The following is a 130,133-nucleotide window of genomic DNA, read 5'->3' as shown; positions in this document are numbered from 1 at the left end:
ATTGAATAAATATATATATTGGGTCTATAAAACACTTAAAAAGAGAAAACTTAAAGAATGTCAGCTATTAAACTTGGAAGAAGTGATTTTAAAAATCACTATTTTGACTCGGGCATGGTGGTTCATGCCTGTAATCCCAGCACTTTGGGAGGCCGAGGCAGGTAGATCACCTGAGGTTGAGAGTTCGAGACCACCCTGACCAACATGGAGAAACCCCATCTCCGCTAAAAATGCAAAACTAGCCGGGTGTGGTAGTTCACGCCTGTAATCCCAGCTACTCGGGAGGCTGAGGCAGGAGAATGACTTGAACCTGGGAGGTGGAGCTTGCGATGAGCAGGAGATCGTGCCATTGCACTCCAGCCTGGGCAACAAGAGTGAAACACCGTCCCCCCCGCCAAAAAAAAAAAAAAAAAAATCATTATTTTGCAGTCCTCTCATGTAGTAATTGATCTGTGAAAGTATCATCATTAATTGCTAAATATATTGTATAGTAAAAGGGTTTGTAAGCCGACAATATTTACATGGTACCGAAGTATCACTTCACATACTACTTACTAATTGCAAAGAAAACTATGTATTTTTACAATGGGAAAATCTTATGGTTATCAACCTTTTCCTTATCATCAAACTTAGCATCACTAATTGTGGAACAAGTTAATATCATATTATATAACAAGATATAAACATGTAGTACAGAGCATAACATCTGAGGTATGTTTAGACTTCTAGTTTACAGGAAATCTAGGGCATAGAAGCACAAACACGGTGAGGAACCATGAAACCAATGCACAATATAGTATAACCTTATAAGACCTATAGCCATAAAACATTAAATGTAATGAAAAATAGAGGAGGAATGCTGTTGTAGATTAAAAGAGAACATTAGCCTTGATATAATATTGATATTTAAAAGTAACACAAACTAGAGACTTCAGGGTAGCTGAAGATAATAGTAGTGCCGCCAGTCTGCCAATATTTTCTTCCAAAACAATACAAAATAACAAAAAGAGAAAAGTAAATGTATACCAAATCCATGCTTCAGCGTATCTTGAAGAAAGAGAATGGTTGAAATTTCACATTAACTGTGAGTAAAGGTAGGTAAGTCACCAAATCCCAGTTAACGATCTTTCGTACTCCTGCTCTACACCCATCCTACAGCAAGGCTTTACTGTGAACGAAGTTAGACCAAAAGCAAACAAATGGAAAAACCACAGGGAAGACAAATAGAAAATTATCAAAGGGGCCTAATGTTGATATAAAAGTGCTGCCCCCAAAATTGAGTACATCAAAGTCTAGAAATACTCGAAAAGCGTCCGGGCAGATCAGAACACAGAATGCAGGGAAGAGAGTTCAAAGAATGTGCTACTTCAAAAAAGTCTTATAATCATGACTCAAAATCCAAAGACACTGGATTGGCAAAAGATTGGTAAAGTTGATTTCATAAAAATTTTTAAAAATGCATTACAAAGGTACCATAAGGGAAATGACTAACTGGGAGAAAATATTTGCAAATTAGACAAAGAAAAAATAATTATTTTATAAAGAACCCTAAAAATTAAAGTACAGAGGACTGAGGGCCTATAGAAAAAATGGGACAAGAAATGAACAGATTATTAATGAAAACTATATAAAAATGGTCCTCAAATATATGAAAATTGTTGAACTTATAATTAGAGGAATGCAAATTGAAACAACACTGAGGCAGAATTTTTCCTATCAGATTGGTAAATATTTAAGTTTGATGACGAGTTCTTTATAAGGCTCTGAGGAAAAAGGCACTCTTTTACATTCCTAGTGAGTTATAAACTGTACAACCCACCAAGAAGATAATTTATTGTTTAGGGTTTTTTTGTTTGTTTGTTTGTTTGAGATGGGGTCTCTGTCGCCCAGGATGGAGGGCAGAGGCGCGATCTCGGCTCACTGCAAGCTCCTACTGGGTTTACACCATTCTCTTGCCTCAGCCTCCTGAGCATCTGGGACCACAGGCACCCGTCACCACCCCCGGCTAATTTTTTTTGTATTTTTAGTAGAGACAGGGTAGCCAGGATGGTCTAGATCTCCTGACCTCGTGATCCGCCCGCCTCGGCCTCCCAAAGTGCTGGGATTACAGGCGTGAGCCACTGCGCCCGACCTATCGTTTAGCTTTTATTCCATTTGGGGGTTCTATCCTACATGCTGATTGATTTTAATTATTTTTTTATTTCAAGGTTTGTGAAATGTTATAATGGTTGTAACACCCAACAAAACTACATATGCATTGTTTTCACCTGACATTCCTTCTTCCAGAAATCTATTCTAAAGATGTATCTTGAACAATACAAAAATACATATGCAACAGGTTATTCTTTACAACACTGTTTATAATTGCAAAATATTAAAAACAATGTAAATGTTAATACATAGAAGAGTGAGTGCTTAAGTAAACTGTAACACATCCACACAATGGAATATTATTCAACTGTGTAAAAAAGAATAAAGAAATCTGTCTGAATGGATATGGAATGATTTGCAAGATATATAGTTATGTGAGAAAAGCAAAATCCAAAAGAGGGCCTATGGTATGCTACACTTGGTGTAAAAGTGAATTGGATAAAAAAAGTACATATATATATATGTATGTATATCTGCTAATTTTTGCAAAAGAAATAGAAGAATAAATCAGAAACTAATGATATTACTTACCTACAGGAAATGGACAAGAACAGAATAAATATTGTGTAGAAGGGATGATGAGTAACAATGTTTCTCTAGGCATACCTTTTCAATACCTCTGACTGTTATAACTACGGTAATGTTTCACAAACCTTGAAATTAAAAAAAAAACAACAGCCGGGCGCGGTGGCTCACGCCTGTAATCCCAGCACTTTGGGAGGCCGAGGCGGGCGGATCACGAGGTCAGAAGATCGAGACAGTCCTGGCTAACACAGTGAAACCCTGTCTCTGCTGAAAATACCAAAAACAACAACAACAACAACAACAACAACAAAGTCCATCAGGATGTAGGGTACAAACCCCAGATGGAATACAAATTTAAAAATAAATAACTATATTAAAAGTGAATAATAAATCCACTCTACAGGGCATGGGGAAGAAAAAAAAATAACCTAAGTACCTGGAAAACAATTTAATTTGACTATATGCTGTACAGCTAAATACAGAAATAACTATACTTACATACTATACTCTAGTTAGTTAATGTGTTTCTCACAGGAATATTAACTGGCAATTCTGAAATTACTTATATATATACTAGAATTGAAAAAAAAAGTAAATACAGTGTGGATAATGAGAATAGGGTTTATCACTGTCAGAGAAAGAAGTTACAAATAACAGAAAGAGAAAAGAAGAAATGAACTGTATGGTTTTAAGTTGGAACTAAAGATAACAAAATACTCATGATAGATTAGATAGATGATAGATAGATGATAGATAGATAGATAGATAGATAGATAGATATAAAAATATAGATGTGCATATTTTAATGTACATGCTTATATTTTCTAGTTATGTTCTCTGAGAGAGCACAGGAAACAATGACACGACAGTAGTGCAGACTACAAACTAGCCTCAGTGGACTCTGGGGAAAAATACTTGATTCTAAAGACTAGAGCAGAGAGAATACAAAAGGAGTCTCAAACATTTTTTGGTGACAGAAAGTAAGAGAGTGCTCAACAAATGATGGGACATGTCAAAGGACACAGAAGTCAACCTGCAGGAACTCCTAATAACTAAACTTAGAAAAATTAGAGCAACAAAATGAGTAATAATAATAATGATACCCACTAGTTAACGCTGATACAAACAAATAAATAGATGAACAAATGAGGGAAAATATATTGAAGAATTCCAAATAATAAATTGGAAGGAATGAGAGAGACAAATCATATTAAACATAAACCACAGAAATAATTGTTAAAGGCTAAAATTAATAGGAGAAAGCATGATAAAAATAGGACATTTGAAAAGACTTAAAGAATCACTACCCACAATGTATTGATTTAATTCAAAGAGAAAAAAATAACAACTTTGCAATAGGGAAAGTTGTCATACACTACTTTAACCGAGTAATCAAGATTAACATCACCAGAATAACACGTATTACTATCATGCATCCCAGTATAATGCACTGAGGACACATCAGTACTTTGGTATTCGTGCCAAAAAGGCATTACCTCAATCTAATTATGAAAAAAAAATCAGACAAAGTCAAATTAAGATACATTCTACTAAAGGATTAAATCATCAAAACAAAGAATGAACAGGTAACTGACAGATTAGAGGAGAGTAAAAAAACTTGACAAGTACTAAGTGAAATATGAGATCTGGGGCTGGATCCTACACTTGAAAAAGGACATCAATGAGAAAACTAGTGAGATTAAAATACGCGAGTAGTGTAGCTAATCCTATTGTATCAATGTTAATTCCTTGCTTTTGAAAATTGTACTGCAGTTGTGTAAGGCACTAATATTAGAGAAAGCTGGGTAAAGGGTAGCACTATAGTTGCAATTCTTCTGTAAGTCTGAAATTATTTCAAAACATAAAGTTTAAAAAAATAACATTTTGTGGACAATTGGAGAAATGTGGACATGGATTATGAGATGATATTCATCACTGTTAATTCTGATAAAGGTATTTTGGTTAAATAGGAATAATACCGTTATTCTTAAAAGATGTACATTGAAGTAGGTAAGACAAAGTGACATGATGTCTAAAACTTAATGTCAAATGACTCATCAAATACGTACTAAATAGATAAAAGAAAATGACTCAAATTATTAAAAACTATTGAATCTAATTAGTGAGTACACTGATATTTAGTTACAGTATTTTCAAGCTTTTGTACTTTTGAAAATTTTTAAAATAAAAATTTGGTTTAAAAAAATCACACAATTACCCTTTTTATTCCACATGGACGTTGTAGTCAGAAAAATATAGGTTAAAGAAATAAAATACGTATAACTCATAAAGCAATCAACAAAACTGTTACTTGTATCTAGATCTATCAATTTGCACGGGATACAGGGGTTGGAGGAACTTATTAAACATGATGGAGCCACAAACATCTAGACTACAAAACCTCCATAGGACCAATAACTGGCTTTCTTTTGTAAGTAAATTACAAGCAAAAAGAAAAGAGGTGGAGGGAAACCTATGAAAAAAACACAAAAAACAAAAAACAAAAAAAACTTAAGAAACCTATCACTCATGTATGCATCTCCTTTAGATCCTGATTTGAGCAAACTTCAACAAAGGAAGGAAGAGCAAAAGGAGGAAGAATAGGAGGTTGAGAAGCAGGAGGTGAAGGAGGAGATAAAAGAGAGGAAGAAGAAGAACGGAGGAAGAGAAAGCTGAACAGCAGCAGAAAAATTAGGAGAACATATCTGAGAAATGACTATCTAGTGTTTACCTCAAAATGAATGAGGAATTATTTTTAATGTTAGATATGATAATGGTATTATGGCCGTGACTTTGAGAGCACATATCTTTTAAATACACATCCTAAATATTTGCAGGTGAAATGACATGATGCCTGGGATTTCCTTCAAAATTATCCCGGATGGGGGTGGAGAGGTGAAATCAGAGGGGATAAATAAAACAAGATTACAAGCCGTTCATATTTATTGAAGCTCAGTAAGGAGTGGCATATATATTTTAAATGCTATTCTTTCTACTTTTGTGTATGTTTGAATTTTTTTTTTTTTTTTACAATAAAGGGTTTTTAAAAAGAGCACAAAAACTGCATACATCTGACCAGCAATTTCATTCTAGAAATCTACGTTACACAAATACTCAAATTTGTAAATTGTAGATATAAAGGTGTGGGTAGAAGGTTGATAGCGTAAGTATATTTTATTATTTGCAGCGTTGTTTGTAATAGGCAAACATAGGAAACAACCTAACAATAATTAGTTTTAAAAATAATATTATGGGATATAACACAATCCATTAATTAAAATTAACATGAGTGTTCTATTATATTTGTCGAGTAAAAAACTAGTTACAAAGCTGTAGATATAGTGTAATCTCATTTGTGTGCAGTTGAGTTCCCAATTTAACTCACACTAGAAACTCACTTAAGCAGCAAAAATGTTTTAATTCTTCTTATCTTGATTGCCACCTGCTGGTCAGCAGGGGGAAATACAATTTTAAAAGTTTATGAGGTTTCCGACTTGGTTGGATCCAAAGAAATGAATACTCCGTTTAGGTGGTTTTCAGAAATTCCTAGATGAAAGTGCTTAGTTTCTTGGAGATCCTGCATCTCCCTCATGCTTCTGTGGCAAATATGGTGTCCCAGTTTATTAGTAGGAGGAAAATGGCATGGGAAAAGAAGGGCCTCTGGTTTATGAATATGGACTGTGTACAAGCTGCAGGTGCAGGCCACCGCTGTTATTTGGGTAAAATAGCCGTTGTTGGTTTGGTCACTGATAACCTTACCGGCATCCTATGGCAAATAAATCTGTAGTATATTCTTTTTACTTGGATAATACTTATTGTGAAAAGCAACTATATTCCTCTTGCCAAATCTACTCTTCTTAGGTTTTGCTGGCTAAAAGCTCCTGGGTTTATGTTATGTGCCTCATATATACCCTGGTCCAGTGTTCTGCTATAAACTTCTCTAGATAGCACCTTCATTCTTCCACAGTGCATTCAATGGCAGCTTCACAGGTTCTCAGCTTAGGGTCTACTGAACACAAAAAATTGAGAGGGGCTTGAGGAGGACAACTATATATATATTATACCCACCCACTCCTCCTTGCTGTTATGCTGAGCTGACCCACATTTATGTGGAGTCCTCTGTACAACTTCTGGTTTCCTACTGGATACCCCAACTGGAAAACTGTGCAACTACCTCCCTGCTTTCAGTGTTCCCTTGCTTGTTGCAGAAAGTGCAATAAGGATGTGGGTGAAGTGCTGTATGTAGGATAGGATTCCAGGGAGTGAGCAAGTGAGAAAAGGAATAAAGCAAGTATTTATCAGTGGGTTATCATTGTGGGAAACCAGTATGTCCCGCTGAGAAGCCCTCTGAAAGACTGTTTGAAATAAAGCTCAGAAGTATCACATAGAAGAGATGAGCAAGATGGGGATTTTATCCACCAATTCAATCCCTCATTGATTGAGGCTGATTCTAGGAATGGTAAGTCCTTAGCAGTCCAAGATGTCCCAACCAGCCAAGCACATTCCCATAGCTAGAAAAAAATCATTAAGGTAAAAAGGTGTAAGTACATACCCAGGGTAAAATGCCATCAGTCATTATGGAAATTGCCCTCTGAAGCTGCAGATAAACTTTAAGTAAGTTTGCAGCTTTGGGTGGGACACCAATGGCATCTGCTGTTATCCTCATACTTTATTAGGGCACATATTCCGCTCTGGACTGAAGCCAAGAAAGAGGAAAGGGGAAAAAAAATTCTCTTTCTCCTACTGCTCAATAATTAAAGCATTTTTATGACTTACTCTGAACTTCAAAACCTCAGAAAATAGGAAGTATTTTGATAACGTATTTAGCAGCAATATATGATCTAATTTAATTTATGATCTAATTTAATTTGTAATCTAATTTTAGAGATCTATATCTTATTAATATGTTATTCTGCTTCTGACTTCATCTTTATTATCACTATCCTTTACCAGTACAAGCAGTGATACTTCTTTCTACTGTGTTATACCTCGTTTCTTCCCAGTTCTACATCCAGTCTTGCTTAGGATTTAAATACTAAATCAAGATTGACTTCAACTATACACTGGAAGAACTCTATAGGTGATTTCTCTAGCCTTAGTTCTTGATTTGTTAAGTGGAAGCTGAATGAATTTATTTTTTAAAAGACAGTCTGTGGAGATGTAAATACATTCCATAGAATTTATCCATTTAAAGTCTTTTGGCTATGAAGAATAATACTGATTTAAACATTCATGAACAAGTTTTTGTGGACATAGTTTTCATTTCTCCTGGCTATATACTAAGGCATGGAATTTCTGGGTCAAATGGTAAATCTATGTTTAATCATGTAAGAAACCAAATAAATTTATTAGATACCTATCATTTTACTATATATAATGCCTTTATTTTATGATTATTAAAGTCCTATAAACTGCATCTTGTGTACTTGAAACTGAGTGTTACTTTATACTTTGTCTTTAAATTCTTTTTTGAAAAAATTTGAATTACCCTGGCTGAACAAACAGCTTATTTTGACTAAGCTGAATATTGTATACTTAGAAATATGGAAAAGTACACAAATAATTTTCAAAACATTATTCTCTATTGTATATAAATATATATATACATATATATATGTCAGTGACTGTATGAACTTAAAAGAAGTTTAGTAAGAATACACAGTAACACATCAGCAGTGGCTTCTACAGGGTAGGATAGAGGTACCTCCATTATTCATTTTCTGAAATTAGTTGTTGTTTTAATTTTATTATGAGGAATATATAATAGATTCATTTTTAAAGGCTAGGTGATAGAAATATATATTGAAAGTTAGCCAAACTCTTATAAAATTTAAATATTACTCTAGAATGAACTCACATGTTTAGATCACAGTAGGTGAATGCTTTGAAGTGATACCTTAACTGAGTTACAATTTTAAATTTGAAAACTAGAAATATCCCAGTTAAATTTGCACTGCCTTGCTCTAAAACTATTGTTGAAATCATAGACTATTAAGCTATTAAGCTTCTTAATAATTTCTGTGTATGGTCCTCTCCGAAGTATTTTTTAAACTAAAAATTAACATCACAGCCTTTGTGGGGCTACTATGGAATCTCGGAAACATGATTTTCTCTTGGCTGTGGAATCTAGAAAGCTAAGAACTGATTCAATGACATAACTTACCAACTCATTTCATCATCATCATTGCTGTCATCTTCATCGTCGTCATCATCATAGCAACCATTCCTTGAACGTTTATTGTGTTACATACACTGGTCTAGAACCTTAAGGCAGATATTCTAATTCATCTTCTCAAGAAATCTATAAGATAGGTTTAATTATTATTATTTCATGCTCAAAATCACCAAGGCCCAAAGATGTTTAGTATTCTGCTCAAAGTTATGTAATTCATGTCAGAGCAAGAATTTAATCCAAGTTAGTCTTACTCCAACATTCATCTTATTCATTAAAGAGGACTTTTTAAGTTGCAAACAACAGAACACCTCAACCAAGTTGGCTTTTAAAAATGTACAGTAAATATACATTTTATTATATATAATCTAGAAAGATAACAGTATATCTTTTACCTCACCTTACAGCTCTATAAGTTCTTAATTCTCTGCCACAATCTAGTCTGAATATGTTGACCATTTTGTAAAACAGAGAATATCACATTGGTCCACTATATTGGTAACATCATGTTTATTAAATTATTAAAAAAAAGAGCATATATTTTTTATGCGGACATAGATAAGTTTGTTTTAAATTTTATATGGAAATGCTAGGGAGCTAGAAGAGATAAAACCACTAAACTTTGCTTGAAGTTAAGGCTTAAAAGACATTTGCAGTAATCAAGAATATTGGCGGAAGAATAAAAACATATGTTAAAGAACTATAATCAGTAACCCAGAAACAGATCCACACAAATATGCCTAAACAATTTTTGAAAATGGTGCCAGGCAATTTGATAGAGGAAGGATAGTTTTTTCAATAAACGGTGCTGGAACATTTTGACAGCCATAGGCAAAATAAAAAAAAAAAAAAAACAGCCTTGCCTGAGTAAAAGCATAAAACTTTTAAATAAAAAATAGGAGAAAATTTTCAGGACCTAAGATTAGAAAAATTAGTGTTAAACCGTACAACAAAATCATGATCTGCAAAAGGAAAGGTTGAATAAATTAGGCTTCATCAAAATTAAAAGATTTTGTTTTATGAAAGACCTTGTAAAGAAGATGAAAAGCCAAGCTACATATTGGGAAAAAATATTTGTAAACCAGATATTCTACAAAGTACTTATATATAGAATATAAAAATCTCTCAAAGTTACAGTCAAAAAAGAAAAGAACAATCCCATTAGTGAATGGGCAAAAGACATTTTGCTTAAGTGAGTGTACAGATGGCAAATAAGCACATGAAAAGATGTTCAGCATCATTCATCATTAGACACATGTGCATTACAACCACAATGACACATCACAATACACCCATCAGAATAGCTAAAATAAAAAATAGTAATAACACCAAACACTGGTGAAGATGTAAAAAAACTGGATCATTCTGATTGTTACTGAGAATCTAAAGTGGTATATATATTCAGGAAAACAGTTTTTCAGTTTCTTATAAATCGTATATTTACCATAAAACTCAGCAATTGAATACTTGAACATCTATGCAAGAAAAAAAAAGCACTTAAACTTTTGCATAAAACTGGTACATGAATGTTCATAGCAGCTTTATTCATATTAGCCCCATAGTGGAAACAACCCAAATATCATTCATGTGTGAATGAGTAGACAAATGTGGTACATCCACACAGTGGAATACAACTCAGCAGTAAAAAAGGAACTACTATTGATACACCAAAAACAGCTTGAATGGACCTCAAGTAAATTGTGTTGAGTAAAATAATCCAGTCTTCAAAAGTTGCATACTGCTTGATTCTATTTATATTATAGTATTGAAATTACAAAATTATAAGGATAGTGAAAAGATTGGGGACTGTCAAGGATTTGGAGATAAGTTGTACCTATAAAAGGAGAACATGAGGAATCCTTATTAGGCAACTGTTTTATATTTTAACTGTAGTGGTGTTCACATGAATATAGATCCCCAGTACATCAAGAATCCATAACTAGAAGTCATGATCAAGAAATCTTGAATGCATATGTCCCTAATAACAGAGTTTCAAAGTTTTTAAAGCAAAAATACGTAGAACTAAAACAAAAATTACAGAATTACAGTTGAAGTTGTTAACATGTGTATCTCAGTAATTTATAGAACAAGTATATAAAAATTAGTTAAGACATAGAAAACTTGAAAAATACTATCAGCTGATTTGATTTAATTTATATTATTTATATCACTGTAACTAAAATGGGTAGAAACCTAATTTTTTTGAAGAATATGTGAATTGTTTACTAAGATAAACTGTATTCTGGGCCATTAAAAAGTCTTAATAATTTTAAAGTAATTAAATATACAAAATAGTCTGGCTATAATAGAATTGAATAATGTATATTACAAAAAATATCTAGAAAATTCCAACAAATTTGAAAATTAAACAACACGCTTTTAAATAACCTATGACTCAAAACAAAATTTACAACATTTTGAACTGAAAGCCAATGAAAGCACAACATATTCAAATTTGTGGGGTATGGTTAGAGAAATGGCTGAAGTAAAATTTATAGCTTTAATTACTTATATTGGAAAAGAAGATACAAATCATTGACTTAAGGTTTCTCCTTGAGGTGTAGAAGAAATTAAATTAATCCCAAGATAAGTGGAATTAAATAATAAAGAGTAGTCAATAAAATATACATGGGCAAACAATCGGGAAAATCATTCAGATTAAAAACTAGTTCTATGAAATGATCAATAAAATTGATACTTTTCCCACCAGAAAGATTAATGGAAAAAATGGAGAGAATGCATTAATTGCTTGTATCAGAAACAAAGAGGGGAATGTCATTAAGGTTTCCAAAAGATGTTGTACTGATTTTTACAAAAGTGTCAACAACGTGTAAAAGATATTAAGAAATTATGAAAAATTTGTGATGATACATTTATGAATTTAGATGAAATTATTAAAGCACTTTAAAACACAAATTACAAAACTTGTACAAAGACAAATATAGAAAATTGTAATAGTTTGTAATCTATTAAAAACATTGACTTCGTAATTTAAATTCTCCTCACAAAGAAAATTGGAAGCCCAGATGGTTTTATTTGTGACGTCTATCAATCATAAAGGAAAATATAATAGTCTTATATATACTCGCTCAGAAAATATAAGAGGTAATACTTTCCAACTTATTTTATAAGGCCGTACAATATGGTGTTACTCTCATACCAAAACCAAAAGAAAATATTACAAAAACATGAAAGTACAGGCTTATATCCTTCATTAACATAGAAACAAAAATTCTTATCAGCAACATACACATATTATAACACATCATCACTGAAAGAGGTTTATCCCAAAGTGTGAGGTTGATTTTTATATTCAATATTTAATCAATGTAATTGGCCATACTTAAAGAATAAGGGAGAAAATCTACGTGATTATATTAATTAAGATCCAGGAGAAAAAATATCTATGACAAAATTCAACACCCACTCCTGATAAAAATGCTCAGGAAACTAGAAATAAAAGAGAACTTCTACAATATAAAAATATCTAATGAATACTTTAAAAATAATCTTTTGTCAGCAGATCTGCAGTATGAGAAAAGTTAAAGTACCACATACTGAAAAAAATAGCTTATACCAGATGGAAGCTTAGATCTACTCGCAGGGTAAGAGACAACGGTATACAGAAATCAATTTCATTTAAAATAGCAGTAAAACATGAAATACTTAGAGATACACATAATAAAATATGGGCAAGACCTGTAAGCTGAAAACTACCAAACATTGCTGGTAAAATTAAGAATAACATACATAAATGAGTAAGATATACTGTGTTTACATATTGGGAGAGTCAAAATTGGTAGAATGTTAATTCTTCCCAAATTGATCAATAGATTTATTATGTAACCAATGAAAAGCCTGTAAGGCTGTTTTAGTTTGTTTTTCTTTGCCTTTAGAAACTAACAAACTCATTCTCAAGTTTATATTTAAGGGCCTAGGAAATCTAAAATAATTACGATGAACTTTGCACTACCTGATTTCAGGACTTAAAATATAACTTCAGTAAGAAACACTGTGTGATGTTGGCATAAAGACAGACATATAAATAAATAGAACAGGATGGGGAGTCCAAAAATAGACCCATACTTAAATGGTGTATCTATTTCTATAAAAGTGTCAAAACAATTCAATAGGGAAATGATACATTATTAAACAAACTGCCACAATAATGGGATATTCACAAGGAAACAAATGAGTCTCAAGCCTTACCTCACACTTTATGCAAAAAGTAAGTCGAAATATATGATGCCAAATTTAAGAGCTAAAGCTTAAACTTTCAGAAGTAAAAACACAGGAGAAAATCTTTGCATCTTTGGCTACATAAAAATTTCCTACAGCCATCACTCACATAAAAAAAACCCAAATCATTAAAGACAATTTTAAATTTAACTTTATCAAACTTAATAATGCTTGCTGTTTCAAAGACATTGTATCAATAAGGGTTTTCCACAGAGGTAGATCCAGTAGGAGAGAGAGACAGACAGAGAGAGAGAGAGAGAGAGAGAGAGAGAGAGAGAGAGAGAGAGAGAGAGAGAGAGAGAATATATGGGGAATTGGTTCACACAATTACAGACGCTGAGAAGTCTCAAGATATGTTGGCTACATCATAAACGTCGTATTTCATCCATACGTTATCCCTGTATTTCACGAATTATCCCTGTATTTCCCATTGATTGAAGAGGGAAATTTAGCCAGAGAGGTAAAATCGTCTATCCAGGTATTGTTGAAAATTCCAGAAACAGAATTTGGACTCAGGATGAAGTGAAACTTGTTCTTAACTACTATGCTACATTTTTCACCACTGTCCACCTACATGAATTTCTTTACTGGAGAAATTTCTAAAGAAAAATATCATTGACAAAGTTCTAATATTATCTTCTGCTAGAGCAGGTTGTTTTAAGGTATGTCATATCCTATTCCAGAAAACTTTCTTCATCTCCAGACTCAGAATCTTTGAGTCTGTTATTGCCACTCTATTTGTCAGAAATGTTTCTAAGAATATTCCTTCTAGGCTTCTACTTGGGCAAAACATAAGCCTTTCTTAGAAACTCCCATCCTAAGTTAAGTGGGATCAGGAGGAGAAAATCTACATTATGATTATGTGCTGGCCACTATGTTAAGAACTTCACTGATAGGAATTGGCTGTGTCCCCATCCAAATCTCATTTTGAATTATAACTCCCACAATTCCCACCTGTCGTGGGAGGAATCCAGTGGGAGGTGATTGACTTATGGTGGCAGGTCTTTCCTGTGCTGTTCTCATGATAGTGAATGAGTCTCATGAGATCTGATAGTTTTAAAAACGGGAGTTTCCCTGTACAAGCTCTCTTTTTGTGTGCTGCCATCCATGTAAGACTTGACTTGCTCCTCCTTCACCTCCCACCATTATTATGAGGCTTCCTCAGCCACGTGGATCTGTGAGTTCTCCATTAAACTTCTTTCCTTTGTCAATTGTACAGTCTCAGGTATGTCTTTATCAGCAGTGTGAAAACAGACTAATACACTTTTTTATTTATCAATGCAACTTTATGAAGTAGAGATTGTTATGTTTCTATTATGCATAAAGAAACTGAGACTCAGAGGGAAGAAATAACTTCCCAAGTAGACAATGATGGACCAATGGTTTCTTTTTCAAATGCTGCTCAAAAATGAAATAAGGCCAGGCATGGTGGCTCACACCTGTAATCCCAACACTTTGGGAGGCTGAGGGGGGCAGATCACCTGAGGTCAGGAGATCAAGACCAGCCTGATCAACATGGTGAAACCCTGTCTCTACTAAAAATACAAAAATTAGCCAGGTGTGCTGGTAAGTGCTTGTAATCCCAGCTACTCAGGAGACTGAGGCAGGAGAATCGCTTGAACCAGGAGGTGGAGGTTGCAGTGAGCCGAGATTGTGCCATTGACCTCCAACTTGGGCAACAAGAGTGAAACTCTGTCTCAAGAAAATAAATAAATAAATATAAAATAAAAAATTAAAAAGAGATATACTGCCGGCTGAAAAGTAGCATACCTCGTTGGGGATTTCAGTTAGAAGGTAAATTATTTGTGTAGGCTACCCTGGAAGATTTGTGACAGAGGCCTCCTGACAGACTCGGTCAGAAACGATACAGTTTTATTCTCACTAACTGTGCAGGTAAGAGCCAGGACTCTAGAGAAAGCAAGTTGAGTGGAGGCACAGACACCAACAAGGGGCTATCATAAGTGTGGCTTCAGATTCCTGATACCAAAAGAAAAAAATCTCCCCCTTGTCAGCAACAAGTCCCTTTGATGAGTCTTTGGTAGATGTTGGATCCTGGTGGAGCAGCACTTCATATGTAGAAACAGAAGGTCTGCATCAGGAAGATTGCCATTGTGGCAGGAAGATTGCCATTGTGGCAGGAAGATTCCAAGGTAGGGGAGACTTGGGCTGGAAGCACTGTGCCTTGCTGACAGTTTCTTGTCTTGGCAAAATGCTCTTTCTGGGAAAATAGAGGTGACCTTGCTTCTTATGTAGTCTCTAATACCCTGAAAGGAAAAACACTTATAGGATTATCTGAAAAAAAAATTAAATATGATGACAGGAAAGGGGACAGTTCTAAACAAGTCAGATGATGTCTATCTGTGATCATTTGTTTTTTGTACTGGAGCTCTCAAGTTGACTTACCCTTTCATCCTTCATTATGTGTGTTCCTTTATTCTTTCTCTCACTCTTTACTTCTTCCCTTCCTTCCTTCCTTCTCCCTGTTCTTTTTTTCTTTATCCTGTCTTTTAGTCATCTGATCAGAGCAACCCATTAAAACTTCTCACAGCTGAGAACCGTCTCATTTCTTGTTTAAAAGAGATAAAAGGTGCTTTAACTGTCTTTTCCAGGACCAATTTTGCAGTCAGAACATAAAGTCTGAAGGAATAAAAAAGACATAAAGTAACTCCTTCCTCCTGCAGAAATATGGGCTACAAAACAAATGAGCAGAAATTATCCATCAGCTTTTATATAAGTTTTTAACCAGTCCTTTAAACTATTTTATTTAATACATCTTGTGTTTATCAATACATTCAAATATCACTTAATATTTTCACCCACAAATTTTACTAATTTTTTCAGGTAACTCATACGAGACAAAAGCGTAAAAATACAAGAAAACAGTTTAAAACCGATGAACAAGACTTTGTGGCAAGTGAAGTTAGGCATCCAAGGAAGTTACAGGTTACGTAACAGCATGCTTAACATGAGCCCTTAACAGTTAAGAAATTTACTTAACTGAGGCACAATGGTTTAAAACCAGACATATATTATCTCAGATAGAAGAAGTCTTATAGATAGGCAGTTCCAAGACTTGTTTGTTGTTTCAATCATACCAGCAAGAACACAAGCTCATTCTTCCTTTCCACTTCGCCTTCCTTAACTGTTTATTTTTATCCTCATTCTCATCATTTCATATTATAAGATGGCTACTCTAGCTCTCGATGCCATGGTGGTATTTAAGGCAAAAGTAAAGAGCATTAGTCAAGTACCTTAGTTGAAAACAAAAAATTCATCCCTGCTAGTTTAAGCTTAAAAATAGTTTACAATCTATTCAGCATCCCATTAAACTATTGGGAGGATGGTAGAAAATAGGGCCTAGTCTCAGCTTTCAGGAGAAAAAAATCCCCAAGTCCCATCACAAAACAGTATGGAAACTACAGCTACTGCCATTGTTTACCCCTAAATTTTAGGAACTTGTTTTAACTGAAACTTGAGCTTACTTTCAAGTTGGTGCACATGTTATTGTGGTTTTTGCCATTACTTGTAAAAGACAAAAACCACAATTAGTTTTGCACCAAACTAATACCACACCTGTTTCAGGAATGTTACCCTAGTCACAGGGTGACCGACTGTTCAGATTTACCTGTGACTAAGGGAGTTCCTAGGGACACAAGACTTCCAGTAGCAAAACTAAGGATTAAGATTAGTAGGTTATCCTATCTTACTACTAGTATTAGTAGGTTACCCTATCTTACTATCTCTAGGAAACTGCCATCATTGCCACTGATGATGCCTAAATCCAGATACCTCAGCCATCAACCACCTATAACAGGGTGGAAACTCCACACAGAGACTGTTTCCTAAACAGTGCTCGCTTCCAAATCATCCTCATGAGGGTGTCTGATGGGGCTTAGATTGTACACCTGATCAGTTACAAGATCCTAACTTCTATGCTAGGCAATCCAAAAGATGATTGATAGTAACAAATACAAATATCTACTTCAAAGGGTCAGGGGGCAGTGACAATCAATTTGCTCCTGTACCTTTTTGTTTTATCAGAAAACAGATTAGATTTCCCAGAAGCTCTTGCTGGGCAAAACTGGGTTACATGGCCAACTGTAGCTGCAGAGGAGATTAGAAAAATTAATACTGGGATTCCCAACTCCTGGGGGAAATAAGTTGAAAATCACATTGGAGGAGTCAACCAATGATATCTACCACAAGAACATTTATGTGAATTTGTATACCTTTTCCTACAGTGGCACAGAATGTTGTCTGTGGCAGTAGTTTTATTGTTGTTTTGTTTTTTCTTCAAAATATGGTATGCAGGTCATCACTATCAGAATTGCCTCAGATTTTTAAAAAGTCTCTTGCTATTTTAAACTCAGAATACTGGACTCACCCTGAATAAACTAAGGCAAACCCCTAGGAGTGAAGTCCTGAGGGACTCTGCAGTGTTAAAAAGCTTCCTAGGTAATTCTGAAGCATATTAAAGTCTGGGAATTACCAATATGGAGAGAAAGTTTTCAAAATGTAAATGGGAGCCATGTCTGGATAGCAGGCTTTTAGGTGAATTTAGAATTTTATTCTCCGGTTTGAATTTTTGGAACACACAAGAATAATTTATAAAGCAGTTTTTAAATTTGTAAAGGCAGAATCAGACAAAACACTCATACTTTGATCAAAGTAAAATAAAAGAAAGAATGGATAAATATATGGGTGACATGTATAAGGAACGAGAATAAAACTCTATAGGAGTAATGCCAAATTCCAGAAACTGATGACATGCAGTGAAAAAGTGATGGCACAAGAGAAACAATTTTTATATAAATAACTATACTCAGGCTGTGTGAAGACAGGCTATGGATTTTGAATGATATGGCCTATAAAAGAGAAGATTAAAAAGTGAAAAAGTTATTTAATAATATTTATGAATATTAAACATGCTGCTATTCTTATGACACATTATCTTTTGCCAAATAACTGCTCACTTCTTATTCTACTATTACAGCATACAAATTATCCTGTATTTACAGCATACAACTCCATGTGGGGATAAGGCAGGTGCGTTTCATTTGATTGTGAATATGAAAAAAAAATACATGAAAAACGAACCCTCAGAATATTAGAGGTTTTAGCTGTTTCTCACATTGTCAGTTAGAAACAAAGTTTTATCTAGAAAACTGGTGACTTGTCTCCTTCCTTCCACTGTGATCGCATAACTGCTTTACTCTAAATTCAGTGGCACCCAGATGTAAAAGGGCATTCAACACAGTGATAGATGCAACTTGGAAACCCTGTCTTCTTGGCAATTTGTGTCACCTTCTTTCTCTCCTTTTTCTCCCACTGCCTCCTTTACAGCTCTCAGCCACAGTTCTCATAGCACATCATTACAATAATTTGTTTGTACAGTTGTCTCCTCTACCAGCTGGCTGTTTCTTGATAGTAAAGACCTTTCCTATTTGTCTTTATATTTCCACTATTATCATAGCACCCACCACATTGTGATTGCTTCCTAATAATGGTAAATGAAAAATATAAGTTCACTTATATGTAGTTTGATTCAGATGACTCTGAGTTTAGGTTCTAGTTCAGACACTGAAGAGCAGTGGAAACTTGGAAAATTTGCAGCTTTATCACCTGTGAAATATTGCGTTATTATATTATGTAATATAGTAGTATAACATGTTATATCATGTTATACTTTATTATATACCTACTTAATAAGATTGCAATAAGGATGAAATGATATATCATTTAGAAATACTTCAAACAGTACCTAAATCTTGATGAATGATCACAGTTACACAATGCTTTTGGAAATTGGATGACATATTGGTACGTTTGTTTGTTTTTGTCTCTCCAACTAAAATAAAAGCTCCATCAAGATGGAAAATTGTCTCTCTTGCTCACCTCTTTGTCTCCAGTACTTGGAATAGAGTGTGGCACACAAAAGATGCTTAATAAATATTTTTTTGTGTAAATGAATTAATTGAGTTTTGGTTGAAATATATTGAAGAACCTGAGAAACACCTAAATTTTGTCCTACTAATAACGATCCCCCTCCTCTGTAGGAATTTCATACATTAGTTTCCAAAAATAAACCAAACAACCCCTTTATTAAAAGTTTTATTATAGGTGTTAAATTTTAGGTGTTCCTATACAGACCTTTGACATGCAGCTGGATGGAGCTTGTGGGTAAAACTTGATGCCTTCCTCTCAATCTAATTCTTAAAATTGTACCAAGCTTTGTACAATCATATGAAAGAAGAAATGCAAAACAAATGAAACAAGAAGGCCACATCTGCTTAACTTACTCCCTCAGTTGCATTAATGACGAAGGTATAAAAGGCAAAAGCAGTGCTTGATACTTTATCTCAGTAACGTGCTCAAGTGGTACATGTGGCCTAACTGATGTTCTAAATTTTATCTGAGTAATACATTCTCAATTGAGGGAGTAACAAGAAAAGAGGTGGAGCTAAGGAAGTCAGATGCCTCCTGCTAAATGTTATATATAGTGTTTCTATAAATAAAAATGCATTTGTATTTTATCCACATATCCTTTGCAGTTATTAAACACAGTTTGTTACTAAGAAAGAGAGCAACAGTCTATGATGTGTCCTGGGTCTCTATACAAATAAAATATAAAAATAGACTCTTGTGTATTAGAGATAAAAGGACCCTTGAAACTCAGCAATGAGATGAAATAAATCCTCAAAGCTCTTCTAGTCCAGGAGTTGCATGACGTTGCATCTTAACTGTAAATGAAACAGCTTTCCTTAGTAAGCGAGCCCAGGGAAGGAGAGAATCTCTGCTAAGTGCACAATAGACCTGGTTTTCAACTCTGAATCGAAAATACCAGTGTGGTATTGTGATGTGGCCCTGGATGCATCAGGTAACCTCTCTGCTCCTCAGTTTTATCACTGGTGAACTGAGAACTTTGGGCTTAAGTTCTAAAATTATGTGGCTCAGCAAAAATCATCATTGTTTCAGCTCCTTCTGTTTAAAGAAATATAAGTGACTTCAACCATCAAACTGTCAGCCCCCAAAAAGTAGATTTAAAATCTGTGCAATTCATGACTCACTTTAAAAAGAAAATGACATTTCTACCAGAGTTTTAAACCAGGTCAGTCTGATGTCAAAGCTATGCCACTAAATTGTCTGTACTGCAAAGGCAATGCAGAAATAAATGCGTTCCTCAATGGGCATATTTATTCTAGAGCACCAATTTGTTCTTAGGAACCAATTTTCCTTTAAACTTCAAAGCTACTTTTAAATGTTTACTCAACAGTGTTGTTTTCCTAGACCATAGAGATGCACGTTAAAATCTGCAAAGTCCTGGTGTATTTCCATCTCTCCTCACACCAAAGCATTATTCTCTCAAGGCATGCTTCACCTGCTAAGGAACAAGACTTGCCTTAGCCTGGTATGTTTTACTACCTTCCCAGAAGCCTTTCTCCATTTCTGAAAGACCACCCTAGGGCTAGAAACAAATTGGATTCTCCAAACCTTCTTTTCTTTTTTCAATTCTGGTTCTAAATAGGATTGTAGGGGTTATAATACAGGAAATTATTTGGGGCAGTGGTGTTAGTCAGTTCCTCCCCCGGGGTTTCAAGTCCCTTTGGTTAGAGAAAACCTCTAATGAGGACAAGGTAACTAGAACCTATTGAATTTTCACACAATTCTGTGGCACAGATTGTATTTCTAGATTTGGCCAATAACCTGGTTCATTCATTCAGTATTATTTCAGTCGTTTAACTGACTAGTGCCATGAGTTGAAAAAATATTAATACTAATTAGCAAATTGTAGGCACTTAGGATGTGCCAGGTATGGTGAACTATGTGTTTTATAAACAGAATTTCATTTAATGCTCACAACAATTGACTGAAATAAGTAAGATTATTATCACCATTTGCATATGAAGAAACTGAGATTTAAGCAGATTCAGGAATTTATCCAAGTAGAAAAAGTGAAGAAACCACAACTCAATGGCAGGCAATCTGAGTTTATATCAAACTAAACATAATTCTTATCACCATGAGATGTATATCATCATCAAGGAACCAGATATTACATATTAACTCCCTTGTGTTTGGTTGGTTGTGATTTGATTGCAATAATCAATCATTACATAATTGTGATAAGGGATGAAAAGAGGTTTAACAGGTTATTAGATTTTATTGATGATGTCAGAAAATGCCTCCTTGAGGAAGTGAGACCTAAGCAGAGACACGGATGTTTATAAGGATTTAGTCAGCTAAAAGGTGGGAGTGGTACTGAGTTTCCCAGGCAGAGGGACCCACCTTATAGAAGGTAAAGGAAAGAAGCAGCAAGCATTTGTTGATGGATTTATGACAACCGGGCCATACAAAACCCTTTACAAGGAATATATCTTTCGACCTTTACAGAAACCCTTCCAGGTAGATACCATTATCCTCATTTCGTTTACTCAGAAAGAGAAACTGGGCATAATTAAAGTAACGTAGCCTAAGCCTTATATCCAGTAAGGATGGGCAGGTGCCTGGACCTAGACAGTCCAGCTCTAAAATTATATTCTTAAATATATAAATTCAATTTTTAAGTGGGGAGGAACCTTGTGTATAACTGTCATGGCTTGAATAGTATCCCCCAAAAATTCATGTTCACCCAAAACCTTAAAATGTGACCTTATTTGGAAATAGGACCTTTACAGATGTAATTAGAGCCTTGAGATGAAATCATTCTGGATTTACTGTATGCCCTAAAACTAATCACTCATTATGGCCTTATAAGAAGAGAGGGCACAAAAGCACAGAGAATAAAGCAATGTAAAGTTAGAGGCAAAGACTGGAATGACAAATCTCTAAGCTAAAGAACTGCAAGGACTGCCACCAACCACTGGAAGGTAGGAGAGACATGGAATGATTTTCCCTCACAGAAGGAATCAATCCTACTGATACCTTGAGTTTGGACTTTTATCCTTCTAAATTATGAGAGAATAAATTCATGTTATTTTAAGCCACTGAATTTGTGGTAATTTTTATGGCATCTCCAGGGAACTAATGCAACACCCTTTGCTACAGAACAGCCTTGTAACAAAGTTTAGGAGGTTTCATTTATTCAGTCATTTTTACTGTTTATACTATGTGTCAGATATTTTGGCAAGAGTTATGGACAATATAGATTATGCAAATATAGACCCCATCTTCAAAGATGGCAAGGTAGAAAGTGATGGGTGATATTAAAAATTTAAATAAAGAACCATAATTGCCACTCCCATATGTTAAGTATACTTATGTTTCAGACACTGAGAGGTGGCTTACATGCATTATTTAATCTGAAAATGGTATATATAATTCTTTCCACTTAGATAAGTAAAATAAGTCTTAAATAATTTGAATTACCTTCTCCAAAGTTGTGTGTTTCTTCCAATGGCAGCATTAGATTCCAATTTCCAATGGAAGGATAGAGAAGGAAACTTCATTCAAGAAAATGTATCTGATACAGGTTTTGAATGATCAGTAATGATGGACACTGGTAAGTGGAGGCAAAGACAACGTCATTATGGGTGAGAATAATAGTGAGCTTAAAGACAGAGGATCGGCCGGGCGCGGTGGCTCAAGCCTGTAATCCCAGCACTTTGGGAGGCCGAGACGGGTGGATCACGAGGACAGGAGATCAAGACCATCCTGGCTAACACGGTGAAACCCCGTCTCTACTAAAAAATACAAAAAACTAGCCGGGCGAGGTGGCGGGCGCCTGTAGTCCCAGCTACACAGGAGGCTGAGGCAGGAGAATGGCGTGAACCCGGGAGGCGGAGCTTGCAGTGAGCTGAGATCCGGCCACTGCACTCCAGCCCGGGCAACAGAGCGAGACTCCGTCTCAAAAAAAAAAAAAAAAAAAAAAAAAAAAAAAAAGACAGAGGATCAGGGAATGGGGTTTCTGTATGTAATAGGGCTCCAGTTTGTTGGAGTGCATAGAACACTAACAGATGAAAGTGAGAAATCAATTTAGAATTGTAGATTCAGACCAGTTGCTGACTAATGAGCAAATGTCAGGAGCTGGGAAATTTTTCCTTACAGAGATTAAAGTCCTGTAAGATATTGCTAAAACAAGTGAACGATCAGGGTTTTCTTCAGGGAGATGAATTCCTCAAGAGTGTGATAATGGACTGGAGACTAGGAGAGATTTTTGATCAGGTATCTATTTAGGGAGACAAATGCCACAAGAGAGGGGGACAAAATCTACTCACTCCTTGGAAAACAACTCTACGATCAAACCTCAATTATTCTTTTATTCAAAAAATACCTGTTGAGCCTTCCCATGCTACCCAAAGAGGGGTCCGTCTGACATTGTCCTGCGTTCCCATAGTAACTTAAATGGACACTGGAGCCCTGTAGATGAAGGATGAGGATATTCTCAAATTCCTTCCAAGAGTTCACTTTGGTGGCACCAATATTGACTTTCAATGTAACTGTACATCTACAAAAGAAAAAGTAATGGTATCTATTATCTGTATATGTATAACTGTAGTGGCTTGAATAGTATCCCCCCCAAAATTCATGTTCACCCAAAACCTTAAAATGTACATCTACAAAAGAAAAAGTAATGGTGTTTATATCATAAATCTTAAAAGGATCTGGAGGAAGCTTCAGTTGGCAACTCATGCCATTGTTGCCATTGAACATCTAGCTGATGTCAGTGTTGTTTCCTCCAGCAATAACGCCCAGCAAGCTGTGCTGATGTCTTCTGCAACCACTGTGCTGCTAGTCACTCTTATTGCTGCTAGCCAGTCCTACTGCTGGGTGCTTCACTCTCAGAAACTTCACCAGCCAGATCCATGCAGCCTCTGGAGATCAAGCCTTCCGGTGGGCCGGGCGCGGTGATTCACGCCTGTAATCCCAACACTTTGGGAGGCCAAGGTGGGCAGATCACGAGGTCAGGAGATCGAGACCATCCTGACTAACACAGTGAAACCCCGTCTCTACTAAAAATACAAAAATTAGCCGGCGGCGGGCACCTGTAGTCCCAGCCACTTGGAAGGCTGAGGCAGGAGAATGGCGTGAACCCGGGAGGCGGAGCTTGCAGTGAGCCGAGATGGCGCCACCGCACTCCAGCCTGGGAGACGGAGCGAGACTCCGTCTAAAAAAAAAAAAAAAAAAAAAAGTCTTCTGGTGGTTACTGATGTAAGTGCTGACCACCAGACTCCACAGAGTTGCCTTATTTAAACCAGCTGATCATTTCTCTGTGTGACACAGATTGTTCTCTGTAGTAGGTGGATATTGCCATCTCATGCAACAACAAGAGAGTGCTCTTCTTGGGCTGATGTGATCGATTTTGACCCAGGAAGTTCTGTATATGTGCCGCTCCATGTAAGACCAACGTGAGGTCAGGCCTGATCTCTACTTCTACAGAGATCTTGAAAAGATTGAAAAGGGAGAGAGCAGGTTTCTACTGGAAAGACTGTTACCAAGGAAGGGTCATTGTACATTCAGTATGAATGTAGTGCTCTAACTGCTGAGTTTGCTGCTACTCAACTTGAGGTTGGAGACTGATCTAAAGTTGTTCAGTTGTTCCCTGTGCCTATCTAGCAGTCCTCATTTGAAGACTAGGGCACTGAGTCTGAGGCAGGAAAATAGGGTCTGGAGGCAGGGAACATAAGGACGATTCACACTTCAGCTATGACAGGAAATACCCTCTCCATAGGGTGGACACCAAGTAAATGACTTTGTAACTTTACTTCATTCTTTCCATTTACATAGGGCATACACCAACTAACCATTAGAATCCTCTAGAGGGTGTTTAAACTCTCCCAAATTTTGTAATGGGGCCCTTGAGCTTGAGCCTGCTCCCACACTGTGGAGAGTGCTTTCATTTTCAATAAATACCTTCATTCCTTCCTTGCTTTGTTTGTGCATTTTGTTCAATTGTTTGTTCAAGATGCCAAGAACCTCTCACTGCTCTGGCCACTGAATGAGGAGGAATGACCATTGAGAGGTGTTAAGCTGTACTTCCATATGCTGTTAAGCAGAAAAACATGAATAAGTTCAACAAAAAATAGACATTCATTTCTTTTTTTCTTTCTTTTTTTTTTTTTTTTTTGAGACGGAGTCTCACTCTGTCACCCAGGCTGGAGTGCAGTGGCCGGATCTCGGCTCACTGCAAGCTCCGCCTCCCGGGTTCACACCATTCTCCTGCCTCAGCCTCCGGAGTAGCTGGGACTACAGGCGCCCGCCACCTCGCCCAGCTAGCTTTTCGTATTTTTTTTTTTTTAGTAGAGACGGGGTTTCACCGTGTTAGCCAGGATGGTCTCGATCTCCTGACCTCGTGATCCGCCCGTCTCGGCCTCCCAAAGTGCTGGGATTACAGGCTTGAGCCACCGCGCCCGGCCAACATTCATTTAAAAAAAAAAAAATTAAGCAATTTGCAGGGAGTCTTCTACATGCTGGAAATAGAATTCTGCATGAGGTAGGCACAGTTCCTGCCATTTAGAAGTTTTCTCTAGTTGACTTAGGAAGGCAGAACAGAAATCAAAGCAAAGAACCAATAGATATTGTGGTAACCACAATAATAGCCTCCCAAAGACGTTCTCTTCAAGATCCCCAGAACTTGTGAATAAGTTACCTGATGTGCCAAAGGGGACTTTGCAGGTGTGATTGTGTTAAGGATCCTGAAGTATGGCAATTATTCTAGATTATCTGGCTGAGCCCAGTGAAATTATAAGGGATCTTCTTGGTGAAAGAGAGAGGCAGTAGAGACAGAGGAGATGTGATAATGAAAGCAGAGGTCTTGCTTGTTAACTTGGGGGTTGGTTGTATCACCAGTCAAGAAATGCAGGCAGCCTCTAGAAGCCAAAAAGGCAAGGATGTATTCCCTCTAGAGTGTCCAGAGATTAAAGCCCTGCTGACAGCATGACATTAGCCCAGTAAGCCCTATGTCAGACTTTTAATCTACAGACTTGCAGCAAATTTGTGTTTTAGTAAGTTACTTAGTTTGTGGCCCTTCCTCACAACAGCAATAGGAAAACAAAACAGATAGTAATTAGAAAAATAAGATACTTTAGATAGTGATAAGTTGTAGAATAAAGAAAAGTTAAAAAAGGATAATATGATAGCAAGCCAGTGAAAAGGCACTAACATAGGGACACACTTGGCCTGTGTTCATGATATATAAGAGCAAGAAAGAAAAGAGTTAAGATGATGAGGGAGAGGTAGCCTTACCTAGAAAGGAAATGCTTCAAAATTCTGCATGTGGTCTTAGTCAGAATAAGGAAATTTAACACTTGTATAAGCTCAAATATGAGAATTTTTTCTGTGTGTTATGTTTTCTTTACCCCTGAAAAAAAGATGTTTGCTTATGTTTACACATAGAAGTAAAATAACTTATCAATCAAGCGTGAAAAGGAAAAAAAAATCAATTTTCAGATACACAAGTTCTCAGAGTTTACATCTCTTTTTTCAGGGGTAAATATAAACGGACAGAGTTCCAATTAAATCTGGAAGATTGAGCATATGAGTTTGTGTCCACTTTCTCCTGGGACTCACTAAAATGATAGAAAAGCAGTTTTTGTAAAGCTATAAAAGAGAATGACAGATGAAGCCATAGCATTAAGAAGATGTTAACAGGATTTTAAAAGATGGAAAGCTGACGGATAAGGGGAAGTGACCTAGATAGTGAAGAATGATGAAACCTAAATGCCTTTTGGCAGAAAGCAATTCAAGTCATGCACAAACCATGGAAAAGCCTGGGAGTTGGAATTACCAGGATTCTGAGCCCAGGCTATAAACAGGATGGTTTGCTGCAAGTCTACATGAAGAGGACTTATACCTAGCTCAGCCTATGCAGCAAGACAAACGGACCTCGCCAATCATGGTAGAAATGGAAGCTTATCTCTTCAGAGTGAATCACATAGACCCAGGCCTCAAGAACAGCAGGCATTGCTGAGATGTGGGGTTAGATGCCTTACTGAAATCAGGAAGAAAAATCGAAGGTTGCATACTGACTGGTGAGACTCTATCCTCAACTTCCTTTCTACTCAGCTTCTAGAATGCTGTTTGCCAGATGCCTAATCATCTCTAGGAAAGAGATTGAAGGACTCCTATATAGAGAAGCTTATCAGCTTAAGAAAAAGGCTTGAATTTATTGCTATCTGGGGCCCACAAGTAAAGGACTGTCGAAATAATCCCAGTTAACAAGCCTTATATACCCACAGTGCCTTGCTCTTAAATACAAATGAACAGCTAAGGATCACTAGGTATTTAAGGAAAGACCCTAAAAGAAGCTAAAACAAGCTAATCAAAGATGAGAAAATTAACTGGAAGAAATCAGAAAAAAATTAAAATAGTAACAACTAAAATTAACATTTTCAGGGAGAAAATATAGTGCAGCCTTAAAACAAAAATAAGATGTTATTGAAAAAAAGAAAGATTCAAAACTAAACAGCCCTTGCAAATTAAAAATATAATAGCAGAAACTTTAACGTTAATATGTTGGTAGAAAAAGAAGAAAATGTATGAAAAAATTAAAAATCAAAAGAAATAAACAATTAGAAATAAGATTTTAAAAACTGAAGATCAATCCAGCATGGCTAATATCCAACTGATAAGGTTGTGAGAAAGAATAGAGAAATTAGAGGAAAGGGAATTATTAAGAAGATGATGTAAGAACAGTTTCCATTTTTTTTTCAAGGGATGAGGTCTTGCTCTGTGGCCCAGTCTGGAGTGCAGTGGTGCAATCATAGCTCACTGCAGCCTTGAACTCCTAGGCTCAAGTTAGCCTTCCATCTCAGCCTCCTGAGTAGCTGGAACTACAGGCACCCACCACTACAACCAGCTAATTTTAAAAAAATGTACACATAGGGTCTCACTATGTTGCCCAGGCTGGTCTTAAACTCCTGGCCTTGAGCAACCTGCAGTCCTCCTGCTTGGCTTCCCGAAGTGCTGGGATTACAGAAATGAGACACCATATCTAGTTCACTTCCAGATTTGAAGGATATGAGAGAGTCAGCCTCTGAGTGACAAGCACAAGACTATTAAAAAAGAACTTTTTCTTAAAATGCCATAAATTTTCGTAACACTAGAGATAGAGTATCATAAAGTCTCTAGAGAGACTTAGCATTAAAAGTATACATGAGGCTTCAGGAATCAGAATGGTACTAGTCTACCCATTAGCAATACTAGAAGATAACAGGTAATGGGACAAAACTGCCAAAATAGAAAAACATTATTGCCCTTAGATTCACAGAAGCAAAACAACTATCAATCAAGTATGAAAAGGAAAAAAAAAATCAATTTTCAGATACACAAGTTTTCAGAGTTTACATCCCAGGCCCCTGTTTAAGGAAACTACAGGAGTATATAATCCAGAAAGATATGGGATCCAGAAAGCAAGGAGGTGACATAGAAGAGAGGTAGAGGGGATTTCCCAAGATGATGGTGATAGAGGACCCCAAATCAGCAACTGTGTAGCAGGATAGAGGGCATTTAGTTCAAACTGAAGTAGAAGGGCAGAGAGCTCCAAGGAAAGCATCTAGTGAAAAAAAAGTAGAATTGATATATTATCTGACAAGTCTGATTATGTTAAGGGAATTTTATAGCTCTCCGGGATCATTTTGAGATGGATTAATGACAGGAACACAGAAACGTAAGATAACATTAACAAATAGAAATGCAATTATAAACCCCTGGGTGGGAAAATGCTATATAAAAAAGGAAATGTACTAGGTGCAGTGGCTCATGCCTGTAATCCCAGCACTTTGGGATGCCAAGGCAGGCGGATCACCTGAGGTCGGGAGATCGAGACCAGTCGTACCATCATGAAGAAACCCCATTTCTACAAAAAAATAAAAAATAAAATAAATAAAAATAACTGGGCGTGGTGGTATATGCCTATAATCCCAGCTACTCGGGAGGCTGAGGCAGGAGAATCACTTGAGTCTGGGAGGCGGAGGTTGCAATGAGCTGAGATCGGTTCCAGCCTGTTTAACAAGAGAGAAACCCCGTCTCAAAAAACAAACAAACAAACAAACAAACAAACGCCCTATAGTTTCATTGTGAGCAATAAGAAGTGGGCTACTTAAGTTAGAATTTTAACTCTGCTGCTGAGTTGTGTGACCTTGGGACAATTGCTTAACAATTCTAATTATATAAACAGAATTTTAATTTCAATAAAATGAGTTAAAAGATAGAGGGTAGGATGTGAATGTCGGGGGTGGAAAGAGAGATGAAGAGGGAGAGACAGTTGAAAGAGAGAGAATTAAATTTAGTTCCTCATCTTTCATAGGAAGATGTCAACAGACATGTAAAATATTGAAAATCAACAAACAGGCCCGGGCATGGTGGTTCACGCCTGTAATCCCAGCACTTTGGGAGGCGGAAGCGGGCGGATCACGAGGTCAGGAGATCTAGACCATCCTGGCTAACACGGTGAAACCCCGTCTCTTCCAATAATACAAAACAGAAATTGGCCGGGCGTGGTGGCGGGCGCCTGTAGTCCCAACTACTTGGGAGGCTGAGGCAGGAGAATGGCGTGAACCCAGGAGGCAGAGGTTGCAGTGAGCCAAGATCGCGCCACTGCACTCCAGCCTGGGAGACAGAGTGAGACTCCGTCTCAAAAAACAAATGAACAACAGTATAATGATCATAATAGCTAAAACATATAGTGTTAATTCTATGCCAAACACTCCTTTATTCTGTAAGACACACACACACACACACACACACACACACACACTTAATTTTCTCCTCCAAGGTGATGTCTCCTAGTTACAAGAGTTGCCAGTAGATGGAATGAGTGAAATAATTGCTTCTTTTTTAAAAACAAAAAAGCAGTATTTCACCTTTACATCTTGGTATATGTATTATTTTGAGAAAATAAAAGCTAATTGAGACATAAAATATGTAATGGATTCAAGAAACTTTTGTGTTGTCTTACTTGCTATGTTAGAATAGTGCTTTAATTTCTGTGATTGCCAAAATTTCTCTTCACATAATGGATGTAATATGAAGTAATGAGCTATTGAAAATAATTCTCCCCTCTTTCTGTTCCCTCTTCTGATATTATAGCCTCTCAGAAAGCACTGTAAGAAACCTGAGCTCCACTCAAATGGCGGGGCTACTGTTTGACACATTTTGGGCGTTCTGATTTTGTTTTAAGATCCATTTCAACCATAGAGACTTTCTCTAAAAGAATAATACAAATGGTAAAAATATAAATGTCAATTTGCTTACAGATTTCAATTCAAGAGGAGTCCATCATATCAGATCCATGAGAGCACCATCTGCCCTGAGGAGGATATTTTTAGATGATGGGCATATTCTACCTTGGGCTAAAGTGTAGGATGAGTTAGGGTTGCTGATTGATACCATTCGTCATTGACATTTTTTTCTTTTCTACTCACTAAATAAGTGTGTTAATTTTTTTTTCCTAATGTTTGGTGTTATAACAGAGATGAAATAGGGGAATGTGCTAGGGATAAAGGAAATATGCTTATTATAAATTAAATTAACCCACAGAAGCAATTTCCCAATATTATTTGAGTTGTGATTCTCATATTGATTTAAGCAAAAGACCTGTGTTCTAATTCCAGGACTTGTGTACCATCTGTGTGTATATGGGTAATTTTCCCCACCCGTGAATGAGTTGAAAGCGTCATCATTACATGGGAAAGAAGAGTAATTTTAAAATATTTTATCAACTGACACACAGACTATTGCAATGGTCATCTTCTGAACTGGAGTTCCTGCCTCCATCTCTCTACCCAATTTATCACATAGTTGCCTGATTAAATTTCTAAGAATGTTACTGTCCTTGAGCAAATTATTTATTTGCTTATACATTTTTAAAAAACTTTTCAATTGACCATAAGAAAAGTTTTACATTCTTAGTTAAAATCTAAAAGTTCTATGAGAGCAAGATCTGTGACTTACTTATCTCTGTTTCTCTGGTACTCAACAAAGACCAGGCACATAGTATTTAACTTAGAAATGTTAAATAAAACTTTAACTAACCCTAAAATTCAAGGCTTCCTTTGGTCTGGGCCTGTCTTTCTAATATTTTGGTCTAGAATTACATGATTCTTTCTTTTTTCCAGTGTTTTAACTTTGTATTTTAAACTTTGATTCTGTTTATCCATCCTTCTTCCATACGTTTATCCATCTATCAAATATCTATAGGATAACATATCAAGATGTTCGCAGTTGCGAGCAGTAGATACCTTAACTCAAACTGGCTAAAATATTAACTGAAGAATGTCATTGGCTCAAAAATTTGAAAAATCAGTCTAGTTAACAGGACTTAGTGTGGTTTCATCAGACCTCTGACTCCGTTTCTCCATAATGAACGAATGAAGGAATTAACACTCAATATCAAAAGATCTGCAATGAGTGAACAAAAACTCTTCATGCCACACAATAAGATCTTCCCACTATACTTCTCACAACAGTATAAAGGTGTATTTACCATTATTATAAGCCCACAAGTAGGTACAAAAGAGTAAGTGGTGGCACTTTTTTTTAGTGATGTATCAGCAACAATTTCTTCTTTGTACTAGGAAAAAAGGCCACAAATAATGTTAATATCATGGGAAGCATGTTTACCCACTAACTTTCAAATGATTTAAGTCAATGTTGTAGGTCTGCCTTTTAACTCAAATAAATATTTTTCATTTTCACCACTAGCGGGCAGCAGCTAGAAAATATGAATAGTGACTATTATTGTATATTTTTTTCACTTCTTCAAAATTATGATTAACTTATGCTTACAGCAGTGAAATATCCTGGATCATGTATATTCTGTTCTATTACAAAACTATGTATTCAGATTTTTTGCTTTGGAAAATTTTAGTCTAAATATTATAGAAGTAGAAACCATCTCACCCTCTGCCTCTAGTAGCTTAAGTAACTTAGAAAATAGTGTGAAATTAAACAGAAACTTCCTAGATGCTAATAGCCACGTGGGAAATTTCAATAATATTAGAAACCTTCCTTCAAAGTAGATGGTATTTCACAGTCTATGACAACAAAATGTATGGCAGCCAAAGGAAGAGAATCAGTAATCTAGGATGGTAAAAGTAACATAGGATCCCTATGGGACTTAGATGGAGAGACATTTCAATTAGGTATGTTTTGTCATGTCATTAAATTTATTTATTTATCTGTAAAACACCATAAGTCCTGGCGGTCTGCCTTGATCTCCTTCATACTAAAGTGTATATTTCTTTTACTGTCTTTACAGATTTGCATTTATTTTCTATTCTTAGATTTTTATCAAACTTTCCTTATACAATTAAGACTTTTACTTTAAGAATTTTAGAGTTGTTTTAGAGTTGAAGATGTCAATGTTTTCAAAGTCCTTCTGTAATTTATCATGTTACTCTATGTGTATAGTGTGGAATTCATAATTAGAAATACTTTTCTGGCATTAGAGGAGCAGCATTTGTTCTCCATTCACTTTAAAGTCTTAATTTTCCCAAGACACAATGGCCTCTAGTGAATTAAGGCTATTTTCTCCCATGAATGCAGAAAGAAAAGGGGTTGAATAAGATGTTTACATTTTTCTCATAGTAAATCATAAATACAGAGTAGATGCACACAAAAAAGGAAGCATTGCATTTATGACTACATACATTGTTTTTGGTAATTAAAACATATGTTTAAGGTAACAATATAGGCTTATTTAATATTTCCTGCTTCCAGTTTTTTAATCAGACAGTTCACAGAGAAGTCAAAAGATATTTTATACCAGGCCACTAAATATAGCAGTGTAAAGTATTGGGCTATGTGCACAGGTGTGGTTTTTAAGACAAACTGAATTATTTCTTCTATTTCCAGTTCCAAGGAAATTATATAACGATAGTTTCTTAGAAATTGTCTCCGAGGCTAACACTGCAAAGTAAAATCAAATAAAGCTGAACTAAAAATTGTCTGCTTAAAAACCCTTGGTAAGAAAAAGTCACAGATGAATTCTAGAGCTTATTTGTATAGCTTTGACCTGAAAGAAGTGTGTAATTATTAGACTGAACATTTACTTAGGAATTCAAAGTCAAATAAAGCCATACTGTAAAAAAAGCTTTTCACAGCAGTTTTGTCTTTAGGAATGTCCACTCTGTACATATAATATAAAAAGCTATAAAAATGTATTGAGTCCATTTGTTTACTATATCCCAGAAAAGGGTCTAGCCTACAGTAGGTACAAATACCTGTTGAGTGAATATTTTTTGAAATAATAAACAGAAGTTGTTGCATTAAAAAATAGCCTCAGAATCAGTCACCTTAAGGTTTGTTTTTCTCTTTTTGAGGTGGGGTCTGGCTATATTTCCCCGACTGACCTCAAATTTCTGGGTTCCAGCAGTCCTCCCGCCTCTGCGTTCCCGGTGACTGGGACTACAGATGCATACCACCACCTTGAGGTATGTACTTGAGGTATGTTTTTTAAATCAATTTGCCTTAAAAATACCCGAGAAATAGTTTTTGGATGACCTTAAGTATAATGTCTTTAAGATATATTTGTATTTTTGGTAGTAGGGAGCAAAACATCAAATTTAGGTTACTATTTCAAAATATTTATAAAATTATCACAGTTTATTCTATTGTGTATCATTTTTACCTGTGTGATTGTCATAGCATTACTAAATCTTAATACAGTGAAGTTTCCTTTAGTACTAGCTTTTTGGTTAACTGGGGGATTCTCAGACAATCAACTTATTTCTAAATACATTTAGTACTAAGGCAATTGCAAATGTGTTGTCCACAAAGAAGACTTTATAGTTTCAGACAGATTTAATTTAACAAATATCAAAAGAAAGAAAGAAAGAAAGAAAGAAAGAAAGAAAGAAAGAAAGAAAGAAAGAAAGAGAGAAAACAGTAGGTGTAATTGCGTAATTAAGGACCACAATTTTCTCTAAAATATTAACATATCCTTCCACCAGAGGGCAATATTTGCAAGACATTTAAATAATTACTCAAAAGTATATCCTCACACAGGGATATAAACAAATAGAAACCTATTACATTGCTGTTGGTTAATACCTTGTGTACATCTTGAAAAATACTATGAATGCAATTATTTAAACAATTGCATATAATACTCAATGTATACATATAGTGAAACAACAAATAAGGTAACTCTTCTTTAAATATGTAAACAGAACTTTCAGAAAGAAGCACATTTCTACATATTAGTATTTTTTCCATTTATTATTAATCATTTAACTCAAATATAATAAAAAAAAAACTTAGGGTGGGAGAAACAACAAAAGAAAAGAAGTTTTATATCAATGGGTAAAGTCATGAAAAGGCATAAAATTTTACAAGCAGAAAGGATAATAGAAACCACACAATACAAGCCTTCATTTGTGCCAGTAAGAAAACTGGCTCATTAATGTTCAACGATTGATACAAAATTGCAGAGATGATAATCAGTAGAACCAGGACCCAAACTCAGGTAAACTGATTTCACATTTCATACTCCGTGATGTTGATGTTCAAAATGTGATCCTTAGGCAAGCAGTTGTGGAAATTTGTTACAATTGCTGGATATTGGGCTCCACTCTAGACCTATTGAATCAGAATCTGTATTTTAACAAGACCTTAAACTATGAGAAACTACTCTAACCTGTGCTGTTTTCTCATCACCAGTTACGCGACTTCAGGTAATTACTAAATCTCACTTTCCTCCTTGATAACATGGGAATACAACTGTTTTAGTTTAAGGAATAATTATAAAGAATAAATAAGTTTATCATGTAAATAAAAGCTACTCATAAATTGTAATATGGTACGCACATTACATTAATTATATTCAGTGAAAACTTCTCCTTTTATTGTTCACAGTTCTTGACAAGAGGGACAATTCTTCCCCTAGAAGAAAAGTGGTCTAATAATGCAATTTAGGGCTTGTTAAAATTGGATGTAAAATATTGGGGATTTTAGTTAAAAAATCTTGACAGAGAGAGGAAGTCTTTTTCTGACATGCTTAAATTAATGTCCTACATATAACTACTAGTGTTTCTTTGCGTTAAGATAAATCTGATGAATTTAGGGCTGCAAAAGCACATGTTCAGCATTGCAATTTGTGTCCACCCATGAAGAAAATCTGTTGGGTTAGCAAATGGTGTCTGAATATATGTTTCTTACATTGGGTGCAGCTATGGGTTTAAAGCCAGCCTAAATGACATTCTCCAGTCTCAGGTGGTCTAGTAACATTTCTTGTAATTCTCCACACACAACATTTTTCATAGTTTATGGAAATACCATTAAATACATCCCCTCTGGCTGGGGTGTTATCCAAATATCACCACTCCAGCCTGCCAAACTCCACTGGACTGCTGTCATCTTTATAGAACTACATTTATTTTAACTATTAAGACAGACAAGAAAACATTGTCTCCTGAAATATATTCTGGACATTTTCACTCCCAGGCTGGGTTACTTAACTTGTGTAATTTCACTCATAATTATTTGAAATTGTATTTATGTGTCTATCTCCCATGTAGCTTGTGAGATATTTCAGGGAGAATTCCCAGATCTAATATTATTCTTGACACTCAATGAATATTTTTAGAATGAATAAATCAATATTACCAGTTATTCTGATTCAGTTGCTCATCCTATTACCAAGAGAGTGGAAGAGAGAGGAGGATGACATTCATTTCAATCAAGGTGAATATAACTGTTTTACTCTAAAAACAATGCTTTGGTGTTAGATTTATATTGCTTAGTGTTCCTTCATATATGTATATTGGAGATGTAGCTATCATGTTTACTGATGGTTTAGGTAGATCTCTAGTCATTTGTGGTGCAACTTAACCTGGAGTGCTTAGGAAAATCATTTATATATCATCACCCCAGCTTCACAAATATTTGTTGTAAATTCTAATTTTTTGTATAACTTCCCAGAATTCCAAAATCATTAATATCTCTAAATAAATATAATTTAATGAACTTAGTTACTAAAGATTTGAAAAATACAGATATTTTGAAAACACCTAGATAAGTCAAGTCCTGAGTAGCTTGAATCTTTTAATCTTTTTCCTTTTTTTTTTTTTTGTAAGGAAGTAGTAGTTTAGTGAGGGATTTTTTTTGTCCCTTTATACTTGATCTTGAGAAATAGATATTATTCTGAGGCATCACATGGTTTTAGAGAAAATTCAAATTCACAGTTTTATTGAAGATATGTATTTTAACACAAATTTATCAAAAAAGATAGAAATGTCTTCATTATCCTTTTCCTTATCATATTTCACAATGGAAAATAATTTGACACTATCAAATTTAATAATGGCAAATGGTTTTAGCTACTTTGACATTTTTTTCCAGCTATCCGTTCAGTGAATACATAGCCATTATATCACTTGAACTATTCAGGTAATATTATTATTTGAATCTGAATTTAGATCCATACTTTTGAGATTTTGTCTCAGGATCTTAAGTAAAATTGACTCCCTCTGTTGGCTTATATGACATCCAAGGTTTTGACCTTGAAAATGTGGTTCAAGGCCAATCTGTTTTGTAAGCATTGGCCTAAGTTGTACACAAGAAGTCTGTGATTCATGTGAAAGAGATTAATAATTTATATTAATCTAGCACAGTTTTCTTGCTTTGCTTAATGAGATAAATTCATTGATGCTATACCTATATACATAAAACCAAAAGTCTTACATGAATGTCTTTCAAAACTTATGCTTTAGGGGAAGGAGATACAAAGAAAAATAAAATATGATTTGAATGTAATATATGTAAATTAGAATAAATCTTTTTGTTAATAAATCTTTAAATTATCAATTACAATTTGTTAGCAAGCACAAGGTATAGCCACATATTTCATCAGTATATTGGTTTTCAGTAGTGCATTGTAAATTAGTTAAATAAAGATACTTAAAATTCCAAGGAATTTATATTAAATTAACTCTCTTTTGTTTAATCAACTTCACCGAGTTTATAGCTATTCTTTTTTTTCTCCTCCCACCTCTTTTTATTTATTTCTCCCTTGCTCTAGTCTTCCTTCTCTCCCTTTCTTTCTTTCATCTTTTTCCTGTCAGAGGTTAAAGCAAACACATGAACAATATAATTGTGTATTTTGTGTGCACATATTTTATATTCAAGGGACCCTAGGTGTCTTGGAACACCACAAGCATAAGTTAAATATATTGAAATCTTTCTTGCCTGCAATACTGGCATCAGCATGCTGGACAAAACGTAGCAAACTAGAAGTAACTTGTCAATTTTTAATAAAGTTGTCTTCCCTAGCAGAGCTAAATGCACCATTCTCCCTGCAAACTCTGGAGATGATGACATCTTCCCACATGGTTTCCATAGCATCCGTTCCTGAAGAGCCCCAGTATGGTCCTTGGTCAGGGCGATCCGCCCAGCTCCCCTAGAAAGTTGGCAACCTAGCTAGCCAAAAGAAGCATCCCCTTTTCCTGAAACTTACTCTGTCCGTGGTGCTGAACCATTGTACTGAGACCCGCCCAGACGGGCGCTGTCAGCCGCTGAAAAAAGATATTCCCTGACGCTGCCCAAATCAGAACGGTGTATCTTTTATTTACTCACGTCCTCAAAGAGCAGCAAGCCTTCTCCATCTTAATTTGACTCTACCGCAGAGCAGAGTTACGCTGGCGTGATGGGAGGAGATCATGGGCAGAGAGGAAAAACTAATAGCAGCATTGCTCACCTGAGACCTGAGATGCTCCCATGAGTTTTGAATGTACTCTGTTCCTTACGGCAAAGACACCATTTTAATAAGTACTATTCTTTTGACTTTGTTGTTACCCAAGGGTTCTGTGACATTCCGGCCCCTCCGTTTAAAAACCAGCAGATTTGAGAGCAGTAAATCTTCAAAACGGGGAATTTACATTGTTTTTCAGCTGACCGACTTCCAGGACAAGGACTCAACCGCATCTACCCAAATACCATGGTACTGCTTGCGCCCTTTGCCACCGGATCCTCCCCTTCCAATGAGACTTTCTGATTGTGTCTACTAACTCTCCTATTAGGAAATCCGTGGGTTGCATGCAGCTATTCTGTTGTATTCTCATTCTCACTCTCCCTCCCTTCTCTCACTCTCACTCTTGCTGGAGGCAAGCCACTACCATTCTGCTGAGAAGGAAAAACCAACAACTACTTTAAGAGATTAAGACAATATGCGCAATCCTCGCCGTTTTTAGCAATCACTATTTAAATCTGGCAAGAACCGACAACAGTCTTTGCAAGAATGGAATCAGTAAAACAAAGGATTTTGGCCCCAGGAAAAGAGGGGCTAAAGAATTTTGCTGGAAAATCCCTCGGCCAGATCTACAGGTAAGACAAAGGAAACCATTGCTTACCTGGGGCTCAGCATGAAAAAATCTGCAGGGCCGTTTCCGTAAACCCTGGTGGCTCAGAAAGATTGTAATATGATCGGAAAGTCTTTTTGTTGCCCATTGCTTGGAGCAGGGGTGCTCTGGAAACCTGCTTATTAATGCAGGAATGTTGCACTAAATGAACCTGTCTGGTGTGTGTGTGTGTGTGTGTGTGTGTGTGTGTGTGTGTGTGTGTTTGATTTTTGCTTTGGTGACTGCAGAGTTTTATCCTTTATTACACAGGATTTATCTCCTTTACAGTTAAGAAATAACCAGCACCTGCTCAAACAGCGTTTCTTTTGGTGCTCATAGAATGCCCCAAATTAAATTCTTTTCATGCAGACAAATGAATATAAAACACAACCCTCTAAAAAAATTAACCAAGAAATTCCAAAGAGTAATAGTTTATATATTATTAATATATATGTTATATATGTATATATGCTATATATATGTGTGTGTGTATATATATGTTGCGGAGAGAGAAAGAGAGAGGTCTCAGCTTCGAAAGCATAGTAGAGAATCCCCTAGTGGAATATGTCTTCTGCATTGAATGAAGAAGAATCAAAATATATCAATAATTGATAGTTGAAGCAATTCCTTTCTCTAAGACTGAAACAATGTATATGCATTTTTAATTATTTTCATCTCCTAGAGTCTATTTCTTGCATAGGAAATGTCAATGCCTGGAAGAACAGCCATAAATATAACAAGCAACATTACTTTGAAAGTCCTAGAAATGATTTAATTATTGAATCCTCCGATAGTCACTACACTAATTATGCTGTAATTTGCAAAACTTTAAATCATTTCAAGTATGTGATATGGATACAGCTTTTCTTAATAATTAGAGCAAAATCAAGAAGACAGAGCAGACATAAAAGGAAAAAGAATTACAAAGGAGCGCTAATTTTAATATTTTGGAAATTGAAGTCTCTGTAAATGCATGAGAAATGTAAAGAAAATGATCAAACCACTCCCAAATTTTCCAAATCTCTTCAGGTTTGGCGGGCTTCATGTAGGCACGATTATGCACCTATGCGGCAGTAGATACCGCAAGGGCCCTGCAGTCCCACAGCTACCATGGAAAGGGATGTTCTTTCCCAGTACAACTGCCATCCGGCGCAGAGTTCAACTTTGTAGATTTGAGCACACGAAGCCAATACAGGAAAAGAACACACACACACACACACACACACACACACACACACACACACACACACACATTGGCTGAATTTTTTTCTCCCAGTAAAAATAAATTGCAATATTTTCTAACATTATGATCAGACTTTAAGAATAAACATTAACCTAGCCACAAATACCTTTATGACCTATTCTCCAGGTGCTTTTTATAGAATTTGGAAGCCTGACATTTTTTTCTGGTGGCCTCAAACTGCTTGACAGCAATATTCCAAGCTATGCATATTTGAAATTAATTGTAAAAATTTCGCTTGCTTCACCCGTGTGTGTGAAAACAACTGGGTGTGCACATAGCATTTAAAACGGCACAGGTGAAAAACAATTACATGGTAGACTGGAAAAAATTTCTGCAAATTGTAAACGGAGAGGCTCTTTGTTTAAATATCGAAAGTATAAATCGCAAGGGGCTACGTACGGAGATGTTATCTTATGCATTCCTTTCGTTTGTTTGTTGTTAATAGAAATTTCATAAATATGTTGTAGACTAGAACACTGCCACCTTTTAGTAAAACCATTCCTTTTCTCCGCGTTCCCCTTTTCATTTACCCCTTCTCCCAAGTACCAAAGCCAAAAATGAATTGATGGTTGAAATCTCATGAAACACTATGCAAAAACAAATATTGAAGTGAGATCTTCCCCTTTGATGTGGAATATCTTACAAAAGTTGATATGGGAGCACGTTTGTGTATCTGGGAGTCGCATTTTGCGTCTTGGGAAAGGGATCCTTGACATTTTTCGGTGTTTGTAAGAGAGAGAGTAATGACGCAAGATTGTGAATAATTAATTATTCATGTTCTGGCAGTAGGAAGCTTAGGTGTCGGCCATATGCTGTAGAGTCCTTTGTCTCCAACTCCAGTAATAAGGAAAAAAAAATAGTAAGAAGTGTAACAGGGGCGTAAGCATTGAACTAGAACCCTGGAGCGGGATGAAGGGGAAGGAGAGTGCATGACACTCTCGGCGAGAGCTCTCAGGCCTTCTTCTCATGCACAAGCACTGGCCTAGAGAGGCCTTAGTCCCGGGGGTGCCCCAGGCTCAGCTCCAGGGGTGGGCTGGGGGACAGAATATCAGCATCGCCAACCTGGAAAACCTCAGCTTGCTAGAAACGGAAAAGGCAGCGCGGGTGGAAAAGGCTCTCAAGTTGGGCCCGCCTGCAGCGGAGTAGCCCTCTGGTACTGGGTTGCAGGAGGACACCTCGGTTGTCAGGGTTAAGCTCTGCTGGGCGCGGGTAGGAGTGGGAGGTCCCTATTCAGGTGCAGAGGACGCTCTGGTAACCTCTGCCCTCACAAAATGCAGACCTTGCAGACTCTGCAAGAAAGTTAGGCCCAAGCGGCCTGTGTATCTGAATCAGAGCGCCCAGGGCTGGATCCCGAGACAGGGACTCGCTACCTTAGGCCTAAAGGTGCTAAAGTTGAAGCGATGTCGCCGCCGCGGCCAAGGGCACCTGCAGAATGTGAGAGAGTGTGGGAGGTCTTGCAGCTTGGTGTCACCCCACCACCCTAATCCCCGAGGGTGGGGTGAGGTCGACAGCCCTCCTCCCAACCCCTACGGGTCCTGAAAAATGGGAATGGGTCAGCATCGGGGGTGCCTAAGCCGCCACGTCCTTGACTCGCCCCTGCTCTGCCGCGCAGGGTGCTGGAGAAGAAGCAAGACACCAGGGAGACGATCGAGCTGACGGAGGATGGGAAGCCCCTAGAGGTGCCCGAGAGGAAGGCGCCGCTGTGCGACTGCACATGCTTCGGCCTGCCGCGCCGCTACATTATCGCCATCATGAGCGGCCTGGGCTTCTGCATCTCCTTCGGCATCCGCTGCAACCTGGGCGTGGCCATTGTGGACATGGTCAACAACAGCACCATCCACCGCGGGGGCAAGGTCATCAAGGAGGTGGGCAACGTCTGGCCGCCCTGGCTCCCGCCCTTCGGCCATGCGGCCTCGCAAAACCCTATCTCCTGTGTGAGCTCCGTTTTTCCCCACTGAAAGGAAGGTTTGGGTGCTCCCTAAGCTCCTCGCTGACTCTGTCGTTCTAGAATGGACCCCAGTAGTGTTATCAGTTCCCTTTTCGCTCTGCTGTCTGGGCCTTCCCTTCCTCATCTGCAAAGTAGAAAAGAGCGTCTAGCTCACCAGGTTTTGTGAACTGTGACTTAATACAAGACGTTGGTGACTAGCAATGTCCACTAAGTCTAAATAGAAGTGTGTTTGTTTTACTTGGGTGAATAGTGCAGCATATTAATTATAGTTTTCCCAGGACTTCATTCAGTCCCCGCCAAAACATTCTTAATATTCAAAATGAAACAAACTGGAAAACAAAATCAGCTGTGTTCATATCAGCAGGTTCGGCTGAGGGGTCTTTGGGAAGGTTTACCTCTCCCAGGAGGAGCCACAACGTAAGAGGGTCCCAGGGTGGCAGGGAGTCGAGCCCAGAGGGGAGGGTCACGTCAAGGTCACAGAACCCCTGGGTCCGGACTTCCTTCTTAGAAACCCCAACTGCCGTAAACCAGACTAAGCAGGAGTTGAGAGCAGAAACTGGGGAAGGCTCTTGGAATCCGGGAGACCTTGCAAAATCCGCTGGGTGTCAAAATATCAAAGGAGAAAAAGGGTCCCCAGTTCTCAGGCGGGAAAAGCGCGCTCCCACCTTTCGGACGTAAATATTGAGACCCAGTTTACTTTGAGGTTCCCCTCGGGAAGTCACCCAGGCTGATTAGAACGGAATTAGACCTCCACCTTCAGAAATACCCCTGCCCCGCATTTATTAAAACCCCTGAGCAATGACTCCCTCTCCCTTTACTCCTTCCAATTCACCGACTACTCCAAATTCTTCAGGCCCATATCCATCCCCATTTGTGGGGACACCCTTTCTCTTAGCCACCAGGAGCCCTGCATCTTTCATCCTTCGCTCCCCACCTTCCTTCCCTCCCCACTTTCCTTCCCCAGAATTTCCCTATTTAAGTCTCCAGGGTTAGAAGTCACTACACTACTGCGTCCGCATTGACCGGATTCGTTAAGTGGACCCCTGCCAGGCATCTCCACATCTGGCTAACAAATCTCTTCATGGGGAGTCCGAGTTTCCAAGACGGGCCCTCTAGATTCCTCCATTCAGATGATTCGATCTGCCTGACAGCAGTCGGGGAGCAAAGCCGGTGCGCGCGGCCTCACTATTAATCATAATACATTTTGTTAATGAGCAAGGTTTTTTCGTTGCAAGAGGCAATTTTGTTAGGAAACGAAAATGAAGCCACTCTTATCCCCGGAATGCATGAAGCGCCCAAGCGTTGGGGGCTTTTTGGCTTGTGAACCTCTGAAAGTGAGCCTTTGGCACTGACGCTACTCTTTCCCTTCACACTTATTTCTCCTACCCCTCCATAGAAAGCCAAATTCAACTGGGACCCGGAAACCGTGGGGATGATCCACGGTTCCTTCTTTTGGGGCTACATCATCACCCAGATTCCGGGAGGCTACATCGCGTCTCGACTGGCAGCCAACAGGTAACGCACCAGGCGGGGCTGGGGCTCAGGGCGTGGTGTTTGTTCCTTCCGAAGGGGCAGCAGAAGCTGGGAGCAGAGACAACAGCCCAGAGGGGTTTGAGGACCCCCAAGCGAAGTCTTCTAGTCCCTTGACAACACCCTGTCAGGGCTGGAGCTGCTGGTGACTCCTTCCAGAATTAGTCGTCTAAACGAATGCAGGCTCTCTGGGACCGGCGCACGCGGCCTCCTTCCCTCTGCTGTGGCTGAACTTGCTTTTGGCGAAATGATCGACGTGCTTTATAGCCTGACCCGAGCTCAGGGCAGACCGAGAGCAGGCAGAGCAGGGACCGTGTGCCTGAGTGCACAAAGGAGTGGGGAACGGCAGATGCTGCGCTGTCTCCTGCACTCCCCACAGTCGCCCAGGCTCCCCGAGGGTCTGACCTCCTGGCAAGGCGCCTCGAACGGCTGGCCCCGTACCCCGCCCAGTTCGTGCTCTGGGTTTGAAGGATTTGTTTCTAGGAGGGGCAGGAACCAGCGATGCGATTCCACCTGTTAATGAGCTGCTTAGGGGCGGGGGTTGGGGGAGCCCTCAGCTGCTTTCAGTGGCCTCCTGCCTTGCTGCGGTGTCCACAACCAAGGTCCTAGCGCCTGTTCCCAGAAGCGCCACCAGCGGCACCTGCAGAGACGCCCCTAAAGCGTAAGTCCTAAGGACTGATGGAGTGGGGGTGTTGACGGGCATAGCCTGGCCACCAGAAGGTGAAGGATAGGTTCCTTTGCTTCACTCTGTGTATATTGATAAACAAAACTAAATGTTCTTCACGTCTGAATTGAACCCACATAGAACATATGCACCAGCACTTTCTGTTCTTTCTGCTTAGATACCACAAAGAAAGACTTTCAGTCACATTTTAACAGCAGAGGACTAGAAGTTGGCACCTCCCTAATAGTGGTCATATGCAACCTGGCCCTTTGTAACCTGGGAACACCTCATCTCTCAGGCCCCATACTGCGGCTTTTATCAATTACAATCCCTTTCACTAGCGGTGTCTTTCCTTCCCAAGGCTTCTCAGAGTCCTCAGGGCCTGGAGAGGAATTCTTGGAAATTTATTTTAGGCTTAAGGATCCCTAGAGTGAGGATGTTGGGGCAATGCTTTAAAATGTCAAGAGGAGAGTGCCATACATTAGGAATAATGCCTTTCGGGGGCTGTCTTTACTTGACACTCGGATGGCTGACACGAAGACCAAGTAGTAGACAAATAGTCCCTTCAAAAAAATCAATGTAGTGTATATATATACCACATTTTCTTTATCCATTCATCTGCTGATGGACACTTGATGAAACTCATTAACTACGTAGAGAACCCTTTTTTATGGATGTGATAAATCAAAGAAAACATTGATATTAGGCAAAAAAATTAAAGAAATACTCTGTTAAATATTATTGATTATGAACATGTTACATTTTTGGATTTTAGATCCCCAATATATATAGTCTTCATTCCTTTTATTCCCTAGAAAGTATTTCCTAAAATAAAACAAAGTTTTCAGAAAGATACCCTAAACATACATGCATGGAATGTTTTCACTGCAGGAGAAAAAAAAAGCAACAATTCACCAAAAAACAAAAATGATACAAGAACTCAATATGATGTCAAATGAAAGTATAATGGTGGTGACTTTAAGGGTTTTTTTCAGAGTCAGAACATTCACCTTGCCAAATATTAAAATGCTAACATTTTCCTGCCAGGAAAAAACACCAGGGATGCTCCAGCTTTTCCTCTTTGTAACACTAGGAGGTCAGTAAATGGGTTTTTCTGATTTTTTTTTTTTTTTAAAGCAAACTCATTACTATCTGTGTCATGTTTATCAATGAAAACAGTGATGCTGACTCAGGTTCTAATTTATCTGGTAGATTTTCCTCAAAGGAATTTTTTTTTTTTTTTTTTTTTTTGAGACAGATTCTCACTCTGTAGCCAGACTGAAGTGCAGTGGTAGGATTTGGGCTCACTGCAAACTCCGCCTCCTGGGTCCAAGAGATTCTCCCACCTCAGCCTCCCCAATAGCGGGACTACAGGCATGCACCACCACACTCAGCTAATTTTTGTATAGAAAAAAATTTTAATTTCTAGAATTCCTATTTGGACCCAAATTAATCTTACCTTTAAATGGGTATTCAAGGGAGAGGCCTTAATATTTTCATATATGATATGTTATGTTCTACAATACTGAGAAAATTAAATTAAAAATGTATTGTAAAATATCATGAACCTATAGAAAATTACAGAGATCAACTATCTTATCTTGCCTGAAGATTCTGACATTTTGCTTCATTTTGAAAATATAACGAAACATTGCAAAATGCAGTTGAAGCCTTGTGTGATAATGATTTTTAAACATGTGTAACATTTTCTTTTCAGTTTAAAACAGTATTGCATATTAGTAAGAAAAAATCATAAAAATGATAAAAATTTAATCATCCTGATACCCCTATTATTAACATGGTGAATGTCCAACTAGTACTACAGATGCTACATAGAATTTTTCCTTGGAAGGCTTTTAATAAATACAAAATCAGAAATTTTTATAAGTTGTTTGAAAGATGTATGTTTCCTATTATGATCTCTTTTTCAAAAACAGTAAAGACAAAGCAGCAAAACCAATCTTCCACTTATAAGCATCATGTACCCGTTCAAATAAGCTTCTCCATATTGATCACTTAATAGTAGAAAGAGATTTCCCTTGTGTGTGATATTGGGGACAGATTCCTTTCCCTTTAGGTGTAAAAAAGGCTCACTTTGGAAAGTGTTTGCCATCACTGTTGTGGGTGGAACCGAGAAAGATAAACTGAGGTGTGTGGAGACAGCCACTCAAGAGAGAAGGGCTCCTGGTTACACCTCTTGGCAAATGTCTCAATGAAAAACAAAGAGCAATTATTTAGCTTCTTCAATTTGTTGATTAAGCAAAGACAGCCCCACTCTTGGTCACAATGCAGACTCCTGGTTCTTATACTACTCAGATTCGAAGTACATTTACTTTCCTGATCATTGAGAGGAGGAGTTGGAAGAGTCAGGAGGGGAGTAAACCCAATTTACTCCCAAGAGGAGAGCAAGAGGAGGGACAGCTCTTGCATCACTTTTTCCTTTGTCTTCCCTTAAAAAGCTATTGCACATTATGGGCGGGAGAATTTAGTCACCCCAGGAAAGGCCTTAGGGTGGGAGGTCAAAGGAAGATTCCTTACAAAATCTTTAATGTTTTAAGATGGGAACATATTAATATAGTAATAAAAAGATGTGGAGGGCAAATTATTTTTGTCTTTAAATAATACAGGACATGGACTTATAGTAATCCAGATGTTTACAAGTATGAAATTCCTGAAGACTGGTTTTACCCTGCATTTAAATTGCTGTGAAGAACCTGGACAAGTGTTTAATGGCACAAATAGCATAGATATATAATATGTGAAATACATAAAATATATATGAAATATATAAATATAATACATATATAAATATATATATGTATTTTTTTGCAAAAGGCATAACCACAGGTCAGATACAGCAAAGGGAGTTTGATGAACATTATATTTTTAATGTATAGCACTGTATTACAAAAAGTGTTTTTGCCTTTATTTAAGTGGTGATATTATTCAAACTCTATTTGATATTTTTAATACCCTGCTCCTGTCCTCTTGATTTCTCAACCCTGCTTTAATTTTTTTCATAGCACTTATCACCACCTGTCATATCAATATTTTACTTATTTATCTATTTGTCTAATGGGAGTTTTGTCCATGTTTTCTTTTTCACTCTTGTATTGCTAGCATCTCAGAGAGTACCTGACTCATGATAAATATTCATTAAGTAAATAAAATATCACAACAAGGTGTTTGGGGCTTTAAAAAAAAAGCAGAAAGATTTACGCTTTAAGCCAAACTGTAGGTTCAGGCTCTTGAATGCGTTACTTAGTGACTGAATGATATAAAATGTTATTTAACCCCTTTGCACCTCAGTTTGTATTTCTGTAAAAGAGGGCTAATCAAAGTACCTACCACGTGTGGGTCATAACAGCTAAATATATGTAGTTTTTTTGAAGTGCCTGGAACTAGGTAATTGCTGGCTGTTATTATTTATTATTAATGAAATCTTAAATTTAGAAAAAAATGGAAGGAAAATAAATTTCTGTGACTATTCAGCTTATTTTAGTATAAATTTACCTTAAGTGTTAGTAATGCAATTGGTTTATTTCCAATGTGATAAAAATGCCTTTTTTCATGAGTCATATTTCTACCTTTAAAATTATTTCCCCGTGTACATTATTCGAATTGAAATTATTATTCACCAAAAATTCCATAAATTTTATTTGAAGGCCTTTAAAGATCTATTTTTAAAAATATTTTTAGTCAAGTGTATAGAGTGCTAGTAATTCAGTGCACCCAATCTTTGAATTCTACCCAAGCATAAATACACTTAGAGAAATCCATTTTAGCTTGAGGTTAGACTTCTCTATACAAAGTTAGAGTTTATTTTCCCCTACCGTAATCCTTTACTTTTGTCTTTTCAAGTATTTCTTGAATTTCTAACTTGACTTTTTCTAAAGAAAAAATACTTTATTTGAATAAGACACTTAGGATCACACTTGGTTGTAGCATATAGTGAACCCCACAAAAGGAGGAACCCATATTATCGCTGGACAGAGCTCATCTAATCCAACCCTCTCATTTTACAGAGCAGGAAATGAAATAGAGAATGAGGGAGTAGTGATGTATCTGAGGTCACAAAGGGATTGTGACTAGAACTCACGTGCCTGATAATACTTGATGGCAAGGTACCTTTACAATGAAATTTAACATCTCTGTCTGATACTATATGCTTCATTGCAAAGTTCACTTTCAGCAGTAGGCTGAGTCATCTGCTCTCTGAATGAGTGATTACAATCTATCATGCCCCAAATCCAGGGAAGAATTTCATGAATTAGAGAGAGAAGCCTTTAGCAGGCCCAAGGGATCCTTAGATTTTATTTTGGCAGGAGAATCATACTGTATTTTGTGTGTGTGTGTGTGTACTGGCTCCCAAGCTATTTGGCTACAACATAGCTGATTCTACCCTTTTCTCTGAAAAAGGCAAACTCCACACTTGATAATGACGAAGACAAATAATCTGATATTCTATAGCAGAAAACATGGTATTTATAACTTTTTCTGCCACTCAGACACATTGGCAGTTTGGGCTCTTACCACTAAAATTGCAGAGATTTGAACATGACTGGGTGTAGATTAGACTTTTGTCTGCAGAAATGAAGCGATTTATCTTTGGGATTTTGACTGATGCAACTCAGTTTATATGCTGTATCAAATAGAAAGTAATTTATATGCAAAAGTGAGCAAACCCAAAAGCATGGTTTTAAAATTTACTGGTGTGTATTTGTATTTACAAAAATACATTTTAATATACTTTAGGTAAATATTCTGACTAATTATGAAAAATCTCTTGCTAGAATAATTTTCAAAAAGAGAAGAAGACAGACATTTTAAACATAATATCTTCACGTATTAAGCCCAGAAAGGAGCAATTTTACTGATGATGTTCTGTCTTTTTTCTTCAGAGAGATGAAACAATAAAGATGTGCATTATTTATTGTTGAAATAAGCATTGGAAATGAATTCCTAAGCACCATCATCAAACACACACACACACACACACACACACACACACACACACACACACACGCTGTTGGTCTATTTATATAATTTTTTCCCTCTCTCCATTGCAACCTTCATTGCAAGGAGGAGTTCCTCAATCCTTCCAGTGAGAAATATTTGTGAATTCCTTATGTGTGAGAAAATAATTCAGACTATGAACATAAATCCTGCTGAAAGGGACCACCATCCTGTTCCGATGCAAATGGTTTATAAACACCCAGTGTTTTAAGGCCAGAGGTGACTTTTTCTATCTCGTGCATCTAGCTGCCAATCAAACATCTAGCCGCCTTCCTATTGTGGGCCCCATAGGTTAGGTATCTGGGGTAAGGCAGGAGAAGCCTGCATTTTTCCGACAAAAGAAAATACCCTTTACCATAAGATGAATAGATGGATTGAGGAGGGAGGGGTCTCCAAGGGCTTGCATGTGCTTTGTCGATATGAGTTTCTCTCTCTCTCTTTTCATTCTCCAATCCCCTTACCCCTTACTAGCTCTGGGTTTTCCCGCTGCAGCAGAGTCTTCTGCTACTGCAGTGCAGAGGCAGCTTCTGGAGGGGAGGGACATGATTTGAGGAAGGAGAGAGTCATGTGGGCAGCTGGTAGAGTGATGCTCCCACTGCCATATGCTACCACTGGGGCTGTCTAATCTCTCTGTCGTGAGTGATGAAGTCATTTTTACAACTTAATGATGTATCAAGGGACTCAGAGGGTTGGCTCATGCCTGTGTATTCCCTTTTTAATATGGGAGTGGGGGCATCAGATGTGACAAAGGGAGGCATCCAAGCCCTGATTTGATTAGATTAAATAGATTAAACAGCCTGAGTCAGTCTACTGCAGACCCTCCAGGAAAGAATTAGTTCCACACCTGAGGTGAGGAACACTAGTTCCCTGTTAAGTGACAATCCACTGCCCAAATGGAAGTGGACTGATTGATTTAGGGAAAATGAACATCATCTGTAGAAGTGACAAGTCACCAGTGCTCCTTTCACCTCTTCTGGGAAAATCATTTTGGGGTGGGCTTGGTACTTGAGGGTGTTTGTGGCTGTGGCTTAGAGAAAATATGACTAGGAATTTCAAAGCTAACTCATTATGGGCCATATTGAATGCTAATCATCAGGCAGTCTGTGATACAGGTTTTCAGCAGCTGCGTTTGCCTTTCCAAACATTTCTATGTCGTGATTACTATTACACCTCTTGATTTTGGCAGTCTCTATAGTGGTATAGAGCTTCCTGCCATTTAAGAACACCAATGTGCATAAAATAATGATATGTGATTATTTCTTACTGTAAAAGAAGAGGAAAGTGTATGTGTGTGTGACAAGTAGAAGAAAAATAGAAATCAGGCTTTAACCTGACAATAATCAGCAAATTTATTTGAGAATGTTATTTGCTGCAGAGGAAATCACAAAAAAAAAACCCAACAAATTTAAGTGATTTTCAAATGGTTTATTATTTTGAAAACATCCTTAATAAGCAAATGGCCCTTATTTTATGTCACAGAGACTGTAATATTGTTCTTTGAAAAATTAAGAACACCCACCAATTTCTATGTATTTTCTTAAGAAATAATAACATTATTATTTTACACGTAGTTTGCACATTTCTTTCCTTTTTTTTCCCCAGCCCAATTACTGATGGCCTATCTCTGACTTATATTCACAGCAGGAGTGGGTTTTCAATCTAGCACCTTAGATGCCAATTATAAGGAGAAAGACCTTAAGTGAAATGAAATACCAGACTGCTTGAGATTCATCTTATTATTTGGAACTTCAATTTCAGCCATATATATGTGTGACTTCTTTATTTCTTCTGAGAAAGCTATGTTTTACTGTGTTTATTGTTTAAAAAAAAGTGTAATTTGCCAGAGTGTTTCATTGATAGTTTGTTTTAATATATAATAATGATATAAATATACTGCCTGATATTATATGAAACTTACTTTTACAATTTAAAAAATCAAAATAAATAAGTATTTAATTTTACAAAATGTATTTATTTCCAGAAAATGCTTTTTTTAGAGTGGAAAGAGAGAAGACATAAATTATATTATAAAGTCAACTTCATAATTGCCTTTGTTTTACATTTTGGGAGGCAGGTGAAATTAGAATTGAATCAAATAATAAGTATATATATGTATATATCACATTTGTAATGTACATTATCTTTATCCCTCACATGACTCTATAAGGCAGGCATTCTTTCTTTTATTATTATTTTAGATTCAAGGGATACATGTATAGGCTTGTCATGTGGATAGATTGTGCAATGGTGAGGTTTAGGCTTCTAGGGTACCCATTACCTAAATAGATAACTATACCTGAGAGAGAATTTTTCAGCCCTCACCAGCACCCCCAGTACTTTCACACTCTTCTCTTTTGGAGTCCCCAGTGCCTATTATTTCTATGTTTATGACCATGAAAGCAGGCATACTGAAACTTCTTTTACGCATGAGAAAACTGAATACAGAATCGTTTTCCCAAATACCACTATGAGGTATGAGGCAGAGCTGGGTTATAGACCCCAGGATGTCTGATTTCAAATTATATCATTCTTTACTAAACACATTTCTCCTATTAAGTATCTTTACTGTGTGTTTTCTTCAAAAAGTATTGTATTTTACAGTTTCTTTAAAAATCACTCTATTATTTAGTGCTGGGCTAGGTCAATAGGAAAGAACTCGCCTGGGGAACAATTTTGAGAATTGATTTACTTGTGTGGTTTTCATTGCTAGACAAGTCTTTTGATCAGAGAATAACTTTAAAATCTTTTAATGATGAACATCATTTTCAGGGCAGTAGTGCTGTGAAACCCAATTTTAAGTGTTAAAGTTAAGAGTAATCCTAGGGATAACAAAACTCACATGAACATTAAATGTTTCTTGTTATATAATCTATTTCCTTCTGTCTGTTAATATACAGAAAATATATTTAATGCTTCTGACTTCTAGCATCAGACCAAACAAAAATGATGACTGTGAAACAAGCATAATATAATATATATAACTATATTAAATATTAATGAATGGTGAGGTTCTTTAAGAGGACAACGTATCGCCTCTGAAACATTACTTCTTAATTTAATTTTGAAAGCAGAGCTTCAGAGGCAGTGGTTTCAGAGGCTGATGACGATCTAGTGATGAACAGGCAGTAAAAGGCAATGTGATGGCTGCTAGTTTCAGGGGATTCCAGTGTTCTTTGCAAGATGTAAGAATGAGGCCAGACTGGGCCATGTACTTGAACTCAGCAACTATCTCAAGTGAGGATTTATCTACAGGAGTACTTTAAATTATAGCCCATAGCTGTCAATCTAGAGTTATTCTATGAAAATAACTCAGCTTCCTAGAATTGATAGTATACCCAGAACAGCAGTCTGTCCCCATTAAAAGCTAGAGAACAAATAAATAGTCAATTGCTTGAAATAAATATTCATAGAAGAAAGTTCTGTTATCACCTACATATACCTCAGGAGAGGAAGTTATAATTACCCTCAGTTGAGAGTCTTTGCACAAAAAGAAATGGATGCTCATTCCTAAGAATGTGCCATATGAAAAGGATTGTGCTAGCACCAAGGGGTTTAAAGGAGTGGAGAACTGGACCCAATTCTCCAAGAGAAAAAATAATGGGAGGGCTTGGGGAACGTATAACCTCACGAGTTAAGTCTTACAAAAGTGATCTACAGTAGTTCAGCAATATCTGAGAGAGGAGACTAGTTGAAAAAGAGGTGTGTTTTTGAGGGTCGGGGCATGGGTAAGTATTGAAGGATAAAGTTGGAAGGATTCTAAGACGGTTATTGATTTAAAGAGGACTGTGAATTTTCTTTTCTGGTCATTTCCCATCAGATACTTTAGATGGACTATTGAGGCACAGACTAAGAGGCTGATGCATTTCAATCAATTCTGTATGAATTCAAAATGGGAGATAAAATTCCCATTACATGTCTTCTGCACTTCATGAAAGCTGCTAGAATTTCAGCCTGATATGGAACACCCATGTGTTCATGGGTACAGAATTAACACTATTTAATCAGTGCGAAATCATTCTGGAGAAAAAGATATGGAATAATCATTCTCTGAAAAGTCTATTAAACATTAGGAAATTTCTGTATAATAATGGTTAACCTTGACAAGCCATTTATTATGGACCAGACAGTGTCCCCTTCCATAACTGATTTATTTAATCTTCATGATACTTTATTTGAAGTATGGAAACATCTCCATTATACAGATCAAGAAATGAGGCTAAGATAATTTAAGTGATGACAACTTGCCCAAAGTTATACTTAGCAAGAAATTGGAATTCGAATTTTCACAGTGTAACAAACAAACAAAAAAACCCCTCTCATTTTTAACTAATACTATATCATGCTATTTAAATGTCGACAAGAAACAGACTGAGAAATGAGGCTGAAGAATTTAAGTAATGACAACTTGCTCAAAGTCATACTTAGCAAGAAATTGGAGTTCTAATTTGGATTTTCACAGGGTAATAAAAAAAGAAACTCTTCTTCTTAACAAATACTATATCATGCTATTTAAATGTCCCCAAGAAAAATATGGCAGCTGCTCAATTTGGTCAATAAGAATGGTCAAAAGCAGAACAGAGAACTTCATTTTCATTTTTGATCTAACAATCTAATATCAATTTGTGTTTTTTAAAGGACATCTTCCATTTTAGCAGTGTTTCTATTCTACCCTTGCCTCTCCCTTCTATAATAAAGTGTAAGCCTTCTATTTCCACTATGTCTAACTTTGACCAGCTTTGTTTATTCTAGGTCTGGTCTTTACCCCATATTTGCCCCTTTTGTGATGTCCTGGGGGAATACCTGGCATGGTACTGCTAAGTCAGTGATTCCCAAAGCAGGACAAGCAATACTAGAATCACCTGGGATCTGGTTAGAAATGCAAATTCTCAGGCCCCAAACACATCTACTGAGTCAGAAACTCTGACATCTAGCAAACGGCATTTTGACAGGCCCCAGGTTTTTATCATGCATGTGAAAGTCTAGAAACTACTATGCTAAACAACTCTCTCTATATATAATTTTTTTTTGAGACAGAGTTTTGCTCTTGTTGCCCAGGCTGGAGTGCAGTGGCACGATCTCGGCTCACTACAACCTCCGCCTCCTGGGTTCAAGTGATTCTCCTGCCTCAGCCTCCCGAGTAGCTGAGATTACAGGTGCCCACTGCCACGCCCAGCTAATTTTTGTGTTTTTAGTGCAGACAGGGTTTCACCATGTTGGTCACGCTGATCTTGAACTCCTGACCTCAGGCAATTCACCCACCTCGGCCCCCAAAAATGCTGTGATTATAGGCGTTAGCCACCACGCCAAGCAATTTTATATTCTTAAAATTCTTTTACATATTCAGTTCCACTACTTCTTTCATTTCTTTATTGAAACCTACACTTTGTTTAAGAAAGTACAAAACTTTCATAAATAAGCCTCTTCATTTTACTACTTATTTCAAAACATAGGAGAGATGGGGTAGAATTCTGCTTTCACTTCCCACTGCTACTACCATCCATCTTTCAATAACATTTTCATCTTTCAAAGTTTATGTTATTTTGTATATTGCTGTTGGCATTGTTAATGACAGTACTCATTCTGCTGCTATTATAGTAAGTAGATCTTAGTGATTAGATATCCCGGATCTACAACAGATAAGTAAGGTCAACCACAGTTCTCTACTTACTATCTATATGACCTTGGCAAGTTATTTTAACTCACTCAGACATGATCACACTGTCTGTGAAGTAAGGATAGCAGTAAGAGCTTTCTAATATTGTTGTTCAGTAAAAATAAGAATCTAGAAGTGATATCCACACTAGCAATTCAATAACCATTGACAATTACTGTCTCTACCTGACTGGCTCATAGTTATGAATTTATTTTCATGTGTCAAGCATCAGACTAAGTCCTTTAGGTACATAATTCTATTTAGCCTTATAGCAATCTTAAGAGATACAATACATTAGTATTATTATAGTGCAAGTTCTAACATTCTTTAAATGCTTAGAGTGCACCAGCCATTCTTCTGATTGTTTTACTTCTAATAACTCAGAGGTTCTGTTAATATTCCCATTGTTTAGATGAGAAATGAGGCACAGAAAGTTACATGAAGTGCTCAAGGTCACTCAAGTAATAAGTGTCAGATGAACTGTGAACCCAGGCAGTCTGACTCAAGAATCCATGCTCTGAACCATTACCTAGTGATGTCCTTTTTAAAGACAAGGAAGCAGAAATTTAGGGAAGTTAAACAACTTACCAGTTACATAATTTTTAAGCGACAAAGCTGGGGTCCTAAAAAAATTACTGTAGCGTTCTGTCAGCTTTGTCCGCCCTCTCCTACCATCAGTGACTTTGACCCCTTCCTCCTCGGCATGCCCTCATCTTGCCTGAACTTACATGGATTTTAACCACCGCTTGCTTCCTAGCTTTTGCATCCCTCTCCCTTCAATCCCAGTAAGCTTCACATTTACCTCACTTTAGTGGCATAATTGTCACCCTCTGTGGTCACCCCAAACTCAGTCATCTCCAAGATGTCACAGACTGATGGATTTCACCCTTCACCTTCTTGGACTACCTAAACTTCCTCAAAGTCTCCTCATCCAGCATCCCACTCTAGATGTTCTTCCTTCTCCTAAGCACCTGAGCCACTATGTTCACCCATTTTCAATAGTTCCTTAGTTTCTGGTACATAAGCTAACCTCTTCCATTTGTGAAGCTTTGCTGAGCCATTCCTTGTTTCTGGAAAGTCTTTCTTCTTTTTTATATTAATCTTTCAAAGTTTCCCTACCAAAAGTTTGTGACTTGGTCAACTCAGCTGAGATTAATGTTTGTCTCTGTTGTTTTCTATCTGTACTTATGTTGTGGCCCTTGGCATACATTGTCCCTGGACTACTTGTCTCTCTTTCCCTCTCCTACTACACTGAGGTCCACTATCTTCTTTTTCTAAGTGCCTGCTGACATCATGTGAATGAAAGAGCACAGATTTTCATGTCAGAGAGCCGTGGATTTAAATCTGAGCTCTACTACTTGCTTTTTTACTTGGCCACACTTTGTTTCAATTTCCTTATTCATAAAATGAGAGGAAAGTCTAACAACTCAGAGAGTTGTTGTGAGGACTAAATGAGTCAATATAAATGGAGAAATTACAGTAAGTGACCTGTAAATCTTACCTTCTCCTCCACACAATACTCTCCTCTGAATACAGTCTCACAGAAGTTTGAAGTGTGAGCGCATGAACGAATATTGAATGGGGAGACTGCTTTAATTTTGGCTGTATGGCAAGACAAAGTGTAAAGGCTTTCCATTTAGGGCAAGAATTTTGACAATCAGAATTTTAATTACTTAGATATTAATTAGGATAATAATTATATAAAATTAATAAAAAGATGAGGTTTGTAAAGTTTGATGGATTCAAAACTAGTTACAAGAAAATCAATGGATTTTGAGGTGCAGTAGCCACTGATAATGAAAAAAGGATAGACAAAGAAATTAAGAGGCTGGGCACGGTGGCTCACACCTCTAATCTCAGCACTTTTGGAGGCTGAAGTGGGTGGATTACTTGAGGTCAGGACTTCAAGACCAGCCTTGTCAACATGGCAAAACGCAGTCTCTACTAAAAATACAAAAAATTAGCCAGGTGTTGTGGCATGGGCCTGTAGTCCCACCTACTTAGGAGGCTGAGGCATAAGAATTCCCTAAACTCAGGAGACAGAAGTTACAGTGAGCAAAGTTAATGCCATTGCACTCCAGCCTGGGTGACAGAGTGAGACTATGTAGAAGTTAAGGAACTTAAAATTAAAACCATTTCAATTATGATATGATATTGTGTAATTAGAAATATTATTCAGTGCAAGAATGGAAAGTAAACATTGAAAGTAATCTCTCAGCGTTTTATTTCAGAAATAATAGTGTGATATCAAGTGGCTTTGTGAAGATTATTATTTAAATTTACAGTTAGAATGCTGAAGTATATTACTAACTACCTAATATATGCATAATCAGGTATAAATCCTAGTGGCAAAACTCACTGGGTTTTAAATAAAACAGAACTGTATCTGAAACAGGTTTTCTCTATTTAAAACCAGCTAATAATCTGAACTAGTGATTTAACTTATCTTATGTTTAGTTTTTCCATCTATAACATTGGTATATGAATAATATCCATGTTGCTGGGTCGTTAGGTGCTTGTGGAGTTTATGGCATGTGAAGTGTTAATATGGTATCTAGCAAGTCGAATAAGCACTCATTAAATTTAGCTCTGACTCTAGTGTACATTCAATGAATAGTTCATACTTGATTCAGCTTTACTAAGGGGGTGATTTTTCTCACAGGGAACATTTGACAATTACTGGAGACATTTTTGGTTGCCATAACTTAGAGGAAGGGTGTGTGCTACTGGCACCTACTGAATAAATGCCAGAGATGGTGCTAATCATCATGCAGTACACAGGACAGCACTCCACAACAAAGGGTTATCTAGGCCCAAATTTCAATCATAAAGAGGTTAAGAAACTAAGCTAAAAAATGGGTAATATTCATCTCTCACCAGCTTATCACAAGACAATCGTATTTACAAACCCTTCAAAAAGGGAAAGTGAGGATAGAACGTTACATTCATTGAAAATAAAATTTATGCATCATACCTCTAAAACAATGATAATAAAATAACACACACATACTAGATAAACCTGGATAAAAGATTTCCCTCAAATCTTAGCATGCAAAATTATCTTTGGCTTAAAACAAAAGGACATCTATTTTGGGCAAACAGCACAGTGGAAGAATGGAGCAGAATATTCACTTCATGAGTGACCATTTATCTCAGAGGAGAGAAGCCACTAAGGGAAGGCAGATACAGGTTACACATATTTTTACACAAAATTATTTGACTAGTATATGATCAGTAGAAAAGAAGTTGTTTTAATTCATTGCCGTTTGTGATGTCATTTCTCACCTTTCTGTAGCAGATTAATAATAATCATAGACGGTCCTTTTCAGAAATCCAGGTCTTTAACAGTAACTCTTAAAAATGCCCAGAAGAAAGATTAGCGCTTCTATGAGGCAACCAACATTGACTGAATTTAAGGCTCATGTTTGACTTGATAAAATTTGCCTAAAATACATAGATTAGCTCATTGGAGTTAGCATGTCCCAAAACATCTTTACATCTTTGCAAGAAAATAGTTATAAAGTAACCCAGCTAAAGGAATACTTTTCTTACTTGGTATAAACATTATAGAAGTGTTTGTTGTTGTTGTTTTTGTTGTTGTTTTTGAGACAGAGTCTCACACTGTGGCCCTGGATGGAGTGCAATGGTGTGATCTTGGCTCATTGCAACCTCTGATTTCTGGGTTCACGCGATTCTCCTGCCTCAGCCTCCAGAGTAGCTGGGATTACAGGCGCACACCACCACACCCAGCTAATTATTTGTATTTTGTGTAGTAGAGATGGGATTTCACTATGTTGGCCAGACTGGTCTCGAGATCCTGACCTGGTGATCCGCTTGCCTCGACCTCCCAAAGTGCTGGGTTTAAAAGCATGAGCCACTGCACCTGACCAGAAGTTGTTTTTTTTTTTTTTTTTTTTTTTTTTAATGAAGGAATGGAATTTTTACTTATAGATGGATACAAGCTTTGGCATGATGTTTCTAGCATTTTTTTCTTGAATGATTGTATGTATGCTGCTCTAGATGTGTCTCAAATAGAAGAAAAAAATGAGAAACCTGAGAAAGGTATACTAAGTGTAATTATTTGCATTATTTCGAGAACATGTGCTAAGGGCAATCAAGAGACTTCTTGGGACATTAAAAATATGAGTTAGTTTATAAAATTTCTATGTATGTACAGCTTCTAGGAAAGCTACAAATAGTTGCAAAATGTGAGGAATAACTTTGTTTATGCATTCATTATTTCCAGTAACTCTTGAATTATTACCAGCTGTGTGTCAGGCACTGTGCTGAGTGTCAAGGATACAATGGATGTGAAAAACAAGCTCTTACCCTTAAGCAATTTACCTTGTAGACTGAAATAGAGTCCAAAACATATACTGATTTATTAAATATTTACAATTTAAATTAAGTCTATAAAGAAAATAATAGTATATTTCTTGGCTCCTTACGAATAGTAAACGTATTGACTCCTTCTTTTATATTTTGGTGCATCAAATGTAGAATTTCTAGATGGCCCATGTGTGTATTTACAATGGCTAGCCAGTCAAATCCAGAACACATATTAGAAAAAACAATCCACCTTAAAATTATTGACACTTTTTTATTACTTTAAATGTTTAATTTCACTTGAGAAATTTATATATGTGTATGTAAGATGCTGAATCATTTAAACAGTGTTCCCATCTTTTCTATTTCAGGGTTTTTGGAGCTGCCATACTTCTTACCTCTACCCTGAATATGCTAATTCCATCAGCAGCCAGAGTGCATTATGGATGTGTCATCTTTGTTAGAATACTGCAGGGACTTGTTGAGGTATGTAACTTCAGGGTGAAGTCGTTTTAAGATTGGCATGTAGTTGAGAACCACCAGTTTATGTTTGTCTTTATCTGTAAATAAATATATTGTATTAGGTTGTATCTAAATAGAGTTAAAATAAAAAATGAAACGCTGAAAATGTTAGGCAATCAGATATTTTGTCCATAAATGATATGAAGCTATGAATGTCACTACTTACCTCCTTCTCTCTAGAATTGAGTGGGATTAAAGAAATATTTTAATGCCTATTTGACTTAAAAAACAGGGACTTTTGTTAATGTGTCATGATAAGAATTTTAGAGTTTGTCCTTTGCTGGTGATAACCACGAATTAATATCTTGGGAGTTTTATGCTAAGTAAGTTCCTGATGACCTTGAATCATGATATGAGTTTTCACTTAAATATTTCATTGGATACATTTTTGGGTCAGCTAATTCTAATGATCAAAACTTGCTCCATCAGTCTGCAGACTTTGAAAGAATTCTACTTAAAAACTCAAGTTTGGCTTACCAATTTCCCTTTCTTTTTCCATGGAGTATAATGGAAATAGATAAATAATGTAAACTATTAAGGCACATAAAAGCAAAACAAAATAAAACGAAACAAACAAACAAAAAAAAAAACCAAACCCTTTCTCATACTATACAGCCATAAAAGGAAATGAGATCATGTCCTTTGCAGAGACACAGGTGGAGGTGGAAGCCATTAGCGTCAGCAAACTAATGTAGGAACAGAAAACCAAACACTGCATGTTCTCACTTGTAAGTGGGAGCTGAACAATGAGAACACATGGACGCAGGGAAGGGAACGACACAAACTGCAGCCTATGGGGAAGGGCAGGGTAGGGAGAGCATTAGGGAAAAGAGCTAATGAATGCTGGGCTTAATACCTAGATGATGGGTTGCTAGGTCCAGTAAACCACCATGACACACATTTACCTATGTAACAAACCTGCACATCCTGCACATGTACCCCCGAACTTAAAAAAAATAATAATAAAACCCAAAAACCCCTCTCTCCCTCCAAAAGTATATATATATAAAAAGGGATAGATTCAAAACAATAGGAAAAAACTAACTATTTTAAGGTCTTAAAGGTTAGACACTGCTTTCAGGAAGTGTGAGCTCCAAGGATTTAAACTTCACCTTTCTCTGTATAGATATTTATATTTGGGAGTTACTGAATTTAATGCCCTACAAAATGATCTCCTGAATTTTTTCAAACTGTTCAGAATTGCAGATAAATTGATTAATATACAGTCTTTTCTTTTACCTTAATCAGAAAAAAAAAAATTGAGGTGGAAAGAAGTCTGAAGGCCAGGGAGGATTTGAACAAAATACTAAAAAGACTCTTGTTGCTAAATGGTGATGGTGATGTGTATCTTCCTCCATCACAGGGTGTTACCTACCCAGCATGTCATGGGATATGGAGCAAATGGGCCCCACCTCTAGAGAGGAGTAGACTGGCAACCACTTCTTTCTGTGGTGAGTACTGTGTGCAGATGCAGCTGTGGTGGGTAAAAGTTTAGGAACAACTTGAATAAGAATTGACAATTTGGTAAACTCACCTGTAAAACCATCTGGGTTTTGTGTGCACATCTGTGAGTGGTAAGGTTTTTAACCACCATTTCCATTTCTTTAGTTTTATTGTTTTGCTTAAATCTTCTATTTATTCTTGTGTTTGTATTTTTCTAGGAATTGATCCATTTCATCTAGGATTTCAAATATATTCATGAGTGGTTTTTATAATACTCTTATACTGCAGTACATTTTTCTGAGAACCTCAGAGTTTTCTTTTTATTCTACCTAGACACAAAAATGTAAAAATACAAATTTTAAACACGTTTACAGATATAAAAACATAATTAGACTACGTATTTATTTTTATGAATAAATATTAAATTTACTTTGAATTCTGCTTGGGGTTAAAATCTAACAGTTTCTCAGAATTTTTATTTGATACAGCTATATGTTTGAATTACAGTGAATAAAATGCCTATAGAAAATAGCTATTATAATTTAAATTAATTAAATTAATACGATTTTTAAGTGTTCTCCTAAGCACTGTTGCTATAATTTCCCATTCATTAGAACTTTTATTTTTGGGATCATAACTGACCTTACTACTATTTTGGGAAGTAGAATTAATGAACATGTATTAAAGCTTCAATCCCAGCTTTTAAAGTGTAGCGCTCTTTCTGGTAATCTGAAGCTACTTTTTGTTCATTGTTAACTTTTAAAACATTTTAAGACAATCCGTATAATTTAAGGTCTTTTATGCCCGCAGAATGCATGTTTTACTCTTTCTACCAGAGCAGTAAGGCAAGAAAGCAATTCCATTTCCAAATCAGATATAAGAACTACTGTAAATAATCCTAATAATAGGAAATTAAGGCTGCTGTGATCTTACTGTATTTTTAAGCCGTAAGATTAGCAGTATTATTGCCTATAGAGGTTGAATTTGCCTGTATTTGGGTCTAAATCCCAGGGCACAAATATTGCCATTTCTACCTATATGTCTAAGACCTTTTTTTTTTTTAATAACCCACTATGTAAAATTCAAAGGGATGTAAATCAGGTGGTATTCACTAGAAAAGCTAATGAATGCTACCTATTATTGTGAGAATTGTCAGCATGTTTTAAACTGTTTTATGGGATAGCAAAGAAAACAAATTTGTCATGGTGGAAAAACATGATAACTTACCTTGATGACATCTTCTGGCCATGCATTGAGAACTGAAGCAATATGCCCTCAATCATGGATTCTAATAAAGAGACCTCTGGCAGAAAAAAAAAATTAAAATGAAGTCAGAAAAAACTACACAAACCTGAAACTGCATGAATTTGCTACAAGAAGATACATGCGTGAGGTGGCAAGAATAGATTTCAGGTGTCTGGTTAGTATTGGCACACTCTGTCCCAAGTTCAGCACACAGACATGCAGGACACATACCAGTCAGCATGGCTCCATTATTATTTTTAAATATCTGTCGTGTCTTGGGTAGGAGGTAGGTGGTATCCACTTGTGTAATCCCGTGTTTCTGTGTACGTATGTATACATTTATATGTTTGTCGGTGGTGGGAATTTGTCTGGGTGTGAGTCCCATATACCTGAGTGTGCAAGTGTCTTTGTGAATAAACCAAGGGATGTGAGATTTCACTCGCTTTTCTCCCATTCTTCCTTACACTTTAGGTTCCTATGCCGGCGCTGTGATTGCAATGCCTTTAGCTGGCATTCTTGTGCAGTACACTGGCTGGTCTTCAGTGTTTTATGTCTATGGTATGTTATATTTCTATGCAATAGCGTTAAATGAAATGTGCATAGGCTAAAAGAAAAGTGGTTGCAGACAATGAGATCAATCACTAAATTCATTTCTATGTTTACTTACTTATTTTCTTCTCTTAAGAATCCTTTCCTTGTATTCTGAGAGGATTAGAAAACACTTCATCTCTGTTATTTTTCTTAGATTGCTATTTCTTGTTTTAAAAAGCAACCACATTGCTGACAGGAACTTTGTCATTTAGTAAATCTATGTCCTTTATTATGAAAAAATATTAAATTATCTCTTGATTAAAAGCTGATGAAGAGGAAAGAGTTAGGCAGCACCCACCTCTCTTTGCTATTGCCTTCTTGGTCATTTTCCTGATTCTGCCTCTTCAAGATTGAATGGGGGAAGATAGCTGAAAGGGGATGGTGGTGCTGATGCGACTATTCAATTCCTTGATGAAATATCAGCAGTTAGCTGCTGTAGCAGCATATCTCAGTCCTCATTTCCCCAGAATTAAAGGGAATTAAGCCTCCATGTTGAAATAAAATATGTAATCCTAAATCTAAAACACTCTTGATATTCACCTTGTAACTATTTCAAAATATCCCTACAGTCTTTCTTTTTAAGAGGCATTTTTTAATAATGGTAAAGGAAAAATAAAGGAAAGCTGGATCTCAAGTGATATTGTCAGTGATTAATATCATCTTTGGACATTGCCAAGAGAATCTGAAATATTAATGAAGTCATGTGGTAGAACAGTATCTGGCTGATTCTAAATTTGCCCTGATTCATTCCCATTTTGAAATGTTCTCATCAGAACAAATTATTAGGCTTGTAGAATGTTATTAAATGTCACTTATCATAGGGACACTTTTTGTGGTTCAAAAGCCATGGATGGGTTTTGGATCCATGAATGCCCTAAATTGCAAGCCATATATGTACTTGTGAACTTTTTTTTTCCTTAGGGAGATTTTTTTAAATCAGATTTTAATTTATACCATTCATTAGATTTTCAAAGGAGTGCATAATTCAACAAAGTTTAAAAGCACTTGTTTCATAGGATGTATTGCACAAGTTGATATGGCTATCCATTAAATACTTTGTTTTGTGCCTTAATCTATTACTTAATTGAAGATATGTGACCTTAAAGTAAGAATACAAATTTAAACAAGGCACTCATAGACAACCAATATCATTATTTCAAGTTATATCTCATTTGATATTTATCATTGAATGATACAAAATGTAAACAGATAATCTGAAAATGTCATATCATAGTGCTTGCTTATGCTTACTTGCTGTGTGTAACAATAACTTGGTCTGGAGTCACACATTCAGTTGTCATATTTTAAAGATTAAAGAGGTAAGATCAGTATAGTGATGTTAAGTTAAAAAGGATAATACATATAAAGTAATTAGCAGCATATCTGGCACTTTAGGTGAATTCCATTAGTGGTAATGATAATTCTTATAAAATTACAGTATCTCTCATTTTTTGAGTGCTCATTTTGTGCCATCCACTGTGCTTGTTGATTTATACATTACCTCCTTTGACTTTTCTACAATTCCATAAAAATGAATTATTATCTCATTTTGTAGTGGAAGTTTAGAGAGATTCAGTTACTGATTGGATCATATAGCGAATGAGTGACACAGTCAGGATTTGAATCTGGGAGTTATATTCTGTAAACACTATATTATACTGAATTTTTAAGCACTATCTGAACCTAAATCATGTTTACTTCAATGTTGAGTAATTAGAAGGGACACAGCTCATCAGAAGTTATGTATGGTGTTAAGGAACACTTCTTAGAGATCGGATAGGCCAAAGAAAAAGTGTTGTAGGGATCAGGAGCATTTAGATTGTTACCCAAGGGACAAAGAGAACAGTGTGAGGGAAAAAAATGAAATGGTCAACTGCTGGGAAACTAGAATAAATCACTTGAAATTCTTGCTACTATTAATGCTTACAGATTTATATTGCACAAAAAGGACATGTTTTAATGGTAAGAAGAGGATGAAAAAGGATTTACAGTTTAGGGCCTTGGAATTTATAACTTTCACCTGCCCAAAGAAGGATCAATAGGCAATACTATGTGGTGAAAATAATATGGCATACAGTCACAAAAAGTGTTGTTACCACATTAAGTACAGAGGCCCACTTTTTATGTAATGTAGGCACTCATGCTAAAATAATCTAGGTTTTATTTAATAGTCTGTTTGCCAGATCTGGAAGTGCTAACAGGAGAGGGAAATGAGCAATTCTTTTCTCTGAAAATGAAACCACTTTTGTATATTCTAGGCAGGCAATAAAGAAAAGGATTCACCCCCAGAATAATTCTTTGAGGACAGGAATTTTGTTTTGTTCATTATATTTCTCGCACTTAACCAGAGTGCCTAGAATGCTAACTGCTAAGTACTGTCGGATGAATGAATACCTTCCAAACTACACAGTTATAATAATTATTTATGGCTTACTGTATATCAGTGCTATTTCATAGAGACAAGGAGATAAAACCACAGGCCTGACCTTTAAGAAGTTTGAAGCATAATGGCAAAAGAAAAGAAAAGATGGCTAACGTCAGTTGGAGAAACATAAGCTTGAATTCTTCTTTCTAATAGAATGTGTTTGTCATGAGATGATTGCAGTTTTATTCCAGCACATCACTGTTAAATGGAAGTATTTGTGATAGATTTGACTTTCTCCTTCTGAACTGTTGCTTGCAGGAAGCTTTGGAATGGTCTGGTACATGTTTTGGCTTTTGGTGTCTTATGAAAGTCCTGCAAAGCATCCTACTATTACAGATGAAGAACGTAGGTACATAGAAGAAAGCATTGGAGAGAGTGCAAATCTTTTAGGTGCAATGGAAGTAAGAACTTTATTATGGTGTATATTCCTATCTTATTCCCATCTCGCCCCCATTGACCAACCAAACTATCTCACAAGTTCTTCTTCAGCAAAACTAATTTGGTATCAGTCATAACTTATTTTTTTTTTGGTGCATCCATATTCTCTGACTTAGGAATAATAGCTGTTTCCTCCATCTGTCATTTTTTTTTCCTTTATCCTTTCTTAAGCATTTAAAAATGTACACTGGGTTATAACTGTAACGGCAAACCTAAACAATATTTTTAAACAGTTCAATATGGTCTATAATTTAAACAAATACAATAAATAGTTGTCCATTTTAAATTTTAAAAATCCAAATCAGTCATGAAAAGGGCAATTTTTGGTTTATTGAATACAGTAGTGCCCCTGGATCCTCAACAGATCTATTCCAAGACCCCCCGGGTTGCTTAAAACTGTGACTAGTACCGAACCCTACATAAAACGTTTTTCCTATACATACATATCTACGATAAAATTTAATGTGTAAATTGGGTAAGTGATTGACCACAGTGACTAATATTAAAATAGAAGAATTATAACAATATACTGTAAGGAAACTTAAGTTAACTGTGCCCCCCGCTTCCCATAAAATCTTATTGTACTGTGCAAGTAGTAACTGAAACTTCAGAAAGTGAAACCACGGTTAAGGGAGGACTGCTATGTTCTAAATGTAGGTTTAATACATGCGTATTTATGTCATCTGTGGTTTAGGAGATACTGAAGCATTAGAACACCAATAATAGACAGCTGATATAAAATAATTATAACAATTTAATTATTTTTTTGATAAAATATCATTATCTTTCAGGATTATTATTATGAATATCAAGCATCATAAAGGCAATGTTGTGAAGCCCTTTTTTCCTGATGATTTGATTCCTTCTGATTTACTTAAAAAGAGAAAACATAGTTCTATTTCAATAATGCAAATGTTGTATTCTATGTAACATTGATATATTGTACATAGTAATTAATACAAAAGCCCCCCGATATTATATTTTAAAAAGAAGGCTGGGCATGGTGGCTCACACCTGCAATCCCAGCACTTTGGGAGGCCGAGGTGGGTGGATTACCTGAGGTCAGGAGTTCGAGACCAGTCTGGCCCACATGATGAAACCCCGTCTCTACTAAAACTACAAAAATATTACCCAGGCCTGGTGGCGTGAGCCTGTAATCCCAGCCACTCGGAAGGCTAAGGCAGGGGAATTGCTTGAACCAGGGAGGTGGAGGTTGCAGTGAGCTGAAATCACACCACTGCACTCCAGCCTGGGGGACAGAGCGAGACTCAGTCTAAAAAATAAAAAAACAAAAAACAAACAAACAAAAAAAACCCACAAAAATACACTGTTGAGTAAAAGTAGTGTATTTAGACATATTGAAGCATTTGGTGATCTGATCAATGATAGTTTCCTTATGCTAAGAGCTGGAAGATGTCATACACTAATTGAAGAATCAATGCCCTTTACATATTATGCATTTGTTCTTTTAAAACAAACACCTCTCCCTCCCTATTCTAGGTGTGGTTGATTCTAGCTCAGATTCTCTACTTCATTTGTTAGAGAATGCCTGTCTTTGATGTCTCATCTTAGGTTAAAAAAAAAAAAAAAAGTCTATCACCCATTATTGTTGAGCCAAATTGGCCTTTAATGAATAAGAAAAATCCCATATCATATATAATTCAGAAGTTGAACTTCAATGGTTTAAACAAATCTTTACTGTGTAGTTGTTCCATGAGTTAGCCTGGCATTAGAACTTTCCCCTTTGTGTTTCCTTCTGTAAATAGACTAATAATTTCTTATGGTGGCTACTCAGAAACAAGAGGTGATATGGGAGTGGGTGGAAGATTGGTAGTATGCACTGGTGCCCACTAGTTGCAGTTATTTTGAGCAGAAGGTAATGGAGATTGGTTTCTGGCAAGTTTTGAGTTTAGCCTCGATTTCTAGCCCCAAAATAATGTGATCAGCCTATATCTATATCCTATTAATTCATTATGTTCTTTTATTTACCAGTTCTTGAGAGGTCATATGTCTAGATTAGAAATAAATTTAAAAAATAATCAGAAATTCTGTCTAGGTAAAAACTAATTCCTACAAATGACCCCAGAAAGAACAGCAGGAGAATGAAAAAACAGCACAGATAATCTTCAGCTCCCTGCTTCCTATATCTCACTGCTTTTCTAAACACAATATTTTACTTCTTACTGATGTTTCATATGTTCCTGTAGCTTGAAAGTAAATTTTAAAATGAGATTTTGTGGGAATATAACTTGTATTCTAGTTTGAACTTTTATCTTGTGAACAAATTTAATATACAGCAAAGGAGAAAGAATACTGACAGGAATATCATATACTCACCACGTAGGTGCAACAATTACCATCTTGCTTATTTATTTCACTTTTGTTTTGATGAACCATTTCAAAGTAAATAAAACGTCAAACTACTTTATCCATAAAAACTTCATGTGTATCTCTAGAAAAATAATATTCTCCTTCACAATGTCAGTACTACTATCACACCTAACATAATTAAAAACAATTCTGTATCATCATTTAACACCTACATCATATTCAAATTTCTAATGCTGTCTACATTCTAATATCTAACCTGTATTCAAATTTATTTTTAGCTATTTGTTTTGAATCTGAATCTGATTAAGAATCACACATTGCAACTGATAGCAATGTCTTTTAAATCTATTTTTCTCTAAAAATAGATTTAAATATAGCATATGTACAGAAAAAAATCGCAAATAGTAAACAATCAGCTTGCTTAATTTGTATAAACCAAACATAAACAGCCAGTTCAATAAATAGAACATCATCAGAATACCATAATCTTCCCTTTAATCCCCCAACAATTTTTTAAGGTATAAGATGAGATATTTTTCTCTTGCTTTTGATGAAGAGCTTTATGATGTAAAGAATAAAGTTCTTAGGAAAGATGATCCTGGTATGAATGAAAGGATCTTTGCCCAGCAGGGAAAAGTTCTTTTACTTCTAATAATATTCTGGAGTCATTTCTTATGCTAACATAATACCATAATGCAGACATTTCTGTCTTCTGACATTTTTATTATCTGTGAAATGAATGTACTCATCTGGAATTATTTTCTTAGAACATATTGATTTCTTTTTAAAAACTGTACTTTTTGAACCTATTTATGATGCTGCCACTAAAATTTTTTATCCAAAGCCACAGTATTCATTACATATTATTAGGACAGATTTTTGGGTTTTTTTTGTTTTTGTTTTTGTTTTGTCTTTCATATATCTATGATCACCACATCATAACTTCCTACTGTGTTGCATTTAAAGTGATCTTTAAATGGCTTAATTACAGCCACAACCAATACTAGCAATTATGATGTTTTACATTCAGGAATAATTGTTAAATCCGCGTGAAAGATATTTGCCTCCTCTTTCAGTCATTTAGTTAGGTCAAGGATCCCAAGTTAGCTTTTAACAAAGTTATTTTAGGCCACTGTTTCCACACCAAACAGTATTTTGGTGTTCAAAATAAAGTACTTGAGAAATAATCGGGAAATATGAGAGATATTTTAATGTCTAAAAATATTACTCTTGGGGGAGAATACGTACTTGCTTACATTTTGGCATACACAGAAACTTTAAGTATAATTAGGTTTAATTTTTTAAAGGGGTTATATGCAAAGCTGATCATATTTAGGTTGTTAATTTTGAATGCTTTGAATATTTTAAGTAACTAGTTAAGTGCCAAAGGTATGCTGGGGATAGACAAATGCTTTCACCCAGCTGTTCTGAGTTTTATAGAACCTTGAACTCTAGTGTCACAGAATTTATAGTTAAAGCTACTAGCTATCAAGAGAATTTATGGATTGATTGATAGTAGAATAATTGACTTAGATTGTTTGGTAGTAGAATAATTGACCTCAGGTAGGGTCTAGTCTAGAATACTGTACTCTTAAGTTTTTGTATCTTTCTCTTCATGAATACATTGGATTTTCAATGTTTTAAATGAAATGTTTTGGCTATCAGAAGCTCACTGATGTGGCAATAAGTTTTTGCTGAGATATGATCTATCACCATTAAAAAAAATTTTTAAAAGGAAAAAAAAACTTTAGAAACTAGGACCTATGCTTTTGGAATCAATTTTCTATAATTATGTAATCCTGTGTATTCCTAAAGCTGGAATAATCTAATAAGTTGCAGTGATTGAGATCATATTTTTTTTTCTTCCAATGATTACTTATGTAGCTAAGATTAACTGGGTGGTTATAATTAATGCTTCACTACATCTTTCTACCTCTTACTTATGACCTGTCATATTCATCCTGAAAATGCAAAGCACCTATTATTCCCATTTAAGTTTGAAAATATTTAAAATGGTCATAATGTCTCTCTTTTTGGAATTTCAGAAATTCAAGACTCCATGGAGGAAGTTTTTTACATCCATGCCAGTCTATGCAATAATTGTTGCAAACTTCTGCAGAAGCTGGACTTTTTATTTATTGCTTATTAGTCAGCCAGCATATTTTGAGGAAGTCTTTGGATTTGAAATTAGCAAGGTATGTAAAATGTATTCTTATATAAATTGTGGATTACCTATGTATTTAAGTGAATTTTAAATTCATTTACAAAAATTTTTGTCTTCTAATTTTCAGAGATTATTCATTTATTCATTAAACAACTGCTAGGAAATAGAAGCAAAGTAAAATGTTTCAGTGTCTACTGTATTCTATTGTCTGCTAGAATTGCTCTCTGGTACTGAGAATACAGGCAAAACAAACCTAGTTTTTGCCTTCATGGAACTTACAGGCCAGTTGGGGCGAGCAGCAGTGTAATCTTTTCCCTGTAAATAAGCATAACTCCCTTTAAGTCTCAGGTCACAGACAATGTAACAAACAAAAAAAGTTTTCCATTCAAATATAATTGTACTTACTAATTTCCAATCTAATTATTCTTCAATGCTCTAGAACTCTCATCCAGCGAAAAGATAGGATTGTAAAAGAAAATCTGAAAACATTTTTATACTTTGTCCATCCAATTTATTAATTTAACAAGTATTTGTTGAACACAATGTGCAGAACTTTATGTGAGATGCAGAAATAAAAACATGGTTTCTGTCCTCAAAATGCTCACAGCTTGGTGGTATAAACTTGAAAATAAGTTACCAATTAGAATACAGCATGCAAACTTCCACAGACATTTGTTCATAGCTATGGGAATATAATCATCTTGAGATTTTCTATAAGGGTAAAATGAATATAAAAATACTACTCTATATTTATATAGGAACTCGAAATTTAGAAACTACTCTCATATTCATGAACAACTTTTGCTGGTTGATCTGTTGAACAACAGTTATCATTTCTATTGAAATGATGGGGAAACAGAAACTAGGGAAAGTAATTAAATTGCTTAAAGCCACGCTAGTAATGCATGACAAAATCAAATTTAGACAAAGATTCTTTGATTTTTGTTTAATTATCTTCACTATGCCATTCAAATTCAGGTAAATCATATATCCATTCAAGTATTTAGTGAGTATCTGCTCAATGCCATCTCTGTGTCAAGCCCTTTGCTGAGTCCTGAATACATTGTCTGTGCTGGCAATGGTCTTGCTATCTCTCTTCATGTCATTACATAAGTCCAGCTGGGCTCGCTATTCATATTCTGTCTCTACTTGAAAGACTGAGACCTGGGACTGAAGAAAACCTCAGTTTAGGAGTAGCTATTCTAAGAGCTCTTTTGTAATTCCTGTTTCTAAGGAAACTGTTTCCTCCATCCCGGAGAAGAATGGCTGCTTTAGACAGAGCTCTTCTCTCTAGAGCTGATCAAACATTCCAGGGTAGCCTTTGGGAGCTCTGAGAGGTGTTATACTTCTCAACAAAGGCTGCTGGAGGTGTGAGTCCATTTTCATAATCTAGGACAAATATGACACTGAGAGGCTATGAATAAAGTCAGGTCTTGGGGGGAGAGTGACGAAGCCAACTGATGTTAATGAAACTATGTGGTCATTTTGGCCCTCTAGCTCCAATTAATTGAGGATGCTTGAGTAAAAGCAATGGTATTTTGTAAAAACTAATTATAAATCAACCAGCAGATGGGTTGGTTTATTTCATTCATTAGTTATATTTTTAACGAAAATTGTGGATAAATTCACACAGACACATTGGTCTTCATATACTAATTAGATTGGTTTAAAAAATTCTGACTTAGCTGAAAAAAATTGTATAGGACATGCTGGAGAACACAGAGAATTAGATTCGGGTCTAAGCTGACATGGCTTCAAATTCAAGATCTACAACAAAGTATTGGTATATAATCTTGGGCATAGTTTTGAGTAGTTATTGGCTTCAATTTTCTTATCTCTAAATAATGGTATTAACTTAATACCATTAAATAATAAGGATATTATTTAAAAGCTGCATCCAAATTTAGGTAAAGTAAGTAAAATATTTACATGGAAGATCATTCTCTTCAACTTTAGTTAAATTGGGTATCCTACAGAAAGAAACATGAGTGCAATGGCTTAATCTTCATTCTAATTATACTGACTTAGTTAAGACAGCACCATATATATAAATAAAATTATAACATAGATTTTATATCAGTTAACTATATAAGTTAATTATATCATTTAACTGATATATATATATATATAATTATATACTGGCATAAGCTAATACAATATATATCAGGTATATATATTTTTATTTTTATTTTCTAAAACACACACACACACACATATATATATAATTTAATATATTATATCAGCCTATGCTTATATGTAACATTTTCAGGCCCTTGAAAATGGCGTATCAGCACGTCAGTGATAGGATTAACCAGCACTTTGAAAGGTCAGATTATAAGGGGCAAGCCAAATGAGAACAGACGTCCACTCCTTTTGAGCTTCCTATTTAAGGAGGAGAAGAATAGTGGTGGCTGGCTGTGCTTTGCTGCTATTTCTGAACAGAATATGGATCAGATAGGAAGACATACGATCTAGACTATGACCCAGAAAAGCTAAAAGAAGGCTGGGACAAAAATCTAATTACTGGAGTTTCTATGAAGAATAAATCAGTTATAAGCTCAAAAACATTTATCCTATCCTTTCAAAACCTTAAAATAATAAGCAAACTTTTATGTGATTGACATAAATGATATTTAGGAAGGTTTTCATCCTTTTGATCATGTGACAAGTGATTCCTCATAAGTCACCAAAAGCCAAAAGACCACTGAATAACTCACAAACTTTTGAAATCTCTTTGGCCCTTTTGAGGTGAAATACAGAGTATATCCACATATTGTTTAAGAAACTAGGAGAGTCAATACCCTTAAATGTTAAATCAATACGCTAAAATAGTCTAAAACTTGTCTGATTAACCCTGTAGATTGTTAGCACCTTGCATTTTCCATAGTGCTTTGCATACCCTTTGCTGAAAGTGTGAAAAAATAACCATAGCTTTGTTCCTTTCTTATCCAAAGTAGTCAACATGATTGTTCGAATATATAGTAAATAACAGACGATTTTCAATTAAAAAACTTTTCAGACTTATTAAACACTGGGTAAAAATGCGAGTCATTTATGTGGACTTAGGCAATGTGGTTACTTCCAAACTTTTAGCCTGCCTTTATAAATGCCAAAAACATACCATGTAATTCTACACAAATCCTAACATAGTGTCTTTCAGAATGTTTTTGTTGTTGTTCAAAGGTTTCTTTCTACACATTGACTGCTTGAAATATATTTACTCCATATTAAGAGTAAAAAGCCCTGTAGTTTTCTCAAGATGCTAGTCTCAAAAGCAATAATGTTTTTTTTTTTTTCCTAATGTCAGTTTACCTGACGTCTTTATTTAGGTACCTGTTGAGTCCCTGCTACATACCAAGTTTCGTACTAGACTAAGCACATTAATATATATCGTCTGATTTCATTTGATTTTTCCTTCTCATGGCATTGGTGCCAAGTATAAAGGCTAAGAGCCCAGTCTTTGGACTCAGGTAGAACTGATTCGAAACTTGACTCTCAAAATCACTTAAGTCTTCTGACTCTCAATTTTTTTTTACTTAGTAAGAAGACTATTAATATCATCCATCTGGGATGGAAGAGATCATTATGTAGCCTGAACAGTTAACCTATTGTGGAATCATTTACTATCTCAATTAATCATTACAACTCAAATCCATGATTGTGATATCATACTATATACCAGTGTAAAATAAAATAGAATCTTTGTGTCAAACCTTCGATAATCTAATTGGAAAGACATACTTAAACACACATTATGAATGCCATCTGCCAAAAATTGTTTTTCAAAGTTTACCTAGTAAAAAAACTTCCTTATATGTTCACATTCAAAGTTTATTAAGTCCACATATGTGGTAATACATAATTTAAATGCATTTTATTTATACTTACTGTCCCCATAATGCTTAGAACACAGTGCTTTGTGTGTAAGTAATGGTTAAAAATATGTGTTTAACTGATCCTGGTGGGTAAAGTTTGAAATTAGGCTATTTAGCATGAAATTAATTGAGAAACTACATGCCACAATACTTGTGATCAAGTATTGATATTTGACGCAGAAAATACTTAAAATTGAAGAAATTATCTGCATTATCTGGGATCTTACTCTACAGAAATTATGTCTGTGCTTTTTACTCATAAGATATCTATAAAGTACAAATATGCATTTTTCCCATATGAATTAAACATAAATTTAAAATACAGCCTCTTCAAGATGTGACAAATGTATTTTTCCTCTCTGTCTCTCTCTCGCCACTTTTGCTCTCTTTCACTAAGGATGCATTTGTGCAAACACATTTAACAATATCAGAAGAGTTGAATCATACTCAAAATTTACTGATGCATTACATAGCAAAAAATATATATATATTACTTCTCACAGAAGGTCGAAAGGGATCCAAGTAAATTTGCTTAGCTTTTCTCATGTATTCTGTGGAAAGCATTACTTATTCTAGGAATGAGCAAGTGATCATTTGGAAAGAGTATTTTTCCTTCCTTTTTCCATAAAAGTGTAATGACAGATTCAGAAACTAAGGCCATTAAATTACCCATATTATTTACGGTTATGTCTATTTCTCCCCCTTCTTGTTTTTCATCAGGTTGGCATGCTATCTGCTGTGCCACACTTAGTAATGACAATTATTGTGCCTATTGGGGGGCAAATTGCAGATTTTCTAAGAAGCAAGCAGATTCTTTCAACTACGACAGTGAGAAAGATCATGAATTGTGGTGGTAAGTACATAAGTGGCACTAAGGACATGTTTTTAGTTCAATCAGTTTAACCTACATGAGAAAATAACTTTTTCTACACAGATCAAATTACTTAGATGCAGTTGCATTTGTGCCTTCATTGTTCACTTAAAATAACTTCCTCATACTACGTCAAACTTTTCATAACTCCTGGTTTTAAGTAACTGCTTTATAATGCCATTTGTGGCCGGGCACGGTGGCTCATGCCTATAATCCCAGCACTTTGGGAGGCCGAGGTGGGTGGATAATGAGGTCAGGGTTTGAGACCAACCTGGCCAACATAGTGAAACTCCATCTTGACTAAAGACACAAAAAATCAGCTTGACGTGGGAGTGGGTGCCTGTAATCCAGCTACTTGGGAGGCTGAGGCAGGAGAATTGCTTGAACCTTGGAGGCAGAGGTTGCAGTGAGCCGAGATCGCACCATTGCACTCCAGCCTGGGCAACAAGAGTGAAACTCCATCTCAAAATAAATAAATAAATAGATAAATAAATAAATAAATAAAGCCATTTGTATTTATTGTAACTAACTTACCTCTTCCCATCATTGAAACTTTAGGTTGTTTTGGATGTTTTTCTTTGTTTGTTTCTGTGTTTTTGAGATGGAGTTTCACTCTTATTGCCCAGGCTGGAGTGTGATGGCATGATCTCAGCTCACCACAATCCCCGCCTCCTGGGTTCAAGCGATTCTCCTGCCTCAGTCTCCAGAGTAGCTGGGATTACAGGCACGGGTGACCATGCTCGGCTAATTTTGTATTTTTAGTAGAGACTGGGTTTCTCCATGTTGGTCAGCTGGCCTCGAACTCCTGACCTAAGGTGATCCTCCCGCCTTGGCCTCTCAAAGTTCTGGGATTACAGGCATGAGCCACCACATCTGGCCTGGATGTTTTTATTAAAACACAAGGAAAGCTTCATGAATCTCTAGGATAATAATTATAAATAAAATAAATATAAATAAAATTATAAAATAAAATTATTATTATTATTGTTATTAGTTTGGAAGATAGACTCTCTGAAGTGGAATTTCTAGGTTAATAAATTGGAACATTTTTAGCAGTTTTGGCTCACTGGTAAAATTTCAAAAATTTCTGAAGAATTTCTATGTGTTTGCTTCTGAAGGTTTTGGCATGGAAGCCACACTACTCCTGGTTGTTGGCTATTCTCATACTAGAGGGGTAGCAATCTCATTCTTGGTACTTGCAGTGGGATTCAGTGGATTTGCTATATCTGGTAAGATATATATTTTTTCTTTGTACTTGGGACATTCTGATTTTGACTGCTGATAAAAAGGCACATACATATATCTTTTTATAGATATCTTCATATATATCTTTTATAGGTTGAAAAATAGTCAAATATTTCCACTAGAAAATGAAAAAAATAAAATATTTAGAAAACATTTAGATTTGTTAATACTCAATGTCCTCCTGGACTGCCTTTTTTTGTTTTTGTTAAGAAAACATTACCTCCTCTCTGGAGTGAACATCACATATTAAGTGTTGGATAAGAATTCATACCTCATTCTATTCTCATTATATCCCCGAGAGAAATTATCACAACGTAATTAAGCACGTGCTCTGAACCCAGTATATTTTAAGGAGTTGTGATGTGTGGTTTTACAGGTACTTACTTTTAAGAAGTTTAGGATCCCCTGAGTCAAAACTTATGTGTGTATTTCAGGTTTCAATGTTAACCACTTGGATATTGCTCCAAGATATGCCAGTATCTTAATGGGCATTTCGAATGGTGTTGGCACATTGTCAGGAATGGTTTGTCCTATCATTGTTGGTGCAATGACAAAGAATAAGGTAAGGTGGCCAAAACAGATGTTTATTCATAGAAGACAGTTTCTCAAAATGATAATCTTTTTGGAAAAGAGTTAAAATATTATCCTTAGTATTCTCTTTCTTGTCCAGTCACCACATCTCTGAGTGGGAAAGATAAATGAGACTCAGAATAAAAAATCTTTTTAAGAATTCCAAGAAAGTCAATTTCCCTAACCAATAAGCAATATGTTTCTCAACCCTTTTTAATAATTCTGATACCCCTGATGTGATAGAAACTCCCTTTTTCTCTGGCTTATTAAAATACTCAAGCAGATGTCTTCTGAGCTTTATTTGTAAACCTCAATTCAGATTCCTCCGCAGTTGTCCAAGGGAGAATATTATCATCAGCTATTTGTACTTGTATGTGTAGACAGAGCTTCAAAATTCTGGTTTACTAGAAGTAAAGAAACAAAAGAAATGGAATAAAAAGATAAGTAAATCAATGGAAATGAAAAGAGATTATGAATACTTTAAAAATCAGCAGGCCATAGATATATTTGGAATTTTATTTCTAAACTTCTAGATTTAAAACATCAAATAATAAAAGTAATAGCATTACAGAAGTGTTATATAGAGTGTTTGCTTCACATAATCAGTACATGGATTTCCCCAAATATAGTGTTTCATGAAAATTCAGTGGTGGTGTATTCAGAGAAGACGTTAGGCATTTAAATCATGGGGAGTCTGTTCTCACAGTGCTGCTTTTTGTCACTGCAGTCACGTGAAGAGTGGCAGTATGTCTTCCTGATCGCTGCCCTAGTCCACTATGGTGGAGTTATATTTTATGCAATATTTGCCTCAGGAGAGAAACAACCCTGGGCAGACCCTGAGGAAACAAGTGAAGAAAAATGTGGATTTATTCATGAAGATGAACTTGATGAAGAAACAGGAGACATTACTCAAAATTATATAAATTATGGTACCACCAAGTCTTATGGTGCCACAACACAGGCCAATGGAGGTTGGCCCAGTGGTTGGGAAAAGAAAGAGGAATTCGTACAAGGAGAAGTACAAGACTCATATAGCTATAAGGACCGAGTTGATTATTCATAACAAAACTAATTACTGGATTTATTTTTAGTGTTTGTGATTAAATTCATGTGATTACACAAAAAATTTAAAAACACGTGACATAAACATGTAAACATATCAACCAGGCAAGTCTTGCTGTTAAAATGAAAACAAAACAAACCCATGAGGTTACCATCAAGTGCAATCTGTAAAATTGTGAAGTTCCATCATTTCCATTCAAGTCATCCATTCTTGCATTTGTGACTTAAAAGGTTGACTGGTCAAAATTGTAGAAACAAGTAGTTACCCTTTGGATTCATATGAGCTAAAACTCATCACTATTTAATAAAGCACAACATCTCATCCTACAAAAGTTAGGAAGCCAAAGCTACTTGATCATGCAAAACGCACTTATATATTTGTTACACTGTATTGCAGGATAGCATACAGAAGTTGGCTGCATCAGGTAGAGGCGACATTTATTAAGTGAAAATCAGGGAGTTGGGATATGTCTCAAAGAAGTACATTGTGAACTATCAGCTACAAAGTTGTACTGAATAACTATTTGAATTGCATAATGTAAGATATTTTGTTAGTCCTCAAAAGGAGTATCTTGCAGTCTTTTCTATGAAATGCTTGGCCACAAACACTTATTTCTGTGAAAGAGAACATGTAAATTGAGGGGTGTGCTTCATGTTCTTCCATCCATTTACCTAACAGTATGAAACACTTCACATTTCAATAAAATCAAACTTTTCATGTAGCATATCACATAACTTTTTTGCAAAAAATATAAAAAGAAATAAACTTCAATGTATTTTTATTACAACTTTGTACTGGTTGTAACTTGCATTAGAAAAAAAAGAGATATATACACCACAAAGAATCTAATAAGAAATTTACTATGGAAATATAGCCCTTAAAATGCAATATTAAGAACAAAGAAATAGAAAATGGTTTAGATATCCTTCTTCCTTCATGATTAAATACTATATGAAACTTGTGCCACAGAGCTATATATAATATGAAAAGATTAACTTCATAGAGATATTGTAAGTAGGCAATTTTATTATTTAAAGTCCTATTAAGAAATATTTGTCTTAAATATATAGGACAATAAATTATATTAAAATGGTCTCTCTCTATATATATCTGTATATCTTATACATGTCCATACACAGAAACATAATAAACAATGTTCACACAAAACCAAAAATAGCATACACCTAATGTTGGGTTAGGGAATTGCAATTTCTACTTTCATAGAGTCATAGAATTTTAGGTGGGGAAGAGGCATTTTGCTTGTCATTTCTTAATATAACTCAACAAGAATTGCAACATTTGTGTACCAAGCAATAAGTGCAATGCATACAATTTCCTGTCTGTATATTACCTTCATTTTGCTTGTAGTAGCCGTTTGGGTGGTTGGAATGATTTTTTTTAAAGCTAACATCAGACCTCTTTATAATGTTCTAAAATTATGATAATGCATTTCCCAATTCAACTCAAAATATTATTGGTGTATTTTGTCTATTCTGGATATTTGATCTGTTCATTGTATTGTTCTAGTGACTGGAGGCCCTGCTACTGCAAATATAAAACATGAAGTTTGTTTAAAAAATGCAAATCATTCTTTACCTTAAGAAAAAAAATACCCTTTGCTTTGTGCCTCAAAGTGATGTAATGTGATCACAGCTTTTGTTGTGTTGAATGAAAATATGTGGACTGTCATTTTGTTGCAGCAAAAAAGTGTTAATAAAATGCTCTATTTATCCTTTCTTAAAAAGCCGTGCATTAATCATACATTAATTTGGATTTATTTTGTTTAGTTTTTAGCTTTAATATGAATTTAGCTGGTGGAGGCTCCAATGAAGCCAAATATAGGCTTCAAGAACAACAACAACCTTTTGAACCATTGGGCGTTTAATGAAAGAACATGGCACTCTTTAGATTGTGTGGGATGTGACTCCATAGAGTTTTAAATCAAGAAATAGGTCTCTGAGTCAAACTCCAGATTTCAATGAGTTTTCTCACAACTGCTGCTAAGTTCAAAGAAAAATTTAGGAAAAAACTCAAAACAAATCACATCAGTATTACCACCTAATTTTAATTGCACACATACCCTGTGCTAGGTAACTGTCCTAGTCATTTTTTGGTATAGGATCTCATGTAACTACACAGTGATCATCCAAAGTAGGTACTTTTTTTATTCCCAGCTTGTAAATGAAGAAACAGAAATTTAGAAGCTAAAATGTTATAATGGCATTATATTATAATATTTCAGCCAAACTAATTAGCAGTAAGCAAGCTTTATCAAGGCAGCCAAAAGAATGTCTTTGTGAGTGGAATGGAAATAATTTAGCTCAGATTCCCTAACTCATAGGAATATAGAAGATGATAGGGGTAAATATGTGTAGAATCTATATATAGAATCTATAAAATCTAAGACTCATAGAACTTTACTGCTCAGAGGATTTAGGAGATGATTTAGTTGATACCTGTTGTTGAATGAAGGAGAACACTGAAGGCCAATAAAAGGAACAGACTTGATCAAGGGGACTCAGAGATTGTTAATGGAATTGGAAAGAAATTTTGATGACTAGCTGTGCATTTATTTTTATTTTCTCTGTAAATAAGATTTCTATTTGAGTTAATTAAATGACCATTTATTGCTTCTACCACTACTCCCATGTCCACCACTCATATCTTCCAATCTTCTGCATAAAGAAACAATGGCCAGAGACCCAGCCTAATTCTTAAGCAGGTTCACAGGCCAGGCCATTCTCTGTAGAACTTGATAGCAGGAATAAAAATGACTTGAATTTAACACTATATAATTTCCCCAGTTCTAAAACAAAAAGTTTACATTTCTCATAAGAAAATTGTTCTTACCTGGGAGAAATGGAACATGCCTGTAGTCCCAGTGACTCCTGAGGCTGAGCTAGAAGGATCACTGTAGCCCAGGAATTGGAGGCTGTGGCACACTATGATTGTGTCTATGAATGGTCACTGCACCCCAGCCTGAGCAACAGAGTGACACCCATCTCTAAAAAAATTGTTCTGATGATGTCTCCAAATATTACCACTAGCCACATTCATTTTCTCATCTCTCAACCCCAAAAATTCATTGTCCCCTTCTCCTCTTCCTCTCTGCCTTTTTTTTTCATTTTCCTCCTCATTATCATATGTATCTTTTTTTGCAGTTTGCAAAATGTTTTCCTATGAATTGCCACATTTTGTCTTCACATCTGCCTTTTAAAATTAAAAGACCAAGTATCATTATTGGTATTTCTATTTTCCAGGTAAGGTGGACAGGTCTAAGAGAGTGTAGTAAACTTCCTAAAGATTCCCCAGGCAAAGATAGAACTAGAATACAGACTATCTGGCCACAGCAAGAGAGCATTTTCTTTTTACTTTTAAGTCATTTTATTACCTTTCTGATTATAAATGTAGTGTTTGGAGAATAGGGGAGTTTCATTAGGTGTAGGACAGCATTAAAAACAATGAAAATAAAGTAATCAATAATTATTCTACCCAGGGATAAGCACTGTTAACATTTCAAAAGTCTTTTCTGTGAAAAACACACATAAAACTTACATTCTATTAATTAAATAATATTGCATATTGTTTAGTTTCCAAGTTCCAAATTATGCTTGATTTACTACTGCTACCTAATGTTCATTTAACAGTAGAACATGTGTATTTTCCTATTTGAATAATAAAGTTCTATAATCTAATATTCAATTATTTAATAAGAACTATATTTCATCTATCTATCCCATACCTTATTTATGAAACATTTTAGTTATTTCCAATATTTGGCTGCTATAATGATTGGTGTTATGAACATCTTTGTGTTACCATCTTCGCATGCTTTTCCCTTTATAATGTGTGGACCCTTTTGGGAAATGCAAAGTGACATATACACATCTTCAACTTCTATAATCATGATAGATAATCAAGTTACCATTTGTGGGTTATTATTCCTGTATTTTTCTAGAGGAAATACTACTGGCAAATTGTCTTTTCTGGGGTTCACTTACTAATTAATTTGTTCAACTCAATAAATGTATATTAATCACTCATACTATGGGAGATACTGAGGATTCACTGGTGAGAAGATGACCCAGTCCCTCAGGCATTTATTTACATGGTCCCCAGTTGCCCAGCAAGATGTGACACAAATGTGACTGAGAGAAGCTTCTGGACACAGGACCCTAAGTAACAACCCTGAAAAAGGAATTTTCTTAATCTTCCAAACTCCTGAAGATGAAATGTCTTCAAGTTGCTCCCCATGTCAAATTGATTGATTGATTGATCGTAGTTTCAGGTGAGGAATCTTCTCTCAACCTCAGAAAGCCTCATGTTGCAGGGAGTCTAGGTCATGGAAGATACCAGCATCTAGTGTCTCCAGTACCTGAATCTCTGTAGAAGAGATGGTTTAATCTTTTAAGTGTGGTTTCCAGTTCTTCAACTTTCTTTTTGTTGTGTTCCTTTTCTGGGCTTCTCATGAGCTGTAAATTTTCTCTTTCCATTTCTTCCTTCATCTACTCTTAGTTTTAACCACAAATAGAGACTACTAAGATTTAATTCTTTTGGTAGTGACATAATTAGGAGGAATTTTAATTTTTTTCTTTCTATCTTCATTCAAGAACTCAGACCTGAATTTTCATTCAGCTATGTCAAAAACACCTTATTTGTAAAGGTTTGTCTAACACTGTTCAGTCACTTAAAGTGTTCAAGCTTCGCCAAGGTTTTCCCTAAATGCAGCTAGGCATCTAAAAATTGCATTAGCTGGATGTATCATCCTGACCACTGCCCATATTCCACATCATTTATTGAATGAAACCCTTAGCTTTCAACGAGAGCAAGCAAAATGAAGAAATCTCTCCAGTCTTGTTAAACCACATTTGAGGACGTGTTTTATTACTTTGCCCAATGTGCATTAGATAAAGATCCTTGCCTTTCTAATAGTTTGAGGAATGCTTTTTGTGATGCATTCATGTGCTGTCAACAATTACACATGAAAGACATTAAGCCTGTCATGCTTCCTTCTTTGTTTCCTCTAGGGACCTCCAAGATACAGTTTTTGACTCAGTTGTTATTTGTTATATTGTATATATACACATATGTATGTGTGTGTGTATATATATATGTATGTGTGTGTGTGTGTATATATATACTCTCTTAATCTTTACAAAAACCTTTTGTGATAGGTACTATTGTAAACTTCATTTTATAAATAAAGGAACTTAGGCACAGAGAAGGTAAGGTACTTATCGAAGGTCACAGAGTTAAAATGTAAAATTTGAATGTGAACCCAAGCCATTTGGCTTCATATCCTAAACTCTATCACTACAGTCCATGCCTCTGAATAGTTGTGTGACTTTTAGAAGTTCCTTAATTTATCTGAGCCTTGCTTTTTCTTCCATAATATGGTACTTTAATACCAAATTAGTAGTTAGTTTGTGACTAAATCAAATAGTATGAAATGCTTAACACAGCACCCTGTATATTAATACAGTGTAATAAATGCTTAATGTATGTAAACACGTAAGTGTTTAACAAACGTCATTTCTCTGCACCCTTTCCTTATGATGCTAAGTAAATATAAGGTATTAACTCTTCAAGTGTGATGGTAATGTCAGATCCATCACAATGGACCATTTTGGAAACTATCTTGAGGTATTTTTATTTTTAACACTACTAAGTTACTCAGATTGGTTACCTAAATTACTTTTCTATTTATATTTTATAAATTTTATATGACATAAAACAAGTACAGAACAACAGGCACTATGAAACACTACACTGATTTTTTTTTCTTTTCCTGAAGCCAGAAAGCATGAAAGAAAGTTCAAATTTGGCCTTTTTCCAATTTGAAAGAATATCTGAAGCAAAGAATAAAATATCAATATTTCTTTATTCTGAGAATCCACATGTCTATTTTTATTATATTTTATGCTACTTTTCTGTGTTTCAAAATACAAAACCCAGCAAACCAGATATAGTCTTATTGCTCTCCAGTCTTTTTTTAAATCTCTGTGCTGCCAATTAAGATGTTGCCATAATCTTCAAGAACACTTGACAGTTTTCTGAAGCCATAAATTTTACAGCATTGGCAGAATGTTTTCATTTTATTAAAAAAAAAGGTAAAAAAGGAATTATACACATTTATGAACAGGTTTATGAATCCAAATGAAGTTCTTTTGCACAAAGCCAACAAAAGTGTGCATAAGAATAAATGTCACAGATAAAAGCCATCTTTCCCACAGATCTCATCAGAGTCTATTGGACTGCTTCTTGAGGATTTAAAAAAAAGGGGGGCAATGTGGTGGGGGCACGTGTCTACCTCCACAAATGGAAGGTAGAAATTAGTATGTCACCGTTAGGCTAAAGGCACATTAATGGTCTCAATTCCAGTTGCAATGGGGATAGCAGAAGAAACAGAACTCTTTTTTTTTTTTTTTTTTTTTTTTTTTTTGAGACAGAGTCTCGCTCTGTCACCCAGGCTGGAGTGCAGTGGCCGGATCTCAGCTCACTGCAAGCTCCGCCTCCCGGGTTCACGCCATTCTCCTGCCTCAGCCTCCCGAGTAGCTGGGACTACAGGCGCCTGCCACCTCGCCCGGCTAAGTTTTTGTATTTTTAGTAGAGACGGGGTTTCACCGTGTTAGCCAGGATGGTCTCGATCTCCTGACCTCGTGATCCGCCCGTCTCGGCCTCCCAAAGTGCTGGGATTACAGGCTTGAGCCACCGCGCCCGGCGAAGAAACAGAACTCTTTAGGTTTGAGCTCTGAACCTGCCACTTCCCTTAGGTAAATACAAGGCATGTCATGCCAGATCTCTGAGCCTCAGCTTCCCCATCTGGAAAATAAGGAATTGGTCTGTTTCAATGGTTCATGAAATCTCAGCTCCAAAATTTTCTGGCTTTAATCTCTCTGACAAATTACTAAATTCCTCAGGTCAACTTGAAGAAATATAATAAATTGTTCTCAGAATTCAATCAAATATGAGACAGAATGTTTACTTTCTGCCTATATTTCTACTGACTTTATTAGCCACTCATTTTGATAACTAATAAGATAGAAGTTATGGGAGAGAGAGGCTTCTTTCAACCTGATGGGCTTCTTTGTGTGATACTCCCTACTCCCTGACTTATCTAGGGATATCTTGTATATTTTTACAGAATTTTGAATTTTAGAATTTCAGTAAACTCTTTACAACCTAAATCCTTTCCAGTGAGTTGGAATACATGTATTAAAAATCATGAGTCTAAGTTCTAATGACTGGTTGCACTCAACTTTTACTAGTTTAATGGAATATATTATAGCCCACTAGCATGCTGGAAAGAATGAAAATAATATGAAAATCCTTGACTTTTAGACAGGAGTGCAATGGCATGGTCTTGGCTGACTGCAACCTCTACCTCCCTGATTCAAATGATTCTCTCGCCTCAGCCTACTGAGCAGTTGGGACTACTGGCGCATGCCACCGCGCAAGGCTAATTTTTGTATTTTTAGTAGAGACTGGGGTTTCACCATGTTGACCAGGCTGGACTCGAACTCCTGACCTTGTGATCCACCCACCTCGGCCTCCCAAAGTGCTGGGATTACAGGCGTGAGATACTGTGCCTGGCCTACTTTATAAATGGAAAGGCTGAAGTCAGAAAGGTGAAGTGACTGTTCAAATCACCCAGCTAGTTAGTGACAGAAGGGTAACTCAAACCTACATTGTGGGATTCACAACAGTGCTTCTGATATAACTGAAAATCACTTTTTTATTCTGTAAGTCCATCGATTTGCCAAACAACAAATATTCATTGAGAATGTATTATGTGACAGGTACCAGGAATATAGTGGAGGGAAAAGACTAAGTGGACCCTGCCTCTATAGAACTCTTAATGCAGTGTGAATTATAGATAATAAAGAGATAACCAGAAAAATCTATTATGATTCTGGTAGATGCTATAAAAGAAAATTTAGGTGTTTTAAGAAGGTTAAACACATGACCCAGTCTATAAGTTGAGAAAAATTTGCTCAGGGATGTGACATATACCATGAGACCTCAGAGATAAATATGAGTTAGCCTGGCATAGCATGACAGGAAGAGAGTTTCAGAAACAAGAAATGGCATGTGGAAAACACCGTAAGGTGAAAAGAGTTTAGTATGTATTTGGTATTTTAGCATTAGCACTATTCAAATGTTAGTGAGTATGCCTATAGAGCAAGTGATGTTTATTTAATAGATAGAAATGCTAAACAACTGAACGTAAATGTACAATACTAAAACATTATTTCAAGAGCTACACTCTGCCTATTCGTTACTTCATTCAACATCCATTGAGCTATGTGCTGGCTTGTTACTGCACTGTGGGGATACAAAAATGAATGAAACATTTATATAACATCTCTTAATTGGGCAGCAAATTCTGCATATCAACAGATAAATCATTTCTTACATGACTATACCACTTAACACAGTGTTTATCATAATTTGCAACTAGGTTTTTTGTTTCTTTTTGGAATTTAACGTATTTCTTCTACTAACCCATAAAACTCATACGGCAGATCTTTTGTTCTAAATGCTGCATACAGGGCCTAACATAGATCAGGAGCTCAACAAAAGCTTTATGGATGAAAGAAAACATGGTTATATTTGATTTGGCCAGAAAATTATAGCGGTAGGAAGAATGATATGATCCTCCTCATTAAATTAATTTTTCTGAAAGAAGAAAAGTCTGAAAAGGGGAAAAGAGAAGACATTGAACTGGAATTTGAAAGTGAAATAGGTGTTTGTCTATCTTATAGGTGGAGGAAAAGCATAGAGGTAGAGACCACATCACTAACAAATTGTGGAGGCTTGTCAACCATACTGTTTGGAGATAAGTGAGAAGATAGCGTGATTGGAAGATCAAGTATGCTTAGGAGCAGAAATGAGGCTGGATAGGACTATTGAGATGGTTGTGCAATGCTTTAGATACCAGACTAACTTGTTCAAATTTTATCTTATAATTGAAGGGATGTTAGGCAGGGACTAAGATGATCAGATCTGTCTAGAACGTCACATGGAAATGGAGAGAGACTGGAGGTGGCTTCTGTATTACAGTGCCAAGGAAGACATGGAGGGGGAAGATGGTGTAGCCCGGGAATTGTGGCATGTTTCCAGATGTCAAGACAAAACTTGACATATTTTTCCTTCCTTATCCACCCACTTACAACTCAAACCCCAGAGCAGAATGTAGATAATCAAAATAGACGGACAAAGACATAATTCATGCTTTCTGCATCTTGCATAATGATTCAAAGGCACAGTGATCCTCTTGTCCCTGACTTCTATAACTCTGGACAAAAAGAACTACACACAACATTTATTATGAGAACACTTATCTCTTTCTCTTTCTACTTTTCTGAAGTCCAGTCTCAAACATTAAGGTTATACACAAGGAGAAGAGAAAGTGTATCAATATTATTTTTGTTTTCTGTCTCATACTTGGAGACATATTTATGCTAGCAGTATCTCCAGTTTAGTCTCTTTCCAAAAACAAAAAACAAAACAGAACAAATAAACAAACAAACAAATCAATGCTCTCAATCCTGGGAACAAAAGACTCATCTTAACAGTAGATTTTACTTAAGCTTCTGACCATATCCCCATCAGTTTTTGTGCTTTTTTTTTTTTTTTTGAGACGGAGTCTGGCTCTGTCGCCCAGGCCGGAGTGCAGTGGCCGGATCTCAGCTCACTGCAAGCTCCGCCTCCCGGGTTTACGCCATTCGCCTGCCTCAGCCTCCCGAGTAGCTGGGACTACAGGCGCCCGCCATCTCGCCCGGCTAGATTTTTGTATTTTTTGAGTAGAGACGGGGTTTCACCGTGTTAGCCAGGATTGTCTCGATCTCCTGACCTTGTGATCCGCCCGTCTCGGCCTCCCAAAGTGCTGGGATTACAGGCAGTTTTTGTGCTTTTAAAAAGATTTTCTTTCTTTCTTTTCTCCTGACAGCATAGTTCTTTATAATGTGCCTAAAAACACATATAAAAACCTGATGTGTCATTGGAAGGCTTTCCAAGTCAAAATCTCATTCTTCATCTGTAATAATGAACATTACTGTTGCCTTTCTTAAGGATTTATTATAAAAACCACAGAAAGGATGGGGTAATACAAACTACCCTCTCACTAGGGGTTCCAAATGCAATATGAGAAGCATTGGACTTGACTTCACATCACAACCTCAGACACTTATGAATAAACTACCTAATATTGCCAAGATCCAGTACACTTATCTGCAAAACAGGCATAACAATGCATAACTCACTGAATTGTGGTAAAAATTCAACAAGATTATTTGATTTTCAAGCTTTGTAAATCTTTTTAAGGTACCAAACAAATGCAGAATTTTCAAATTTTTCCATCTGGTTGAAGGTGGTAGGTCTCCCAGAGGCTTCTAGTAAGAGAGAAATATTTAATTGTATGTAAACATATTAAGCTAACTGCAACTATGAATATTTTATCATATATGGCAGATTTTTAGAATACTTTCAAACATTTTTCTTTATTTGATCCTTGTTCCAATGATTTGACATATAATGGAGAAGAGTCATTATTCCCCCTTTTCCAGATGAAAAATAAAGATTCAGGGATTTTCTATGATTTGTCCAATTTGGGACAGGAACACAAGACTAGTGCTAATTCAGATACAACACAGTACTCACTCTTGGGATAGATCCAAGTGAAATGAATCCGAGGAGCAGTGGTAATCAGAAAGAGCTGCTTTCCGGAAAAAGTAGGTGTCTTAGGAACACCCTTTGTGGAGGGCAGGAACAGTCACATGACTGTATGGAAACCCTGTGTAGGGTGGTGAGAAAGGTAGCACTAAGAAGGAAGGGAATGGGTCCAGAGGGTTTGTCTATCATGCTTGTTTCTCTTCACTGACAGCAAGTTATTATTATTTATTATTATTTTATTATTAATATTTTATGTATTATATATTATTTATTATTACTATTTATTGTTGCCTTATTATTTTGCTCCCCAGCAAACTCACTGAAGGTAAGAACCACCTCTTAAGTCTCTCATATCTTCCCATGGTTCCCAAAATTGTAACTCCTATCTAATTAATACACAATTGTGCAAAAGAGAATAGTGTCTAATTCAAAATCTGCAAACTCACAACACCTCTATGTTAGTTCCCTAGGGATGTTTTAACAAAATAGCACAGACTAAATGTCCTAGAACAACAGAAATTTACTGTCTTAAAGCTCTGGAGGCCAGAAGTCTGGATTCAAGATGCCAACAGGGTTGTGCTCCTGCTGAAGGCGCTACGGAAGGATCTGCTCCAGGCCTTTCTCCTAGCTTCTGTTAGTCCCTTGGCTTATGGCAGCATGACTCTAATCTTGACATGGTGTTCTGCGTGTGTGTATGTCTGTCTCTTCACATGAACTTCTTTTTATAAAGATACCAATCATATTGAATTAGTTACTACTCTACTTCATTATGACCACATCTTAACTAATTAAGTCAGCAATGACCCTATTACCAGATAAGGTAACATTCTGAGGCAGTAGGAGTAAGGACTTCAATATATGAGGTTTTAGGGACATAATTCAATGCATAGCAACCTCCTCCTGTCCTTAGGATAATCTATCATGGTCTTAGTTTTTAAGATCTTGTTCAATTAGTGACCACAAACAGTTACTCTTTATAATCTCTCCATTTCTCTCTCCTTTACTTTGGGTAATACGATTCTTGACCAATACTGTTATGCTTGCCTTAGTATGGGCATTGGTTTTCTAGCATTGTCTCCAAGATGTGCAGGAATGTGAACATCTGATTTTACCATTAATACCATCTGAAATGCAGAATGTGAAATGTTAGTCAGCAATGGAAAAGCGAACATGAATTCTTGATGGTGAGGAAGATATCATATTGACGCTACACTGCCACTCTTCTGACAAGAAGTCTGTCTGACAAGACACGTTGTCGGTTCCCTAAGGATCAGATGGCAGAGGTCCTATGTCAAAGGGCAATAAATAAAATGAGCACTGGAGACAAGGGCATAAAACAAGTGTACTTGGCTGTGTGACTGGCATCTCAAATGACTCAAGAGTCTGATTTCTTCCACTTGGCAGTTTGTATCATAGTCTACACTTAACATCACTCAGAAAATTCAGGGGAACTATTCAGTGCAATAGCAACGTCAGTCACGCAGAAGGCAGAGCTATTACTTGGGGTAATGTATTTATTTGAGAACCAACAGCTGTATATACCTCAATGTGAGATCTGCAGAGCATATGAAACTGAAAAGTTGCCTGAAAAGCAAAACCAGAATCCCTGTGAGTCATTCTGCTTCTAGGTTCTAATGTGGTTACTTAACAGTCAAACCTGAAGTCTACTCCTGTCTCAATGTCCAGTTTTCCTTGTGGGGAGCTTCCCGTGTGCTCTCATGTCTGTCTGAGTCACTGCCTGGGCCTTTGCTGCTTTAGGTGCTTGAGAACTGATCCCCAGCCACAGACCACTTTTTGTACAACAACTAAGAGTTTCAACAAGGACTCTTTTTGCTACTCTCATGCTGTGCTAAGGGATCATTGGCCCTTACCTGCTACATAGGACCCACAATTGGCCAATGAATTACAAAGAGGCAGATGATCTTTGAAAAGGACACCCCTTCTTCTGGTTGAGGCTGTCTCATTGCTTGGCATGTGGAATTCTGGCTGAGTTTACACTCTCAACAGATCTCTTCTCCTAGTCCCTTTGTGCGGGGTACACCTTACACCAAGATATGGGTGCTTCTGTAATCTCCTATTTATCAGTCAAATTTTCCCTTTAGTTACTCACTGTACAGTTTAAGCTTTAAACATAGGTTATTCCCCAAAAGAATATGGGATTGTAGAAAAAGATCTAAATACAGTGATTTTTAACAGTCATTATGAGGGTTACAAACTCAAAGGCATACAGAGACCAAATATATTATGCGATAAAAGAAGAATGGCTAGTGGGGATATGGTAGCATTGAAAACACACATCCGGCAGAACAGGGGTATTAGCACCTCAGTCCAAGCAGATTATGGCCATGTGGGAATGATACCACTTATTTTCAAGAGGGGCTAAAAATCTAGATGTTTGTATGACATTTCACATTTATTTAAATGCCTCCAGGCCAATTTGGCCCTCAGATTTGGACTCAGAAATCTCGGGCTGGTGCATGATTTGGGCCTTCCTCAGGCGTCTCTTATAGCATACTCCAGGCTGATTTCCTGGCAAGGCTCAGCTAATGTCATGCCTTCTTCTTGGTCTATGTCCCTGAGGTAGAGATCACCTTCTTCTTCTTTACCTGCAGCTATATTAAAAACATCTACCTACCTCAGAGACCAGGATCAAGGGATTGAAGTCCAGGGAGAGACGGCCTTTCCCTCTTCATCCATATTAAAGCCTGCATTCCTTCCATTCAATAGACATTGACTGTGTGACCACACATAAATAGGCACTGTTCCAAACATACATATGTATGTCATGACATACATATGTATGTCACATGTATGTACGTCAAGACATGCAAAGTTTATTACATGTCTTGGAGGCAGATTTTTAAAAGTAAATAAATAAGAAAAAGTCCCAAAATTGTGTATATTTGAGCAAAAGTAAGAGAAGATAATGGGATAGAGAAGATAGTGGTGGGTTGAGGTTAGATTGGGTTGTCAAGAAAGCCTCTCTAAGGAGGTGGCTAGTTAATATATATAAAATTTTATTTTATTTTGAGATGGAGTTTTGCTCTTGTTGCCCAGGCTGGAGTGCAATGGCGTGATCTGGGCTCACCCTAACCTCCGCCTCCCAGGTTCAAGCAATTCTCCTGACTCAGCTTCCCGAGTAGCTGGGATTACAGGCATGCGCCACCACGCCCGACTCATTTTGTATGTTTAGTAGAGACAGGATTTATCCATGTTGCTCAGGCTGGTCTTGAACTCCCAACCTCAGGTGATCTGCCCTCCTTGGTCTCCCAAAGTGCTGGGATTACAGGCGTGAGCCACCATGCCCGGCTGGAAGGTTAATATTGAATGTCAACTTGACTGGATTGAAGGATATTGTTCCTGGGTGTGTCTCTGAGGGTGTTGCCAAAGGAGATTAACATTTGAGTCAGTGGGCTGGGAGAGGTATACCCACCCTTAACCCATCAGCTGAGGCACCATCCCCTCAGCTGCCAGCATGGCTAGAAAAAGCAGGCAGAAGAACCTGGAAGGAGCAGACTTGCTGAGTTTTACAGTCTTCATCTTCCTCCTGTGCTGGATGCTTCCTACCCTTGAATGTTGGACTCCAAGTTCTTCAGCTTTTGGATTCCTGGACTTACACCAGTGATGTGCCAGAGGCTCTGAGGCCTTCAGCCACAGACTGAAGGCTGCACTGTTGGCTTTCTTACTTTTGAGGTTTTGGAATTCAGACTGGCTTCCTTGCTTCTCAGCTTGCAAATGGCCTGTGGTGGGACTTCAGTTTGTGACTGTGTGAGTCAATACTTCTAATGAACTCCCCTTCATATATACATATATCCTATTACTTCTATCCCTCTAGAGAACCCTGACTAACACAGGAGTAATCTTGGGTAGAGTTTCTGAGAAGCGGAGCCCAAGATGGGGATTCCTGTAAGTGATTGTTGAAGGTATGTTATCAGGAGAAGGGAAACCAGGAAGAAAAGAAAACACGGGAAGAAAGAAAAGCAGGGATGTGGTCCCAGCTGTGGCTCCCTTCAGGCTGGTCTCACCAAGAGCTCTAGAACATGAATTGCACCACATATTGGTCACCTGTGGCAAGAGGACTGGCTTTTGTATGTCCACATCAGTCATTGGCTGCATTCCATCCTTGGTGGGGAGATTACTACTTCTTAAATAAGGGGGGTGAGGGCAACTCTTTGGAAAATGTGGCAGCTGTGAGTTGTTAATAATATACCCACAGCAGGAGATGACAGCACCACAGAGCAAAGGGGTATGGATGGGAACCATATCCACTATAGGGGGTGATCTTTGATCTGAGACATGAAAGTGAGAAAGGGTCAGCCATGCAAATATCTGAAGGAAAAGTGCTTCAAAAAGAAGGAAAAGCAAGTGTTCCTATCCATTGGGAATGATCTTGGCTAATGCTCGTGGGGCTCAATAGGAATGTGGAACATGAGATAAAATTTAGCTGGAGGAGCAGATAACGAAAAAAGACTTGTATGGATTTTCTTGTAAGTGTTATGGAAAAGCAGTATAAGCAGCCTGTGATAATACATGAAATTTTAGACACAATTTTGAAGTTCCCTTGTGGAGGATATATTATAGGGGAAGTAAGAATAGAGGCAGGAGACCAGTTGGGTTACTGCAACATTCAGTTGACAGACAATAGAGACTGGACTAGGGAAGTAACCATAGAAAAGATGAGAAGCTATCAGAGTTGCAAAATGTTTTGAACAAAAAGCAGACAGGAATTCCTGATGAATTTAATTATGAGGTAAGGGGAAAAATAAATCAGGGATAATCTTCAGAATTTTTGGCATTTGTTAGCTGCCAGTGTTATTAGCTAACTTGGGTTAATAAACAAGGGAAAAAGAAAACTTAATGTGGGGAAATGAATACCTTTTGGACATGCTACATATTAGATGCTTATTAGAATTCTAGTGTAGATGTTATGTGAAAAGTTGGACAAATAAGTTTAATGCTCAAGAGGGAGATCAGGGCTACAGTCATAAATTTGAGAGTCATTTACCAATTGATAGTATTTAAAGTCATCAAAAAGGTGATATCAACCAAGTGATATCATACCAAGATGATATCATACCAAGAAAAAATATAGAGAAGAGAAGAAGACCTAGGTTCAAGCTCTGAAACATCCGGTATGTACAGCTTCAACGGATGAGAGCCAGTCATGAGCACTAAGAGAGAGAGATGTGTGATTTCACCAAAGATGAAATAGACCTTCTATTTCACTAAGTGTCTTCTAATTCATTCCTTCTTCCTGGTGTGGTAGCTGTGGAATTTGGATGGGATCGATCCTATCTTATCTCCAAAAAAGGTCCTGATTAGTGTGAATCTGTCAGGATAATATTATCCCCTTTGACTCAGGAGTTGGTTTTGATAGACTTGGCTTAATTCAAATAATGCATATCATTATCTTGACTATACAAATCTATTCTAGGCTGTTTTAATAAATATAAAACTCAGGGTTTTATTTTTCCACAATTAAAGCAAAGCTATCTTTTCTCCAGTTGTAGGTGAGAAAGCAGTTTGCCTTAGATTTGGCTGTATTCTATCTTGAAATTATAAAGAACACACTCCTGGGTGAAACTGACTCTTGGAAGAAGGGCAGTACTCAAAGGACTGTATATAAATGGAACTAGAGGCCAGACCAAACTCTATCTGAAGGCATTCAGTTTTACTCCTGATCTTTTCATACTTGTATTGTGTCAATGACCTTTTAAGCCAGATTTTCTAGAGTTCAGTAACTTGCAATCCAGGGCCCTCCCATGGATGCAAAATTTAGAAGAAAAGAGTATCTCAGGAAGAAAAGGGTGACCATAGTGTCAAATGCTGCTGAGATTTCTTTAAAGGAGGAAATAAATTAATGCTTGAATTTTATAAGATGGATATTATCGATGACGTTGATAAATGGCATTTCTCCTGTGAAAAAGTAGTTCAAAGGAAGCACATATAATTTTACAAGATACTTGGTATTTTGAAGGCACATCACTCTAAATCCATACTTGGAAATTAGACCTTCTCTGAAGGAAACACAGTATGCAGATATGCAGCTCTGCCCAACATCAATAAACACTCAGACTAGTACATCAAGCAGTTTAGCACCTGAATTCTGCAACTTCTGACACACTTACATTTCTGAGAGTCATCTCCATGAAACACTTGTACAAGTAAATGCCTGATTTGTGTGATTTTCCAAGGAATAAAAACAATCTACCACAAAGGTATATTTAATTTTCATAATAATTTGTCAAAATTTTAACAATGCCATTAAGATTTAAGTGCTCTAAGAGGTAGTACCGGTAAGATTTTAGGTGTAAGCTACCATGTATTCATCCAGAAATCTGTGTAAAAAGAAAATTTTTCTCAAGCCCATGATACAGAAATGCATCCAAGCTCTGAGATTATAGCAGGGAGAATCTCTGCTATATTTGGCTATATTTGGAAAAGCAAATCAAAAAAGATTTGCTTTTCCAAATCTTTCTCTGGGGAATCACTGCCTTTTCCCTGGGTATTTGTTCTGCCTTTTTGCCAAGTCTATACCCAATCTCTACTCAGGTTGAGCTAAAACACCCTGTTAAACTTTTTTTTTTTTTTTTTTGGTATCTTGAGATATGGAATTTAATGCTAACAAAAATGGGCTATGTTAACTTGAAACTTTAGGATAAGCTCCTGTTTTCATTGATGAAGCTTTCCTAGTAATGTGAAAAAGGATACCATTACACCATGACAAACACTCAATATTCTTGGAATTAATTACTGAACCAGCTACTGACCACTGAACCAGTGGTCTTTATTTATTTCAAACTTTATCTTTTCTACAATGGACTTATTTTCATACTCTGATCGTTATTTTATTCCTCTTCTGCTGTACTTTTCTACTTTACTGATTTATTCATTAAGAATATTTTTCTTATTTTAAACACTTTCTGTTGCTTCCTGGATATCACTTTTTTTTTTTCCTCCTGGGCTGACATTTCAATGAACTGAAAAACCTGAATCACTCCCCATGTTTTCAGGCTTATTATTAGTTAGAATTATTTGGTGAAAGAGAAAGAAGTCTAACCCAAATTAGAATGCAATAGTTTATATAAAACTGAAAAAAAAAGAGAATCAATTGGTGTACAGATTTCAGGAAAATATTTATCTAATCTCTCAAATGTTGAAATTAGGTATGCATTGACTTTGCTTTCTTCTAAGTTTTAGCCACTCTCAAGGAGACTCTACTTCCCTTGAAAAAACAACTTTGGAAAGGAAATTTGATATTGTAACCAACTGGACATGGGTTTGATTCCTATCCCTGGAATTAAGCAGGGAGTCAGTTCCAACTGAAGTTCATAACCTGAGAGCAGTGGAGGAGATGAATTCCCCTCCCTCTCCAAAATTGGAAGCTATTAACAGACAAGTAATAGTGAATGATTGGCAGCTTCCAAATGCCCGTTTTGCCTCCTACTATTCCACATACATTTAAACTTTTGGGAAATAATTAGGTTTATTAAGACTCAGGTTTAGAGTGGAAAACTCCTCACTAAGGTCATGGTGAGATGCTGAAGCAATACGAGAGAACAGAAACAAGAAATGGGTAGAAAAAAAATGGAAATTTAATAAGATCCTTCTAAAAACAGAAATGGATGCTGGGGTATACAGTCAGGAATCAGAGCCAGGGATGTGAATATTACAGTAGGCAAAAATCATCTATATAATCACATTTTCAAAGATATGTATTGACATGAGAACATGTAGAGATAAACTAGATGCTCACCAGAACTGTCACATTTCAACTTCCTGAGCACACAGCTAAATTGCATTTCCCAGCCTCTTGCATTTAGGTTTTCTCATATGGCTGAATGTTGGTCAATAGTGTGAAAGCAGAGGTCATAGGTATCATTTTCAAGCATGACTTCTGAAATCTCCTATGAGATCCTTCATGCCTCCATACTAAACCTTGTCTTACCTGTTAGCCAGATCCAGAGAATTCAGTATATGACTTTGTAGCACCAGAAGATGGCGTAGCCACTAGGTGGAAGGTTCCAGGGTCTCCGAATGACTGAGTGCAAAAAATATCCCTATTAAACTATTCTCAACTATGGTTTCAGTGAGAAATACATATTAGTTATGTTAAGCATTGCAGTTGGAGTTGTTTGTTATAGCAGTTGGGATTCCTTTATTATACATAATATAGAGTTGTGTTATTTTTCAAATGTGAAAAGTATGTATTGTAACATTTATTTTAAAAAATAAAAGAAGAAAACACAAATCAAAACAGTAGGAATGGTTAACTCCAGGTGCTGGGCTTACTAGCAATTTAAAATGATTTTGTCTGGGATTTAAAGCAATTTTTAAAGTAAAATAAACTGATATTATATGCTGCAAACAAAATTTTAAGAAAAGTTCAATGGGAATGGTGTTGAGAGCTTGTTTAAATTTTATATTCTGTGTTGGTTTGATTTTTGGAGTGTGATCTGGAGCACAGAGCATAAGCTGAGTGATTAAGTTTTAAAGAGATTGAACAGAAAAATACTTCCCAAAGAATCTCCATTTGAACATTCAGGGAACTTTTATATCTGCAAGCTGAGCTCCCAGTAGATCTAGAACAACAAAGAAATATTATTCCCAAGATATAAAAGAGATTTCAGTAGGTGCATTGGAATGAAGAAAATCTTGTTTAAATATGGTTAATGGCAACTCTAAAACCCAAACTTTGGGCACTTTCAAATCAAGAGCCTGATTCGTAGTAAAGAACCCTGGCACATGGAGTGACTAGTCCAGTGAAAAAATGGTGTGGACAAGAATACAATACAGTACTTAGGATGCAGGCTTGCTTGTAAGAATAAGGCTTCCAAACGTATTGGCTTGCTTGACTTAAACAGGATCAAAGTTTGCCTTATTCATCTCCCAGAAGGGAGTCCAAGGCTGGTAGAATTATTTAACAGTACTGAAGACAGAAGCTTGCTCATTTGGTTGCTCTCCCATTTTGAGCATGTTGCCCTCATCTGCATATTTGCAGGTGACTCTCCTCCACTTCCATATTCCAGTCTATGAGAAGAGGCATAATCTAGAAATTTAACACATTGCTCTGCTGAGATTGCATTGGCCCAAACCTAAACAAACTGTACATATCTTCAAGGGAGGCTGAATAATCTTTACCTGGTGACCATAAATACTATGAAAAGTTCTCTCATTTAAAAAAGGAAAGAAAGAGTGAGTATTGGGTGTTATCGAGCATTGCGCAACACACAGAGAAGAATCCTGGGCAATTAGAACAGAGGAAAAATTAGAAAGAATTAGATGGGCTCAGAATTAACAGTAGTGGTGAAGAAAAAAAAATGAAATTCAATCTGCACTGTTTATTACTAGTAGTTTATTGTATATAATTGTGTTAAAATTGCCCTCTTTGTTAAAAGGAAAAGGTTCACAGGGTGCATTAATAACTTTTAAACTCCTGAGTGAGTGAAAGAAATCTTCAGGTTATTTCTATACTTTGATAAAGAGGATCAACTGAACTACGTTGACTCTCATCATGAGTTCTAGGCCTGCTACTTAATTAAGCAAACAGAGTTTTTGGCAGGTGCAGGAGCTGACATGGTTGTGGTAAAAATCTCTGAGCTAGGAGATTCTGAGAAACAAATAAATAAAAGAAAAGGTAGCCAGGAAAGGTAAAATAAGGAAAAGAATCTGACGCCAAGACTGCAGCTTCCCAGCCTCAGTGGTCTTTATTTAAACCCTTCTCACCCTGAAAAGATACAACTCCCTCCATATAAGACCTTATCAGCTGTATGGGAGATAGGACTTGTGAGGAGGATCCAGACTGTTCTTAGGCTCTTTTCCCCCACTCTAAGAATGGCTTCTTTGGTAGGACTAAGCTTTGGATCTGCTTTTCTCACTCCTACAAATATGGGTATTTATAGGAATTAGATGACTTTCTTGCTCACATTCATCAACCTTGACAGTCCCCCACTGATCCAAGTATCTTCCTGCTGGGCCTGCTATTTCCCTCTGCTACAAATCTTCACTCCACTCCCATGCCATTTCTCCCCTTTTCCACTTATAATTTATCTTAGTGTGACTTTTGGATAAGCTTAAGAACCACAGCAATATGTGCTCTTTAAATACAAAAGAAGAGAGTATACTTAAAAGAAAGGTTTGATTACGACAGACATTTTAAAATTCAGCCATTTCCATTTTTCAAACCTACTTGATGTGAATTGTACTGCCAGTAAAATTGTGAACAAGAAAACTTTCACAATTTGTTCTTTGGCTTTTCTTTACAAAGAAAACACAAAGGTGTTTTGGCTTTTCTTTACAAAGACAACTGGAATGAAAAAGAGACACCCAGGCCCGTTGGAACATAGAATATTCTTTAGCTAAACAGGTCCACTGAATTCTCATTAGGATGAACTAGTAATTGATATTCCAATTTATGTATTAAACAAACATGCATTGTACACCTTCTAATGACCACAAGACAACCGAGAACTTAAGTGTACAATCTTTCATGTTAAATAAGAGTACCCACATCATAGAGATTGTGAGGATTAAATGTGACAGTATGCTTAAAGAATTTAGGGCAGGGCCTGTTGTTTAGTAGGTACTCAATAAATAAAGGTTATTCATGTAAAACAGTGCTATGTTTTGGAGATTCACTGATAATTGACAAGATTCTAGGCTTTGAAAGTCTTTGATGGACCAGCAAAAAAGGGATTCAAAGATATTAGAGGAGAGTATTGAAATAAATTAAGTTGGAATTTCTAACTTTATCAATTAATAAAATCTGAATGAAAATGAAATGTCTGAAGACAGGTTTTGATAAAAAATAGAGAAAAACTGTTAGGTACGTGATGGGGAGTTGTTAAGTCTGAGCTGAGAAGACCTTGTCAAAATAACAACATTGCTGAGGGCCAAACCTGAACCTGGATATGACAACTATTTACTTCACTTTCTTGTCATTTCCTTCCTGTTATTTGTTAGGTTTTGGATCTGCAGACATTCTCAGCAATAATACAATTCAGCAATACATCTATTCTTTGAATTTATGGAAAAAGTAATTAATAAAAAATAGAAATTCTATAAATCAGAATTATATTCTGCACATGGTGATAGAGTAAGATAAAATAAATATTTAAGCACTTGAGCATTTTTAATGTTCAGAAGAATGTTTCTAATTGACACAATGATGTCCACTTCGTATTCTAGGGTTTAATATCTTAAGATGTGAGGGCTAACCACAGAGTAGTTTACTATTTGACTTTGGTATAAACAAAAGCTATTTATAGACAGTTGAATAACCAATTTAGAAATTTAAGCTTATCTCACAAAATGTGGAAAGTCAGAGTGCTTATATAAGAAAATATATGTGTATATATTTGAAATGCACATTTATATGTGTGTGTAGAGAGCCAGATTCTCATCAGGAAACCTCACAATCAAACAGAGTAAAGGAAAACATTTTGATACTGGGTCTGTTTACCAGGTGTGGGCTTGGTTAAAGGAAACCACCAAGAGATAGTGAAGCACTTTGTAGTTGGTAACTGCAGAAATCCAGGGAGTTATTGCCACCCTTAGACACAAAGAAGCAAGGTAAAGGAGCACTTCAGCTAACTGGAGATGATAGCTGTAACTATAGCTGTAGCTAAAGGAGAAGACTCAGCAAAAAGGGCCTGACTGTAGCTATGGCTTTGGTAGAGGGAACAGTTAATCCATTATGACCCTGTAGAGAGAAATTGAGGAGTATAATACCTTGCTTCTTCCCCAGCTATTCTCTATCCACGGTTCTATCTTCCTTTGGCCAAACCCAACTGGAAGACAAAGGGCAGAAGACAACAATGATGCAATTCAAGGAAGTAATATCTTCTTGTTCACTCGTACCTTTAGAAAATAATCAGTTTATTCAATCTATTTTTCCCTGTTGGATTATATTTTTGAGACATTAATATTGCCAGTTCCCTTTTCTCTTTGTTAGCATTTACTTATGTCATTGTTCCATTCTTTGTTTCCAAACTTTGTCTTTTTTTGTTTTATTGCCTTTCTTAGATATATTCCTGATATTTTTAAGGACAAGATTTGAGATTTTGAGTTTAATTGGGAGATTATAACTCATTCAAATTTACTGTCATTCCTGGTATTTTTGATACACTATTACTGCATTTTTGTTTTCTACTCATTATGTTTTCATATTATTTATTTTTACATTGTATCTTTTATTCCTCACCTTTGTTAAAATTATTTTTTTGAGCAATGTTTCTTCATATGTTTTATCTCTATTTTTAGCAGATATTGTAAAAGTTTAACAATATTTAAATTTTATTGCTCTATCAATATTTGGCCTTAAGTCAAAAAGAAGCATAGCATATTTGGAGGGCTTTGGGCTAAATAGAACTTTGCAAATTTTATGAACCAAAGGAAGGCCATAGATCCAAGGAAAGATTGGTCTGAAATGAGAATAGCTAGGTAAGCAAGGGCAATCACAATAAAAGTAGTCTGGGTGAAGTTCAGTTCTTATGTCAATGAGACAATAATTCTTCTTGACAATCAACTGTAAAATCTTGGTGGCATACAACAATAAGCACTTATTTCTGGCTCACAATCTATTAGTGAACTGAGGCAGCTCTGCTTTATGCTAACGATCTGCTCCAGATAACTCTCATCTTTCTTCTGGGACTAACAAGCTGACAGTGATGGCAGAAGTGCAAGAGGGGAAGCCCCACTGATCATACATATTCTGAACCCCATCACATCTGCTAATATCTCATCAGATAAAGTGATTCACATACCTGAAGCCAAAGATAGAGAGGGGACATTAATACCTTTGTGGAAAGAATTCTAAAATCTCATGACAAAGGGCATGAATACAGGGAAGGGTAAAGAATCACAATTTATAATTCACTCTACCACAACTTATACTTTTCACGAGTTTTATACAAGCAAATCAAAACAGATCAGGAATCGTACATCAAAGGCCTTCCTATAAGGAATTTTTACAGCTACCATGGGCCAGGTGGCAAAGTAGGTGAAACTTTGTAGGTCAAGTTAAAATGTTGGATTTTATTTTAACTTCAATGGGAATGAATGAGGGATTTTAAGCAAAGAATAAAGTAACCAATTTATACTTTAAAATGATTACTTTGGCTACTGGAATGGGGGAGGGAAGAAATGGACTATTATGGCACAGTTTCCATATTAAAGTGGCATTATGGATGGTAAAGAGTGGATACTGTGTGTATATACATACACACACATATATAATATGTTATATATGTTATTTTATGAAATGTAATGAGCATTTTGAAAAGAGAACAAAACAAGTGTACAGCACAATAATTTTCTAAATGTGAAGTACGGTTAAGCAATGTTTCTTCAAGCCAAATAGAGACATGGAACATTTTCTGCACTACAGGACACATCTTCATGCTCCCTACCATTCAGTAATCTCACAAAGTTAATGACTGTTTGATAGCTATTGCCATATGTTAGTCTTTTGCCTTTGAGCTTCATGTAAATGAATTCATACAGCATATTTTCTCTTGCATATAGCTTAATTCTCACTGCTATGTATGTGAGAGTCATCCACATTTTTTTCATGCACCAGTAGTTAATCCTTTTGCAGTGCTGCATAATGTATCATTGTATCAATATACCAGATTTATTCATTCTATTAGCTTTGAATCTTTTTGGCCACTTTAATTGATTTTATTGATTGGAGGAGTTATCTACATATTATGGATACAATCCTTTGTCAAGTATATGTATTAAAAATCTTTACCCCATTATGGCTTGAATTTAAATCCTTCAATTTGTCTTTGTATAAAATAAACTAAGAAAGACCTGAAGAAATGGAAGTCTATACTCTGCTGATGTATTGGAAGACTTGATATTCTTTAATTGTCAATTCTCCTCAAACATATGCATAGATTTTGTATAATCTAAGTTACAACTTCATATTTTCATGGAAATTGACAAGCTGTTCTATTTAGAAATGCAAAAGATTTAGAATAGCTAAGACATGCTGAGAACAAAGCTGAGAACTTATACAAACAGATACCAAAATTTCATTATAAAGCTACAGCAATTAAGACAGTGTGGTATGACACAAAAATAGAAAAACTGGTCAATCCAGAGCAGATTGCCTGGTCACATACATGCACATTTACAGTCATCTGGTTTATTGCAAATTTTCCACTTTCAATTAAGTATAGAAAAACTTGTCATTTCAATAAGCGAAACACAGCAAGTTGCTATCCTAATAGAAAATGTCAACGTTTAAACAATAAAGTTTCCAGAGAAAAAAAGAAGAATGAAGCAAATATACCTTAAACAGGTAAAGAAACACTCATCATAAAAATATTTATAAGTAAACTTTATTAACATTGGATATATTTTTATTGAAGGATTGACACGAATTTGTGATGTTAGAGTTGAGTGTTAGAAGTTTTAATCATGCAAAATGAACATGTTTTAGATATATAATGTACAGCACGGGGAAGATAGTTAAAAATACTGTATGTTATGCTTGAAATATGCTAAGAGAATGATCTTAAATTTCACCACACACACACACACACACACACACACACACACACAGTAATTATGTAGAAGTGATACATAAGTTCACTAGCTGGAATATAGTTTTACAATATATATGGTACATCAAAGTATCAAGTTGTACACCTGAAACATATATGATTTTTATATGTCAATGATGTGTCAGTAAAACTGCTAAATTTTATTTGAAGATTATTCCCAAGATTCTGGCATAAGAAACTATATCGTTGAATAAAGGGCTCACTAACTGAGGTGGGAACACTGGAGAAAAGCACATTTGATGGGAAGAATAGTGTTGCCTTCTGATATCTTGTGTTCCTTGTTTTGGTCTTTGTTCCAATTAGATTATCATCAAATATATAGCATAGGGATTTAAAAAAATCTTCTATTCTGTTTCCTCTTTGAAATTTTAGGCATTTAAGGTAGACTCTGTAGAGTATACCTGTAACTCTGAGCAGTATCCCTGGGGCCAAAACATCACAGTGGCCCTAGTCCAGATGAAAGACTCCAAGTGATTGCCTGAGCCTGAGTATCATGGCATATACAGAGATCAGGCAAAGAAATCAAAGTTACCAGATAAAATCCCTAAAGACAAACATTAACACCCATTTGTCTTTTATCTTGATAATAGTCCCTCTTTCACAATGTGGCTATAGGCCTAACTTTAAAAAGGACTATGAATCATATTTTACCTGAAAAAAATAATATTGGACTCACCTCAATGAACTTCACATCTAAGGGTTTAGCATCTCAATTTCTGGCTGCCTCAGCAGCTCACTGTTGCCTTCAAACAAATATGTCTTTGTCTTTTATGTAGTTCTTCCTAGGACAAAAACAGAAATGGAAGAAATCTTTGGCCTCATCTCTTAAAATGCTGTCAGCTCACAAAGTAAGGAGTTAGTCTGAATAAAATCAATTATGGGAGAAGAAGATTTCCATGGGGCAGGCAAAGAAGTCCTGAATGTTAGTGGAGTGTCTACGTGATGGCCAACTCCACAATTTTGTTCTATATAAGAAGCCAAATGGTAACGGATCAGTTCCATTCAAAATCCCAAGATGTGGCAGGTTTAATGAGGGTTCATATCCTTCAAATCTACTTATAAGGTTTTCATTTAGGTACAATGAATTTATGGGTCTTCCTCCAAAGTGAGTGCAAAAAAAGTGGTTCTGGGTGACACAGAGTTTGATTCACAAATGGGATTAAATCATCTGGCTTTGAAGGCTACTGACTTGAAGAAATATGTTAGCTTGCATAGAATTCTGTTGTCTGTGTTGTATAAGCATATTCTTATCACTACGAAACATCATGTTATAAATGTATTATTTCTTTGTTTATTACATGTCTCTCTTTCCTAACTACAGCTCTACGGACAGGATATTTCTGTTTAGTTTGCTGATATATCAATACCACTCAGAACAATAACAAAAATGTAGTTGATGTTCAGTAAGCATGTATTGAGTAATGGATCAATTTATCTCTCTTTACTAGTAAGTCTAACCTTTTGCTTTTTTCTGACCTCATTCAATCAATAATCAGTTACATGTGTGCCCAATTTATACAGCACATTGTGCTGTCTATGAATTACCATGTCCTTGGCTGACCACATCTCTTTCTGTCCTCTCACCGTCTCTGATCAATGTTTATAGTGATCCTCCTTTGATCTGGCATTGCAGTTCTCAGCACTGACTTGGTGTCTTACTGTATTAATATTAGCATTAAAACTCATTTTTGCATTAGTGGTACACTATAATAGCCTCCTTGTTGGCATTTCCTTTATTGAAATTTACCCCCACCACAGGACCTTTAGAGAGAGGATACCGGAGTATCCACATTTTGACCACATGACCTTATCTCCTTAGAATTGAATGGGCCAGAGTGTAGATGTTGCCCAGGAGTATCTACGCATAGGATTCATTTTTTCTCCTTTGTCTCTCTGCCTCTCTATTTCTCTGTCTCCCCTTCTTTATCTCACTCTTGCATTTAAACAAAGAGGTTTAGTTATTTATATAAGGCCACTGAGAGTTGTCACTACAGTTTTTGCCATCATTAACAGAGCTCCAAAATGATACTTAGAGAAGAAGCCGGTGCTCCAAAAAGTTAACAGGAAAGATGTGCAGACATCTACAACCATCTGATATTCAACAAACATGATGAAGACAAGTAATGGGTAAAGAATTCCCTACTTAATAAATGGTGCTGGAAAAACTAGCTAGCCATATGCAGAAAATGGAAACTGGACCCCTTCCTTACATCTTACACAAAAATAAACTTAAAATGGAGTAAATACTTAAATGTAAAACCCCAACCTATAAAAACTCTAGAAGAAAATCTAGTCAATACCATTCAAGATATAGGCACAGGCAAAGATTTCATGACAAAATCTCCGAAAGCAATTGCAACAAAGACAAAAATTGACAAATGGGATTTAATTAAACTAAAGAACTTCTGCAGAGCAGAAGAAACAATAGTCAAAGTGAAAAGGAAACCTACAGAGTGGGAGAAAATTTTTGAAATCCACCCATCTGACAAAGGTCTAATATCCAGAATCTACAGGGAACTTAAACAAATTTATAAGAAAAAAACAAATGACCATATTAAAAAGTGAGCAAAGGATATTAACAGACGCTTCTCAAAAGAAGACATTCATTTGGCCAACAAACATGAAAAAACCCTCAACCTCATTGATCATTAGAGAAATGTGAATTAAAACCACAATGAGGTACTATCTCATGCCAGTCAGAATGGCGATTATTAAAAAGTCAAGAAACAACAGATGCTGAGGAGGCTGTGGAGAAATAAAAACACTTCTACACTGTTGGAGGGAATGCAAATTAGTTCAACCACTGTGGGAGACGGAGTGGAGATTCCTCAAATATCTAGAACCAGAAATACCATTTGACCCAGCAATCCCATTACTGGGTATATACCCAAAGAAATATAAATCATTCTATTACAAAGATACATGCACTTGTATGTTCACTACAGCACTATTCACAGTAGCAAAGACATGGAATCAACCCAAATGCCCATTAATGATAGACTGGATAAATAAAACATGGTACATATATACCATAGAATACAATGAAGCCATGAAAAGGAAGAAGATAATGTCCTTTGCAGGGACATGGATGGAGCTGGAAGCCATTATCCTCAGCAAACTAATGCAGGAACAGAAAATCAAACACTGCATGTTCTCACTTATAAATGGGAGCTGAGCAATGAGAACACATGAGCATAGGGGAGGGAATAACACACACTGGGGCCTGTCTGCAGGTGGGGTGGTGGGAGGGAAAATCATTGGGAAAAATAGCTAATACCTAGGTGATGGGTGAATACCTAGGGGATGGTATTTTAATTATTATTTTCATATAACCAAAAATAATAAGTAGTTTCTGTCTGCAATGAATGCAAACAGTAGTTCTGTTTGCATATATCAGAAATTCAATAAAATCAAATCAGTAAAGACCACTTTTGAGCTGTGGGAGAGGCTTTAATATTTTACGAGGTCAATACCTACGTGATGGGTTGATAGGTGCAGCAAACCATCATGGCGCATGTTTACTTATGTAACAAACCTGGACATCCTGCACATGTACCCCAGAATTTAAAATTAAAATTTAAATTTAAAAAAAGAAAGAAAAGACATGTAGAGAGAACCTCAAATCTCAAAGTATTTGTACTCAATGGAAGAAAGAGAGTATAATGATGAGTCTGGCCACATTTTTGATGATTGATTGTTTACAGTTTTCAAGTCTCACCCTGCACCCTCTTTCTCTTCTATGTCACACCTTGGTAAACTGATAAAGCCCTAGTGCTCCCTCCCTTCACACTGGTGGAAAGTTCAGTCATGAAACTCCCTGCCTGAGAACCCATACCCCAGCCCCACACAAACCACAATAAACTTTAAAGCCGATTGCTCCTACTTCCTCAAGTCATTTTTGGAATGGCTTGAGAGCCTGCCCTGCTCTCCCCAGAAAGCCTTATTATGTGAATGATGAATCTTTGCATAGCCTCTGCTATGTGTGTGTGGCATTATTAGTCTCAACATCTGAACTAAATTTTTGATAGAGGGTCCATTCTTCAGTGAGGTAACCACAACAGAAAGAGGGAAAGAGAGAGATAGACAGAGAGAGAGACAGAGACAGAAATTTTCACATAACATTTTAGTTACTCTAGGGCATAAATCTGCTTCATTTCATGAACTTAGATGCATGTGGGGTTGCTTATTATTCCTTATCATAAATGCTATTTTATCTAGGTTAGTTTTAAAGGGTTTCTGTGTTTCTGTTCTTGGCAATCAAATGATCCCTGATTATGACACATGATGGCTCCTCTTTTATAATAGCCTGCAGACTTTGTAAAATATTAATGATGCCTCTCCCAAAGCTCATAAGTGGCCTTTACTGATTTGATTTTATTGAATTTCTGATATACTCAAAGAATAACAGCTCATTGTAAACAGAATCTACTTATTATTTTTGGTAATATAAAAATAATAACTAAAAGATAGAAGAAAAGAAAAATATTTGCTCAAGCTGTAGATAAAGCAAAGTCAGAGAATATCTAACTCATATGTTTCCAGAGCAAAGAGTATGAAAAATGTAGAGACTATGTCATTGGAACTGAAATGGTTCTATCCTCCTGGGGAAACACACTAGAGTCATTCCTTTTGGCTGTCAGAGTTGCTGTTAATTTTGTCTGCAATTGCCAACAAAGTGTAAGAAGATGTATGAGGATGAATTATTGATTTCCACTTGGATTCTGATTGAAGTGGTTTTGCAGCTTATTTCCAAGTAACTCGTTTCATCTTCATGGCAATAAATACAAACATCAGTTTAATTTATCTCCTTGAGGTAGCACCTTTTATGACAAATTGTATTTATAAAACTAATCATTCTCTCATTATAATCATCAAATGAAGAACTAGAGTTGAGCAGAGTCTTCTAATACATCAAAATTTAGAAATAGCAACTTTCAGAAAAAAAAAAGATTTAAAGAAAGTGTACATAGAGTATACAAGGTTTTCAATACAATTAATCTCGCAGGTTAAAGAAAAAAGAAGTTTCCTGTGGAAAATATTGTTGATAGTGATTGAGGAATATGTTCCTTCACTCAAACTAAATTTTCTGGATTGTGAGAGATTTGGCTTAATTACATTAACCCTCTGTACTTTTGTGACTTCCCCCACTCCCCTAGCTCCCACCCCCACAAGAAGAAAAGCGACATCTCAGTGCTGCAGAGCTAAGCTGCAGTACTCTGAAAGCACTCAAGCTACATAGCTTTTTTGTTTGCTATGTCTGCTGAAGAGCTCTTGCACCTTCCTTCCATTTGCTTAGGAGACAATGGTTTCAAAGAAATATCTAGGATAGCTATTGGGCACAAAGTAGGCCCCTCACTGCTCAGTCGCTGTTTGAAACCTTCTGACTCCAACCTGCATGAGGATTTGAAATTTCAAGATTTGATTTAATAAGGATGGTGACAGACTCACAGCTTCAGAACAGTTCACCTATCTAAAATAGCACATTTTTACCAGAAGTCCTAATAATTGAAAACCGTTTCATATGTTCTTCCTACAAAAAGACATGCTTTCTTCTCTATCAAGCTGAGAAATGAGGCTCACCAACTTAAACACATACACATAACAAAAACTCTTATGTCTGATAGCTCATTTTAGCATCCATTCAAATGGTTTTTCTTTTAATTGAGAAGTTTTCTGGGAGAAAAATTTAATTAGGTGAGGACAGTAATCATTAAAATTTTATCTTCTAAAAGTATAAAACTCACTGATAAAAATAAGGGTGCTGCCAAATTTAGAATACTTTAATACTATAATGATGGTGTGTAAATCACTCATATCTTTAGCACAAAGGTTAAAAAATAAAACTATTAAAAATAATAGCTGCTATAATTTGTTAGGTGATATACAATATACTAATATAAATTTGGTAAATGTAAATATAACTGCACTATATAATGTTCACACAACAGTGAAATTACCTAACACTAATTTCTTAGAACATATTCCCATCTTTAAACAATGTATATGAACCTAATATCTGAGCACCTAAATATATAAAGAAAATATTAACAGATTGAAAGGGGAGATGAACTGTAATGCAATAATAGTAGGGGACTTCAGTACCCCACTTTGAGCAATGGAGAGATCATCTAAAAAGAAAATCAATCAGGAAACACTGGGCTTAAACAATACTTTAGACCAATGGATCTCACAGACAGATATAGAACATTTCATTCAACAACAGCAGAAGATGCATTCTTCTCATGCACACATAGAACATTCTTCAGGAACAAGTGCTAAGAAATTTAAGAAGATTAAGATCATATCAAGTATCTTTTCTGACCACAATGGTATAAAACTAGAAGTCAATAACAAAGAATTTGGTAAAAATTTACAAATACACAGAAATTAAACAACATGCTTCTGAGTAACCAGTGGGTCAAAGAAGAAATTAAAAGCCAATTTTTAAAATATCTTGAGAGAAACAAAAACAGAGACACAGCATACTAAAACTTATGGGATGCAGCAGAAGCAATTCTATGGGGGAAGTGTACTAGCAATAAATGCCTATATCAAAAAAGAAGAAAGATTTCAAACAATTAACCTTGTATTACACCTAAAAAACTAGAAAAACAAGAACAAACTAAGCCCAAAAGTAGTAGAAGGAAGGAGATCATAAGAATCAGAACAGAAATAAATGAAATAGACACCAGAAAAACAATAGAAAAGGTCAAAGAAACTAAGTGTTAATTTTTTAAAAAGGATAAACACAATTTAAAAAGTTTACATAGTCTTACTGAGATAAAATGAGGGAAGTCAGAAATAAAATCAGAAATGAGAGAGGAGACAATATAATAAATACAACAGAAACACAAAGGATCTTGAGAGATAATTACGAGTAGTTATACACCAAAAATTTGGATAACTTAGTAGAAATGAATAAATTCCTGGATGTATACAATGCACAAAGACTGAATAACGATGAAACAGAAAAATCTGAACACACCAATAAGGAGTCAGGCGATCAAATCCATAACAAATACTCTCCTGCCAAAGAATAGCCCAGGTCCTGATGGCATCTTGCTGAATTCAACCAAACTTTTAAGGAAGAACTAGTACCAATCTTTCTTAAACTCTTCCAAAAAATTAAAGGAGAGGTAGTACTTTGAGAATTATCTTACAAGACCAGGATTACTCTGATATCAAAGCCAGACAAGGACACTACAAAAAAAGAAAATTACAGGCCAATATTCCCGATGAACATAGATGCAAAACTCCTCAAAAAAATGCTAGCAAAACAAATTCAACAGCACATCAAAAGGATCTTTCACCAAGGTCAAGTGACACCTCACAGAGGTTAGTTTTGTGCAACATATGCAAATTTATAAATGCAACACACAACATAAACAGAATGAAGGACGAAAACCGTATGATCTCAATAAATGTAGAAAAAGCTTTAGATGAAATTCAACATTTTCATCATAAACTCAACTAATTAAGTATACAAAGAATGCACCTCAATATAATACAGGACATATAACAAAAGCCCATAGCTAACATCATATTCAATGGTAAAACCTTGAAAGCTTTTCCTCTAAGATTAGGAACAAGGCAAGGATGCCCACTTGTGACACTTCTATTTGACATAGTACTGGAAGTTGTAGCTAGACTGATTAGGCAAGATAAACGAACAAAAGTCATCCAAAGCAGAAAGGAAGAAATTAAATGCTGTTTGTTTGCAGAAAAGATAATCTTATATATGGAAAACTGTTAAAACTAATAAATGAATTCAGTAAAGTTTCAGGATACTGAATCAGCATACACAAATCAGTAGCATCTCTACAAAAACCTGTTAAAACTAATAAATGAATTCAGTAAAGTTGCAGGATACTGAATCAGCATACACAAATCAGCAGCATCTCTATATACCAACAATAAGCTATCTGGTTTTTTGTTTGTTTGTTTGTTTTGGAGTCAGGATCTGCTCATTCAGTTGCCCAGGCTGGAGTGTGGGGTGCAATAACAGTTCACTGCAGTCCCAAACTCCTGAACTCAAGCAGTCCTCTTCCTCAGCCACCTGGGTAGCTGGGATTACAGGCATACACCACTATGCCTGGATATTTTCTTTATTTTTCTTTTGTAGAGATGGGGTCTCACAATGCTGACCAGGCTGGTTTCAAACTCCTGGCCTCAAGCAATCTTCCTACTTCGACCTCCCAAAGTGCTGGGACTACAGGTGTGAGCCACAGTGCCTGGCACAACAAGCTGTCTGAAAAACAAATAAAGAAAACAATCCTATTTACAATAGATACATAAAAATACTTAAGAATAAATTGAACCACAGAGAAGAATGATCTATACACTGAAAACTATAAAGCATTGATAAAAGAAATCAAAGAAGAGAGAAATAAATGGAAATATCACTCACATTCATGAATTGGAAGAATTAATATTGTCAAAATATCCATACTACACTAAGTGATCTACAGATTCAATACAATCCCTATGAAAACTTCAATAATTTTTTTAGAGGAATAGAAGAGACAATTTTCAAATTTATGTGAAACCACAAAAGATTTCAAATAGCCAAAGCAATCTTGAGCAAAAAGAACAAGCTGGAAGTATACAATACTTCAAAATATATTACAAAACGATGGTAATCAAAAAACATAGTGCTGGCAAAAAACAGATACATAGATCAATGAAACAGAATAGAAAGCCTAGAAATAAATCCACATATTTATAGTCAGTTGATTTTTTTATAAGGGTGCCAAGAACACAAAATGGGGAAAGGACAGTCTCTTCAATAAACGGTGCTGGGAAAACTGTATATCAACAGACAGAAGAATAAAATTAGACCTTTATCTCACACTATATACAAAAATAAATCAAGACAAAATGGATTAAAGACATAAACATACCATCTGAAACTGTAAAACAATGGGAAGAAAACAAAGAGAAAAAGTTCACTGCCATTAACCCGGGCAGTAATTTTTTGGATATAGCCCCAAAAGTACATGCAACAAAAGCAAAAATAGACAAATGAGATTACATCATACTGAAAAGCTTCTGCACAGCAAAGGGTACAATCAACAGAGTGAAGAGACAACCTACAGAATGAGAAAAATAATCAGCAAATCATTAGTCTTATAAGGAGTTACTATGCAAAATTTATAAGGAATTTATAAGGTCTAAAACAACAGAATAGCAAGAAAAAAATTTAAAATGTCTAAAGAACCTGAATACATGTGTCAAAATAAGGCATACAAATGGGCAACAGTTATATGAAAAAATGTTCAATATCCCTAATTATCGAGAATATGCAAATTAAAACCACAATGATTTATCACCTCACACTTTTTAGGATGACTATTTTTTAAAAAGATAATAAATACCTGGTGTTGGAGAAAAGGGAACCCTTGCACATGGTTGGTGGGAATGTAAACTAGTATGGCCATTATGGAAAAGAGTATGGATATTCCTAAAAAAAAAATTAAAAATAGAACTACCAGATGATTCAGTAAGCCCACTACTAGGTATATATATCAAATGGAACTGAAATCAGTATTTCAAGGAGATATTTGCATTCCTATGTTCATTGTAGTATTATTCACAACATCCAAGACGTAATCAATCTAAGTGTCCATCAATAGAAGAGGAGTAAAGAAAATGTGGTATATACACACAACGGAATACTGTTCAGTCTTCAAAAAGAAGGCAGTCTTGTCATTTGCAACAACATCGATGAATTTGGAAGACATTATCTTAAGTGAAATAACCCAGACACAGAAAGACAAACACCTCATGATTTCACTTGTCTGTGGAATCTAAACAGCTGAACTCATAGAAGCAGAGAGTAGAATGATGTAGTTACCAGAAACTAAAGGATGGTGAGGGCTGGGGTGAAAGGATACAAAATTTCAGTTAAACAGGGGGAATAAGTTAAAGAGATCTACTGCACAATATAATTATTATGGCTAATCACAAGCTGTTATTTTGAAAATCACTAGGAGAGTAGATTTTAAGTGTTCTCACCACAAAAAATAAGTATGTGAAGCAATGAATATATCAGCTCAACTGAGCCATTCCAAAATGTGTGCATATTTCAAAACATCATGTTGTACCTGATAAATATATACACTTTTAATTTATCAATTTAAAAATTTAATTAGTTAAAAAACTGTCTTCTTAAATATTATCCTTTAAATTTTCTATCTTATGATTCATTTAATTTTGAGGAATTTTTAATGATATTTTTATTATTTTATATCTTGATTATTTTGTTGAAAATATTTATTCTCTTTTGTATACTGTGTTTTTGCATGTATTACCCTAGGTGTCAAGAAAAAAATATAAAAACCAGACAATTTGCTATGTTCTGAGGTAATACTGAAAAATACAATGGCTTCTATTCCTGGAGGGTACAAGAACAGAATGACCAAATTGAAAGAAAAACACTTTATGAATATATTATTAGCCCAAGACGCATTTTTCCATGCTGTTGAGCTGCCATGAGACGGCTCAGAGGGTTTAAATTGTCTTTGGTTTATGTGTTATTTTCACTCTCACCTCCCAATTAGAGCAGAACTGCCAAGCTGCAGGGAATTGAGAGGGAAAGTGGAGGTTGCTAAGAAAAGGGATGACTTGAATTATGTTATTTTATGGGACAGGAGCATCAAGCCCAGAAAAAGAAGGCTCTATGTGCTGGACTAATCTGTTGCATGAGAATGTGTGTGGCTCCCACAGTTGTGTGACTTTGGAGACATGGCGAACTCTCCGCTCTGACAAAGGGCCTGCATTTGTCAGGGGCTGTACAAGGTATGAGATACAAGGAGAAAAGAGATGCCTCTTACCTATAGATGGTTTACAATATAGCGGAGCCTATGGAAAAGAGACATTTAGGATACAAAGTGATAAATGTTATAATAAGGAGAAACGTAAAAACTGTGGAGCATGGAACAGAAACATTTACCTGGTCCTTGGAGTCAAGAAAAGCTTCTGAAAGGAGCGATGATAGGCTCACACCTGAAGGGCTTATAGAAGTTTGTTAGTTGAAGGGAGAAAGGAGAAAAGAAAGAAAAGGCAAGAACGTGACAGGCAGAAGGGAGAGCTTGGAGTCAGAGGAGTGGCATTCCATAGTGGCTCTACCATATTGGTGGTTTGACCTTTGGCAAGCACTTATCTTCTTTAAAACTCAGTTTACTTCTCTGGAAAATATGGATAATAATACTTATCTTTCAGCATTACTGAAAAGTAAATGAGATAATATATATAAAGAGCTTGATTGTTACCGAGTGATAGAAATCCAGCATCAGCCAGTTTACGTGTAAAAGGCAATGATTTACAAGGTTATTGGGATATGCCACAGAACATGAAAACTTTATGGAAGGGAGGGATATGACCGTGTCTGAAGACCAACTGCAATCAGAGATTCAAATGCCACTGGGACACTACTGCTTCTCATATCTAGTTCCATTTGCATGTAGATGGAAATAGATATGGAAACATATCTATTTATCATTTCCATATTTACTGTTTCCTCCCACTAGACACCAACTTTCTACTCACAGTAGATGAACATGGCCTCCCAAGAAGTTGGCTTCTGAGGTTTACATCTTTGGCCAAACCTTACTCAAAGAAAGTTTGCTTTTCTCAATTACAGTTCCAAAAGTCTCAGGAAAGAACTGGTCAGATTCCTACTCCATGGCCTCAATTGTGGCCAGAGAGTGAGGTCATAATGTACTCTCATGGTGGTTCCTGGAATGACTTTGATGCTGGAGGTAGTTTGCAGAAGGGGAAAAGAGCTGGAGAGGCAGTCCAGTTCTTGGTTCTTAGTAATATTAATTAAAATTTCTTATATTTGGTACATATCTACTATATATCATGCACCGTGTAAAAGTTTTAGATTCATTATCTAATAAATGTTAACCTAGGGAGGGCATTACTCTTATTATCTCTTTGTCACAGATGACGAAACTAAACTCCGGAGAAAGGGTCACTTGCTCAAGTTTCATGCAGTTAGGTGAGAAGCCATAATACCAAACCAGGATTGCCTGGCTCAGAGTTTGAGCTATTGGTTATTATGTACATTTAGTTTAATTAATGTCCCCTTCAGCCACAGACCAGAATTCTACTTCCCCTCACTTAGAGGAAGAAGTGTGTACCTTGTATAGATGGGGGAATAGCTTATTCTTCTCTCCTTCCAGTGTTTAGGCCAGCCAGAGATTGCAAGCAGTTCTATCTTGAACAAAAAAGCCAAAGCTGAACACAAAGACAGGAATTCTTTAGATGTTATAGGTCATAGAACTTTGATGTAATTCTGTTTCCTATGTCTATATTATACTCCTCTTTCTAACACAGTACAAAATATCACAGCTTTGAATGCTAAAAAGTGACTTTCATATATAGATGCTGATTTTTAATAATCTTTGGTGGTGCTAGTCCTCACCTAACCCTATGTATCTTACTAGAAATGAAAGAGAAGTGATTTTATGATTCTAAAGATGGATGTGGGTAAACTGGTAGCAATCTTTTAAAAGATGCATACAGTGCCTGTAAATTGATCATAGATTAAGGAATGGGCAAAGCCTGAGTTGAGTCAAGATTTTCCAATTAGGGTTTCACAATAACTGATGATATTGCCAAATGATGTTTTTTGACATTTTGAATGAATCAGAATACCCACGTCACGTTTCAGCATCAAATCTACAGGATGTTTTTGTTTGTTAGTGTTTCAGTAGAGTGGAGGATGGAAGCACTTATAGCTTTGCTGAGAAGGAAAGGGGGAGACATATGACTATGTATTACTGCAAGTATATTTATTAATGCATTAGTTCACTCATTTATTCAGAAAATAATGAAGTGGAACGAAATGTGATTGAGAAGGAGATAAAATGGTGGCTTAATTTTTATGTTTCACATTTTATTTTAAAATTCTGAAACAAGTATGGCAAAATATCAAGATTTGTTTAGGGCTTATTGTAGGGCTGGACACGGTGGCTCACATCTGTAATCCCAACATTTTGGAAGGCAGAGGCGGGAGCACCACTTGAGCGCAGGAGTTGGAGATCAGCCCGGACAACATAGTGAGACCTTGCCTCTACTAAAAATTCAAAAAAAAACAAAACAAAACAAAACAAAAAAATAGCCAAAATTGGTGGTGCACACCTGTAGTCCTAGCTACTTGGGGTCACTGAAGTGGATGAATTGCTTGAGCCTGGGATGTTGAGGCTGTAGTATCATGCCACTGTAGTCCAGCCTGGGTGGCAAAGTGAGACTCTCTCTCTCTCTCTCTCTCTATATATATATATATACACACACACACACACACACACACACACACATATATATATATATATATATGGCTTGTTGTAGGTACAAAGGTTTTTTGTTTGTTTTTTCTTTTTTGAGATAGAATCTCACTCTGTCACTCAGGATGGAGTGTAGTGGTGCGATCTCAGCTCACTGCAAGTTTCGCCTCCCGGGTTCACGTCATTCTCCTGCCTCAGCCTCCTGAGTAGCTGGGACTACAGGTATCCGCCACCACACCCAGCTAATTTTTGTATTTTTGGTAGGACGGGGTTTCACTGTGTTAGCCAAGACGATCTCGAGCTCCTGATCTTGTGAGCCACCCGCCTTGGCCTCCCAAAGTGCTGGGATTACAGGCGTGAGCCACCGTGCCCAGCCAAGGGTGTTTGTTTTAAAGCCAAGTCTCTTGTATTTAATATCTAGCATTTGCTTGGGAATAAAGAAGGGAAAAGAAATTCTGCTTCCATACTTAAAAGTACTAAAACCACTTCATTTTGGTTTCATTTTTTAAAATGCATCATAACTGTTTTGTGCCCATAAATCTTAATGTATCAGCACCATGAAGGTTTCAAACCTTTAGTTATATGAAACGTCGTTTTATTATGTTCTCCGCTTGGTCAGGGGTGGAGGTGGTATGCTCTAGAACTGGAAATTTAAAAGCCATATCAAATTGGAAGGCACAGATCTCCCAGAATTGCCTCTTTTTAAACAAATATAAAAACTTATTGCTTGAAATGTTACCTAGCATACTTACCACAAAGAGCTGCAAGCCTCAAGCATGGCATGTAATTTATCTTAGGATTTTACATTGACTCATGATGAATTCAAAAATATGAAACAGGCAAGTCAATCTTCTAAATCTCATCACACTTATATGTAAGTTGGGAAAAACAAAAATAATAGTACTTAATCTCAAAGGTTGTTATAAAAAGAGGTACTTACCATGACACCAGTAAGGGTTAAGGTTTGATGTTTCATTTGTGCAGATTTTCTCCAAAGTCATTACCTAATTTTGTATTTGTAATATTGTGTTTCTTTTTCTTCAAAAGGGCCTTCCTAATTAACTAGCTTGAAGCCTCATTTATCTGGATCTTCTACTTACAGAAAGATAGTAAGTAGAAATTTGGAACACACACACACACACACACACACACACACACAGAGACAGAGAGAGAGAGAGAGAGAGAGAGAGAATTTAGAGAATTGGCTTAGATGATTATGCAGGCTGGAAAATTTTTATTTTGTAGGGTAAGCCAGCCCGCAGGAAACTGAGGCAAGAGTTGATGCTGCAGTCTTTATTTTTATTATATACATTTAAGGCATAAAACATGATGTTTTTATAAACATATACATAAAAAATTGTTCAGTCAAGTAAATTAACATATCCACTTTCTTACATTTCATGTGTGTAGAGCTGCATTTCATGTGTGTAGAGGGGTGTATTTGTGTAGTAAGAGCACCTGAAATCTAATCTCTTGGCAAATTTCCAATACACAGTACAACAATAACTACATCATGCTGTACATTAGGCCTCTAGATTCGTTTATCCTACATAACTGCAACTCTATGCCTTTTGACCTACATTGTCCCATTTCCTCTCTCCAACCCTTGGTTAACAGAGTTCTACTCTCTGTTTCTAGATATTCAGCACTTTTAAAGATTGCACACATATGTGAACTCATACAATATTTTTCTTTGCCTGGCTTATTTCACTTAGCATAATGTCTTCCTCCAGGATCACTAGCATTTTTGCAAATGGCAGAATCTCCCTTTTTAAGACTGAATAATATTTGTTATCTATCTATCTATCTATCAATCATTTATCTATCTCATAATTTCTTTATCCAGTCACCCATCAATAGATACATATTTCCTTGTCTTGACTATTGTGAATAATGCTGCAATGAACATGGAAATGCAGATATATATAAGAAGTGTTTATTTCATTTTCTTATGGTATATACCCAGAAGAAGCACTGCTAGGTCATATGGTTGCTCTATTTTTAATGTTTTGAGGAACCTCAATTGTGTTTTTCATAATGGATATATCAACTTAGAGTTCCACCAACAGTGAACAAGAGTTCCATTTCTTCCATTCCCTTGCCAACACTTGTTATCTCTCTCTCTCCTTTTTGATAAGGGCCATCGTAAAAAATGTAAGGTGATATCTTACTACAGTTTTGATTTTCATTTCTCTGATTAGTGATACTGAGTACCTTTTCATCTCATGGAATCAAAAAAGACTCTGAAAGCCAAAGCAATTTTTTTTTTTTTTTTTTGAGACGGAGTCTCGCTCTGTCGCCCAGGCTAGAGTGCAGTGGCGCTATCTCGGCTCACTGCAAGCTCCGCCTCCCGGGTTTACGCCATTCTCCTGCCTCAGCCTCCCGAGTAGCTGGGACTACAGGCGCCCGCCACCTCGCCCGGCTATTTTTTTTTTTTTTTGTATTTTTAGTAGAGACGGGGTTTCATTGTGTTAGCCAGGATGGTCTCGATCTCCTGACCTCGTGATCCGCCCGTCTCGGCCTCCCAAAGTGCTGGGATTACAGGCTTGAGCCACCGCGCCCGGCCGCCAAAGCAATTCTTGAGAAAAAAGAACAAAGGTGGAGGCATCACACTTCCTAATTTAAAATTTTGTTATAAAGCTATAGTAATCAAAACAATATAGTACTGGTATAAAAACAGACATGTAGACCATTGTGACAGAATAGAGAGCCCAGAAATAAACCCAAGTAGGTACAATTAACTAATCTTAGGCCAAAACACCAAGAATATACAATGAGGATACGATTCTTCAATAAATGGTGTTGGGAGAACTGGATATCTGCAGGCAAAAGAGCAAAATTGGATCTTTTTCTTACACCATACACAAAATTGACTTAAAATGAATTGAAGACATAAATGTTAAGACCTTCAACTATAAAACTCTTATAAGAAAACATAGGGGAAAAATTCCTTCACATTGACCTCAGCAATACCAACAAAAGCAAAAATAAAGTAGAACTTCGTCAAACTAAAAAGATTCTGTACAGCAAATGGAATAACCAGATGAAAATATAGCCTATAGATGTGAGGAAAATACTTACAAATCATATACCTAAGTAAGTGGTTAATATCCAAAATATATAAGGAACTCACACAAACACAATAGCAAAAAATAGATAAATAAATAACCCATTCTTTTTTCAAAGCAGACTTAAAGATGACCAACAGGTATATGAGATGTTGCAGTCTTGAGTGTCAAATCTGTAGATCGGTTGGCAGGCCAGAAACTCAGGTAGGACCTCCATATTACAATCTTGGGGCAGAATTTCTTTTTTCCCAGTAAGCCTCAGTTTTTGCTCTTAAGGCATTCAACTGAGTAGATAAGACCTATTCACATAATTGAAATTTTCATTTATTTAAAGTCAACTGATTGTATATATTTAATTACATCTACAAAATACCTTCACAACAACATCCAGACTAATTTTTAACTAAACAGCTGGGAACCAGAGCTTTGATCCGTTGACATGAAACTAGACACCACACTAAGTGCTCAACAAAGCAAAGCTGAGTACTATGCAAAGTCCTAACTAATTGTTCTACTTTTCTTTGCTTGTTGTGGCCCCAGTTTCCAGAAACTTCACCTGTAATTGAAAGGTTCTTGAAAATAAGCTTTTAAGAAAATAAGCTTTTAAGAAAAATGAGTGTGTCAAGATATGCCAGAGTTAATTATTTAGTAAATAAAATGTAATTATATAATCATAGTAAACAACTGATACACAGATCTCACACAATGGCTAGCATAGTTAAGTCTAAAGAGATGGGTCTGATGGCACATCAGCCAAGGACAAGTGGAGTCTGGTGTGTTTCTTGTATTTTTGTCCTGGTCCACAAGCTGTGGTCTTAACATAGGGTTATGAAGTAAAGTCTGATGTCTGAAGAATGAGAGATTAATACTATAATTGCTGTATAACTATTTTTCTTAGGGCAGAAATAAGATATTCAACATTATACCTTGTTAATATTCCTTGATTACTAAAATGAAGGATGGATTTATCTTAAAGATCGTAACAAATATATTGATTCTAATCTAGACTGTCTATAACATAAAGCCAACATTTAGTCACATATCCTTATTTATTATTATTATTATTTTTTTGCTGTTTTCCATATTCGAAGAAGTCAGTGCCATTTCTACCTTCTCTCACTCTTGCCTATCTCTTAATTCAAAAGGTGTTCATCCTTCATCAGAAATTTACAGTGTGGGAGGTGGCAGGAAGAACTATGTTCTAATATTCAATAAACATTTCTTTGTTATGCATGGGCAACCTACAGGCTTGCCTGCAGAGGGATAGAGCAAAATGTTTTAAAACAAACCCACTTTCTTATCCTTCCATGATCCTACTGCAATGTCTATGCTAACACCAGGAGTCACATCATTCTGTTTTCCTGCGATCTTAATAAATCAGGCTTCTCCAGAGGTCAAAGATGAAAGTGGCGTTTATTTGCATCTCACTTCAATCTCTATTCAGTAGCTTGCTTCAAAATGGTTCTTCCTGGGAACACATGTATTCCTATCAAAATGTCAATTACATTTGTTCCTTCAACACTATCAGACAAGACTTCTTGCACCCCTCTTTGAGTGCTTTGTATATCTGACTTGTAATTTACACAGAAAAGACACTGGCTTAACCTAAGGTCTCTGGAGTGTGAAGTCTCACTAGTGACTGAGACTAAGACAAACTCTCCACACATATTTGGGCTAAGTCTTCCCTTCCAATGTACATTCCACTATTTGAATGGGACTTGATTAAGTCATGCAAATAGAAAATGGAGAAACTATGATAGCAACAAAATGTCTCTTCTGACATTTGTGGCATGGTGCAAAGAACATCAGATTCACCAAACATTTATACATTCCTTTTGAGATGGAATATTCTTTAAAGATAATCTAGTCTAACTGCTCATTTAATAAATGAAATAATATGTGTTTCTGTCATTGCATGTTGCTCAAACATTAAATGTTTATTGGTTACCCTCTATGTGTCTGAATGTGCTAGGCAGTGAGAACCTAGCTTATGGAGCTAATGGAGCATTTATTTGTGGCAACAGATGCTAAGCCAAAAATCATGACTTTCGCTTGCATAATCAGAAGCTACATTAAGTACTATGAAGTAAAAATGTGGAGGAATTTGTGAGTATATGTTAGGGGAGACTCATTTTTTGGTGGTGACAGGAAGCAGAAAAGACCTCCCCATGGAGTGACTCAGGATAAGATTGGAAGGATTATTATGGGTTATTAAAAAGGAATTTCCCTGTGCCTCAATTTCCTCATCTATAATATGAGGGAATTGGACTAAATTCCCCTCCAGCTCTAAAATTGAATCATTCACCAAATTTAGAGATAGGGGATCTAAGTTTGACTTGAAAACAGATGTGGCCATTATTCAGGAAGTGGCTGGTTTTTACATTCATGTGGATTGTTTAATATACAGTTCAGTAAGAAAAGATACTTAAAATTGGTATTTGGGCACCCAATCTTTTTCCAATATGTTCAGTTCAAATCGTCTACCTTGGACTGAGCTCTCATGGGATTTTCATGGAATCTTTTAATCAAAATCTTAAGCATAAACTATGTAATGGCTCCAGATTTCTCTTTTGATATACACAGTGGGACTAAGGGAGTTATTTCCTTTTCCATATACAATCATCGCTGTAACAGAAAATATGTTTCAAATTAGGCATCGATTCCATGAATGAGTATAGTGTGAATGCTCTATGTCAACATTTAAAAGAATATTAAGAATGAGAAATGTATACATTATGTATTGTGCTGAAGTCTATGTTCATTGTCTTTGGAAATATTAGCATCTCAATTCCTACCTGAGTAAAACCATCTAATTTTAACTTGCAGCTCATGTTAAGGAAAAAATGATAGTATTTGTTTTAGAGGTTCAACGTGGGATGTGAGCACCATGATTCTGAAACTATGCTTGTGTGGATATTGTGATCTTTTTAAACCATGCTGCAGCATTCTGCTTCCAAAAGTGAGAATGATTTTTGAGGGTAGTAATGGCTCACTCTTAAAATTTATTTCATATATATTTCTTGATATTTGATACTTTCTATGGCCTCTCTTAAAAAACAAAAAGGAAAGAAATGATTGAAGAACAAGCATGTGGGAAAACTGAGAAATGGAAATTCATGCTTGCTTTGACTGCTTGACTCCCCAAACCCTCAACACCCTGGCACCCATGATTGTGATTTTATGGCAGACATATAACAGTCATAATTTCTGCTAGAATGTGTCTAGTTCATATGACATAATTCAATATATAAATATTTTATGGCATTACACGCACACAAAAGCACTAAAAATTCCATCAAGACTTTCTGGTATTCCCCCAAATAAAACAGAAAAAAAAAATCAGCCTATAGCAACCTTTTAAATGTAATTATAATTATTCACAAATGAAAATCTAGATAATTATTTCTTCAAGAAATCTCTTTACTCACACAATAAATTTTACAGAGGATCTTAAGACACTAAAGGTAACCGTCATGCTTGTGCACAAACACAAATATTCAAAGTCAGGGTTAGAATTCTGTAAATGCTGAGAGCACAGCTTTTCCCCATGTGAAGTTCATTGTTAATTGCTCGTTATTCAAAATTGGTTAAGAGTCACTGGATTTCTATTGCATATTTGTGATGGCGAAGAGGAATAACACTTATCAAAGCTTTGCCTGTCTAATTCCTCTATCTTCTCACTCTCCCTGCAGCAAGTTAAACAATGATCCAGGAAAAGGGAAAGTCCAGTGGAATCTGGAATAGAATTCCCAGTAAAGGCAATATGGAAAGCCAAAAGTCAAGGAGGAACTAGAATCAAAACCTTTCCTGATTACTGAAGTATTAAGTGCCAGGGACAGAATGAAAGGTGTTAAATATGAGTGGGGGAAATGTGGTTTTAAGTTAGGATTTCAAACCCCAAGTTGGAGCTTGGAAAATAAAGACAGGGCAAGAAAATTGGAAATACATAGACAGGAGATCCTTGGCGTAGTCTCCAAGCATGAACTTTTGCCTTGAACAACCTTAATATTGGTGACATACTTAAGTTCAGTTTAACAGGATGACAGTATCAGAAGATAAAGATACTCAGAAAATTACTGAAACTCTACAGGCTCTCCCAAAATAAACTTTTTTTTCTAGGTTTAGGAATATTTTTTGATCAACTTTTAGAATAATTGACATGATGCCACTATGTAAGTTTCCTGGAATTTGACACCCTGCTAAGACCTTTTTATTAAATGATGCTGAAACATCCTTACTGATGACAACCAATGAGGGCCTATGATGTTTTCAACTATCATAGCATCCAAAATTATTTTATTAAGGAGGAATGAAGTTATGTTTTGTAAGATTTTTATTTTTTATGATATTGTAACATTTATGTTATAGATAATATTTTAGATGGATTATTTGTTTAACCAAAACACCTTATCATAAACCAAACTGAGTTTATTAGACTTTGGGGAAAAAAGTTTTCATTTTCCAAATCACTGAATGATTAATTATTCAATTTATTAACAGACATTTATTAGGTGCTTAATATGTCCCAGGCACCAACCAGATAGAAGCTGAAGTTTAAAGACAAATACATGCAGCTTGTAGGCTTAAGTAATTTGCCTTTTAGTGGCAGACAAAGGCAAGCCACCAATACAATACAGACTAAAATGTTCCATGTTGGAGGTGGGCACAGAATATGTTAAAAGTCTGTAAAAGAGTAGACAGTGTTAGGGTCACCCACTGTGAGAGTCTAGTTAAAATAAGGTTAAACTGAACACATTTTTCTTGAAATGATTAAACACAACTGGGGGCATCTGATGGGTATTTTGAGCAGAGACAAAAATATATGCAAACTCAATGTAAATAACTCATGGTGTAAGGAATATATAGGGTGCAGGTAAGAAGAGATGAAGCTGAGGTAAGCTAGGGAGAAACTAAATTATTCTCATATTCCCAGAAAATGTGTATTTTTTGGTATGTATGTGTCAAAAAGTAAAAAACATTTATCATCCTATTGGTTTAATTGAAAAATTGATATTTCATTAGTAGGGATTTATATATGTCATTATCTAGTTCTTCTTGCCCTCAGTTATGAATGAAAATTTTATTTTAGAACCTTGAAAGAGCAAGCATAATGGGAGGCATTAAGAGAAAAAATGACCTTGGGAATCAGATGGATACAAGTTTAAATATCATCTCCTTTACCTTGGCTCTGTAAACTTGAGAAAACCACTAAATATTCTAAGTTGAAGTACATAGGTTTTGTGAGTTGTAAATAAAATAAAACATAGAAAGCTTTTACCTCGGGATTTGCAATGTGTTTTAATTATTAGTTACGCATTTTCAATCTGTATCCTTTATCTTCAAATCCTACACTTTTTATAGAAATAATAGAGTAGATACTAAATGATTTGCAGTCGGAGCATAATACAGTTGGCACTAGATTTATGACTTAAGATTAATTTGGATTTGGGACTAGTGACCAAAAAATGTACCTTTCGTTTTGGACTACCACAACATATTTCCACATCACTCTCTCCAACATCCCCACCATTCAATGTCCTCATGCTAGTCTAAATGTCTAAAATCACCTCCCATGAGGTGCCTCCTTGTTGCCTGATCTCTTGGAATGACACTGTATTTGCTAAATTTGTTCAACACACATCAAAACTAGTGCCTTGATACTTTTTCCTGGTAAACCCACTGTTAAAAAGACATGAGATATGAAATCCTTTACAGTTAGATATTTGTATTTTGACAGGAGTCAAATGTCAGTTAGATCTTATTATGTTTTAAACAATGGAATCCAACTCTCTCTGATTTTGTGTGTGTGTGAAGGAGAATTTTATTGAGATATAACTCCTGTACCAAATAATTCATCTGTTTAAAGTGTGCAATTCTGTGGTTTTTTAGTACCTTCACAGAGCTGTGCAAACATAACCATGATCAATTTTAGAATGTGGTTAACTTTTTCAAAAGGGGGAATATTTTAGAAGGATTCAGGAATGTCAAGAAAGGATGGAAAGCCCAAAGGACCAGTCCTGAAACCAGGCAAGATCCAAGGTGCCTCTGTAAAGTGAAGAGATGGCCTCAAAGCTGGAAGAGTCTGATTGGGCAACACTGGCACAATGACAGTTTTAAATGGCTTCTTATGGTTTTTATTTCTTGCCTAAGATTCAGTGACTTGGGAGAAGCTGTCTCATTGGCTTTGATAACCACCTGACTATACTGAAGCTTCAGGTGTGTAAAGTTGGGCAATCAGTTTTACTATGCCATGTAGACTACACACAACATGGCAGAAAGTTGTTCCACAAAAGGTGATTAGGGTACTATCAGGGTAAGAGATTAGGTACTGAGAGACCCAAATGACAGATATCTATTACCAAGATTATTGGATATTAATGAAAGGCAAAACAAAAATATAAGGTAATGGTGAAATTTCAGAAGTAAAAGGGATATTGTTTCTTGAGGGTTCAGGGGGCTAGACACACCTCTTTGTACTTGGAATGTGAATTTCTTGGATTCTAAGTGAAATCAACTCTTCCATGAGAGTCTAATTCTCCATAGAATCACAATGGGAGTCATAGATTTGGGCCAATGTGAAATTTTCTTCCTTTTTACTTTCATTCTAAGCCTTGTTGAAATGATTATCTCTGAGGCAAAATCCCAGGAAAACTGCAAAATGATTTGTAACTCTTTGTCACCATTAGAAGAGCAGAAAATAGGCAGCAATCCAAAAGACTCCTTCTTGTCATCAGATATTTTCGATCATCTTTCATGGCTATTGCAAAATAGACACCCAACTGGGTGGAAGTTTGTATCAAGTACTTCCAAGGTCCCTTCAACTCTGAGATTCTGTGATTTCTTAACCTTTGTAGTGAATTATTATGTGTGCAGGGAAACTCCACAAGGAGTCACTAGACATCTATGAGAACTTTGCAAAACTTCAGAAAAGAACTTTTTAAATGTGCAAATAGCACTACAACACAAAATAAAATTTTCAACAATGGTCAAATGAACCTTTAAATCCCATATTTCAATTTCTATAATTAAAGTGCAGAAAATATGTTTGGATGAAAATAATTTTGTTTTCTTCCAAATCAGTGGACATGAGGCTCCTGGGATTTTGACACTTTCTTTCAAAGCATTTGTTTTGACATCTGTGAAGCACATACTTGATTCCATTATAAACGTCATCACAAATAAACCTAAATGCTCAAAGGAAAGTTTAAACCAGTTCCTCAAAGTGAAACAACAGGATGTTTATTTTCATTTTATACAATTATTTATTCCCTGTTTTATTCCAAAAGATATTTGAGATAATGTCTTTACTTTAATAAAAATACAGGCACTACTGGTTCTAAATCCTTGAGGAATTGCCACACTGTCTTCCACAATGGTTGAACTAATTTACACTCCCACCAGCAGTGTAAAAGCATTCCTATTTCTCCACATCCTCTCCAGCATCTGTTGTTTTCTGACTTTTTAATGATCGCCATTCTAACTGGCATGAGATAATATTTCATTGTGGCTTTGTTTTGCATTTCTCTAATGACTAGTGATGATGAGCTCTTTTTCATACATTTGTTGGCCACATAAATGTCTTCTTTTGAGAAGTGTCTGTTCATATCCTTTGCCCACCTTTTGATGGGGTTGTTTTTCTCTTGTAAATTTGTTCAAATTCCTTGTAGATTCTGGATATTAGCCCTTTGTCAGATGGATAGATTGCAAAAATTTTCTCCCATTCTGTAGGTTTCCTGGTCACTCTGATGATAGTTTATTTGCTGCGCAGAAGTTCTTTAGTTTAATTAGATCCCATTTGTCAATTTTGGCTTTTGTTGCAATTGTTTTTGATGTTTTAGTCATGAAGTCTTTGCCCATGCCTACATCCTGAATGGTATTGCCTAGGTTTTCTTCTAGGGTTTTTATAGTTTTAGGTCTTACATTTAAGTCTTTAATCCATCTTGAGTTAATTTTTGTATAAGGCGTAAGGAAGGGGTCCAGTTTCAGTTTTCTGCATATGGCTAGTCAATTTTCCCAACATCATTTATTAAATAGGGGAAATTGACCCAGCAATCCCATTACTGGGAATATACCCAAAGGATTATAAATCATTCTACTGTAAAGACACACGCACACGTATGTTTATTGTAGCACTATTCACAATGGCAAAGACTTGGAACCAACCCAAAAGGCCATCAATGATAAACTGGATAAAGAAAATGTGGCACATCTACATCATGAAATACTATGCAGTCATAAAAAAGAATGAGTTCATGTCCTTTGCAGGAACATGGATGAAGCTGGAAACTATCATTCTCAGCAAACTAACAAAGAAACAGAAAACCAAACACTGCATGTTCTTGCTCATAACTGGGAGTTGAACAATAAGAACATATGGGCACAGGGAGGGAAACATCACACACCGGGTCCTCTCAAGGGGTGGGCTAGGGAAGGGATAGAATTAGGAGAAATATCTAATGTAGATGACAGTTTGATGGGTGCAGCAAACCACCGTGGCACATGTATACCTATGTAACAAACCTGCACGTTCTGCACATGTGTCCCAGAACTAAATAATAATTATGATGATAATAATAATAATAAACTATTTGGCAAAGAAAAAGATACAGACATTAACAGGAAAATGATGCAAATAGTAAATAAGAATGATGCAAGCAGAAACATGCTTTTATGTTGAATATTCATTAAGTCTTGATTTTAGTGCATAAATATCAGTTGTCTTCCACTGCTTCAGTCTGTCCTACTAGTGCCCTGGCTAAAATGAGCAAAAATAATCATTAACTATTTAAGAACATTGACATGAATATGCCGTGAATTTCAAGACTGTCTTCATGAAACTTGTGAGACAGGGGAAGTGTCAACTGTCCTAGGTAGACATCTCTGGTTCTTGTGTTAGTTGCAAAGTACAGAGCCCTATTAACAGGTGTGTTTTCTTGGCCAAGCCCTAAGCCTGATACCAGATTTACTCATCTTCTGTCCCACCATTCTGGGGACCTGACAAATTGTCAAAAATAATGCCTGATAATATCTTAATAGTTCTTCTTAACACTCTCTCTCCCCTTCCAAAGAATATGTCCACATTTAACTAGAGCCCAGCAAGAAAAAGGCTGTTCTTTAGGAGCTGGCACTGCACTGTTCTTGTGGGTACCTACCCAGTGTTTGTTTGCATAACACCAACTCCAATGGTGTTACACTGGCTGTTATGGTGTGACGTTGAAGATGATAGTTTTGGGCAAGCAGAACTCTATGGTGCTGTTCATAATCATTCATACATGCATCAGTGATTAAGTACCACCTATGTGTCAGAGACACTGTGCTGGGCACTGGAGTTATAAAAACTAATAGAAATTTGAAACTTGTCTTTGAAGACACATGGCGGAGGCAGGAGGTAAATCATGCTTTACAGCAAGGTGATAAGAACCATAATGGAGGCACATATGGGAGCACTGAGGAAGACTTTCCAGAGGAGATATATGACATCTGTGTTTTGAAAGAAGAATCAGAGTTTGGCTAAATGGAAAGAACTTCTACATAGAAGGAGCCTATACAGAAAGGTTGAAGCAGAAAGTCATTGAAGCTAATAATTCATTTGGGAATCTACATATTACCTGGGTGGAGATATAACAGTTATGAACAAGAGCCAGGCTTCCTGGGTTTACATCTTAATCCTTATTAACTGTAAATGATAGGAACTGTGAATGATGAGATTGATGTGTCCATGCCTCAGCATCTCCATATGTAAAATGGGAGGAATAATATTAGAGTAATACCTATCCCATAAAAAATGTCCAGCACATAGGAAGATTCCATTTGTGTTCACTGTGATAGTCTCACTGCGACTGAGCACAGGAGGTGGGAAAGGCAGGGTTGAGACATGAAGAGGTTAGCAGGAACCAGGAAATAAAGGGCCTACCGGGCTGGGCTGCAAAGCTTGGCCATCCACCCTGAGGGGACAGCCTTTGTGGATTTTCCATTAGAGAGTCATGTGGGCAACTGCTTCTCCAATTATAAATGAGGGGTTATGGAAAATCAGACCTGAATCCAGAGCACACGTGCACTCTGAGTATAGAATGTGCTTACTAGGTGCCTGGACAATCCTTAGCTTGATTTAATCTTTTCAATGCTGTAAACAGATGTCTTCAGAAAAATTGTGTTACATTTGCTCTAAAACTTAGGTTGGAAAGAAACACAAGGTGTAAACGCTTTAGTCCAGATGAATGGATATGTGAAGTGGGTAATGTGACTCAGGCAATCAATCATCCTCTAATTACTAAGCTTATAAAATGTAAGCTTTGGAAATGTTCTGAAGTGTCTGCAAAACGCATTCCTGAAAAGTCATCAGAGTGTGTAGTACCATTTCCTGGGTACTAATAAAATACACCCTCTCTCATTAATGCCCTATTAACAATCACTTAGCCATTAATACCTTATTATTAACGGACTTATTAGAGAAGGAAAAATAAAAAGAAAAAATACAACTGGCAATCCACAATTTTGGAGCTTAAATTTTGAGTGATGTATGTAACACATTAAATCTTGCATGCATTACAAAATATTTTATAAAAATTGGGTCATGATGAACATTCTATTTTTAACATGCCTTTCTTTTCACTTAACACGGCACAATGAACACTTTCCCACATGACTGCATATTCTCCTATATGTTCAATTTTAATGGCTGCATATAGTTTTATCATCCAGCTGTAACACAGATTTATTTTTAGTTCTTTGACATTTATGTGGATTCTAAAATTTTACTATTATAAAATAGTATAAAAACTAAATTCGCATAGCTAAATTTTTGCCCAGGTCTATGATTTTTTTTTTTCTTTCAGAATAATTCACAGTGAGCATTTTCCAAGCCTTAAAAGGTCCTGATTTAATTGCAACTGTTGGTCAGGCCTGGGCTCTCCCTGAGCCCTCTTCAGAGATGAGGTGTCTTTAGTGTGATACTGCAGGGCTTCTTACAGGCTACTTGACAACAGCCAGGTTCACTCTTACAGTGGGA

At 36.1% G+C, this 130,133-nt stretch overlaps 1 protein-coding gene and 3 long non-coding RNA genes across 4 annotated transcripts; 1 reads left to right on the top strand and 3 right to left on the bottom strand.

The window, feature by feature from the left end:
- Positions 1-11,875: 11,875 nt before the first annotated feature.
- On the bottom strand, positions 11,876-37,553 carry LOC105487022 (uncharacterized). The gene is made up of 3 exons (XR_011610760.1): positions 37,479-37,553; positions 15,491-15,724; positions 11,876-15,351 (listed from the first exon to the last, which is right to left on the bottom strand). It is a non-coding gene; the product is annotated as an uncharacterized lncRNA (long non-coding RNA).
- LOC139357328 (uncharacterized) lies at positions 23,012-31,645 on the bottom strand. The gene is made up of 3 exons (XR_011610312.1): positions 31,509-31,645; positions 24,938-25,069; positions 23,012-23,531 (listed from the first exon to the last, which is right to left on the bottom strand). It is a non-coding gene; the product is annotated as an uncharacterized lncRNA (long non-coding RNA).
- Positions 37,554-37,687: 134 nt separating the features above from the next.
- Positions 37,688-79,271, top strand: LOC105487021 (solute carrier family 17 member 6). The gene is made up of 12 exons (XM_011750289.2): positions 37,688-38,344; positions 41,214-41,466; positions 42,946-43,064; positions 59,110-59,224; positions 60,624-60,711; positions 62,420-62,506; positions 65,223-65,365; positions 69,779-69,928; positions 74,493-74,625; positions 75,762-75,872; positions 76,323-76,450; positions 77,186-79,271. Exons 1-12 carry the CDS (start codon positions 38,259-38,261, stop codon positions 77,519-77,521), a joined length of 1,749 nt encoding a protein of 582 aa, XP_011748591.1. The 5' UTR covers positions 37,688-38,258; the 3' UTR covers positions 77,522-79,271.
- A 16,902-nt stretch (positions 79,272-96,173) lies between these two features.
- LOC105487020 (uncharacterized) lies at positions 96,174-111,003 on the bottom strand. The gene is made up of 4 exons (XR_011610759.1): positions 110,905-111,003; positions 103,445-103,550; positions 99,926-99,984; positions 96,174-96,777 (listed from the first exon to the last, which is right to left on the bottom strand). It is a non-coding gene; the product is annotated as an uncharacterized lncRNA (long non-coding RNA).
- Positions 111,004-130,133: the final 19,130 nt, after the last annotated feature.

Source organism: Macaca nemestrina, chromosome 12 (assembly GCF_043159975.1).
Source record: "Macaca nemestrina isolate mMacNem1 chromosome 12, mMacNem.hap1, whole genome shotgun sequence".
Taxonomy (NCBI): domain Eukaryota; kingdom Metazoa; phylum Chordata; class Mammalia; order Primates; family Cercopithecidae; genus Macaca; species Macaca nemestrina.
The sequence above is the reverse complement of the archived record's forward strand: the minus strand, read 5'-3'. Positions and strand labels throughout refer to the sequence as shown.

Excerpts from the sequence above, each read along its gene's own strand:
- LOC105487021 (XM_011750289.2), top strand. The coding sequence starts at position 38,259 with ATGGAATCAGTAAAACAAAGGATTTTGGCCCCAGGAAAAGAGGGGCTA. Across the intron at positions 60,712-62,419 it reads GGCAACCACTTCTTTCTGTG|GTTCCTATGCCGGCGCTGTG; the intron begins GTGAGTACTGTG and ends CTTACACTTTAG. Across the intron at positions 75,873-76,322 it reads CAGTGGATTTGCTATATCTG|GTTTCAATGTTAACCACTTG; the intron begins GTAAGATATATA and ends TGTGTATTTCAG.